At 43.0% G+C, this 121,896-nt stretch overlaps 1 protein-coding gene across 1 annotated transcript; it reads left to right on the forward strand.

Annotated features, from left to right (window-relative positions):
• Positions 1 to 13,062: 13,062 nt before the first annotated feature.
• Positions 13,063 to 117,430, forward strand: LOC145352943 (single-minded homolog 2-like). The gene is made up of 11 exons (XM_080203251.1): positions 13,063 to 13,267; positions 41,857 to 41,939; positions 42,473 to 42,562; positions 55,007 to 55,115; positions 69,041 to 69,126; positions 78,230 to 78,429; positions 80,461 to 80,567; positions 81,907 to 82,054; positions 101,890 to 102,055; positions 115,245 to 115,641; positions 116,706 to 117,430. The coding sequence occupies exons 1-11, from the start codon at positions 13,093 to 13,095 to the stop codon at positions 117,428 to 117,430; spliced, it is 2,286 nt and encodes a 761-aa protein (XP_080059377.1). The 5' UTR covers positions 13,063 to 13,092.
• The last annotated feature ends 4,466 nt before the right edge of the window (positions 117,431 to 121,896 follow it).

The raw sequence follows: 121,896 nt of genomic DNA on the forward strand, positions 1-121,896 counted from the left end.
AAAACGCATCCATACCCCAATTAAAATCCTTCTCGGCCAAGACGTGCATTCGGTACTCGCATTAACATTTTAAGTAATTCTCATATTAATAGATTTGTAACAGGTAGCTTGCGATGTTAAGCAAAAGTTCCACCGTGTGCAGAATGTCCACAAAGTACACACTTGACAAGTTCCCTTATAGGCACGGAGATAATGCCCACCAATCAGAGAAGAACAAGTTCGAACTAACAACAAATGTCTTCGAAAGGGATGGATTTGATTCTTGAGATTGTTATAAATGAGCATTTACAATTATATCACGAACCATTCAGACATTTCCTACCCGCACCGTGGACGGGTTTGTTTTATGGCTGATTTGGATTTATTTCGGGGGGCATCAAATTACCATTTAACATGATTTTAAAAGCAAACTTTTAATCATCGATAATTTCCTGAAAATGGATGAATGAAGGTAGAGAAAAGACAGAGGATAAGACACTCTTCAGGTGCGGCGCGGTGGAACACTGGTTAGCACTGCTGCTTCACTGCGGACAGCACTGCTACCTCACAGCGCCAGGAACCCGGGTTTGATTCCCGGCTTGGGTCGCTATCTGTGTGAGTTTGCACGTTCTCCCCGTGTCTGCTTGGGTTTCCTCCGGGTGCTTCGGTTTCTTCCCACAGTCCAAAGATGTGCAGATTAGGTGGATTGGCCATGCTAAACTGCCTCTTAGTGTCAGGGGACTAGCAGGATAAATATGTGGGGTTATGAAAATAGTACCTGTGTGGAATTGTAGCTGGCGCAGACTGGGTGGGCCGAATGACCTCCTCCTGCACTGTATGGATTCTATGGGTAAGAGAGAGGAAGGCCAGGGAAATGTACATTTTTACCATTAAGGTTAACGTAACACTTGAACCATTCAAACATGGTCAAAACAATTTCCAATGCACATGTTCCAAAGTGAAAGTTCTGGAAGGAGATATTGACGTGCGAATATGTCAATTACTGAAATGTGCAGAGATAAAAGTTTGGTTGCAAGCCCGTCACCATTTCTTGCCTGTTTTTCTGCTCTGAAAGTGAGTAAAATGTGATCAGTGGGCGGCTCTAGAAAAGCCAAACTCTGGGGAACATTAAATTCTAACCAAGTGTTTTAAAAAATAAAAACCTTGCACTGAAAGTCTCCAGGACTTTTTCTGTGGGCAAGTGTTCAGCATCTGGCGGAGGCGTTTTTTTTCCACATCGGCCACTTGCATTAATCCATCAGCGATGGCAGGCTGGGAGAAAGTGATAGCTTGTGTCGCAGCCTCTGAAACAAAATAAATAAATTTACTGATTAGTTCACAAGGGCTCTCTGCACAGCTGTTGGAAGGCGCAGATATTGGCGATCTGGCTGGAAATCTTTCCACAACACACATACTGGTGGTCAGCCCTGAAATATATCTATCTTATATTAAACTGATCTTTCTCTGCAATCTAACAGCGATTGTAACACTACATTCTGCACCCTCTCCTTTCCTTATCTCCTATGCACTCTATGAACAGTATGTTTTGTCTGTATAGCGCGCAGGAAACTTTAAAATTAAAGTGTATGTATTAGTGGCAAGTAAGGCTTACATTAATACTGCAATGAAGTTGCTGTGTAATTCCCCTATATACTTTTCACTGTATCTCAACACATGTGACAATAATAAATGTAATCAAATGAAAATCAGAGTTACTCTTGAAGCATTCTACTCCAATGCAACCCTGGACAGCAATGCTCATCAACTATTTTTGCCCCTTACCACTGGACAAATGTATTGACTAAAAAGCGCAACTTGTCGCTCAGTTCTCTCGTCTATTTTTCTTTCCGAAGTTTGTATGTTTATTTATCTATTAGTGGGCTTGCATTAACACTGCAATGAAGTTACTGAGAAAATCCTATTGTTCGTGAAATCATGAAAATAACCCCCATTCGGTTACTTTAATATCAAAAAGTTTTTTTTTCGATCGATGGGAATTCGATTATGTAAAATTAACTAGGAGCAGTTTAACAAGTTGCCTTTCAGTAAACAGCCCCATGAATCGTTTATTAATATTGTAACATTCGCAGAATGAATATTAAAATCCTCTTGTTCGATTCTTTGTGTTCTTCCTCTTCAATTTGTTGGGAGGGAAATTACATAATTCAAGCAGTAATGTCACTGGAATCAGTCCTGCCGTGTCAAAAAATGTATTTATTAGAAACAAATAGAAGTATTTAAAACTCGCTGTCAGAAAACATTATAGAATCTCTCAATCTTCCCCACTTCCTTTCTCACAAAATATGCTTTATAATTCAGCCCCTTCCAACTCCAAAGCGTCCCTGTTGCGCTTGCATTACCAGCCGAATACACTAGAAAACTATTTGTCCTTGTTGCACCTTGCAAATCATTTAGCAATAAATGAAATGAACTGGGTTGAATGATACGGAGAACTGGCTGTTTCCCTGCACTCGGTAGAATTCAATTTCCGCCCTCCAGGTGAATCTCACCAACCAAGGGAAGTGACAAATATTAATTCACCGGTGAATAATGGCTGAAGCTGTATTCGTGGCTTTTGCCGCAACGGGCGATGGAGATTGCGCGCATTGGTGAGAACGGTGTTAACTAAACTCAATTAATGTGTCAAATCGCACCGAGTGTGATCCGCCGCAATTTCACCGATTGATCATCAGTTGACGTCCCATTTTAACCATGGAACCATGCAAATTGAGTGCTTTAACTTTCTAATATGTGCAGCGATGCTTTGCACCGAGCGGTGCATTCGCAATTACCCTGGCGGCTACATTAAACCAATTGGAATCCTTCTTTTCCAGGAAGGCCCTACAAATGTATGTATCATTGATACAGTGAAGCAGCAAATATAGAAAATTGGAGAGATAGCCTTCGGGAATAACCAAAGAATAAGGCATAAGGCAATACAGAACGAGGTCGTTCGGTCCATCGTGCCTGCGCCAACTCTTCAAATGAGCTATCTATTTCCTTACTGTTATTCCCTATTAATTCAGAGACAGCCAAGTTGTAAAAATGTCTTCCTTAATGGAGGGGGCTGGGGGTGCGATTAAGGTGAGTATGAGGATTTATTTTAAATATAAAGTTTTATAATTTATTTATTAGTGTCACAAGTAGGCTTACATGGACACTGCACTGAAGTTATTGTGAAAATCCCCTAGTTGCCACACTATTGACAGTTAGATGCGGATAGAAATAAATAATTTCGTGTGTGATATCCCGTAGTGGACAAAAAACGGCTGTCGCTGTTTTATACGGCTATTGGCCACATACATCAAAAATGTAATGTATAAGTGAGGCCAAAAGAGAAAATGGTGGAAAATCTCAGCAGGTCTGGCAGCATCTGTAAGGAGAGAGAAGAACCAACGTTTCGAGTCCAGATGACTCTCTGTCAAAGCTAAAAGGCATAGAAAGTAGGGGATATTTATATTGCAGAGAGAGAGAATAGGGATGAGTCATAGCCACAGAAACCAGGGGAAAAGGCTGCTAATGGCATAAGTGAGATATAAGTAAGGAATTGTGGACTATATCATTCCAACGAGTCAGCAAACTGGTGGGCATGCCCAATCCATCATCCCTGCAATGTTTATAGAATATCACCATTACATACTTATGATTGACTATTCTATCATTATATAATTTAATTTTAAGAGTTGACAATGTTATCTCCAACTAAATAAAACTGCATTCCTTTTTATAACAGCGAGTACAAAGCTGGAAAACATTGGTAAAATATCTGCACAGGGTTATTTAACTTACTGCACCCTCTAGATGTTGTAACTGGAAACAATGGTAAGTCGAAAATAAATCTCACACATTAATGCATAACTGCACATTTAGATTGTATTGTGTTTGCCCGAATGTGCGGCTAAGATTGGTAGGATAAATTGGTGATTGTTAGAATTGCAATGCTAAAATGTGCATTTGGGGTGCAAATAATGCGGGTTATCTGGTTTCAATTTGATTCACATGTAATAAGTGGTCATTGCACCATCATCAAGATATTTTCCAGAGCCCACTGGGTTTTAACGCTGTCTTCAGATGATAGATGCGAAGGATAATTCATCCGTTATCTCCATGCAACAGTGCCAGTAATTGAAGGAGTTGGGTAACAAGTCGCGACGATATACATTTCACTCCGATAAACTCAGTATCCAGTACAGGTCACTGCGTAGAATCAAGAGATAGAGGCAGCATGTCTGTCACCATGTGATCCAGAGAGATGATCTAATGTTTCAACAGGGACTTGGCATTAGTCCCGTCCCTGCCACTTCAGATACCCGTTGCAAAACTTTTCTACTCGAATTTCTTGCAGCTTCCCACTTCTTTTCATATTATAGAGAAGCACTCGCATCATTTTAAAATTTAGTTCGAGAATTAGTCGGTTTAAAACATGACTGAATCAGAATTTTTATATGTAAGCTTACACAGATGTATTTCATTCGGTATATGTATGTTACAACATCTGATAAAGAAACTATTAATCTTTTGCTATTAGCGAAAGCCATTGTTGAAAAAAAACTAGCCATGATATCCTAAATCGAAGGTTACTTAATTGCTGGGACCAGGCAGATTTGCCGCTGAAATGAATTACTCTGAAATTAAATGTGTCACAAAGAGTGTGAACTGCTTGTGCAGAGCTGCCAAAACAAAGGGCTGGCTAGGTAATCACACGCCACAAGATAGTGACCAGTGACAGTGACTCCTTCATCTAAATGCCGAGTGATTCTGCAGATGCCCCGCGTAAATATTACAAGCTTTCAACATTCTTCCAGATCTTCTTTGCACCTTGGGTCATAAGCCAATTTCCGCCAACCCACAGAAATAAATGTCAGCAAAAATTGAATAGCAACGATCGCTGAGTATCGATTCAGTCTCCTGCGTCCACAAATCGCCCGAACTCAGAAAGTTCAAAATACAACAGGAACAGCCCGTCCTAGAAGTGCCACAAATAATTTCAACACAATAATCAGACATCACAATGATGGCAGAGTCCAGCACATTAGGGATGGCACTGTGGCACAGTGGTTAGCACTGCTGTCTCACAGCGCCAGGGATCCGGGTTCAATTCCGGCCTCAGGTCACTGTCCACGTGGAGTTTGCGCGTTCTCCCCACGTCTGCGTTGGTTTCCTCCCATCAGTTTAGGTAGACTGACAATGGTAAATTGATCCTAGTGTCAGGGGGATTGGCAGGGTAAAAATGTGAGGTTATGGGAATAGGGCCTGGGTGGGATTATGGTTGATGCAGCCCATCTTTCTGTACTGTAGGGATTATATGAACATAAGAAATAGGAGCAGGAGTAGGCCATCTAGCCCCCCAAGCCTGCCCCGCCATTCAATAAGATCATGGCTGATCTGTCGTGGCTCAGTTCCACATTCCCGCCCTCTCCCCATAACCCTTAATCCCCTTGCCTATCAAAAACCTATCAACCCGCGTCTTAAAAATATTGAGCGAGGCAGCCTCCACCACTTCAATGGGCAGAGAATTCCAGAGATTCACCACCCTTTGAGTGAAGAAGTTCCTCCTCAACTCTGTTCTAAACCGCACCCCCCTTTATCTTGAGGCTGTGCCCTCTAGTCCTACTGTCCTTTCTGAGCGGGAAGAGCCTCTCCACCTCTATCCTATCCATCTCATTCAACATCTTATACGTCTCAATGAGATCTCCCCTCATTCTTCTAAACTCTAACGAGTACAAGCCTAGTTTATTCAGCCTCTCCTCATAGCTCAACCCCCTCAACTCCGGAATCAGCCTAGTAAACCTCCTCTGCACTCCCTCCAAGGCCAAAATATCCTTGCGTAAGTGCGGCGACCAAAATATGATTCTATGATTAATGCAAAAGACACGTTTCAAGCATCTTTAGTCAGAAGTACCCAGTGGATGATCCACCTCAACCACCTCCTGAGGTCTCCAGTAACCCATATGTCAGTATTCAGCCAGTTCTATTCATTCCATGTGTTATTAAATGGCTGAATGCTGTGGGTACAGAAAAGGCCTGACAACATCTTGGTTGTATTACTGAAGATTTGTACCCCAGAACAAACACACTTTTTAGCCAATTTGATGTAATATAGTAACATTGGCATCTACCTGACAATGTAAAAAATTGTCCAGGTTTATCCCGTTCATCTAAAGCAGAATAATTTTATTCACCCAGTTACTACCCCATCAGTCTACTCTCAATCATTCGCAAAATGATGGAAGGTGTTGCTGGCATTGCCATCAAGCAGCCTCCACTTAGCAATAACCTGCTCACTGACACTCAGTTTATGTTCTGCCAAGCCTACTCAAATTCAGACCCAATTACAGCCTTGGCTCTGATGGATCATCCACTCAGTACTCTAAAAATGGTTGCAAATGCTTCAACTTAGTCTTGATCCAAACATGGACAAATGATCTTAATTCAAGAGCTGAATGACTGTCCATGATCTCAAGGCAATATTTAACCAAATCTGACATCAAGGAGCTCAAGCAAAATTGTAGTCAATGGGAATCGGAGAAAACTTTTCCATTGGTTTGGATTATATCCAGCACAAAGGAAAATGGCTATGGTTGTTGAAGTTCAGTCATCTCAGCCACAGGATATTGATACAGATGTTCCTCAAATCAGTATCTTAGGTCCACCCTCTTCAGCTGCATCATCAATGACCTTCCCTCCGACGTAGAGTCAGCAGTGGGTATATTTTATGATGATTATACAATGTTCAATACCTGTTTTCAACTTCTAAGGTAGTGAAGGAGTCCATACTGGCTGATATTTCAAAATTGCAGCATCCAGGAAAGATTGAATAGTCTGGAGTTGTTCCCCTTGGAATGGGGGACACTGAGGGGAGATTGATTGAGATGTACAAAACTGTGAGGAACCTGGACAGAGTGGATGGGAAGGACCTATTTACCTTGGCAGAGAGGTCAGTGACTAGAGGCATATATTTCATTGGTGGAAGGATTAGAGGGACAATTATTGCAAAAGAAAATTTTGCAGAGGGAAATGGGTGCCCTTGGCACCTAACAGAAAGTTAGCGTGCAGGTCCAAATGACCTGGAACACAAATGGAACATTGACTTTTATTGCAAGGAAATGGAATATAAAAGTAGATGTTTTCCACAGCTGTACTCGGCAGTGGTGAAACCAAATCTGGAATACTAGGTACAGCTTTGGTCTCCTTATTTGGAAAAGGATATAACTACATTAGAAACAATTCAGAGAAGGATTACTCAACTCATTCCTGTGTGAAGGATTTATGTAATGAGGAAAGATTGAACAGATTGGGTCTTTACACATTGGCCCAACCATCTTCAGCTGCCTCATCAATGACTTTACTTCTATCATAAGGTCAGAAGTGGGGATGTTTGCTGATGATTGCACAATGTTCAGCACCATTTGCAATTCCTCAGACACTGAAGCAGCAAGGCCTGGACATGATCCAAACTTGGGCTGACAAGTGGCAAGTAAACTTTGTGCCATATGAGTGCCAGATAATGACCATCTCCAACCAGAATCTAACCATTGCCCTTTGGCAGTCAATGGCATCTCTGGATCACATGCCATCAATGTCCTGGAGATTACCATCGACCAGTAACTAAACTGATCCAGCCATATAAAAACTTATGGCTACACTTAAAGATACGAATCCTAAAGTAAGCAACTCACCTCCAGACTTCCCAAAGTCTGTCCACCGCCTACAAGGCACAAGTCAGAAGTGTGGTAGAATAGTCTCCACTTGCCTGGATGAATGCAATTCCAAAAATACTTCAAAAGCTTGACATCATTCAGGACAAATCAGTCAGCTTGACTGGCACTCCATCCACTAACATTCAGTGTGTGCTATTTACAAGATGCACTGCAAGAACTCATCAACACTCCTTAACATCTTCCAAAGCTCTAACCACTACCATAAGGACAAGAGCAGCAGACATATTTGAACACTGCCATTTGGAAATTCCCCTCCAAACCAATTGCTGTCCTGGCATGGAAATAAGTTGCCCTTCCTTTACTATCGTTGTGTTAAAGTCCCTCCCTAACAGCACTGTGGGTGTACCTACACCGCACAGACTGCCACAGTTCAAGCAGTTAGTTCACTGCCATGTTCTTTATGGAACTTAGGGATGGACAATAAATGCTAGCTTAGCCAGCAATGCTCACATCCCATGAATAAATTTTTAAAAATAGTATAAATATACAAATGTAATGTCAGTCACGTAGTTGCATGACAAAGTCCTGAGTCACATTGCTACATATTATAATTGATAAATAGACAAATCCACCTTGTGTTTATATATCACTTCTTACAAGCTTAGGACTTTCCATAAGCACTTCACAGCCCAATGAAGTTCTTGTGAGATAAAGTTACTGTAATAGGTAGAAAAATATATACCAAAAGACCTTGCACAAAGCAAAATGATAAATCGCCAGGTGGTCTCTTAGTGGTGTGGGTTGAAGAACAAATTTTGCCCATGAACAAAACTAATGCCTTGCCTTCTCTTTCAAATGATGCTCTAGAATATGTCACACTCATCTGAATTGGCAAATGGGGTGTTTTCCTATCTGAACTGACTATCAATGAACTTGTTCAATGCTGTATCAATCATTTCAGTCAGAGAATAATTAAATAATAATGCCTGTCAACCTACAGCAATATATTAACGCTAGTCACATAACTAGAGTATAAACTATCAGCCATATCAACACAAGTAACATATTCCCAGCCACATAAATATATGTATTATCAGTCATATTAATATAACATTTTAATGTCAGTCACATAATTACATTTATCAGACATGACTGCAACATTTGAGTTACATATCTACAAGATATTTGTCAGACAAGTTGAATGTAGGCTGTGATTTAACACAATATAAGTAATGTCAAGCGCATCATCAAATACAATGCGAGTCACATAACTGCAGCAAGTAGGTTAGGCCCATAAGAGTATTGTCCGCCACAGACTTAAAATAAAGCAATTACATAATTGATATAATGGCATAACCCTGATATATCAGCTGTAAAGTGTACGTAGCTGCAAATTTGTAAGTATAATATTAATACGTCAGACGTAATTACAATACAAGTTGATAAAGTGATGAGAGGTACAGATAGAGTGAACAGTTAGAAGCTTTTTCCCAGGGCAGAAATGACAATTACAAGGGGGAACAACTTGAAGATAACAGGGGGAAGGTTCAGTGGAGACGTGCGTCGAAAGTTTTTTACACAGAAGGTGGTGGGGGCCGGGAATGCTCTGCCAAGTGAGGTGGTTGGCGACATATCTTAATAGGCAAATGAACAAACGGGGAATAGAGGGATATAAGCAGTCGGTTGGCTAAGTAAAAGTTTGGAGGGCCCAGGGCTTGTTCCTGTGCTGTACTGTTCTTTGTTCTAATAATGCCAGATACAAAATTCCGGCAGAGTAATATTCGCCACATAGTTGAAACAGAATAATGTCACATAACTATAGTATATCACTAACAGCATGCACATAATTATGTTCAGCGGGTAACTTCAGTACAATACGGACTTGCTTTATTGTAATGTGAATTTATTTAACAGTGTTATTTACTGTCGTAAAATAATGTCAGTCGCTTGATCAGGACGTTGGATTTGAAATTTTCATTGTTGAGGCTCAAGACCCCAGTGGGGTGTGTGTTCCCCCTGTTTATGAAAAGAAGGTTGCTAATGATAATTAGCAATAGTTCACGAAGGACGATAGGTATCTCTCGCCATTAGATGAAGACAATTGATTAAATAGTGCAGACCACTCCGCATCAAACGTGGAGCAAGGGAATCGGGTTAATGCACTCCCTCAGCTACCGTACGGAGTAATCTCAGTCAGACGACTCTACTTTTATCTCTGTCATTGTTTCACTCAGTTGGCCCAGAGGTTGCTCATATGCCGAACCTAGCGCAGACATGGAGCAGGCATCTTGCCACTGTTCATTGTATGGACAATGGATAGATTTTACACTTATCCCTTCTGTCAATTCATTTTAGTAAGTAAAATAGAATCCAACAAGAATCAACATTTCAAATTGAATAGTGCAGAAAATGTGACCGTTTGAATGTAATACAAGACAGCGATATTGGCCAAATTTGTGTTATTGAATCATCCGCTCGAAGTGGACGGGGCAGCCGTAATCACTGAACTTCAGGAGAAAGGCACATGGCGGACGCTGCGATGTGATCTGAATAGCTGTCCTGTGTTCACGTTCTTGATAAATCTGTAATTGTTTAAAGCGGCGAAGTGTGTAGGTATGAGCGAATCGCTCTGCGAATGTGAAAGTGAGGAGTGAAGCGGCGAGTGAGCGAGGCAGAGCGAGAAACAGTGAGTAAGTGAGACTTATATAATGAGAGACAGTTAACTCAGGAGAAAATGAGTGAGATAGCAACGCGTGAGGCAGTGAGCGAGTGAATAATTGGAGGAGGGAAACGGTGTACGAGAGAGGTAAGCGATTGATAAAATCAGCAAATGAAGTAGTGTGAAATAATAACTGAACCACATAACAACCGATTAAATTCATAATTCATAATGAATGAGGCTGTGAGTGTGAGTGAGTGACGCTGTTAGTGCATGAAGGAAGTTTGGGTGGGTGAGACTGTTAGAGAGTGAGGCGGTGACTGAGTGAGGCTGAGTAGTGAGGCTGAGTTAGTGGGTGAGGCTGAGTGTGTGAAGGAGGCTGAGTGAGTGTGTGAGGGAGGCTGAGTGAGTGTGTGAGGGAGGCTGAATGAATTTGTAAGGGAGCTGAGTGTGTGAGAGGGCTGGGTGAGTGTGTGAGGGAGGCTGAGTGAGTGTGTGAGGGAGGCTGAGTGTGAGGGAGGTTGAGTGTGTGTGTGATGGATGTTGAGTGTGAGTGAGGAAAACAGTGTGTGAGGGAGGCTGAGTGAATGTGTGAGGGAGGTGAGTGAATGTGTGAGGCAGGCTGAGTGAGTGTGTGAGGGAGGTAGAGGGTGTGTGTGAGGAAGGCTGAGTGAGTGTGTGAGGGAGGTAGAGGGTGTGTGTGAGGAAGGCTGAGTGAGTGTGTGAGGGAGCTGTGTGAGGGGGCTGAGTGAGTGTATGAGGGAGGCTGAGTGAGTGTGTGTGAGGGAGGCTGAGTGAGTTTGTGAGGGAGCTGAGTGTGTGAGGAGGCTGAGTGAGTGTGAGGGAGGCTGAGTGAGTGTGTGAGGGAGGCTGAATGAGTGTGTGTGAGGGAGGCTGAGTGAGTTTGTGTGAGGGAGCTGAGTGTGTGAGGGAGCTGAGTGAGTGTGAGGGAGGCTGAGTGAGTGTGTGAGGGAGGCTGAGTGAGTGTGTGGGGGAGGCTGAATGAGTGTGAAAAAGGTTGAGTGTATGTGTGAGATGGAGGTTGAGTGTGTGAGGGAGGCTGAGTGAGCGTGAGCGGCTGAGTATGTGAGGGAGGCTGATTGAGTATGTGAGGGAGTTGAGTAAGTGTGAGGAAGGTTGAGTGAGTGTGAGGAAGGCTGAGTTTGTGTGTGTGAGGAGGCTGAATGTGTGAGGGGGCTGAGTGTATGTGTGAGGGAGCCTGACTGAGTGTATGAGGGAGGCTGAGTGTGTGAGTAAGAGAGAGGCTGAGTGAGTTTACGAGGGAGCTGAGTGTGCGTGAGAGGGAGGCTGAGTGTGTGTGAGGGAGGCTGAGTGAGTGAGTGATTCAGTGAGTAGGTGAGTGAATGAGGCGATGGGTGAGTGCGTGAGTGAGTGAGTAGATGAGTGAATGAGACTGTGGAGTGAAGGTTTGAGATGAATTTCCTTTGATCAGAGACTAACTTCTGCTCCTCTTGCCACAGGTGTTGCCAGAACTGCGAGAGGGACATTGGGAACACCTACTGAGTCAGGGGATTGTTCTAATTCCCTTCTTTGAACACAAGTACACACTTGCAAAATACTGGAATGAAATGGTGACAGGGTTAGCAAAGACAGCGCATTCTCTTTCAGAGTAGTGTAAATGTCCAGAGAGTGCGAATAGGAGTGTGTCTGCCTAACATGGGACTGAGTGAGAGAGCAGGCCGGCTACTGGCACACGACAGAATGGGGAACAGCTTCTGTCTGAGCTGGATGGATCGCACGCTGTGAATCTCAGGTCAAAATAGGGGCATGCAAACTTAACCAGGAGCTCCCAGCCAGTGACAGAAACCTCGAACAAAGCCGCTGAGCTTGTGGCACAGGGTAATGAGGAAACGTAAGCAGTGTCATCACAGCCTGGGGCGCTGGTCTGGACCCTCTGGGGATCCCACACACTCAGCAATATGATCGGGAGATGATGATGGGGGGCGGGGGTCACAACTGAAAGGAGGTGGAATAACTGAGGCAGATAGAACGGAGGAAGAGCATCGCACAACCAGAATACCCACCCATTCACTCACCCAGATAGCCAGCATAATAACACTGAGGCAACATCATCCGCGTGTTACGCAGTAGGAAGTAGGAACCTGGCAATGGTGACGGGAGACAAGGGGAGTCCAGTCTGGGATCTGACCTGAATCGAAAGCTTACCTCTTGAAGGTTTCCGTCTTCCTCCCGAGTCCATGGTAGGAGGTATCGAAACGGCTTGGGGCGACTCGCCCTTGCGAACCGCCAGCCCCAAAGTGAGGAGAGAGTTGCCGGGGACTCGCCCTCAACTTCTGCCGCGGGGAACAGGGAGGACAGGTTGAATAAGAGACAAGAGGGGGAGGAAATCGCCGATTAAGGCAGCGGCAACTAGAAGAAAAGGAGGGGGTGGGGGAGAGGGGGAGGGAGTGGGGAAGGAGGCAAGTCATCATTGGCAGAACCTGAGTGTGAAGTTAACGCAGCAATTTCACAGGGATCCAGCCCGCAAAGCGAGCCTGGAGGGCGAACACTGAGGTGCTGCGGAGAAGCAGCTAGTGAAAGCTACAGTCCTCCCCCGTCTCATCGTATTTATATTACACAAGAAGTGTACAGAGCTGGAAGAGCCACCATTTATCTGGACCTTTTAAAAGGCTCAAGTGATATTTCTGGCTGTTGCATTGACAGAGGGAGAGAAAGAAAAGAAGTTCAAAAAATAATATATAAACGAATGTTTTCGGGGCTACGGAGAAAGTGTATTTATTATGTCAGTAACACTCCAGTACAATAGGCGAGATGAAGGAAAAGTCCAAAAATGCCGCGAAGACGAGGAGAGAAAAGGAAAATGGGGAATTTTACGAGCTGGCTAAGTTGCTGCCTTTACCCTCGGCCATCACCTCCCAGTTGGACAAAGCCTCAATCATCAGACTGACGACCAGCTATCTCAAGATGAGGGCTGTATTTCCTGAGGGTAAGCAGCAGCCGGAAGAACATCGAGAGAAGCCGTTTTCTCCCAAATCGGGGGAAATCTGCCTTGCTCGATGCCCTATCATTCAATCAATCTTTCAAACGCCTTTTCCCGTTTGAACCCAGAATCCTTGCAGCAATAGTAACTCTCTTTTAAGGCTCTCTCTTCCAAAAGTTCCCTTTTCATCGAAAGTTGAATGTTTCATTTTTAACCTTCGAAGAATAGCTAATCTGTAGGGTTTTAGGAAGAGAAATCTGCCTGAATTAATATCTTTAAAAGGATAACTTATAAAACATTGGGGCTCTTTTCTACTTAGATCTCCGACAGTGCAATTATATCACCCTAAATGTCATGCATTAGGAATCATTCTTCACTTAAAATTCACATTAAGTTTTCTGCACGTCCTGCTGAATTTGATTTTGCTTTTGTAACGTATCCACACACTTTCTCAATATATAACATGCATTGAGGGTGCGTGAGTAATGCCATGTAGAATTTTCAAAGTTCCCTACGCCGTTTCGCTAATTAATTTGATTGCCCAATGATGTGCTAGTAATTACTGTGTTGGACCCATCCTATCTAAAATTATTCCTCGCTCTCGCCCTGATTTTGTTTTGCTTCTGTGAGCGAGTGCGGCGTTAATTCAGTTAAAATGGGACTTGGAGCAATTTTCCGACTTGGTGGCTGACAGTCATGTACGAATGTGCAGGAGCAGATAAAGGTCGCAAGGCTTTCAGAACATCTCCCTACCGGTCAGTATCTCAGGTTATAGTGTCGAGTCGTTTGGGGTTTTCACTGGTGTGATGGGCCGCTAGTGACGGCAAAATTATTCCTGATAACTGGTTCACCGGTGCTTTGTGTGTGTGTGTGTGTGTGTCCTTAACCGGAAAAATCATATTTCGTAACTAAATATTTGTAACTAAAAACATTCTCCAAAACTGTATTTTCATTTGTTCTAGAAATAATCCACATATAATAACTTCACTCTCAATATTTGGTGTTTAGGGCTTACACTTTAAAAGCTGTGTGAACAAAAGGTTTACATGTATAATACAGAGACACTAGAGAAAGAAGCTAACTCGGCCGTTCGGCCCCTTTAGCCTGCTCTGCTGCATTTGCTTTGGTCGTTAAGTGTATTTACGAAATAATTATATCAGAATACACGTGAGTCATAAACAGGTGATTCCTGAAAGCATTTTTGAGGATGTGAGACAGAGCGAGCAACGCAATCCTTTGCAAAGCCCACAGCAGACCATTCAGCAGGCCTACAATGGTGGGCGCCGCATTGTATGAGCAGTAATGCCCCATATCAACTCCACGCAGGTGCAGTTACAATAAGGAAACCATCCTTAAAGGGGACATGTTTTCAAACTGATCCTGGGGACAGTATTCTGTCCGGAGGGGAGGTGCGGTAGAGCATTATTGCAGCCAGTTTGTTAAAGTGTTTTAACGGAAACTACTAGTGATCGAGAAATATTTTTTTTCCACCGGTATTTTGGTAAAGAAGAGGAAATCCGTCGATTATTCAATATTGTGCAACTTGTACATCGCAAAATTAATCAGGTCTCATCCATTCGTAAATATAACCATTATCCTCCACAGCACCAAATAGGGTGAAACTGCGGATTAAACTACAATTAAGATGGCCTTGTACAGCCATCAGGTCTGCCTTCATATACAACCGTATGTAATTAGAATTATACAATTAGAATTGCCAAGCTATAATGTAGTGGCCTGACGTGTTTCAATGCATAGGAACCACAGGTCGAATACGGCTAATCTCAGCTAGAATCAGGTGGTGATTTGTTACCGAGTCATTGTGTACACGGACAACGCAATAAAGTCCTGCGCCCTAAATTTTTCATTAAATCCTGGTTAATGTTCGATGAAAAACTAAATAAACTGACACGTCCCCGCTCCCTGATCTATGCTGCAGTGTGAAATAAAGGCTTGCATACGGCAGGATGCAGTGGACCAAGCAGTGGTAATAACCCAGTCGTCATTTCAGCTGTACAATAGAGATTGGGGGTCCTTCCACCTCACTGGAAAACTGATCCCATTTTGCAAGTTCTTTGTGTGTGGGGGGGTGGTGGGGGGGGGGGCACCACGCGTCTTTAAAGATCTCCACAATATTTCAGGCAATCCCAAATTTGGGGGGGGGGTGGAATAATTATTTTATTTAAATGATATATTACGCGTTGTTAAAAGCTGACATTGTTCTCAGGGAGCCTTAAATATATAAAATCGGCGTTTGTTGAGTAATTGGAACTAAAGTTGTATGGACGTACCTGTTCTTGTTCAACGTTAGAAAACGGCAGTTTTACATTTGAATGTGTTTTGTAACACGGTTTCACTTAAACCAAGCCGTGTTTCTCCCCTGCCAAATTAAATTATCACTCGCCTTTCAAGGGATGGGGGGCGGTGGGGGGCGGGGGGGATGAATTCAGACTCACTGCCCGGGTATCTGCATGTGCAGCATCTCAACTGGGTGCCTTCACACACACCGTTTCCCCATGTTTAAGGGCAATTAGAAATAGGCAACTAATCTTAGCCAGCGACGCTGACATCCTGCGAAAGAATTTTAGAGGGGTTATTCAGATCACATTGGCGTTGACAGTAATGCCGTATTTCGTGCGAAGGTAGAGGGGAGAGATTGAATCCGGTTTCCTAAAAGATTGTACAAAGTGTTTACAAGTACAGGTGTAACCCACCTATTAATCATCTCACGAAATGTAATAAATATTTAAATGTTATTAGGGTGCCATTGGTTTCCATTGTATAGAAGGATTGAATAAAAGATTTAAAAAGCTGTTCGTTTTTATTTGAATTGGAGGCTGTATACACAGCTACTAACAATATCCCTTTATGCAGCCTTAAATAATCTGCAATGTCCCTTGCGAAGTACCCCTTTAACTGGAGAGTCCGATAGCTTTTTTTCTCCTCATAATCTGGACCATACGTGTCATTTCTTTCTTGTGGAGCAGTAGACTGGAGAGTGTCATGATAGATGCGGCAAAAAAAAACTGTACTGGAACACGGCTCAGAGCAGATGCAATGCCTAAACACGGGATAAAAGCATGGCTTTACATCTTAGCTCGGCTGCTTATGTCGGAGATATTTCAGCATTGTGCGGCACTCATTTTATCCCTCACATTCCATGAAATGTGTACGGATATCTGTGGCTAAATTGGCAGAGGGACAATTACGAAATCAAAGGTGACCAGGGGCGATCAGGGTGATCAGTAAGACGCCGGAGGTCAGAGCAGCGGTCTGCTATTGATGCAGTCCTTTGTTAAGGCATTTCTTGCACGACACTGCCAGTAACGGGTCTGTTTAAATCGCTGGGATCGGAGTTCACCGTGTGAGGTGTGTGAACGGATCCACAGATCGGCATTCAAACTCACCTCTGTTACCCCTCCCCCCACAACAAACACACACAAATTTTACTATTACCCAAAGATGAGCAGCAGTTCCATCCATTTCAAATCGGCACATGAACTGATTTGCAATTTAAAGAGGACAAGAGAGATCTTACTGGAGGACACAACAGCGAGAAATCGAGTCTTTTTCTCAAGATGAATGTGCCACTGTCTGAAGTAGCTTCACTACGAAGTAGCACTGTGCAATGACTGGTGAACACATTTAGCAGCTATATTAAATATATATTCGCAGAGATAGGCCAGATTTAAAACAAAAACGTCTGTCATATATAAACTGCACACCACAAGACGGAACTAAATGGGAGCTCTGGGTGAATCAGTGTATTTTGCAAGTTGTACCGCCGCCCGGACAACCAGCTGGGATCAGAAAATGCAAACATCAGCTAAAACATTCTTCCAAAGCACTTCATGTTATTGGTGGCGAAACGAAACATCTGCTCCGATCAGATCCTTGCCTTTTTTCCCTTTCTGTTCAAATAGTAACTCGAGTTTATGACAGATCTAAGCAGATTTATTTTGAAAGGATGTTTGCATTGCAATGTAGCATGAGAGCAGATTTCTTTCAACATAGTTCGATGCCTTGAAGCGTTCTTTTCTCTCCTTACAACCTTAGAAGCCAAGTGAACACTTATTGTCAAAAACAATGGCTATTCCGGTGGTGTGCATGTGAAATCAGGTCCCAATTGAATTTCTCAGATGGTGGATTAGGGACAGTGGGGGTCCGACTCCAGTCCCGGCTTCCGCTACTTGCAGGCTGCTCGCTTAGAATGCCCGTGCCCTCTTGCCAAACACCGCGCGGGCACCATTGCAATAAACGTGCAAGCGAGGGCGGTGTGGATTAACCTGTCATTTGGGCGCTCCTTCCAGTAGCACCTAGAAATCCCCACTCTTTCTGGAGTCGGGTGCGCTGTTGTGAGACGGTTGTTGGCGCTGTAATGAAATTGCAGCTAACAACCCCACTCACCCTTAACCCAGCGATTACTGCATTTATCATCGGTCATAGCATAGATTCTTATATTATCGAATAAATATTCTACAGCACTTGGGGCGAATGGGATCCAAGGCTATGGGGAGAAAGCAAGGTTAGGCTATTGAGTTGGGCGATCAGCCATAATGAATGGCGGTGCGGACTCGCGTCCTTGATAACAGGAGGACCCTTTGGGCCTCCTCCTGCTCCTATCTTCCATGTTTCTATGTTTCTATGAGATACATTATTACTTCTACATGCGTTAGGCTTTGTAAAGTGGGAAGACCTCAAAATGGACTGTTATGTTAACACATTAAAGATATTTAACAAAAAGACTTGGGGCCCCAGTTATACTAAATATTTGCTAGTATTGCATAATCTCACTCTTCCGGATTGACAGGAAGACCAGTGATACTGTTATGTTCCAGTTCGCGCTAAAGCAATTTCAGCTATCCCCCATTCCGTATTATTGGGTGTCCAAAAGGCCCCATTTGATTTTCTACTGCGCTTAAACCAAGTCAGAGCCGGGAGGACCTTGTTTGCTGTTTAAATTTGGCACCAAGTACAGTATAACTGCAGTCCCCGTCTGAGGTGCTTATCTTTATAAAAATCGAATTTTCTTGGGTGCAGCTTCGAGTGAGGACAATGGATGAAGTTTAAATTAATTGATTAATGCTTGTATTGACTGCCTCGGCGTGGCTGGAATCATAATTGTCCTGCCTAGAACTCCTCCCAACTCTTAAAAACGTAAATATTAACTATTTAAGTGAAGGTTAGACAATTTTAATTGTGCCCTGGAGGCGGGCTAAATCGGATTTGACACTTCGAGTTACATTCAGGTTTAGCATTAGTGTACAGTGCAATGTAAATGCACCCTTATTGTTATCAATGAACCTCTAGAAATTGCAACAAGGGATTGGACCTTTGTATGTAAACAATATGACTGCAGCTACAGTGAGGATGTATTGAACGCAATATTATCCATTGGCACCCTAGCTTCCCGGTGTTACATAAACGTGAACCAAATTGCACAAACCATGCTAAACATAAACTTATCAAAACAGCCTCCGATATTTGCAAATCATTGATATTGTCGTGATTATACCAGGGTGTCAGCATTGACAAAGTGGTGCTATTCCCGCCTCCCAATTCGAGGGTTGGGTGTTCAAACCTGTCTTAGGATTTGTTCTATACTTAATCTTCAATGCAATACTGAAGGAGTGCTGCACAATGGAAGCTGCCGTCTTTCGGTTAGGGTGGAGAACGGAGGCCCGTGTGTCAGTTCAGGTGGTTGTGAGAGATCCTATGGAAGTATTCGAAGAGCAGGGAAGTTCCCCCGACTGTCATAGCCAATATCTATCCCTCAACTAACATTGCTAAAAAGTTGCCAAAGATGCGCAGGTTAGGTGGATTGGTTATGCTGAGTTGTCCCTTAGTGCCCAAAGACGTTAGATTAGGTGGATTAGCCATGATAAATGCACAGGGTTACGGGCATAGGGCGGGGATCTGGGTACAATGCTCTTTCGGAGAGTCAGTGCAGGCTCGATGGACCGAATGGCCTTTTTCTGCCCTGCATGGATTCTATGATAAAATAGATGGAGTAGTCATTGCCTTATTGCGGTCTGTGAGACCTTGTTATGCAGTTACATTAAGTTACAATAGTCCCTACAATTCAAATTTACTTAATCGACTGAGATTTGGATTTGGGACAACCAGGAAACGGTTAGAACCGTAGAATCAACGGCATGGAGACAGGCCCTTCGACCCAAACTCTTCAATGCCAACCATCTAAACTAATCCCACTCGTATTTGACCAATACCCCTCTAAATTTTCCCTATCTGTGTGTCTGTCTAAATGCCTTTTAAATATAGAATTGTTTCAATACAAATTAGTTCTTATACGCGGAGATGTATTTGCATACTGGTGTGCATGCCCCAATGCACCAATGTGTGAAGACATAAACACAAGCGCAAGTAGAGGTGTACATGTATTTAAATACAAATACGAGCAGTCATGTTCATAATACTGTATATAGTAAACAGGCATAGGACGGACTGCACACAAAACACGCATGTATATAGTATATGCAATAGATAGATAGGTATATAAATCACAATCCAAATGATAAATAAAGTGTAGTTCATTTTGATTTGATTTGATAAAGTGTAGTTCATTTTGATTTGATTTGATTTATTACATATATTAGTATCCAGTGAAAAGTATTGTTTCTTGCGCGCTACAGGAAGTATATCATTCATAGAGAAGTAGAGAGGGTGCAGCATGTAGTGTTAAAATCATTGAGGCTGAAATTTGTATTGCTTAAGAATAATGAACTGAAACGCATACAAATGCAGTTATAACACATTCAGAATTCAATGAGGATTTTTTTTGAAATTGCTACTACTTTTTTAGCTTTGTGATGAAGTTTGCCGACAATTAAATTCTTGCAGGAATACTGTTACTGAAGTTGATCAGTATTGCAACATTTATTGTGCATGGCATAAAAATGAATGTTAAATGGATACTGTATACACAAAGTAAATCGTTGTAAATATGTATTCTTTCTAAGGCACAGACGCTGGTTAATTAGGGAATACACATTTTACACCTAAAAGTTAAAGTTTATTTATTAGGCTTACATTGACACTGCAATAAAGTTACTGTGAAAATACCCTGGTCGCCACACTCCGACGCCTCCTCGGGTACACTGAGGGAGACTTTAGCACGGCCAATGCATCTAACCAGCACTCTTTCGGACTGCGGGATAATACCTGAGCACCTGGAGTAAACCCACACAGACACAGGGAGAACGTGTAGATGCCACGCAGACAGTCACCCAAGCCCGGAATTGAACCCAAGACCCTAGCACTGTGAGATAGCAGAGTTAACCACTGTGCCACCGCGCTGTAAACAATGCATACTGTATAAAACCAAGCTAAACTTAGTGATAAATCTGCCAACCGTTTTAGGTGCTTTTGCAATTAATTATGTGAAATGGCTGCAAGGCAAATTGGAGAGGATTGCTATGTTTACATTGATACGAATGAGTGTACAGGAATCGACGCACGACTTCACTCTGGCCCTATTCATGAAGACATCAATCAGTGCAGTCCTTGCATTCAGGAGGTAACTATGCTTTCAGAGAGGGGGGAAAAAATAATTATTTTGCATTTTGTTCGCTTTAGTAGTTTTTATGATTCTGGATTTCAGGGGACTGGCAGAAAGGACGCCTCCTGTTCGTGGTGAAAAGGGTGCTCCTCGAAAGCACATTTGGTATTAGGATCATATTGTACAGATTTTATAAAGAGGAATTATAAAGCGACTGTCCTCCAGGAAAAAAGATATTTATTATGAAGAAAGGTGTCATTTGCTTTCGCGAACTTTTAATAGTAACGGCTTCACATTGTCGCTGTTATGATTTGAAGTGATTACTACATTATGCAATCAATGTCAGATAATATAATCTCACTTGCTGAAGGATTATAATATCTTTAAAAAAAAGATCTCTCTTGAGGATCAATCACGCAATGGAAATACATTTCCTGGAATAGTTTGCCCTCCAAATATGTATTTAGTTGTATTCTGCCCATTCTCTCTTCAGAGACTGCAACATAAAACATGTTTACACATTTTAACACCAACCCTTGGATAATATTAAGATAAAGAGCGCTCAGAAAGTTGTTTAATCTTGTTTAGTATGATAAAGACGCCAAGTCTCTGCGGGATTTTTACAGTAACTTCATTGCAGTGTTAATGTAAACCTACTTGTGAAACTAATCAATAAACTTAAACTTAAGAGTGTACAGAGGGCAATGGTATGGTACCGATAGGGTTAAATGCACAGAACTGTACAAATCATAGACAAAACAGTGTAAGCTGAAACAAACTGCTTGAAGTGCCCCCGGTCGGCTGATCTATTCTGGATTCGCTATTCTCATTGTTAACTTTTCACGATGGCTTCGTGATCCGAATTAGCTGTCGGCGTGTTTCTAATGGAAGTCTCCATGGGTGTGAAGGGGGTGCACAGAGTTGTGTTGTGTTTGTCACGTTGTGAGACTTTACTGGAATGTTCCGGATGTGCCCCGTGATGAATCCCATGTGTTTGGTTTCAATTCGGCAGGAATAAATGGCAAGGTGCCATTGAACAGTAAAAAAAAACCCGATACTGTAAAGTGGCCTCGCAATAAGATACCAGAATCCGTTTTTAAATATGTCTCGCTCCAACTAAATGACGAATCTGGGTAGGAGAGTTAGCGATTAAACCAAGGACAGCCACAGTCGCAACTAGGGAGAATGTTTGCACATGAAAATAGTGAGATTAAGATTCTGAGTGTCTGGGAGCGAGTTACATCAGAAACATCACCCCGATTCATTATTTGAATGCAAAGTCCACATGAGAGGAAAACTGTTTTATTCGGCGCTGGTTAATGTTTAATAGTGAAGAAGCAACAGGGAGTTCCGAGTAGTGTAACACGAGAAATACAAAGGGAAATACAAATATTGGAAGTACAGACGCTGGAGGAAACACTCAGCGGGTCAGACAGCACCCGTGGAGAGAGAAACTGAATCGATAGTTTTATTTATCCACCGAAGGCTGTATGTGTGTGTGTGCCTTTCAGATAACGCATTTCGCGCTGCACTAGAATCAGTGCCTAGATACCGTCTGGAAAGTGAGTGATTCAAGTTCGGGCAGCACGCTGGCACAGTGGTTAGCATTGCTGCCTCACAGAGTCAGGCACTCGGGTTCGATTCCCGGCTCGGGTCACTGACTGCATGGAGTTTACACATTCTCCCCGTGTCTGTGCGGGTTTCCTCCGGGTGCCCCAGTTTCCACCCACAGTCCAAAGATACGTGGGTTAGGTGGATTGGCCATGCTAAATTGAACCTTAGTGCCAGGGGGACTAGCTAGGGTTATGGGGACAGGGCCTAGATGGGATTGTGATCGGTGCAGACTCACTTGATGGGCTGAATTACCTCCTTCTGCACTGTAGGATTCTATCATCTAATTAACAATAGAACGCTGTGTGTATGTGTGTGTGTGCTAACAAACGTGTGATTTTAAAACTTAATAAAATCTGGATTGGTACTTTAATTACACCAGTCTCGAAAAACCCTGTCCACAGACTCACAACTCCTGTGGTAAAGGTTAAGGATCAAGTGCCCCTGAAATATTGTGGACGGGAGCACCTTTCTGTGTATATCAGGGAAGGCGAAGGTGTGAAGGACGAGGGGGGCAGACAGATGGTAGTCAGCCACATGACACCCACAGTATATAAATAAATCTCTATCCGCTCCTTTTAGACAGCATGAATGTTTAACAAACTCGAGCAGGCAAGCGGAGAGCCTGCACACAACGCCACTGAGAAAGACTTTAGCTCACTTATCGGAGCTTGGAACTAAGGAGACTTCAATGAGGGCTCCCTTACTTAGTGTTGCTTTTATCCACCCGCACTAACATAGCAGCTAAAACACAGGCCATCCCTCTCCGACAGCAAACTCCGGGAAAACACTGTAACAGCATTAAAGCCTGAGTGGCGCACTTCCTAATCCATATTTTTAACATTTTCAATGGGCACTTCCTACAGCGCGTGTCACATATGACCGTTCGGATGTTTTCAGAGAAAATATAAGGAAATGTCGAATCTTACTTTTCCTGGAATTATATTGTCATAGCCGATGAGCGTGAGGTAAAGGGCAGGTTTAATAATGCAACACTTTCCCTCACGCTTTGTATCGACTTTTTTAGCTGTTACTGGGGCAGTGAACAGTCAGAACCCACCGACCTCGTACCTTCGGACAGAAACTCAGAGGGAAGCAAAGCTTGGAAAGCAGAGAGGGGAAAAAAACCCTCACCCTGGCCTTTTGACCCTTGGAAAGTGAAGAAAGAGGAAGTAAGCGTAGAGACAGAAAATATAACACATTCATGAATGACCGCGTTTGGAACACATTTTCGAGGTTATATCACAAGTTGGTGCAAGATGTGTGTGTTTGCATAAGATTAGTGATGGGCCTGAGAGAAACAATTGCACCCCCTCGCTGTACACACACATAGATTGAGTATTCTACACGGCCATTTATTCTTTTACAGCCCATCAATATATCAGCGATAACCTTTTACATATTCACACATGTTGTCTGAAAGGTCCCTTTGAAATATTGGTTCACTTTATTTGTACTGCGCTTAGCTCTGCCCCATCCAATAATTTGTAATAATGCCGAAAGGTGCAATGAATGCTGAAAATGGCCAGATTAGATATTGGACTTCATTACTGTGTGAAGGACAAAGGGATTTGGTACCAATTCGAACATGTCAAGATAATGACAGAAGGCTGCTTATCACAAGGCGGGCACTTCTCAGCATCTGGGGGTCGATGGGAGGGAGTATTCTTAATAGCCGCCCGGTCTAACAGGAGCCGAGACTTTATTTTTCTCTGGATTTCTTCCCCAACCAATCCTTTCATCACAATCCCCATGTTTAATTCAGTAAGAGTATCTCGATAGGTTTCCATTAATCCATCAATCTTGGTCATAATACCTAACCACGAGAGATTTACTATCCTAGCACAGGTGACATTCAGCATACCGCCTTCGCTATTGCACTGCAACGGGGTTTAGGCCTTCTCCAGCCGATCTTTATGAAGTCTATGTGCCTCCCTCAGATTTTCCCCTTCATTTGTGTTGACGGATTGAACGAATTTTCCCCCTCTCCCTTGTCTGCAACGCATCTAACATCAATAGAGAAACTCTAACCTCGACAGAGGCACTAATATAACACAGGTTACCCTACACAACCCACTATTTGTGTTAGGAGAGAATAAATCGTATCAAGGACATTTTCAAGTTCCAGGGGGGCGGGCGGGGGGTGGGGAGGGGGGTGGCGGAGGAGGGAGGAGAATCCGAATCTGACAATTGATTGAATGGCCGCAAACCTAACGCGTTTTAAAATTTATCTTACAAAATCAACACAAATATTAAGGAATGTGCATACTTTTTGGAGAGAAATTTGTATTGGAATTTAAGATTAAGAAACAAAACGGTCAATGCGAAGGTGACGCAGACTAATGTGTAAAATCGAGGAATTATTTAGAAATTTTTAACCGGTGGGGCCGCTTTAAAATGAGACCTGACCCTCTAGTAAGGAAGTATGGTTCCAACAGAAACAGCAGAGGTTTAGCTGCAGGGTGGTATTCAAAGTTAAAAAAGATGCTTGCACCTGACAAAGTTCCTTTTACATATCGACTTGCCTCTTAAACTTCCAAGTTTTCCGATGGCTTAAGTAATCAGGCGCAACATTTTGGAACGGGGTTTTCATTGGGAGGCGCCCTGTAAGAATACCACTCCAGCCTTACAAAAGCACCCATCCGTGAACCTCCAGCTCCCAGAGTCGAATTTCATTTTTAATGAACTTGAGTTCAAATAATATTTGCTCTACGATGAGGATACTCAAAATATGTCGCTGCAAAGCTTTGGTTCTGCTAGATCCAAGCTTGGAATTTTTGAAAAAAGAAAGAAGCCATTCAGCACATGACGCCCACGCGGGTTCACCGAAAAAGTGGATCCACTTAGTTCTATTCCTCTGTCCTTTGCCCATACCTTTTAGAATTCATTTAAATCATTTGTTCATTTCCTTTTTCAAAGCTATTAGAGATTCTGCCTCAACCATTGGTTGCTTAGGCAGCATTTCACTTCTGATATCTTTGCCCCATTAATAACTGTTTACTTAGCTTTTTCAATGATGATTTAGAATTCCTACAGTGCATAAGGAGGCCATTCTGGCCGTCAACTCTGCCCCGAACCTCCTATAGGGCATTCCATCCAGACTCATCCTATCCCCATAACTCTACTTATTTACCCCGCTAATCCCTCGAACCTGAACATCGTTTAGACAGACACCGAGGAGCACTCCAGAATGGCCAATTCCTCTAGCCTACTTATTTGGACTGTGGGAGGAAATTGGTGCACCAGAAGCAGACGCTTAAAAACGTTAAAGATTTAAAGTTATCAACCAATAGAGTGGGATTCTCTCATTCTAAACAACCACTTAAAATGTTTGAATACCTATTTTTACCTCCTTTCGCAATGAAAAGTGTTCCTCCTCCAGTACAGTTTCAGTGAATGACTTTTCGACATGGCCTTTGCTTTAAATATATTTCCAAGCGTTAAGTAGCCAAAGTGGACACGATGGTCTATGAATGAGCATTGATTTATATAAAGGTTGGCATCAAATATGCCTCAATATCCAATGTTTTAAACTTAAAACTTCACCAGTTTGTCCTTCCATAAAATATCGCCTTAATTTCTCTACACTGAATCCCATTTGACATTTATTGACTCAATCTATTAGCCCTGCTTCATGAAGTCCTGAATGGGTGGCGGTGGTACAGTGGTTAGCACTTTGCCTCATAGCGCCATGGAATCGGGTACGATTCCCTGCTTGGATCGCTATCTGTGTGGAGTTTGCACGTTCTCCCCATGTCTCTGTGGGTTTCCTCCGGGTGCTCCTGTTTTCTCCCACAATCTGAAAGGCGTGCTGGTTAGGTACATATGATCCGAACAGGCGCCTGACTGTGGCGGCTAGGGCAATTTCACAGTAACTTCACTGCAGTGTTAATGTAAGCCTTATTTATGACAAATAAATAAACTTTAAGTCACTTACAGCCGCTTTTTGCAGTTAACTGCATTTCTTATTTCTGTCATCAGCACATATTGACGTATCCAAGCATAAGCGAGAAAACATTCGCCCTAACTTTGATCCTGTGGATATCGCTAAACACAACCTCAAAAACAATCATTTCCTTCCACTGCACATTCATCAACTCTATCCACGCTGTCACACTTATTTCGATATAATGCACTTCAACGCTTTCAATAAACTGTCTGTCCAGCAGCTTATCCAAATGCCCCCTGAAAACGAAATGCATGTCATGCAACACTATTTCTTTATTATTACATTCGGTTATTTCCCCAGAAAATCTAACAAAGTTGTCAGGGGGAGCTTGTCTTTTTATAAGACTGTATTAGCTATAGGGATAAAGGGATACTGGGGGCGGGGGGGGGGGTGCGGTGGAATGTTGAATTTGATGGCAGAGCGGGCTCGAATTGCCGAATAAGCCTATTTCTATATTTCCATGAATCAATCTATGTCTTGTCGACGAGGATTGAGTTTCGTTTTATATTATGGCTTTTACAGACTTGCCTCTTTTCAGCGAATCAATTTAATGTTGCAAAGTCTATCCCTTTATAAAACGTATATTGATAACTCCTGATAGCGGCCAGAGCTTCTGCCATTTCCCCCCTGACTTCCTTTCTTCAGCATTGGGAGATGCATGCTTGACACCGACCTCCAATCCACCCAAGCCCCAGCACACGCTCCAGGCCTTTCCCACTTTGAGTTCCGTCACTTCTAGCACTACTCCACTTGACCTGTAGCCGCGCCGCCACCTCCCCCCCCCCCCCCCCCGCCCCATCTCACGGCTCCATCCTTCCTCACACAGTTTCATTCTCATTACTTTCTGTAAAACGTATGACTGCCGGAACTCTACCACCTCGCCCGCCACGAAATCGGCGCGGGCGAGGATCCGACGACGGGAAATCTCCGTTGATTTCGGGGAGGAATTTTCCGCCTGGCCCTAGCGAGGCCGTAGAATCCTGGGTCCTTCTTTATTCTTTTGTCTTTTCTGATGAACTATTATTTATTTCTACTTTGTTATAGTCTACATTATTTCACTTTATGCAACCCAGATCTTCTTCTCAATCTTATTTTGCTTCTTCTCCATTCTGTCATTTGTTTTCGCGTTATTAGCTGTCGATTAGGCACTTGCCTTTTTAATACTTTTGTTCTCTGAAGGACTCCCTTCTTCTGAACACATTCTTTCCCAATTGTAGGAATTCGTTTATCTCGCATTCCAAACACTAGAATGCTTCACCTCCTTGGTCCACTGTCTTGGTCGCTTTCTTTTCCAATTTATCAGCGCTTACTCCTCCTCCCGCGATCGCTCCATGTACACATCTGTACATTTTTTGTTTGTGAAATTTGGTTCTGCCTCCATTGATGCAAGATGTTCTTCAGACGCTTTTCAAAAGAAAATCTGCTTTCTTAACAAAATATTTGTGATGATCAGAACACATACGATATAAAAGATAGCATTAAATTGCATGGACCCTTTTTAAAATCTAGAATATCCAGCTCCGGGGCAGGATCTTTGCTGTTCTAAATGTTGGAGTCGAAACGTTAACTGTTTCTCTCTCCACAGTTGCTTCCAGGTCTGCTGAGCTTTTCCCAGCATTTTCTGTTTTTAATCTTAAAATGTGCTATTTATTGCGAATCTACCTGAAATCCTTCAGTTAAAATCAAGCAGCCTGCACAATGCAGCATATTGAGATTTATATATATTACATGTACATAGATAGGTAAATAGTTGTCAGGCGACCTCACGGCTGGATGTGGTCTGAGAAGTAACCCACACCTGTTCAACGCAATGTGGAGAGTAATAGGTTACTTCATATGGATGGCTGTGTACAAATCATTCGAAAAAAACAACTCAAACAATTCATTTCGTTGGCAAGTGTCCAGCTCCTGGAGCAGAGATGCATTGTTTGGTGGTTTTCAATTTACAGCTAGAATGTGAAACTGATGGCTGGCTGTATTAGTTAAGGGACTCCTGTTCTAGAGAGCGAGGGAGGGGGCCTTGCTGTTTGATCTTGAGTTTGTGAACCCTGTAGCCTGTCGATGACGGTGGCTGTTACCCACACCGCTGGAGCAATGTCCCCGTGAAATTTCACAACATGTGAACTACATTTGCGCGCTCCCCGCCCCCTCGGTAATACAGACCTTCAACCCGTAGAGGGCTTTTATTTTTTTCTGGAAGATTATTTCAATTGCCATTGAGACGTCTTGTCCAGACGCTTGCCCTCAACTTCCCATTGGAATCTTAATTAACTTCAAGCAACAACAAAAAAAATCCACCCTAAATACTTAAATTTCCTTGTTTCGTTCTTTCTCGGCGTTCTTTTGTTGTCGCTTGCTCACTAACTGTTGCGGCAGTTAATCTGTACGAAAGCACTTAAGGGGATGATGCATAATTATTCAGTCGGGCGAATACTCAAACCGTTGTGTTACGGAGGCGGTTGAAAGGGAAAATTAAGCCTGGCATGTTCGGCGCGGCTGGATTCAAAACATTAACCGAGTTCCGAAGCAGCAATTGAAACAACTAAAACGCCAAGTTTCTCAAATACTTACAGCTTTCTTGCATCATATGTTCTAAGACCTTTCCCTTCCCACACCTCACTATCGCCCACTCCCCTTCCCCCAGCCCCCCACCGCCCCCCCTCCCCCTCCAGCCGTCTCCCCACAAACATTCCCAAAAGAAAACTCCTTTAACATTCTTGGAGAGGTCCACTCCTTTACATATGGAGAAAGCGTCATTTTGCATTGAAATCTTCGGAATGTTTGGCAAAAGGTAATAACGGCTATTTACCTCAAAGAGCACCGTAAAAAGAAAGGCAAACATATTGTAGGGCAACTGAGAGAAGAACCCTAGGATTAAACTGTAGTTGATTCCTGCTATCTCTCTGTCCAGTTCCAGTTGTATTCACTTTACACGGTGGCACAATGGTTAGCACTGCTGCCTCACAGAGCCAGGGACCCGGGTTCGATGGGTTTGGGTGACTGTCTGTGCTGACTCTGCACGTTCTTCCCATGTCCGTGTGGGTTTCCTCCGGGTGCTCCGGTTTCCTCCCACAATCCAAAAGATGTGCTGGTCCAATGCATTGGTCACGCTACATTCTCCCTCAGAGTACCCGAACAAGCTCCTGAGTGTGGCGACTAGGGGATTTTCACAGTAACCTCACTACAGTGTTAATGTAAGTCTACTTGTGACACTAATAAGTAAACTGAAAATTAAACTTTTAAAAAGTTATACTGACATTTATAACCATGCAAAGACATATGTCATTTCAGAAGTGGCAGACCTAGGATTGCATTGAGATCATCGTGCAGCGTGCAGTATAACTCCAGTCTTGGAGCAATCAGATTGAAATAATTTTACTTATAATTTTAGTAGAATTCAATTAACATTGACGAATGACTTGTTGCAGTAATATCTACAGTGTAACAATGTAGTTAGATGATTCACAGGAACGTGTTATGGTGATTCTGAAGCAGAAGGGAATTTAGTTCAGAGGATACGGGATGTGTGGGCAGAATTACAATGGTGTCGCATGGTTAATAGATTTACATTAAACCTCAGAGTTAAACTAAAATATGGTAGCGTCTCAACCCTAGGCTGCATACCTCTAATACCAATGGAGTATTTTCATGTTTCTGATCATATGTTTTGTTGTTTCTAATGAGAATGCATTTCATGAATAGAATCCCAAAGAAGTCGATGGATATACCCATGCCAACTGGTCTGAGACAATGTGTGTTTTGAATGGATGCATCTATGCTAGCTGGGCTGAGATGAGTGCATGTTTTGGTAGCTGCATTCACTGGATAGGAGTTATACTGATCTCCATTCAGGTATGTTTCTAGGCTCCTGGTCATGTGGCTTTGATGTTGTTACGATAACATCCGCCCTCATGAATCGCCATGCCCGCATCACGCTTGCCTAATTGTAGTGGCAAATGCTGTGGACATTGGCAAGGTTTCTAGACTTGAAGTAAAGATGCTGGACATTGTGGGGCTCACGGTAATGGGGCTTGCTTACCAGGCTCCTGCTTCCTGATGTACTGCTCTGCTTTAGAATTCAGTGCTTAGCGCCAGAGGAAGGTATTTGCACTATTGGCAGATTGGACTCGGGTGTCAGATTGTTGGTGGCGTCTCCTCAGTTGTACTGCAACCTCTGCTTCCCATTGACCCTGATATATGTTTCCAGTATTATATATCGAATATGGCATTCTGATGGATAAAACAGAAGGAACAACAGGAGTTAGGCTGCAAATCAAAAAGCTAGAAGTCAATAATTTCTGAGCCTCGTAAAAATCGACATAGGAACAAACCCATGAGGAAAATTTAAGTGGTGGGTGTGGGAAAGAGGGGATTCTTTTTGTGGGACCCTGGGACCAGCTCTGCAACAGGAAGGGGCTGTACCGATGGGACAGCGTCTAGCTGAAGCGAAAGGGGACTCATGTCTTAGCGGAATGAAGGGTGGTGAAGACTTAAATGTAGTAAGATTGTGTAAGTATGTGTGTATGAGAGAGAGAGAATGTATGTGTGAGTATGTCTGTAGAGTATGTGTGTATGAGTGCGTATGTACGTGTGTGAGTGTATATGTCTGTGAGGGAGTGGTGTGTGAGAGTATGTGTGCGAATGCGTGTGTGAGAGTATGTGTGTGAATGCGTGTGTGAGAGTATGTGTGTACGTGGGTGTGCGTTTGAATGTGTGTGAATGAGTGTGTGTGAATATGTGCATGTGTGTTCGGGAGTGGAGGGGGAGGAGTGCTTTTACAGTGGACATCAGCAAGAACCTTAAACAAAATAAAAGAGAGCAGAGGAAATAATAAAGAAATGGGGCTGCATTGGTGGCAAGGGAATAAATTGAGTTATGGAGCATGAGTTTGTAAAGATGGTGAAACATAAAGTTAGAGGAAGTGCCATGTAAAAATTAGTTCACGTGTCTGTACAGTAATGCACCATGGTATGGGTAATAAAACAGAAGAGCTGGAGGCAATCATGCGTTCGAGAAACCAGACATGCTGGGGATACTGAGACATAGCTGCAGGAAAATCAGGCTTGGGAATTAAACATTGCAGCCGAGAAAAAATAGAGGGGGAAATGTGGGGTGAGGGGGATGGGAGGTGGGGGCGGTGAATTAGCTGAATTTATAACAATGGGCAGTAGTAAAAAATGACACAACAGTCAGTGAGGCAGAAATAGAATCCATATGGATAAAAATAAAAGATCATACAGGATCAATCACACCAATAGGTGAAGTCTAAAGACGATGAACAACAAAAGGAAGCTGGAGACAGAAATTTATAGTCAGTTTAGGGAATTGAGTAAAATCATAGAACCATAATCATTGGGGATTTCAGCTTCCTGGATATTAATTGAGTAGAACAAGTAAGTAAAGCGGATAACAGAACCAAGTTCCTTCAATGTAAGGCCATAAGATAAGGGAACAGAACTCGGCCATTCAGCCTAACGAGTCTGCTCCTCCATTCAATCATGGATGATAAGTTTCTCAGCCCCATTCTCCCACCTTTTCCCCATTACCTTTGATCCCCTTACCAATCAAGAACCTATCTATCTCTGTCTTAAATATACTCAATGACGTGGCCTCTGCAGCCTTCTGTGGCAGTAAATTCCATGGATTCACCACACTCTGGCTGAAGAAATTTCTCTCCATCTCTGCTTTAAAGGACCATCCCTTTTCTCTGAGGCTGTGCCTTTGGTGCTAGTCTTATCTACTAGAGGAAACTTCTTCCCCACATCCATGTTAACTAGGCCTTTCAGTATTCTGTAAGTTTCAATGTGTAATACAATATGTTAAAAAGTCAAACAGGGAAGATTTGCTTTTGGATATAGTCACGGGGAATGAGCAAGTGCTAATAAAAGTAAGTATTGGAAATATCTAGGTAATAGTGACCATAATATATGTTTTAAGATAATATTAGAGAAGCACATAAGAATGACAAAAAGCAAGTTAATAGGTTGGAGAAAAGCTGATCTCGAGGGACAAAGAACAGAACTTGGAGAAACAAAATGGTTGAGAAATTGGCAAGCAGCAGTATAGAATAACAATGGGAAATACTTAAAATGGAGTTTAAAGAAATATGTATTCCATGAAAAAAAAGCAAACTAACATTGGTGACTCTATTGAACATAAGAACATAAGAAATAGGAGCAGGAGTAGGCCATCCAGCCCTTCGAGCCTGCCCCGCCATTCAATAAGATCATGGCTGATCTGTCGCTGCTCAGTTCCACTTTCCCGCCCTCTCCCCATAACCCTTAATCCCCTCGCTTATCAAAAACCCATCAACCCGCGTCTTAAAAATATTTAGCGAGGCAGCCTCCACCACTTCAACGGGCAGAGAATTCCAGAGATTCACCACCCTTTCAGTGAAGAAGTTCCTCCTCAACTCCGTTCTAAACCGCCTCCCTTTTATCTTGAGGTTGTGCCCCCTAGTCCTACTGTCTTTTTTGAGCGGGAAGAGTCTCTCCACCTCTATCCTATCCATCCCATTCATCATCTTATACGTCTCAATGAGATCTCCCCTCATTCTTCTAAACTCTAACGAGTACAAGCCTAGTTTATTCAGCCTCTCCTCATAGCTCAACCCCCTCAACTCTGGTATCAGCATAGTAAACCTCCTCTGCACTCCCTCCAAGGCCAAAATATCTTTGCGCAGGTGCGGCGCCCAAAACTGCACACAGTACTCCAGCTGCGGCCTCACCAATGCCCTATACAGCTGCAGCAAGACCTCCCTGCTTTTATATTCAATCCCCCTCGCTGTGAAGGCCAGCATCCCATTCGCCTTCCTGACCACCTGCTGCACCTGCAAGCTGGGTTTTTGCGACTCATGCACAAGGACCCCGAGGTCCCTCTGCACCGTCGCCTGCTGCAGTTTTTCGCCCCGTAAGTAATAGTCCTTCCTACCATTCTTCCTACCAAAGTGGACCACCTCACACTTGCCAACATTAAATTCCATTTGCCATTTCCTGGCCCATTCGCCCAGCCTATCTAGATCCTTCTGCAGACTCTCCACACCCTCCGCACAAATTGCTGTTCCCCCAATCTTGGTGTCATCAGCAAATTTCGACACTCTACACTCGGTTTCCTCCTCCAGATCATCTATATAAATGGTAAAAAGCTGAGGCCCCAGCACCGACCCCTGGGGCACTCCACTAGTAACCATCCGCCAATCCGAATAGCACCCGTTGACCCCCACTCTCTGCCTCCTATTTGACAACCAATCCTCTATCCACGCTACCACCCTACCCCCAACTCCATGTCCCTCGACCTTCTGCAATAACCTCTTGTGAGGCACTTTGTCAAATGCCTTCTGAAAATCTAGAAAGACCACATCCACCGGCTCTCCTCTATCCACCGCCCTAGACACATCCTCATAGAACTCCAGTAAATTTGTCAGACACGACTTCCCTTTAATGAAACCGTGCTGCGTCTGCTCTATCAAGCAATTCCCTTCAAGATGCCTCGCAATTTCCTCCTTAATGACAGATTCTAACATTTTACCTACCACAGACGTTAAACTAACGGGCCTATAATTCCCCGCCTTTTGCCTGGCACCCTTCTTAAACAACGGCGTAACATTAGCCGTTTTCCAATCTTCCGGCACTTCCCCGGAATCCAGCGACATTTGGAAAATAACCACCAAGGCATCCACTATCACCTCCGCCATTTCTTTCAGAACCCTCGGATGCATTCCATCCGGTCCTGGGGACTTGTCCACAATCAGCCCCTCCAGTCTGTCGAGCACCGCCTCTCTAGTAACAGTAATGTCATTGAGACCCTCCAGTCCTACCACCTTTCCATCACTAACACCCGGCAAATTATTCACGTCCTCCTCCGTGAAGACAGAAACAAAAAAGTTATTCAATACCTTAGCCATATCCCCATCCCCTACCACATAGATGAATAAAAACACAACAGAACAACTGGGGGCAAAGAAAGTGGCATGAATTGAGTGCGTAGCCAGCAGAGGAGTATAGGGTCAAAGAAAATACAAAGAGATAAGAAAAAATATACCTAAAAAGGAAAGCAAAAAGGAACTTTGAAACTAAATTATGAAGGAACATAAAATAAGAAAATAGTTTACAAGTAGGTCAGTCAAAAGAAAGGCTGGGGCAAAGGCAAAATGCCACAAATGCTGGAATCTGAAACAAAAACAGAAAGTGCTGGAGAATGTCAGCAGATCCTGCAGCATCTGTGGAAAGAGAATAGAGCCAACATTTTGAGTCTGGATGATCCTTCATTAGAGCTGAGAGCTGAGCTCTGATGAAGAGGTGACAGAGAGAGTGGATAAAGACAATGGTAATGCAGTAGATGTAATTTGTCTGAATTTTCAAAAGGCCTTTGATAGGGTGAGCCATAATGAACTGAAGGATAAGGTTGGAGAATGTAAAGTCCAGAGGTCTAATATCTCTTTATGTGGTTCAGTGTCGTCATTTGTTTCGTAGTGCTTATGTTTAGTTCTTGGAACGTTTCAGGTCATTAAAGGTGCAATCTAAATGTACATCATTACTGAAATGATGCAAGGAAAGGGTGAAAATGCTGAGTGTATTTGAAAAAATAAAGCTGAGCAGTCACCTAGGAAAATAAGAGCCACTTGGCCCTTCAAGCCTTCAACATGATCATGGCTGATCTTCAATCTCAATGCCATACACCAGCGCTCTCCCCATACTCATTGACAATTTCAGAGGCTAGAAATCTATTTATTTCCTCATATCCTGAGACTGTGATCTTCTGTTCTAGAATCTCCAGCCAGAGAAAACAATATCTCTGCATCCAGTCTGCCAGGCCTGTCAGAATTATGTATTTTTCAATTTGATCCCCACTCTGATCTATATCAGACTCTAGTTGAATGCCTTGATAACGGCTCCTCAGTTGCACTACAAGCCTTGATGGTCTGTTTCAGAGTGCAGATAAAATAATTAGATTTAGATGAGGAAAGATGGGAGGAAGCTCAAATGGAGCATTTAGTCCTCATGGCCTCTTCCTGTGCCACATATCTGTTGACACATCCAGATTACTGCCTACAGTTCTGGGCACTGCATTACAGGAAAGATGTGAAGACACACAAGAGAGGGTACAAACTGTAAGGCCATTTACTTTGAATCCAAGAATGGACCAACATATTTCTAAATGTTGAGAAGTTGGGAACTCCTGAGCTGAAAAATTCCATGGCCCAAGTACAAAAGTCATTGAAGATTAGCAGACAGGTGCAAAAAATAACTTAAAAGTTTGATGGAACATTTATCTTTGGAAAGAACTGGAATGCAAAAATCGACAGGGGCATGTCAAAGTTGCACAGAGCTCTGGTGAAATTCCATCAATATAGTTAATATACTACAACTCAGTGATGGTGAGTGTACACCTAGATTCACCAGCATGATACTTATTCATTTATGAGGACAGCGTGCATGGATTAGGCTTATTTACCCATAGAAAGAGTTGATGAGGGCAATTTAAAATTGAGATGTGTCATTTGCATGAAGTATAGATAGGTAGAGAGAGATGAATTCCTATAGTGAGAAATTCCAGAACAATGGAATATAACCTTAAAATTAAAACTGGACTGTCAGATGATGTCTGGAAACATTTCTTCATGCAAAGGATAATGGGAATTTGGAAATGTATCCTGCTAAACACTGTTGACATTCGGTGAATTGAAAATTTCAAAACTGACATTGATAGGTTTGTACTGGAAGAGGGTGTAAATGGATAAAATAACTAAGATGGACAAATGGCATCAAAATAGAGATCAGTCATGATCCATTTGAATGGCAGAACAGGGTTGAGAATCTGAGTGGCTTACTCATGTTCTCATGAATTGATTCCGAAAGGGATGACACAAAATACAGGAGTAATTTATAACCATCGGCTGAAACGCGAAATTGGGCTGCTGTTTGAAATTGGTCAAAAGTATATACATATTTATTTTTTTGTTGTGCATTCTGCTAGTTACATGTTGCATGTTTGGCGGTGCAAAATGAGCTACAAACGATCAAGTAGCGTCTCAGTGTTTGCGTAGCGGCTGATTGCAGAGAAATCATGTGTTATAATGCAGCGGATTCAATCCTCAGCATGGAACACACCATCTCTGACTCAGTAATAGTGTGAAATTCCACCTTGCTCGGAGAGTCATACAAAGTGCATTGTCAATTGTTAAGAGTCCATTCACATCCAAGTCGATTCTGAAATCTTATTAGCCGGAGAAGTATTTCAGATTATTGGACCAGCAAATACACCTAATCTAGGCGCCAGGAATGGAAAGACCCAAAGGTTATCTCCGAGCAATAATCTATACGGCGTTATGTCTAAAGTGTTCGCAAAATTAATTACCCACCTTCTCGTTTGTAATAAGTGCCGGGCGCCACACAGCCCATTCCGAAGAGACAGCAGTAATTCCAATATTGCTGACATTTTTATCCAGCACCAGTCATATATATCGACAGACACTCGTTGTTCCCGGACCTGTAACCACCTTTCATCAAATCCCCTTCTTGTTTGTTTTTAATGAGCCATTGATGTGTCCACTTTAGATTCGACTCTAGATTTGATAGTTTTGGAAGGATTGTTTTGTTAAAAAAAAGTCTCGCTGTGTTTAGTTTATGTTGTCAAAAAAATTCTGTACCACGCAAAATCCACTTTAGATTCAGCTCAGGGGCAGAGGGAGAGAATGGAGTCTGACACTGTGTTATCTTATATTATAAAGTAATTACTATATGGTAGTGAATCCGATCAATCCTGTAAACTGAGTCAGAGAGATAAACATAATGATGCTCACGCGCGCACACACACGCACACACACATACATCCATAGGACACACCAAAGATAGTCCAAATGTATGCAGTTTAGATGTATTGGCCATGCTAAATTTTCTCTAAAATTTGTAGGTTAGAGAAATTCGCGGGATAAGGCCTGGGTAAGATACTCTGTCACAGAGTTGGAATAGACTGGATGGGCTGAAGGGTTTCTTCAGCACTGTCGGGATTCTATAACACCAATTTGCTTCAATTTTCTGTCTAAAGGCAGGTTCATGCCACATTGCCACAACCTCCACAGGGGTTAGTTAGGACCGGCAGGCGGGTTCTGAATCTACCCCAGCTGGAAGAGGGATCGAACCCAGTGCTGTTGGCACCAGTCTGATTCGCAACAACCACCCCAACCAGCTCCCCAATGATTTGATTTGGTCTGATTTATTATTATCGCATGTATTAGTATGCAATGAAATGTATTGTTTCTTCCACGTTATACAGACAATGCATACCGTTCATAGGGAAGGAAACAAGAGAATGCAGAATGTCATAGAAAGTAAAAGATAGAAGTTATGCTGAGCACAGCTTGCAAGAAGTCGCCACACTTGATGCCATCTTCCTATTTTGTCCAAGCTGTGGCAACTTACACTTTTTGCATGCATATTGTACAGCCTGGAGCCGTCATGGATACTGACAGTAGAGGCTAGGACAAACCAACAAATGCACACAACTAGCTGTGAGGAAAAATAAATACTGGGAATCTGAAATGAAATCAGAAAATGCTGGAAAGTATCAGCAGATCCAAGAAAGAAATAGATTTAATGTTTCAGAATGGTGATAGCTCAACTGTACAATGAAAAATCATTGACCTAAACTTTACAACTAACTATAACACTGGTTCTATTTATTGGCGTGAGGTGGTCTGCCGTACCCCTGCCAACTAGTAACATGATCGAACAATCATTTCAGTCATGAAGCTAGATAGCAAGGGAGTCATTTTCTCTCTGTTATTCTGATGTCTCATTCCCTGATTCAGAATTATGTAAGAAGTCTCACAACACCAGGTTAAATCCAATAGGTTTATTTGGTAGCACAAGCCACTAGCTTTCGGAGCATTGTCCCTTCATTAGGTAAGTGGAAGTTCTGTTCACAAACAGGGCATATATAGGCATAAACTCAATTTACAAAATAATGATTGGAATGCGAGTCTTTACAGGTAATCAAGTCTTAAAGGCACAGACAATGTGAGTGTGAGACAATGTCTGCTCACATTGTCTGTACCGTTAAGACTTCATATGCCCTTATATGCCCTGTTTGCGAACAGAACTCCCACTTGCCTGATGAAGGGGCAGCGGTCTGAAAGCTAGCGGCTTGTGCTACCAAATAAACTTGTTGGACTTCAACCTGATGGTGTGAGACTTCTTACTGTGTTTACTCCAGTCCAGTGCCCACATCTCCACATCAGAATTATATTGCAGCCCTGGGGCTCTGGGCTTCAACTTGCTCCAGGAGCTATTCCATGGGCCAACATTATATCTAATGAAAGGCACAAAGCATGTGTAAAGTATACTTATATGTAAACATACTTTTGTATAAGTATGTATAAATGTATTCAGTGCACTGTGCACACTATTGACTATTTGTGTAAAATGCAGGTGCACAAACAGACACAGGAGCTCATTAAGTAGCACATATGTAATTGCACAGAACTCCACCCCCACACGCACATTTGTAGCCAATTGATACAGTGCAAGCAAATGTGTAAATGTGCAATATAAATATAACACCTTCTTTACAGTACACATGGTCTTTCAGTGGCACAGTAGTCAGCACTGCTGCCTCACTGCACCAGGAACCCAGGTTCCATTCCTGGCTTGGGTCACTGTCTGTATGGAGTTTGCACATTCTCCCTGTGTCTGCGTGGGTTTTCTCTGGGTGATCCAGTTTTCCCCCCATCATCCAAAAGACATGTTAGGTGCATTGGCCATGTTAAATTCTCCCTCAGTGTACCTGAACAGGCGCCGGGGTGTGGCGACTAGGGGATTTTCACAACAACTTAATTGCAGTGTTAACATCAGCGTACTTGTGACTCTAATAAATAAACTTAAACTATGTAAACATACATTATATGAGCAGACATGCAGCACACACCCGTCCACACGACGAACACTAATCTATGTACAAAATGACCACTATCTTCCAAACACTCCCCATATCGGATACCTTTCATACAAAGTTCAAACTGTGGACTTCACTGGCCTCCAGTTATGCGACCTGCGGTCGCAAAGTGCAATTTGAAGGTGGCGGTTTTGTTGTGAACAATGAGTGCGGTCTCTGGTCGAGAGCCTCTCCGCATTTTATGTTTTGATTAGCGCGGTGTCACCCTCCAGTCCAAAATATTAAATAAAATTCCGGCTTACATTTATTAAAGGACTCCTCCAATAAAAGGTGGGGCGGGGGTGTGGGGGAGGACGGAGGAGGCGATGCCCACTGCTGTGTTTGATAAGGGAGTGAACTAAAAGTTAAACTTGGCTTTTTTTTGCATTGCTCTGTAGCAGCCGATATAGGGGCAACCTGATCCACCCTGGTTAGAATATAAAGTATAAAGTGATGGTCTTCTTTTCTCCGGCACCTCACAGCCCAATATTGAGCTGGAGGTCAGGGTAATGTTTGAATGAGTTTGATCGGATTGTGTAACTGAGCAGATGAGGGGGTATGAGGAAATGAAAGAAGTGCTATTCTGCTATGATGAGAGAAAACTGCTGCATTTTATGTCAAAACTGCAGGTGTGACTAAAAACAATGCATGTCCCACATTTAAAACTTGCATCCCACGAGCAATCCATGTTCAACACAAATAATTTGCAACAATCACATAAATATGCATTAGCACATTTTATACTCAAGGCTCCACATCTACAGGTTCTGGAATACATCTCCATTATATTAACATTGCCTCTATCCATACCTGCACAAACACACTAAAAACAGCCTAGAAATATACAAAATAGGAGTAGGAATAGGCGAATGTTTTCTTTGGCGCCTCCTCATTAAGATCATGGCTGATCTGATTGTAATCTCAAGTCCACTGTTTTGGCTGCTCCCCCCGCACCCCCCGCCCCCATCCACCGGCCACCCAGAATTTACCCCATAACCCTTGTCCCCCTTATCTATCAGGACACCCAGATCCCGCTACACCACCCCATAAGCAATCGCTCTCCATTTTAATTACTGCTTTTCATTTCCTCCTGTCAGTGGACAAGATCACATTTTCCCACATTATAATCCACCTGCCATTTTTTGCCTGTTCACTTGAAATATGTGTAAATAAATTAATTAATTGATAAACAAAATGCATCTATTAAATAAAAATACTACATGCATATGTATCCACACGTAACACCCTACATCAAGAGGCTCAAATACTTTATTCACAGACACAATAAGGGAGACTTACATTTATGTGGCACCTTTCACCACCTCAGGATGTCACAAAGCATTGTATAGCCAATGGATTTTATAGTCATTGTGGTAATGTAGGAAACCGACCAGCTAAATTGCGCGCAGCAAGTTTCCACAAACAATACTGTGAGGAAGGCCATGGATATTGATTGAGGGATTAAACATGGCCACGGGCACTGGGGACAGCTGCCTCACTCTGTTCTGAATAAAGTAAAAAGTCTGACAACACCAGGTTGAATAAAGGCCATGGAATCTTTTACATCCACCTTAGAGGGGCCTACAGCTTTTTTATGTGCTATTCAAAAGACTGTGCCTCTGGCAATGCAACAACCCTTTGGTATCGTAGTGGAATATCAGCCTAGCTTTATTCTGGGGCTCAAGGATCATAGGATCCCTACAGTACAGAGGGAGGCCAATCAGCATATCAAGCCTGTACCAACTACATCCCACCCAGACCCCCACAGATTTACCCTGCTAATTCCCCTGACACTAGGGTCAAGTTAGCACGGCCAATCAACCTAAGCTGCACATCTTCGGACTGTGGGAGGAAACCGAAGGAAACACACACACCGAGAACGTGCAAACTCCACACAGACAGTGACCCAAGGCCGGGATTGAACCCGTATCCTTAGCACTGCGAGGCAGCAATGCTAACCACCGTGCTACGTGCCGCCGGTCAAGGAGCATGAGAAGGAGGGGAATCAGTATACTGAGTTTGATAATCAGCCATGATCAAAACGAATGGTGAAGCAGCACCGAAGGGCCGAATGGTCTACTCCTATTTCTATGCTTCTATAGGGTCAGGGGTAAAACTTGAGATCTCAAGCTTCTGACAGGAGAGTGCTAATTACTGAGGCTTGGCTAAAATAAGATATTAAACATCCGCTGGAACACACATTAACTCACAAAGCAGCCACACCAACAGACATATAACTCAACCTTAGCTCATGTCGACATTGTGGGTTGTCTGAAGCGAAGTGACAACTGCTTAGAAAATAAAGTGAAAATCTGTTCTTAAAATATGGAGAACGGAATGTTTCTTTTTTCTGTACGTCAGCAAACAATATAAACTTACAAAGAAGCCATTTGAAAGAAACATACTCTGTAATGATTGTTTTGTTCTGAAGGAGATGGATTTCTGGTTAGCAATTGTATCAAAAATCAGTTATCATCTTCTAGAAACATCAAATTCCGGCCAAATCAATATGCCAATTCGTTCTCCACAGTTAACAACCGGCTGGTTTGAAAGCTGCTAATGCTTTTGCTGTTGTTTCTCACTCAGGTTTGGGAGACGCCTGGGGACAGTCTAGTCGTGTAAGTCCCTTGGACAATATGGCAAGAGAATTAGGATCCCATTTACTTCAGGTAATGGAAATTCTAAACGAAGCCGGTTGTATCGACAAACTTGTAGAGGGACCACAGTGGGATTAAAAGTGGGGCAAAGAAAGGGGACACAGGATCACTGTACCCAACCCGTATCGGCGTAAAACTCAATACCAAACGCCCACTTCTTAAAATTGTAAATACGTAAATACTTTGCATTCTGACAGCATCACTAAATCTTGCTGCAAAACAGAGAAGTCTAGAAAATCTCAACAGGTCTGACAGGATCTGTGGAGAGAGTAGAGCCAGTCTTTCGACCCTTGGTCAGAGCTAAAGACATACAAAATAGGACGAGATTTAGACTGTAGGACTGGTGGGGAGGCGGGGGGAGGGGGACGCCATAGACAAAATATATCATAAGATTTTGACAGAAGATTTTGCTTTGACCTTACTGAAACTGGTTAAACTGAAGGCGCAGAGACTTATGTCAGTAGATGGGAGAGTGTGATTAAAGTATTGATCTTTGCTGTAAAATGTACAAACTTACTCATGGTTTTCTCTTCTGCGTTTTTCAGACTCTGGATGGCTTTGTTTTTGTAGTCGCATCTGATGGTAAAATCATGTACATCTCGGAAACCGCATCAGTCCATTTGGGACTATCCCAGGTAAAAAGTCACACCCTCGGGACGCTTTTCAAACACGGTACATACATCTGACAAGGGCTTGATGGACAGAATGGCCTTCTTCCGTGCCATAAATGACCCAGTGTCTTCCCGGTTGCTTCTATTTGATGGGCAGGCCCCTCGGCAAAAAAGTAGAAAGAAATGCAATGCACGTGTAAAAAACGAAAGCTGAAAAGGTTTGAATCCAAATATAGACCAATCGCCTGAGAGCAGTCCAGAACACATGTAGCAATCGGTATCTGAGGGGGCAAATAGGAAATTAACTGGGTGACTGTAACAGACACAAAGGAATAGGGTTATTGTAGAGCAGATGGCTCAATAATCATGGGATGATTACAAGTCAGGTTCTGGAGCTGCCCTTTAACTGGTTTACTTTTTAAGAAAAAGAAGAAATTGCAAAAATGTGTGAAACTCTGGAATCCCTGCGCTAAACTTGGCCAGTTGACTCCCCATAAAGACACGTGGCACAGTCGTTAGCAAGGCTGTCTCATAGTGTCAGGGACCCAGGGTTCTATTCCCAGCTTGGGTCACTGTCTGTGTGGAGCTTGCACGTTCTCCTCTTGTCTGTGTGGGTACCCTCTGGGTGCTCCAGTTTCCTCTGACAGTCCAAAGATGTGCAGGTTAAGGGTGTTGACCATGCTAGACTGTCCCTTAGTGTCCCAGGGTTCATAGGTTAGAGGGGTTACTGGGGTAAATATATGGGATGATGGGGATAGGGCCTAGGTTGGATTGTTAGTGGTGCAGACTCGATGGGCCAAATGGCCTCCTTCTGCACTGTAGAGTTTCTACGACTATGACCCTCTTTGGCCAGTTCACTAGGTTCAGGGGGAGGTGATGGCTTAGAGGTATTATTGCTAGACTATTAATTCAGAAACTCAGCTAATGTTCTGGGGACCTGGTTCGAATTCCACCATGGCAGATGGTGGAATTTGAATTCAATAAAAACATCTGAAATTAAGAATCTACTGATGATCATTAATCCATTGCCAATTGTCGGAAAAACACATTTGGTTCACCAATGTCCTTTAGGGAAGGAAATCTGCCGTCCTAACCTGGTTTGGCCTACATGTGATTCCAGATGTGTTAATGTGGTTAACTCTTAACTGCCCTCTGAACAAGGGTAGCTAGGGATGGGCAATAAATGCTGGCCAACAAGTGACGCCCATGTTCCACGAATGGATAACAAAAAAGGTTGAAGGCACTATGTAAATACACCTTGTCTTTCTTGTTGAAGGGAGGAACGTGTGTGTGAAAGAGGGAGATAATTAGAATCACACTCTTCTGAAAGTAGCTACATCGAGAAGAGAAATGAGAGTTTGTCCTTTGAGCAAGTTCCCACCACAAACGTCAATCCCTCCTTCAAGTGTTCACTGTACCTGAGTTTTATTCATTTCACGATCTGCCTTTGGGGAACAGGAAGGAAAGCTGATATTGAACAGTGAAAGAATATGCTTGCAACATATTAACTAAGATTCTCAGAAGGCTGTTTGTACACAACACGAACCAATTGAGTTGTAAATCTTGCATTTTGAAATAAATGCCGAGGAGGGCGATGACTTGCAAACACGCAACTTTCAGGTCTTTTTTTCTGAGAAAGTTAACAGTTGAAGACTCTGCGAGCCTTTGGGTTCCCCAAATTTTTGAGTTTCATTTGAAGCAGCACTAGTGCAGATTTAACTCAAGTATGCGCAGCTTTTCACCAGATGTCCTGCTCACTCACCCACTAATCTCCACTGGCTTCTTCCAGACTAAAAACCGCGCGGTGATATTTTACAATGCGGGATTAATCGAATGAGCGTACACTGTAGTTTGTGAAGTATTTTTCGGGGTTTTTTTTCTCTCTCTCTCATCGGTTCTCATCGCCTTTTTCTCCTCCTCATTTTAAAAAAATGGTTCCTAATCTGATCAGTTGACCCACTGAACAAAACAATTTGTACACGAGGTGCTAAGCCGCGACCTGTCCAATCTTTATTTTGACCCCTCAGATTTTGAAATGAAGGATCAAAGTGTTCTTCTACTTTTCACATGTTAATGTGATCTGCGGCTTTCAGTTCAAGCCCAACCCTTTCTCAGCCCCTCTGTCTGGGAGAAATCTTTACCGTCTCCAGCCAGATTTCCCTCATTCAAATAACCTGGCCCTCTGGTAAAATGCAATCTGTCTCTTTATCCTGTACATTTTGATGTAAATTTAAATGATGGCACAGGACATTGCTTTTAACAATGCAATTGTTGTTTTCCATTAAAGCCAATTACTAGTTATTAATATCATAACTAATATCATTTTAGTCAATGGTCATTCGACCAAAAGACTTGCATGCAGCCTTGGTGAGACCCCATCTGGAGAATCACCATGTGGAGATGGACTGGAGTGGCACAGTAAGAAGTCTCACAACACCAGATTAAAGTCCAACAGTTTTATTTGGAATTGCCAGCTTTCGGAGCGCCATTCCTTCAGCAGGTGAGTCACTCACCTGTTGAAGGAGCAGCGCTCCAAAAGCTTGTGATTCCAAATAAACCTGTTGGACTTTAACATGATGTTATGAGACTTCTAATGAGAATCACATTCAGTTTTGGGTAGCTCACCTCAGAAGGATATACTGACTTTGAAGGAGGTTTAGGGCAGATTGGCCACAGTGCTTTTTAAAAATTTATTTATGGGATGTGGGTGTGACTAGAGCAGCATTTGTTGTCTATTCTGAACTTCCCATGAGGAGGTATTGGTCAGCTACTTCCAAAACCTGCTGCAGTGCCTGAAGCATAGGCACAGCAACAGTGCTATTAAAGAGGGAGTTCCAGGACTTAGACCCAGTGACAATGAAGGAACAGCAATATATTTCCAAGTCAAGATGGTGGGGAACTTCAGGTGGTGCTGTTCTCATGTATCTACCCTCTTTGCCTTTCTAGATGTGATTTGATTTGATTTATTATTATCACATGTGTTAGTATACAGTGGAAAGTATTGTTTCTAGTGCACAATACAGACAAAGCATACCGTCATAGAGAAGGAAAAGAGAGGGTGCAGAACGTAGTGATACAGTCATAGTTAGCATGTAGAGAAAGATCAACTTAATATGAGGTAGGTCTATTCAAAAGTCTGATGGCAGCAGAGCAAAAGCTGTTCTTGAGTAGGTTGGTATGTGAGTTCAGGATTTTGTATCTTTTTCTTGACAGAAGAAAATGGAAGAGAGCATGTCGAGGTGGCTGGGGTCCTTAATTATGCTGGCTGCTTTTCCAAAGCAGCGGGAAGTGTAGAGAGAGTCAATGGATAGGAAGCTTGTTTGCATAATTGACTGGGCTTCATTCATGACATTCTGTAGTTCCTTGCAGTCTTGGACAGAGCAGGAGCCGTACCAAGCTGTGATACAACCAGAAAGGATGCTTTCTATGGTACATCTGTAAAAGTTGGTGAGAGTCATAGTGGACATGGCAAATTTCCTAAGCCTCCTGAGAAAGTAGAGACGTTGGTAGACTTTCTTAACAATAGCGTTGGTGACCTGGACATCTAGAAATCTGAAGTTCTAGACCATTTCCACTTCATCCTCATTGATGTAGACAAAAGCATAGCATGTCCTCCTTTGCCCTTCTAGATGATAGCGGCTGCAGGTCTAAGGAGCCTTAGTGAGCTCCTACAGTGTGTCTTGTAGATGGTGCACACTGCTGCCACTATTGGTAAGTGGTGGAGGAAGTGAATGTTTATGGAATGGGTGCCAATCAAATGGGCAGTTTACAGGGTTGAATTATTAGGATCATGTGGCATGGGCTTGTCTTGTAGTTCCTTGAATAGAGAGGATCAAGGGTGATCTGACCTTGGCCTTGATGGCCGTATGAGTGCAATCTATTACATCCTGGCTGCAGGGGAACCCACAAAACCTCATGCTTTCTCTGCCTGCATGCCCTGGTCTGCCCTATTATTGATGAACATCAAGACATGTCTAAAGATGGCATCAGCCATTTGCTTGACATAATTGTGTGCGACTGATTGAGGGAGGACAGTCAGATCTCTCACTGAGCCCTGAAAAGAACTAGAGGCATATAAGTTGAGGGTTACTGTGACCTTCAAACCATCATCATGTGGTGCCTGCTCATGCAGCTGGAGGTCATTTCAGGACCTATCAAAGCATATTGCTGACTGGCCAGAACTCTACCACCTCACCTTCCACAGAATCGGAGGATCCAACAACAGAAATCTCCATTTATCTCGGGTGGGAATTTCCAGTCTCGCCAAGCAGGGCCATAAAATTCCACCCACTATGTCGTTACAGAGACACAGCCTCCTGCATCACTGAACGTTAAATATTTAGAGGTAGTTGCAGCACGCCTACACAGTCTAGCCACTAGATAGTGATGTCTTTAGCATTCCCGCCTGCCTTGGCCTCCCTACTGGTCCTGCACCAAGTAATCCCATGCCTCTCCTTTTAGAAGTGTCTACCAGGATGCTGCCTACACTCAGCTGGCCTCCTGTCCCTTTTGCCCCTCTCTTTCTCTTCAGAGAGGCCCCACCAGCAGAATACACTAATCCCATTGGATCAGATGCAGAGGACCAAAGCTGTGGAAATGAGAAATTGCTGAGCTGGAATCCTTAAGGATACCTTCCAAGGAAGATGAGGTTCTGAAATGCTGAAAGGTACGCTTAAAGACTTAAGACTGCTAAGAAACTCAGCAACAACTCCATGTTCACATAGTGACAAAGGCACAATGACAGAGAAAGTGCTGCTGCTTTGGATGAGGAAATGCAAAAAGCCTGATTCATATGCCCACATTTTGATCAGACAAAGAGGTGAAAATCACAAGGGCAGCATTAAATCACTTTCTATTGGATTGTTAATGGTTTTAATTGATCCTTTATTTGTCGGGAGCGCACACCTGATTTGTGCTTCTGTACACCAACCTTAAAATGTGTGAAGACATCAGGAAGCACTCCTGCCATCATTGGATGATATTTTATGTTCAGCTGGGTCAATCTTGTGCCCTACCCCTGCAGGGCAGCACAATGGCACAGTGGTTAGCCTTATTCCTCACAGCATCAGGGACCTGGGTTCAGTTCCTGACTTGGGCCACTGTCTGTGCAGAGTCTGCATGTTTTCCTCTTGTCTGAGTGGGTTTCCTCTGAGTGCTCTGGCTTCCTCCCGCAGTCTGGAAGCTGTGCTGGTTAGATGCATTGGCCATGCTGAATTCTCCCTCAGTGTACCTGAACAGGCACCGGAATGTGACAACTAAATTCTCCCTCAATGTACCCGAACAGGTGCCAGAATGTGGCAACGAGGGGATTTTCATAGTAATTTAACTGCAGTATTTATGTAAGCCTACTTGTGACACTAATAACTAAACTTTAAAACTTTGTATAAAATTCCACCCTATGACTTTAAATTTATGGCAAAATGAACAGCGTCATGTGACCTGTTCTGCAACCTGCATTCAAGTATGCCTGGGTGGTTTGATTATTAGAGATCAAAGGAAAGCTTAGATTGTTTTGCTGTGAAAGCGATGTAAGACATTTATGCTTAGAGCCAATAGCAGCAGCTTGTCTGTTAACAGAGTTGTAAAGTCCCGGAAAAGTATTAGGTTGTCAACAGGTCATCACCAGTTGTGCTGTAAACTGTTGAGGTACTTCTAGGATTAAATAAACTTTAATCAGCATATCTACTTGGATCCAATTCTAATGTAGTTCACAATGCCACAGGGAAGACTGTAGAGGAAGCCATTTTTGAAATCAGGTTACAGTCTTCCCTAGAAATCAATGAATATCACAGATAATAGTTTTGACTTGTCTGCAAAATTGCTTGCCTTTGTGAATGACCAGATTTTCATAATAAGAAATTTAGGTGATTAGATTGACCCCATTGTATAGAGCTTGAAATAAAAGTAGAACAGGTGAAAATAAAGCATCAAAGTGTGATGATCTGGAGACAGCAAGTGTATATTTTAAAGTAGATATATTGTAGGAAAGGAAGACTGAAGTAGGTAATGGAGGCCAGAGTTATGAGTACTAGGAATAAATGAATCAGGCTAGAAATCATGAGATCGGTGTTGACTCAAATATGGTGAGTATATAACAATAGAAAAGGACGTAAAGAATATTTGGAGTCGGGGAAATGATTGGAAGTGTCAAGGTCATTTATAAAATACATAAAACCAATTGCATAAAGGGCAGTGCTAAATGTTGTGGCCGATTTTTGAACATGACTGTGTAGAATGGAATGTTTCCTATCATCTATTTCCCATGCAATGCATGGTGTGATGACTGGTAAAATGAGCTCACTGCTGTGTCCATTATTCCCAATCAGCCTTGTTGGAGGAAGAAGGCAGGATTGGCTAGAGTTGTGCATCAATTCATTAATTACCTGGAAAGAAAACTGATATATAATTCAGATGACTATAATGGCAGTGATGCTATTGTCATGTTTGCTGGGCATGTGCCCTTCCCATGACAGCAAGGTTGGTGTCATGTCCAAGTGGCATTCACAAATAGTTTACAAATAGTAACCATCAATATATAGAGTCAGTCCCAAGCCTAAGGTGGCATGTTATTATTCAACTCTCAGAGTAAACTCAAATTCAGCAGAATGGGATGCATAGTGCACACCCCCGTACAAATAGTGTGCGCCATGTAATAAATGGCGCACTCCAATCATGTAATTGCTTTCTAAAACTTAATATCAGGGAATGCAACTCATAAGGCTAATTTTTGGGAACAAAAACAACCTTTGAAAAATGCTGCCGCCTCAGCATTTTTAATACTTTACGCATTTTACTCATCCAGAAGAGGATTTTGAGTTATAACTTAGGTTTCTGGAATAAATTTGAATTTTGTAAGTCACAAATAGGTTGTGATTGTAATTATTCTTATGAAAGTTTCAAAACAGTCCAGATTCATCTGTTTTGAATTAAGATCTCCCATTAAAATTGGGCAAGATTCCCTATTGCAGTGCAGTTGAGCAATGATTATCAAATAATCCCAGAGGTGCACCATTCTGCTGTAAGTAATTTGGTTAGCAAGCTGTTTGTCAATCACCAGTTGGAGTATTTTAATTTGCCAGAGACCTTAACATATTGTTATTTCAAAGCTTTTGCAATTATGAGGTTTATAAGATTGTTACACTTTGGATGGTGTCTTTAACTTCAAGGTAAAAGTTATGGTGGCCGTGTAAGCTGTCCAGAAGTGGTTTTCTTGTTTGATTGCCAGAAATAAAGAATCACAAAGAATGACTAAATGGTTAACCAGGAGAAAGAAATTAGAGTGTGAGAGGAAGCCAGCTAGAAATGTAAAAGAGTTTTTACAGGCAGTTATAAAATAAAAGTGTAAGTTAGGCGAGTGTTAGTCCTCCAACGAGTGATAATGGGGAGTTAATAGTCAATAACAAGGAAAAGATGAATAAAATGTCCAAATATTTTGCTTCTTTCTTCACTATAGAGTTTACAAAAACATTCTTGTAATAGCTGTAAATCAGGAGGTGGAAGTGAAAGCGAAACCTGGTGAATTTACAAATATTAACAAAGCAGGAACGAGTAAACTGACAGAGCTGCAAGTTGACAAGTCCCTGGATCCTGAACGATTTCGTCCCAGGGTCTGAAGTGAGGCCGTAGATGTGTTTGTGTTAATTTTCCAAAATACACTCGATTCTGGAAAGGTTCCTTCAGACTGGAAAGGACCGAATATAACCCCTCCCTTCAAGGAGGAAGGAAAGCAGAAAACAGGGAACTATGGGCCATTAGCTTGACATCTGCTGTGGAGAAGATACTAGAAAAATCATTAGAGAGGTTGTAACTGGGAACTTAGAAAAACAAAATATATAGGTTGAGTGAGTGGGGAAAAATTCTGTCAGATGGAGTATAATGTAGAAAAATGTGCAGTTGTTCATTTTGGCAGGAAGAATGAAAAAGCAGAGTGTTACTTGGATGGAGAATGGCTGCAGAATTCCAAGATGCAGAGTGATCTAGGTGTTCAAGTGCATGAATCACAAAAGGTATAGCACATAACCAAGAAGGCTAATGAAATGCTTTCCTTCATTACTAAAGGAATTGAACATTAAAGACTAAAAACAGATGCTGAAATCTGAAAATAAAAAAAAGCTGGAAAATCTCAGTAGATCTGGCAGCATCTGTAAGGAGAGAAAAGAGCCAGATGACCCTTTGTCGAAATTCATCTCCAAATTCCATGGCCTGGGCCTCGGCTCCTCCCTCTGTGACTGGATCCTGAACTTCCCAACCCACAGACCACAATCAGTAAGGATAGGCAACAGCACCTCTTTCATGATCTTTCTCAATACTAATGCCCCACAGGGCTGTGTCCTCAGTCCCCTACTAAACCCCTTATAAACCTATGTGTGGCCAAATTCCCCTCCAACTCAATTTTCAAGTTTGCTGATGACACCACCATAGTGGGTCAGATCGCCACCAATGACAAGACAAATTACAGGAATGACATAGAGAATCTTGTGAACTGATGCAACAACAATGACCTCCCCCTCAATGTCAACAAAACAAAGGGGATTGTCATCGATTACAGGAGGTGTAGTGGACAATGTGCCCCTGTCCACATCAATGGGGACAAAGTAGAAATAGTCAAGAATTTCACATCAACAACCTGAACTGGTCCCCCCCATGCTGACAGTATAGTTAAGAAAGCCCACTAACACCTCTACTTTCTCAGAAGACTAAGGAAATTCTGTACTGTCGGGTTTCTATTCTTCTATTTCTAAAATTCGGCATGTCAGCTATGACTCTCACCAACTTTTACAGACGCACCATAATAAACATTCTTTCTGTTGTGTCACAGCTTGGTATGGCTCCTGCTCTGCCCAACACCGCAAGAAATTACAGAAGGTTGTGAATGTAGCCCAATCCATCAAGCAAACCAGCCTCCCACCCATTGACTCTGTATAAACTTCCCACTGCCACAGAAAAGTGGCCAGCATAATTAAGGACCCCACACGCCTGGACATACTCTCTTCCACCTTCTTCCATCAGGAAAAAGATACAAAACTCTGAGGTCACATACCAACTAACTCAAGAGCAGCTTCTTCCCTGCTGGTGTCAGATTTTTGAATGAACCTACTTCGCATTAAGTTGATTGCTCTCTACACCCTAGCTATGACTGTAATATTACATTCTCTCCTCCTACATTCTACACTGCACTCTCTCCTTTCCTTCTCTATGAACAGTATGCTTTGTCTGTATGGCATGCAAGAAACAATCTTTTTCACTGCATATTAATACATGTGACAATAATGACCGGAATTTTACTGACACATCCACCCCAATTCCTGGGGCAAGCAAGGCTTGGAGAATAGCACTCCCCATTGGCTTCGGGCTGGATCGTAAGATCCTCAGGTGGGCAAGGTAGTAAAATTCTGGTGAATAAATCGAATCAAAAAAACAAACCACTGTACCGCCACCTCAGCCAAGGTATGTCTTGCTGCTGGGCAGGACATACCTAGGCATAGTGATGGTGATATCTAGGACATTGTCTGAAAGCTATGCTTCCGTAAGTATGACTATGTCAGGCTGTTGCTTGATTGGTCTGTGGGACTGCTCCCCCAATTTGAGCTCAAACCCCCCAGTACTTTGCAAGGTTGACAGGTCTTAATGGGGCATTATCGTTTCTTGTGCCTAGGTCAATGCCAGATGATTGTCTGGTTTCATTCCTTTCCTCATCTTCACAATGATTTGAGTGCAATTAATAGTCAACCAAATGACTGTGGGTCTGGAGTCACATATAGGCCAGACCAGGTAAGGATGGCAGGTTTCCTACCCTGAAGAACATCAATGAACCAGGTAGGTTTTTAATGACAATCAACATGATAATGATAATTGAGATTGGGTTTTAATTCTAGGTTCACTAATTGAATTCAAATTTCTACGGCTGCTGTGGTAGGATTTAAGTTGTGTCCCCAGATTAGGCCAACCTCTGGATTACCAGCCCGGTTATGCCACCATCTCCACAATGTAAAATATCGCACAATTGGAAGAAGTCATGATGTGGAGATGCCAAGCATTGGACTGGGGTAAACACAATAAGAAGTTTCACAACACCAGGTTGAAGTCCAACAGGTTTATTTGGTAGCAAACACCACTAGCTTTCGGAATGCTGTTCCTTCATGGTGAGTCACTCAAATATCCAAAATATTTACCCCTCAACTGTAAGGCAAAAACCAACTAGCTGGTCATTATTCCTTTGTTGCTTGTGGGATCTTGCTGTGTATAAATTGATTGCTGCATTAGTTACGTTACAAAATGACTACACTTCACCATTATTGAACTGGCTGATAAGCTTTCTTGGACATCCTGAGATCATTAGTGTTGCTCTACAAGTGAGTTATTTTGTTTCTTACCGAGAGATGTCAGCTGAGACCTGTCTGACCAGCTTCGCTTCACAAGGTAGAGTGTCGCCAAGTTGTGCTACTTTCTGCAAGTTGACCTGCAGACACCTGACCCAGATTTAGGCTCTTCCCATAGAAATAAATGTTATCAATGAAGCTATCATGTGACCAGATCCTTCCAAAACCAGCAAGGCACATTGACTATTTTTGCAGTCCATAGCGCACATTAATTATTAAGCAAGATATATGTTTGCAAGGACCAACACCACCGTCACTTTCCTTGTCATAAGGACGCCACATCCAAATCAGAAGCAGATTCTTCACCAGGTGATGAGACCTGCACAAGTGTAATGTCTTAAAGACGACACCAATGTGGGTATCCAGACTAATCATATAACCCCCAAGATTGACTTGGTCAGAAAATGTTAGTGCTCAAATACTATTGAGGTGCTTCCTGACCACAGCAACATTTTTATAATGGTAAGAATCCAGAAGCCTTCATTACAACTCAACCCACAGAAGGACATGAACATTCGGGGAGACTGTGAAGGGAATATCTGCATGTATGCATTGCCACAATAGTTTGCAATTTAAGTCTATGCCATGTATTGTGAATCATCATGGGAAATGTGTGTGCAAAAGTGAAGAATATCTTTTCTCTTTGCATTCTTCCCGATAGCAGCAAAGCTCTTCATTTATTACAGCCAGCTGTGAGAAACCCAAGTGCATTGACTCAAATGGTAACCTTACTGCTGGAAACGGTTTGTTATTTCAGAACACAAGATACACCCAATCTTCATCAAAATTGCACTTGTGCTGTAGTGGTTTGCTATTTTAATTTCCCGTTAATGAATATGCTTTGTGAAAAGGATTTCATTTCCTGTTGAGTACTGAATTAGTTGATCTCTGCTGCTAAAGCAATTGATGTACCACCATCAGCTTCAGGCCAACTTTTTTATTCATTCATAGGATGTGGGCATTGCTGGCTGGGCCAGCATTTATTGCCCATCCTTGAGGACATTTAACAGTCAACCATACTGCCGTGGGTCTGGAATCACATGTAGGCCAGACCAGGTAAGGGCGACAGATTTCCTTCTCTAAAGGACATCAGTGACCCAGATGGGTCTTTACGACAATCGATAATGGTCATCGTTAGACATTTGATTTCACATTTTTACTGAATTTAACTTTGTTGGGGTTTGAACCCAGGTCCCTAGAGCATTATCCCAGGTCTCTGGATTACTAATCCAGCGATAATACCACTACATCACAACCTCCCTAGGCAAGAGACATGATAAAATAAAACCATGAAATGGAAGACCAGCTTTCCTACTGAGCCTGTAGCAGCAATCCTTGTCCAACAAGCTTTTTAAAAAATTGACCCTTTTTAGCCTTCTTCTGCCTCTGACCCAACTGTACCAGGGCAGCCTGGCAGGAAACACTCTGTCATTTCCCACTAAGGCTGAAATCAGAGTTGGTCTCAAATAGACATATGTTAAACTGAACCCTGTCAACTTTGGATGGGTTTCCTTGCCACTGAGCAGGTTTTGTTTTCTTCATTCATGGGGCATAGGCACCTCTGGCTGGCCAACATCTATTGCCCATCTCTAGTTGTCCTTGAACTGAGTGACTTGCTGCGCCACTTCAGAGGACAGTTGAGAATCAACCACATTGGCTTGGATCTGGACTCACATGTTGGCCAGATCAGGTAAAGAAGGCAGATTTCCTTCCCTAAAGGATATTAATGAACCATATGAGTTTTTCCAACAATCGACAATGGTCATCAGTAGATTCTTAATTCCAAATATTCGTTATTGAATTCAAAACCACCATCTGCCGTGGCAGGATTCAAACCTGGGTCCCCAGAACATTTCCTGAGTTTCTGGATTACTCTTGCAATAATTTTGGATCTTGCAATAATACCACGAGGCCATCACCTCCCCAAAAATCAGGCTGGCTCCAAGGTGAGGAAGTGACCTATGAAATCTTACCTGCTTATTCATCCAGTTTCAAATTTCATTTTATAAACAACTCAGGCAGAGTGGTCAACATATCAACATGTTGACGTCCACAGATTTAACAAGGTCTGCCGTGTTTTCATTACCAGGTGGAGCTGACTGGGAACAGCATTTATGAATATATACATCCCTCTGATCATGATGAGATGACAGCTGTCCTCACAGCTCACCAGCCTCTCCACCCTCATCTACTGCAAGGTACCATCTGATTGACATTCTCCATAAACTGCATTTAATCTAAATTCATGCCTAAACAGGGTGGCGTTCCACACACAGCTTTCAGCTGCTCGTATAATTCTCAACAAGTTATCAAGACTTTTTATAAATGCTACAAGAAATCAAAGAAGTTAGGAAGAGTGTGTGACCAGAAATGAATAAAAATGTGGTCCATGTGGCACAGTGGTTAGCACTGCTGCCTCACAGTGCCAAGGACCCGGGTTCAATTCCCAGGTTGGGTCTCTGTCTATGTGGAGTCTGCATGTTCTCCCCATGTCTGTATGGATTTCCTCCAGGTACTCTGGTTTCCTCCCACAGTCCAAAGATGCGCAGGTTGGGTGAATTGGCCATGATAAATTCTCAGCGTACCCAAACCAACGCCAAAGTGTGGCAACAATGGGCTTTTCACAGTAACTTCATTGCGGTGCAAATGTAAGTTTGCTTGTGACTAATAAATAAACTTTAACTTCATATTCAAGCTTTATCAGGACATGGTACTTGCTGAAATTTGATTCACCATTTTGAAACTTTTTACAGTGCATCATCTAAAATGCTAATCGCCTTCCTTCAGGAGGTCATGCTTGTCAAAGTACATTACCTCAATCACTAGCATTCTTACTCTGGAGTTCTGACATTGAGCATACTTCAAGACTTGAGCAAAATGCTGCTCCAGCATAATTCCAAGTGACTGCTGTTTTATTAGATGTGCTGTCCTGTGAGTGTGATAGTAAAGAAAGATTGATTCAGACAGCAGTGAAAAGTCTGGCGGTGTTACTCAAAGCAAAGCAGAGGCCTCTCTTTTGGCCTAGTCAGGAATTTCCCTTAAGCACACAGTACCTGCTCCATTTTATGTGCAAGAGTTTGCAGTGTTGCAAATAATCAGTGCACTTCCACAGATAATATCCATTGCTTTTCAAAGTAATTAATCAATGAAATGCTTGGGGATATTTCTGAAAGACACATTACATCATAGAATGCTACAGTGCAGAAGGAGGCCATTCGGCCCAATGAGTCTGCACCGATCATAATCCCACCCAGGCCCAACCCCATCACCTCATGCATTTACCCCAGCTAGTTTCCCTGATGCTTAGGGGCAATTTAGCATGACCAATCCACCTAACCTGCACATCTTTGGACTGTGGGAGGAAACCAGAGCACCTGGAGGAAATCCATGCAGAGACAGGGAGAATGTGCAGACTCCGCACAGACAGTGACCCAAGCCCGGAATCGAACCAAGATCCCCGGCACTGTAAGGCAGCAGTGCTCACCACTGTGCCACCAATAAATGTGAATCTATCCTCTCAAAGATATACATGTGCCTTTGTATTTCAGGTATTTATGAGCTGAGAAAAATTATTTCAATTTTTTTTGAAGGAAGAGTTCCACAGTTAAATAAAAACTATGTTACAAAGCAAAGTTTGGCTGACATATCCATACACCACGTGTTAAAATTTGACCTAAATTCAAATCTGGCACAGGTTGACATGTCTCCATTCTCCCGACAGTTGTATGGTATTAAGAGCTGGAGTAGCCTTGTTTCAGTATCATGAGGTCCCAAGGCTTAGCACCACATTGGTCATTTTGCTTTCTGCGAATGATGTGCAAACTTTCTTCTTTTCCCTCATACTTCGGTGATTTGTTTCTTTTTGTGTGCGCTTATCAATCAAAAGGAGCAAAGTCAGCGAAAGCAGCAAACATTGCAGGAGCTAGGCAATGAACAAGGTTTTCTGCATCAACTTGCACTTCACCTGACTGGGCAGTGTTTGAAACAAATGGTTTCATTTTAAGTTTATTTATTAGTGTCACAAATAGTCTCACTTAACACTGCAATTAAGCTAGTGTGAAAATTCTTTGGTCACCGCACCCCGGCCCCTGTTTGGGTACACTGAGGGAGAATTTAGCATGGCCAATGCATCTAACCAGCATGTCTTTCAGTCAGTGGGATGAAACCAGAGCACCCGGAGGAAACCCATGCATACATGGGGAGAACATGCAGACTCAACACAGACAGTGACCCAAGCTAGGAATTGAACTCGGATCTCTGGCACTATGAGGCAGCAGTGTGTTAACAACTATCTCACCGTACCGCCCTGTGATGTTCGAGAATGGGAAAACATGTCTTCTGCTGGAACTGACACATTGGGCAGAGTTTTACCGGCACGTCCGCCCGAGTTTCGTATGATTCCAAGGCCAATGGAGATTATCATTCTCCGAGTCTCGCCCACCCCTGGAATCACGACAGACATGCCAGTAATATTCTGGCCATTGAAGAGCATTCTGCTCTGCTAAATCACTCAAGCTATTCCATTTAAAAGAGAAATCAGGAAACATTTTATTCCAGACAAAGACTAATGGAAACCTAGAATTCTTTGCCTCATAAAAAGGTAGAAGTTGGGATATTTGGAGCTTTTAAGACTGAGTAGGGTAGACTTTTGTTGGGTAGCTGTCAAGGAATATAGAGTTCATATGGGTAAACGGAGTTAAGATGTGGATGAACTATGGGCCAATTACAGCAGTTTCAAGGAGCTGAAAGGCTTACTGATTCCTGTATTCCCAAGAAGTGAGGGTTAATTGGACAGAAAGAAGATCAAAAGGAATGAAATCTGATCATCAAGCATTTTGTTTGGACAATATCCAAAGGAACAAAATAAGTATCTCACCCACCAGTAAGTAATGCTACTTATGTTAAGAAGTGGCAATCTCATCTTAATCCTTTTCCAAAGAAGAGTCAATAAAGGAATCTAAATATGCTTTTTTTCTCTACAAATGCTGCCAGACCTGCATTTTCTGTTTTTATTTCAGATTTTCAACAGCTGCAGCATTTTGCTTTTATTTTAATTCTTTCCTTGCCTGTTTTTGAATACTTTTCTTTAGATCCTGATGGCATTATTTAAAGGCACAAACTTTGACCTGTTACTGATTCAAACAATGAGAGCTTTATACAGCTTGAAATGGAACCCACTGAATCTGCTTGCCATTTTATTTATGCACACAATCCCCTTACATTGCCAAACTCTGCCCCTCCATTATATCAACAGCATTCAGTTTAAACAAGGATGTAATCAAGAAAGAAAGCAACTGCTGATAGAACCCTAAAGTAGCGTTCCATCTAATATATTAACCTACCTTTTCTCTATTAGACACTTATTCATTTGCCATACATTTGCAATATTTTCTGTTTGCATAGCTCAATAGAACATATATCTTCCCTTTTGCAAATTTCCCAGTTCTCTGTCCAAGTCATGTGTCAGTCTCTGGTTAAGTGGGATGGCAACCACAACTAAACCTGGAATTTGTAAAATAATTACTACTTCTATTCATCCACCCTCTAATAACAGCAACACAGTGGCACAGTGGGACAGCACAGTGGCACAGTGGTTAGCACTGCTGCCTCACAGTACCAGGGATCTGGGTTGGATTCCCAGCTTGAGTCACTGTCTGTGCAGAGTCTGCGTGGTCTCCCCATGTTGCATGGGTTTCCTTCGGATGCTCTGATTTCCTCCAAAAGGTGAGCCGGTTGGTGCATTGACCATGCTAAATTCTCCCTCTGTGCACCCAAACAGGCGCTGGAGTGTGGTGACAAGGAGAATTTTGCAATAACTTCAATGCAGTGTTATTGTGAGCCTACTTATGACGCAAATAAATAAACTTTATTTTTACCTTTACTTTTAAGAATTATCCCCACATTTGAATTAGATTTTTAAATATCAGATTTTGAAAACTATACCACATGCAAACTACAAGAAGGAGAAAACTTCGACCTGAAATGTCAGTTCTGTTTTTATTCTCCACAGATGCTGCCTGACCTGCTGAGTATTTCCAGTGCTTTCTGTTTTTACTTTCAGCACATGTTCTTCCTAAAGTACAAACAACTTTGCAGATACTTTTAATAGTAATTGACATGGGTCAATAGGATTTTAGTTTTGTAGATTGAGAAATCTTTCACAAGACTTGTCACAATTTGTAATGCGCTCCAGTGTAATGTCATCGGTATATTCCAAGTCCATCTCATTCTTATATAAAGTGATTCAGAGCATTCCCTTCGCAGACATCTTAGGAATAGGATTTACCATTCAATCCCAATTCAATGAATTGCTTGACCAGAATTCTCCAGTCGTTCATGCCAGGATTCTCTGGTCCTGCTGACGATGTACCACCACCACCACCACCACCACCACCACCCCTGCCTGCCCCCCCCAGCTATGGGTTTCCCAGCAGTGTTGGGGGGGCGGGGGGGAGGTGCGTAGCTTCAGTGGGAATTCCCATTGACAGCGGTGGGACCAGAAAATGTGCCACTTCCCACCACTGAGGAAAACTCCGGGGGCAGACCAGAGAACCTTACCCTTTACAAAATTATTTACCCAGCCTCTCTATTGTTTCCACAAAGAATTGTATAGGTTGGCAAAATGCAACAGGCCTTTTAGAAATCTACAGTAACTAACCTCGATGTTGTTTTCCTGCTAGTTAAACAACTAAAGCTAGGTGTACTACCCTACCATTTCCTGGCTGATTTCTCCCAGAGTGATTTTCCTTTCTGAGACATCACAGAGTTCTAAGATATTAGGATTTATGATTGGTCATCATTAAGTGCAAGTGATTTCTTTAATACCATTTGCCTTTGAATAATCTTTGCTACCAGCTCTGCAATTCCAATATCCACCTCCCAGTGAAAGCTGAGGGAAATACTCAAGTCCTTACTTCATTCTCCGAAACAAGTGTTTATCCTTCTCTACCCTATTTTGACTGGTTTTACTGCTGATATTGCTATAATTGACCATAGCAGTATATGGTTCTACAATCTTCCCCTTGTGTTCCTCTCCTCTTTCCTCACCTTCCTTTCTTGTAGCTTTCCTATTTTCTCTCTTTGCACCCTAGTTCTGAATTTTTTTGAGATCTCCCTAGCATTGGTTATTGTGTTTTTTCTCACTTCTAAAAGTAAAGTTTATTCATTCATCACAAGTAGGCTTACATTAACACTGCAATGAAGTTACTGTGAAAATCCTCGAGTCACCACACTCTGGCGCCTGTTCGGGTACACGGAGGAGGATTTTGCATGGCCAATCCACCTAAACAGCACATCTTTGGACTGTGGGAGGAAACAGAGCACCTGGAAGAAACCCACACAGACACAGGGAGAACATGCAAACTCTGCACAGACAGTGACCCAAACCGGGAATCGCCCTGGAGCTGCGAGACAGTGTGCTAACCATTGTGCCACCATGTCATCAAGTCCATTACTATACATCTAGTCCAGTATTATACTACTGCTTTGGTTGAAACCAACCTTTGCTTAACTCCAATGAGATGACTAAGCCAGCATTTATTACCCACCTCTACTTGCTCTTGAAAAGGTGATGGTAAGCTGCCTTCTTGAACTGCTGCAATGCTGAAATCTAAGTACACCCACTCCGTTGTTTAGACCAGGAGAGTAATTAAACCTAGATTCTTTTAGTCAGTACAGTTTAGCAGTAAATTACATTACACCTCAAAGAAGCCTTAAGCATTACAGCCAGGAGGTGGGGTGAAGGAAATAGCAAAATAAGACAAACATTGCAAAAGGAGTAGAACAAGTTCTGTGAATTCAAAACACCCAGAGAACATGTTAGAAGTTAACTGATGAGTTCAAATCTTCTGGATTGGAACAACAAGATAGTTTAAGCCACAGTTATTTAGCCATTTCATGTTTACAATTCAGATCATGGTGTTTGTTACGTTGGTAGTCGTGGTTATGGGAGATATTGGACAGATTCCTCATTCTACTCAGTAACCAGCACAGGCCTAGGCATTCCTAATTCTCATCCATCAGCAACTTTAACTTTAATGTTTTTCTTACCCGCACTTAGTTCCTTTAAGTTAAAGGAAATATATTTGTGTAAAGAGGTGAGAGAGAAGGAGAATTGGGTCAAGTTGTCCTGAATATTTGAGTAACAAATTGGAGCCAAAAGTGGAAAATGACGGAAACAGCCCACAAATTTGGTCAGCGAATGTAGCCAATCTCCAGCATCTGTTCCTTCTCTTTTTGTTGCCAATTAGAATCAATCAAATGTCCCCAAAACACCTGGTCCTGCTTAGGCCAATATTTGAATGTTGCAGTACTGTGGACCTAATTCCTTCTTCAGACTGTTGCCTCCATCGTTCACCACAAAATGTCCCTCCGCTAAATAAACAAGCACCAGTGAAATTTACTGTTTGATGTAGCTATGTTTCCAGAATTGCGCAGCATTTAAACAGAGGAAAGCAAGTAACTGAAAAGCTTAAACATAAAGGTCAGAATTTTCCAGCTGTTCAAATTGATGGGATTCTCTGATCCCGCTGCAGTGGGTGGGGATTTGGCTGAGTGCCAAATTCTCCATTCTTGCTTGCAGCAGCAGCAATGCCGGAACATTCTGGCCAAAAATGTTTTATCATAACAGTAAAATAGTAACTTTGTGAAGGCTTTGGCAAAACATTAATCAACAAACCAATATAAGATCTAACCAATGGTAAATTACATAACCTTTTTCAAACACAGAGTTTTGAGACTGATGTGCAAGAGACCACAGAGAACCATAGAATCCTTACAGCCCATTGAGTCTTCACTGATTCTCCATAAGAGCATCTTATCCAGACCTAACCAGCCACATCCCTTTAACTCTGTGCCTTTACCATGGCTAATCCACCTACTCTATTATACACACCTTGGGACATTAAGGGGCGATTTAGCATGGTCAATCCAACAATCAAAGGTTAGATTGGAAACGGAGCTACTGAGACATAGGGATTCTCAGATACGGAGTAACCAGCACAGCTCACACAAAAACAAATGTCCTCTGTTTGCAAGAAAATAAAAGAACTCCATCCAAGTTAGTTAGTGCCCAAGTAAGAAAGGAGTGTCATACAGTCATTGAGATTTACAGCATAGAAACAAGTCCTTCAAGCCAACTTGCCCATGCCACCCTTTTTTTAACCACTAAGCTAGTCCTAATTGCCCGCATTCGGCCCTTTTTACCCATCTTACCCATCTAACTGTCTGAATGCTTTTTAAAAGACAAAATTGTATCCGTTTCTACAACTACCTCTGGCAGCTTGTTCCAGACACTCACCACCCTCTGCGTGGAAAACAATGCCTTTCTGGACCGTTTTGCTGCTGCCTCGGCAAAGCATTGAGCATAATTAAGGACCACATGCACCCCAGACATTCTCTCTTCTACCTTCTTCCTTCGGGAGAAAGATACAAAAGTCTGAGGTCACGTACCAAACAACTCTAGAACAGTTCTTCCCTGCTGCCATCAGACTTTTGAATGGACCTACCTTGCATTAAATTGATCTTTCTCTACAGCTTAGCTATGACTGTAACACTACATTCTGCACTCTCTCATTTCCTTCTCTATGAACGGTATGTTTTTCCTGTATAGCAAGCAAGAAACAATACTTTTCACTGTATGTTAATACATGTGACAATAATAAATCAAGTCAAATAAGAACATAAGAACTTAAGAAATAGGAGCAGGAGTAGGCCATCTAGCCCTTCTAGCCTGCCCCGCCATTTAATAAGATCATGGCTGACCTGAAGTGGATCAGTTCCACTTTCCCGCCTTCTCCCCGTAACCCCAAATTCCCTTGTCTATCAGAAATCTATCTACCTGTGACTTAAATATATTCAACAAGGTACCCTCCACCACTTCAATGGGCAGAGAATTCCAGAGATTCACCATCCCTTGAGTGAAGAAGTTCCTCCTCAACTCTGTTGTAAAGTGCCCTCCCCCCCTTATCTTGAGGCTGTGCCCTCTAGTTCTGGTTTCCTTTCTAAGCAGAAAGAATCTCTCTACCTCTACCCTATCTAGCCCCTTCGTTAGCTTGTAAGTCTCTATAAGATCCCCCCTCAGCCTTCTAAACTCCAACGAGTACAGGCCCAGCCCAAATCAAAATCAAACTGTATCTCTCCCCTCTCACCTTAAACCTATGCCCTCCAGTCTTAGACTACCCTACATTTGAGAAAAGATATTGACTATCTAGCTGATCAATGCCCCTCATTATTTTACAGACCTCTATAAGATTACCCCCGAGTCTCCAATGCTCCAGGGAAAAAAGTCCCAGTCTATCCAGCCTCTCCGTATAACTCAAATCGTCAAGTCCTGATAGCATCCTGGTAAATCTAAGAGTGGAAAAATAATTCATTGTATATTTACAAGCTGGCACCATGTGTGCAATGCAGAATATAGATGGACAACATTTTTATATGAGCCAAGTGACAAGACCACAAGTTATTTGGGTAAGGAGCTGTTGTATGAAATCATACAGAGTCACATGGAGTTTATCTGATAGAAACAGGCCTTCCAGTTCTATTGAACTTTATGTTCCAAGCTTTCACCCACCCAATTTCATCTGTCTTTAATACCATATCTGGTTAGCACTGTCGCCTCACAGGGCAACAGGTTCGATTCCCACATGGGGTCATTGTCTGCGTGGAGGTTGCATGTTCTTCCCATGCCTGCATGGTTTTTTTTCCAGTTTCCTCCCACATCCAAAGATGTGCGGGTTAGATGAACCGACCATGCTAAATTCTCCCTCAGTGCACCCAAACAGGCTCCGGAGTGTGGCGACTAGGGGATTTTCACAGCAACTTCATTGCAGTGTTAATGTAAGCCTACTTGTGACTAATAAATAAACTTTACCCTTCGATTCCTTTCCTCCTTGTGCACTTATTTAGTTTCCCCTTGAAATCATTGATCCTATTTGCCTCAAATTATGTAGAAGCTAGCTTGGTCTTGTCTATTTCCTCTTTATGTCATGTCAACATTCACCCTACTTCAAAATTTTAAAAATCCCATTATAGAAGCAACCTTTGACAAAAAATGTAAGCGAGAATCTGTGCGACAGAATTTAAAAAAATCCACTTATCATTTCACTGACCTTGCAAAGTTTATTTCTCGAAGTTATACTTTATTCATAAAATTTGTAAATACATTACATGACCATTCAAAGTTGACATTACACAAATGTAAAACAAATTAATGTATGTTTCTCACTATATTTACAATCACAGTCAAAGTTGATAATGTTCATTACATGTAGCTGAGGGGTTCTTCATTGTTTCCATCCCTTCAGTTCAGTATGAATGAAGAGCCTTAGACAGTGCCCTTTCCCCATTGCACTTCTGTAGCTGATACCCCAAGCTTTAGTTCATCATTCAGCGCATAGTCCTGGTCCTGAAGTGTGCCAGCCTGCAACACTCTGTGGAGGTCAACTTAGCACACTGGAAGACCAAAGTCCTGGGCTAGCCAAAATGCACTTTTCATTGAGTTGATGGCCCTCACCCTCAGATGACGTTTGTGCATTCCTGGCAACAGCCCATGGAGCACAGAGACCTGCATTACAGATCTGCTTGTGAGAATAGAATTGAACAGAAGAGAATAGAATCCCTATAGTGCAGAAGGAGACCACTTGGCCCTTCCAGCCTGCACCGACAACAATCCCACCCAGGCCCTATACTTGTAACCCTCTGTATTTATCCTGCTCATCCCCCTGATACTAAGAGGCAATTTAGCGTGGCCAATCAACACAACCTGCAAATCTTTGGACTGTGGGAGGAAAATGGAGCACCCAGAGGAAACACACGCAGACACAGGGAGAACGTGCAAACACCACTCAGACAGTGACCCGAGGCCAGAATTGAAGCTGGTGCTGTGAGGCTGCAGTGCTAACCACTGTGCCACCATGCTGCCCCAGAGAAACCGTAGGAAAAATCATTCATCAGAAAACTCCAACCTCGCCTGCAACTGGGATTCTCTGATGCTGCTGCAGTGAATGGAGTTCTGGCTGATGGCTGTACTCTTCCTTCTCACTGGCAGTAGGGCAGGCAAGCAAGATCAGAGAACCCACACAATGCATCCTTTTTTCCACAGCTTCTTTGCAAAGGCACGTTTCGGAAGGAGATGGACATCTGTGTCATCTCCATCACAGCTGTTCAATGGTAATATGAAGACTTTGGGAGACTCCAAGTCTGCGGGAAGGATCTAATGGGTAGGGAGGGAGCGCACCACCTGCAGGACCATAAAAGTAGCAGCAAAATTTTGGTGTATACCTTCCACATTTATATGTCATTGGCTTAGCGAGCGACAGCACTGTCCACTCTTACAGTCAAAGGCTTCATTCCTGATTGCCAACGTGCTTGGAGTGGGAAGCAATTGGAGAGTGACATTTGGAAGCAGGTCTTCTGAACCGGTCAGAGGAAAAGAAATATCAGCTAGGGAACCCTTTCCACTAACTTCGGTGAAGAATGCAATTCCTCAGATTTCAGGAATGGCAGGATTTTTGTCTTCCTGTTTCAATAGCCACTGATCTTCTGACATAACGAATAATCTCTCAGTTGAGCTAATTGGATTGCTGTCAGTGTTGATAAACTGCAACTCCAATACAAACTGGGAGAGAAGGGGGAGCCAACTACAACTAGCTCTTATCTCTGTGCAATTCAAAACTCTTCAAATGTTACCTCTTTCAGAAGTCTCTCTGCTTAGGCTGTCATTGTTCAATGGAACTTGATAGTGTAAGCCAGGTTGACCTGGGTGTACTAATGACAACAGTAAATAAAAACCCCTTCTAAGTTCACTACACTTGCAGACACATTTGTGCTACACATGTAACATAGGAACATAGAGAAAGGCACAGGGTAGCCATTTGGCCCTTCAAGTCTGCTTCACCATCCAACATGATCATGACTGATCCTCTCTCTCAACACCATACTCCTGTGTTCTTCCCATACCCTGATAGCTTTAGCGTCTAGAAATCTATCTATTTCCTTCTTAAATACATTCAGTGACTTGACCTCCACAGCCTTCAATGGTAGAGAATTTAGTAGGGTCACCACTCTCTGAATGAAACGATTTCACCTCATGTCAATCCATGGTGGCACAATGGTTCATACTGCTACCTCACTGCGCCAGGGACCCAGTTTCGAATCCTGGCTTGGGTCACTGTCTGTACGGATTCTGCACATTCTGCCAATGTCTGCGTGAATTTCCTCGGATGCTCCAGTTTCCTCCCACAGTCCAAAAGACTGTGCCGGTTAGGTGCATTGACCATGCTGCATTCTCCCTCAGTGTACCTGAACAGATGTTGGATTGTGGCAACTCAGGAATTTTCACAGTAACTTCATTGCAGCGTTAATGTAAGCCTACTTGTGACACTAATAAATAAACTTTAAGCTAAATGGCCTAATCCATTTCCTGAGACTGTGACCCCCATGTTCTAGAAACACCCACCCCACTTCCCCCCACTAGAGGAAACCACATTCCTGCATCCAATTTGTCCAGTCCTATCAGAATTTTAAACGTTTCAGCAAGATTCCCTCTCATTCCAGTAAATCCAGACCCCGTCAACCCAATCTCTCCTAATACAACAATCCTGCCATCCCAGGATCAGTCTGGTGAACCTTCGCTGCGCTCCCTCTGTGACAAGTACATCCTTTCTCAGAAAAAGAGACCAGATGTATTGGCTTGTCAAGCATTTCATCAGCCTATGATATACTGGAGCCACTGCTATTGCCATAATATTATCTTGATTTTATTTCAGTGAAAGCAACACAAACAGGACACAATTCGGATTCCATGCCTATTGGGACTTTTGATTTTCTTGCCATATTTATGATTGCTGAGGCATGAAATGTATGCAACAAGGGCACTATAAACTATCATCAGTGTCAAAGTTGTTTCCAAACAGAAGACTGTATATATGCTGACAATCACCTGATGCCATTTTGTAGCAGTGATCTTGTTCCCAATCAACTGTTTGGCTGGAATTTTACTGCCCTGTCCACTATGGGAATCAGAGCGGGCGAGGGGCAGACAATGGGCAGGGCCGTTGACCTTGGGTGGGATTTGACGGTTTCAGGACAAGTGAGGCCATAAAATCCCACCCATAGTGTTAATAGCTCAGTCACACTAAATCCAGTTTTATGTTTATTTACTAGTGTCCCATGTAGGTTCACATTCACACTACAGTGAAAGTTTATGTGAAAATCCCCTAGTTGTCACACACCAGTGCCTGTTCGGGTACACTGAGGGAGAATTTATCATGGCCAATGCACCTAACCTGCACATCTGGAAGGAAACCAGAGAACCCAGAGGAAACCCACACAGACATATAGAGAATGTGCAAACTCCACACAGAGTGACCCAAGCCAAGAATCGAACCTGGGTCTCTGGCGCTGTGAAGCAGCAGTGCTAACCACTGTGCCATCATGCTGTCCACACAGCTGAAATCCAGCACTTTGGGAATAGACCCAACCCCAAAGCAGATAAATAAAATGGACAATATCAGGATTGATAATTGCCTGCATAAATGTTCTTTATTTGGCAGGATATTCAAAATCCCCAATCTCAGTAACATTTTTCTGGAACGTGAAAGGATTAATTTGGTCTGAATTGCAGGGGAGTTGGGATAGAGATGGAATTCTTTAGCCTCTCCACAGCGTTTTTCATGGTGGTGGGAGTCAGTGAATCAGTTAATTTGAAACTCTTGAAAGGGAGTTTAAAAATGTATTCTGATTTTATAGTAAATAGGATTAGAAATAAATTAGAAATTAAAACAGAAACTCTTGGAAATACTTAGCAAGACAGAAAGCACCAGATCACTGGATCATTATCAGATTGACCAAGGGATATAGAGCACCCATCAATTTCATCATTGCCAAATTGATACATTTTGCATTTTTGTTTTGTGTTTTGTTACAGCAAAATAGCATTTATGATGACAATATTTATTTTTTAATCTGCTTCACAGTCTTTGTAAGTAGCGCTCATGGAATTCTTCCAAATTGTGTCAGCGATTATTTTCATCTTACCCATCCTTTTTTTCAATTCTTACAAATAAAATCATTGCATTAAAATATTTAAAATATATAAACATTATTCACAAAAATCATTCTTATCCATAAACTTACCTCCAAAAACTTCCACCAAGATGCACTTCATCAGACATTTGAAAATTATTAAGCCAGGGTCTGATCTTTACCACTTAATTTGCCCTTTGTCTCCCCTTTCATGACTTCAAAATAAAATTATAATTGCCCATGTGCATTAGTTTTATTTCCTAGCTTTTACTAGGGGAGAAAAAGGCCTAGTGGTATTACTCAGCTGATGTTCTGGGGACCCAGGTTCGAGTCCCACCATGGCAGATGATGGAATTTGAACTCAACAAAAAAAATTAAGAGTCTACTGATGACCATGAAACCATCATCGATTGTTCCAAAAACCCATCTGGTTCACTAATGTCCTTTAGGGAAGAAAATCTGCTGTCCTTACCTGGTCTGGCCTACATGTGACTCCAGAGCCACAGCAATGTGGTTGACTCTCAACTACCCTCGGGCAACTAGGGATGGGCAATAAACGCTGACCAGCCAGCGATGCCCATGTCCAGGAATGAATAAAAAAACCCATCTCCAGCGTACAATAAGTGCCTGCCCTTCACTACAATAGATGCCCACTCTCTTGCCCCCTAACATGAATTCCTAAATTTTCCAGCTACATTCTGTTTGATTTGATCCTAAAGTTTTAATTTGAACATATATAATCTATTCATAGATATGCTGGATACCAAATCTTAGTGACCTTTACAATATTGAACAATATATCCAAGTGTTAGTCCTGGAATATAATCCCGCTGCAACAGGATCCTGTATATCTCATATGGTAAGCTACATATTTGAAGAAAAGAAAAGCCCATCAGCCCTTCTCAAGACAACAAAGGATGGGTAATAAATCTGGCCATCTGTCACATCCCAAAAACAAATAATAAATATTTTATTGAAAAACACTTTGTTTTTTTTACTGGGTTACAATAATCCTGAACGTCTTGATATAATAACATAGTGTGATTTATGAGGATATCAAAGTTCCAGCGTAATAGTGTGGTTTGTGGTTCCTTTTCAGAATATGAAATTGAGCGCTCCTTCTTTCTACGCATGAAATGTGTTCTGGCCAAAAGAAACGCAGGTTTGACTTGTGGTGGTTACAAGGTAAGAAAATCGAAATAATCATTGAAATAAGTGCACACAAATGCTGGCATCAAGCATGTATGGGATAATTGAGATGACTTTATAACTCTCTTGTGCTGAAACATTAGTGGCGGGGGAGTGGCGGCAAACATTATTTCAGGAATAGACAAGACATCTTTATTTAATGTCTCAAGATTCTACAACAACAGTCAACTTGGTATCTCTGGAATCATAGAAATCATTGCATCTCTACATCATTACAGCCCAATGACTCTGAACTGATTCAGCAACTTTAATTGACCACACGTGTTTAATTTTCCCACCTTTCCTCAGTCAGTAACATCAATCACATAGGATCCTACAGTGCAGAAAGAGGCCATTTGGCCCATCAAGTCTGCACCAACCACAATCCTATCCCCATAATCCCATGCATTTACCCTAGCTAGTCCCCTTGACACTAAAGGGCAATTTAGCATGGCCAATCCACCTAACCCACACATCTTTGGACTATGGAGGAAACCGGAGCCCCTGTTGGAAACCCATGCATCTCGATATTGAAGTCAGGAAGCCTGGCTTTTCCACATCATCCTTCTTAATATTGGTTCCTCATATTATGTTGATCTTTCTCTACACACTAGCTATGACTACATTCTGCACCCTCTCCCTTTTTCTCTATGTACGGTATGCTTAGTCTATAGCACAAGAAACAATATTTCCCACTCAATACGAATGCACATGACAATAATAAATCAAATCAAATCAAAATCATCCTATGTCAATGCAAGTTAATGGCAAACAGCAACACAGTGGGCGATATTTTCCTGGAAATCGGTAAAGGTTGATGGCAGTTGAGGAAAAGCTGTGTTGAAATCATTCACCGCAATGGTGATTTTCTCCACCATATGGTGCAATGCTTTGATAAAAACTTCGAGGAGCAGGTCCCTGGCCTCTGATTCACCCGCAATGCCAGTAACTTAGAAACATGAGGAGTGGGGTGCCATTTTTAAAAATCACCCCAGCCCACAGCAACAAACTAGTCAATCCTTGAACCCTCCTAATACCCCAATGGGTATCCCCTAGGCTCTGCCCAGGCAGTTCCAGAACAGTACCTGGGCATGAAACTCTCCCCCTGAGCACTGCACTCACCTGAGTTTTTCTGGGAAGTCTGTTGGGAGGTAGATGCCTTTGGAAATTAGTTGTGCTTCATGCCATTCTACAGTCATGCCAGCATGGATGGATGTTTTGACTGGTGTGCAAGGCACGGTGGCACAGCGGTTAGGACTGCTGCCTCATAGCGCCAGGGACCTGGGTTCGATCCCCGGCTAGGGTCACTGTGTGGAGCTTGCAGGTTCTCCCCGTGTCTATGTGTGTTTCCTCCGGGTGCTCCGGTTTCCAGTTAATATGCTAATTTATTAGAATGAGATTCCCAAAGTTTAACCTCACTGACCTGTGAAGGGGACAATTGCATCACTCGTTCACACTGACGTAAAATGCACTTCTCATGATATTTTCTGCTCCCATCTCCAAACATGCCTGATGTGATCTGAATGGAAAATCCCACTCATATCAATTCTCTCATATCAAAACATTCCCTTAGTGGTTTGCTTTCCTAAATCCAGTCCAAGAATTTCAAATTAAAACTTTTAAGTAGAGCGTCCACTCCACTTTTGACTGGAAATCCAGTCCAGATTTTCAGGATTCCTTTGTCCTGACTGTCGTACAAATTGTTCATAATTGCTTTACTTCTCAATTCCCAGACTGTATGAAAATGGCTTCAGATGTTTGATTTACCTCTGTAGTCTGCTGTCCCACTTTAAATCTGATTGTTGCAATTGTCTATTTAATTTGAGTACTTGGCACACCATAACATACAGGTCTATGGGCCAAGTGCTGGCAAGTGGGATTAGGTGGACAGGTCAGGGCATTTCGTGCAATGATGCAAACTTGATGGGCCGAAGGGCCACTTCTGCACTGTAGTATTCTGTGATTCTGTGATTCTGTGAACTGAATACTTTGGAAACTTTTCCTTGATTTCTGTGGAACAATATTTTTGTCTCTGTTAGAATCATGAAAGAGGCCCTTTGGCCCATCATGTCCATGCTGGCCATCAGGCACCTATTATAATTCCATTTTCCAGCACTTAGCCCATTGTCTTAAATGCTTTCTGTCTACCCCAATTCCCTGGTTATCTGGATTATAACTTGTCCCTTAGGAAGCCTATGTCTTTGTAACTCCCTTGTCCTGTCCAGCTTCTCCTGGAAGGGTTGAAAGATATTCACTCCCCAGTGTCCTGCCTCCAAATGCAATATATCCAGCTAAAACTTAGATGTGTTTCCACCCTTTAGTAAGCTTCCAGCTGCTAAGCAGCACTTGCATGCTTCTACTAGCCCATAAATTCTTCACGCTGTAACTCTCTCTAAGCAGAATAGAAGTACAATTGGAATTAAAACCAGCCCCCACACATGCAAACACCTTTATCCTGCATGAACCTAACTATAGGTTTTATCCTTCCAAACACAGAAACATTTAATTGAATCCACTTAAAACTATATTTTCTTTCTAATGTTTAGCAATACAAATATAAAACTCTTAAAACTATCTTTGTTTTCTTAATACCTGGGACTTGTGCACTGTGAATGTAACCTGCCACTCATCAGTACAGGCCTTAATATTGTCCAGGTCTTGCAGCATGCCAATGTGGACAGTGTCAGTGTCTGAGGAGTTGCAAATGGTGTTGAACATTGTGCAAACATCAGTGAACATCTCCACTTGAGGATGGCATGGAATCACAGTGGTTAGTACTGCTGCCTTACAAAGCCGGGGACCCAGGTTCATTTCCTGGCTTGGGTCACTGCCTGTGCAGAGTCTGCACGTTCTCCCTGTGTCTGTGTGGGTTTCCTCCAGTGCTCTGGTTTTCTCTCACAGCCTGAAAGACATGCTGGTTAGATGGATTAGCCATGCTAAATTCTCCCTCAGTGTACCTAAACAGGGGCCAGAGTGTGGCGACTAGGGGATTTTCACAACAACTTCATTGCAGAGTTAATGTAAGTCTACTTGTGACACTAATAAATAAATAAACTTTATGATGGAGGAAAGGTCATTGATGGAGCAGCTGAAGATGGTTGGGCCTAGGACACTACCATGAGGAACTCCTGCAATAATGTCTTGGAGTTGAGATGATTTACTTCCAACCGCCAAAACCATCTTCCTTTGTGCCAAGTAGGACTCTGACCAGCGCAGGGTTCTCCCCCCCAATTCTCATTGACTCCCTAAGGCTCCTTGATGCCACATTCAGTCAAATTCTGCCTTGATATCCAGGGCAGTCACTCTCACCTCACATCTAGAATTCAACTCTTTTGTCCACGTTTGAACCAAGGCTACAATAAAGTCAGAATCCAAGTGACCCCAGCAGAATCTAAACCGAGCAGGTCACTGCTAACCTAGATCTGTTAGATCTGTTCTAAGTCTATCCCATTTAGCAAGGTGACAGTGTCACACAGCACTGCAGAGAGTATCCTCAATGTGAAGGCAGGACATTGTCTCCATAAGGACTGTGCGGTGGTCATTCTTACCTTTACTGATTTGAATTGAATTGAATTAATTTATTATTGTCATGTGTTTTGGGATACAGTGAAAGGTATTGGCCAGGATTCTCCCAAAAAAATTCTAAGTGCCAAAATCACATAAAAACCGGAGTAACTTCCACAGCTTTTCTCAGCAGGATTTTCAAAATGAATCTCCCACACTCAATGCATCACAAAGTGCACTAGTGAGATTCCTAATGAGAGTCAGGCTGGCTATTCCTGCTGGAAAGGCCCTGCAGCATTGTGCTGAGCAGGCCACTGCGTATGTGCCAATCTGTCAGAGCAGGGGTCAGTGCATATGCAGTAGTCCCACATTGCCGGCTTCCCGATCACTGGCCAGCTCGATTGCTGGCCGGCACAGCAATTCCCCATTGCTGGCCATGGGAACTCTCACTAAATGGCCCCCCAATAGGCCTCGCACCCTCCCTCTGGCCCCACCCCCTTGGCACTTCCAATTTCTGGTGGGCATTGCCATTTTGCCTCTTGGGCAGTGCCAGGGGCCAGGCTGGCAATGCCCAGGGGGCAATCCCTTACCCTTGACCTCCTGGGGAGCTTCCCTGACCCCTTTTCCCTCGAGGGGTGTCGGCCACCTGTTCTCTGTTAGTAGGGAGCTGCTGTAAACCCCACTGGCTTGAACCATTCCTGAAGGGGAGAGGCTAGTGGGTCCAGAGACTTCAGTCCCAGGCCCGCTAATGAGATTAAAATAAAGATTTCAATATCCAAATCAGCTTTGCACTGATTACTAGTCGTGCTCCCACTCGGAAGCCCGCTAAATTGCCTTCGCTGATGTCTCCCAAACCATTGCACTACTAGAGTAGTGCAGTGGGCTGGGAGAATTGTCCCCATTTCTTCTTGTGACCTATACAGGCAAAGCATACTGTTTGTAGAGTACAAAGGAGAGTAGGAAAGAAGAGGATGCAGAATATAATGTTACAGTTACCGATAGGATAAAGGGAAAGATTAGCTTAATATGTGATAGGACAATTCAAAAGTCTGATGGCAGCTGTTCTTGAGTCACTTGGTATGTGTTTTCAGACTTCTGTATCTTTTCCCCAATAGAAGAGAGAATGTCCAGGGTATGTCGGGTCCTTGATTATGCTGAATGTTTTCCTGGTATGGGGGCAGAGGGGCAGACAGGAAAGTTGATGGGGTATTTTTAATTGAACGCTGAAATTTGTAAACTGGAGTGAGATGACCACAGTGCAGAAAGGATACTTCCTCTATCGTTTTACTGACATTGAGAGAGAGATTATTGTCATCGCACCAGTTCACCAGATTCTTTATCTCTTTCCTGTAGTCCGTCTCATCATTGTTTGAGATCCGACACACTATGGTGGTGTTATCAACAAAATGTAGTTGGAGGGGAATTTGGTATCTGCCAATTGTCACTGCTGTGACATATCTGTTTGTAAAAAATGAATCATAATACTTCTACATGATACAATGAATAACAAACAGTGGATTTTCAATAACAAATGATATATGTGATATAATTGTGTTTTGTTGTTTATAATTTATATCCACCTTTCGGGATGGAATTCAACTAGGCGACATACAAACATATTAATTAAAAACAGAAGTAGGCCAATCAGCCTCACGAGCCTGTTCTACCTTCAATAAGATTGTGGCTGATCCGGTTGTAACCTCTCATCTAATTCCCACCTAAACCTCCCCTTGTCCCAAATAAAACTTTTCGCCCCCTGGATTATCAAGAATCTATCAACCTCTGTCTTTAAAATGGGATGTAAACAGGCAAAGGGGTATTATCACCAAAGGTTAAGATTATCTGTTTTGCCTCTTACTGGACTGGTTTTCACTGTGGGCTGCATGTTAACTATTTCTACATTTATCATACAAATTTCTGCTGCAGTCTGTGATGAGTAACTGCACCACGCAAAGCACAGCTGTGAGATCAGGTTATGCTGTTACCTGTACCTAGCTTTATTGCACTGTGCCCAGTATTGCAAAGCTGTGCGTCTGTGTTTCTATCTCTGTGGCAACTTCATGTTTATGACCATACGCGCACACACACACATACATGTGTACACACACCCCACACACAATATGCACACATGCACCACACACAACACACACCACACTTAGACATATACACGCACAGACCACACATGTACACCCACACACCACACACAAACAAACTCACACATGCACACATCACACACGCAGATGCGCACACACAAACAAACGCACTCGCACTCACACACACACACACACACACGCGTGTGCGTGCGCGCGCGCGCAATTTCCCAATTTCCAAAGAAGGTCACTGAATGCCAATCAATAACTGGTGTTCTGATTAATTCATTAGTTCCCTAGACCAGTTGTTTCCAACTAGCATGCCATGGCACACTGATGTGCCGTGAAGACCTTCCAAGTGTGCCACAAAGGAAGATTCAAAATGATCCAAAATTTATGCAATTAAACTAAAATGGAACTACATCTTCAGCTGTGTGGTCAGTCTCTCCAAGACCCATCGAACCTCCTGTGACTGCGCCGGCTGGAAAAGAGACACACATGCTTAGTATAAATTTTTTATGTTGGCCAGACCCATGCTCATTGATCAATGGGACTTTGAGCTGAAGACAAAAGTCCCAGGCGCTGGCACAAAAATTAAAAAAGAGCACAAAATCCCTTGGAGAAGCAAGAGAGACAGAGTGAGACAAAAAAACACACAGGAGAGAGGACAGGGAGAAGTTACGAATAAGGGAAGGCAAAGACGATAGGAGATGTGCCTCAAAAACCATTTATAGTATTATAATGACTTCAATCAGGCCATTGAGGGGGGCCTATTGGAGTATGAACTCCCTGATTAAAGGTCCAATTGATGGGCCAATCAAGGAGTCTTTGCCTTGTACTTAACAGGAGTGTCAGTTCCTCTGACACCCCCAGAGATAGACATCCAACTACCAGCACTCCATGTACTGCTGTTAGAGTTTGTAAATAAAGGGATTTTGGTGAAGGGGCTTCTGCTTCCGAAGACCTATTATCAGCATAGAGGTGTGCCATGACATATAAAAGTTTGGAAATCACTGCCATCCTAGACAAGAGCTATTACTACCAATTGTAGTATGACTACCAACGCCTGAGCTGAATTGTTTAATTCAGCAAATGCCAGAGCTTGTCCTTTTGTGTGACCTGGTTCCACTATCCTCAGAGCAACAACTAACAGAAGCAATAGGGAGCTTGGATAGTTTCCCTTCTAAGTAGAATTAAATGAAAGTTCAAACAAATACATTAGAGTATTGTTGGCTGAAGGGAGCCTATCGGACATCTTCAACAGTTTTTATGCCACATCATCCACTATTTGCTTCGACTTCCTGCCACAATGGATATTTTATATCGGAGAGGATTATTCTCTTTTCCTGAATTTATTTTTGAGTCACTGGATTTTCCAATGTCTGCATTCCAGACTGGAAAGTGGAATCCTGAGAAATTAAGTGAGCCCAGATATCTGACTTACAGGGAAGTGATTCCAGCATTATTCCAGAAGCTTTTCCTCGACAACATGCTAACCTCGAGATCCCATCAGAACACAATAAACAAACCAACAGGAGAAAACTGAGAGATAACCAAGAGGAGCTAGAAAAGTTATTCTGCAGCAAAATGGATAAAAACAGAAAGGAGAAAATATACAAACTGGAGAAGCAATTCTTATGGCGATGTTGCTGAAAAAGTGTGAACCCAGAAGCCACAGAGGAGCAAGACAGGGGTGGAGTCAGGATTGTGCAAGTCATAAAATTGGTTGAATTGTCTTAGAAGTAAGAAAAAGTCTAAGCGATTGGCTAAAATTTGGGTTTGCTAAAAAATCCCTGCACAAAAGAGGTTGCAACGTAGCATTCAGTGGCATACAGATGAGTATAATACAGAGGTGCAAGGGAGAAAGTCATTGAGCCATGAAGCCTATTCTGACTATAAATCGTTTTGTGCATAACCACTGTGACTGCACAATGTAATTAATGCTGCATGGAGCTCCTGATTTTGAAAGATGAGTTAAGACTCTTTATAAATGCAAGTGTGTTATCTCAGTCAAAGCAACCCATCTTCTGCAAAGAATTTCTGCAAGCTTCCTTCTGTTCTCCAGAATGTCTACTTAACATTTTGCTCGACATTATTGATTCTTCTTGGACTGGTGTCCTTGGCATGACATTCATCTGATCACAATAGCTCACGAATCATCATTCCATAGGCAACATTCAGTCATCTGCCAAACAACATTCAATTGCATTCCAAATCAAGCATTTTTCAAGGCCAAAGTCAATAATTAGACAGAAAATGATGTTAATCCATTTTCCTCAATTTGTAATAATTTTATTATCATTTGTTCCTAATTTCGACGTGGATCAAAATGAGGGATTTCATTGTTAGCGGTGAGGTATGTTGGGGAGGTGGGGGTGCGGGGGCAACATTTTTCATTAATATCAGTATGAATACCATGGGTTACATATCTGTATTTTTAGTATCTCTGTATCTCTCTGCTACAGATCATTGTAAATTCAAATGGTGAACCAAAATTTCCTGCCAAAGACAAGGCTGGCAATCACAGTTGTGAATGTACATTGTGTTCTTTCCATACTGAACCATATTGGCACAAAAAATGCAGTTCAGCACCTGGACTGCTCTTATTTTGGCAGTTTTCTGTTACTAAATGGCATCACAGGGAGACAGGGTGGTGAAAAAAGGAGTTTAACACACTGGCCTTCGTCAGTCAGGGCATTGAGTATAGGAGTTAGGACATTATGTTACAGTTCAATAAGTAATTGGTGAGGCCGCACTTGAGGCTCATATACTTGGAGTATTGTGTACAGTTTTGGTCGCCCTGTTATAGGAAAGACATTGATAAACTTGAAGGGGTACAAAGAAGATTTACGAGGATGTTGCCAGGATGAATGAGCCTGAGTTATAGGGAGAGGCTAGCGAGGTGAGGACTTCATTCCTTGGAATGTAGGGGAATGAGGGGTGACCTTATTAAGGTGTATAAAATCATGAGGGGCATAGATAGAGTGAACACAAATAGTGTTTTTCTCTGGGAAGAAGAATTGAAAACTAGAGGGCATAGGTTTAAGGTGAGAGGGGAAAGATTTTAAAAGGACCTGAAGGGCAACATCTTCATGTAGAGGGTGGTATATACATGGAATGAGTTGCCAGAGGAGTTGGTTGAGGCAGATACAGTAACAACGTTTAAAAAGTATTTGGATAAGTACATGGTTGGGAAAGGATTAGAAAGATATTGGCCAAACACAGGCAATTGGGATTAGCTAGGAGGGCTTCATGCTCAGCATGGATCAGTTGGGCCAAAGGACTTGTTTTCACGATGTATTGCTTTATGAGTCTATGATTCTAAATATCTTGTGAGACAAATGAGTTTGAAAGTAACTGCACAACTGAGCATATTTTAATAAAGCTCCCCCCTTATCAACTTTGTGCGAAACAGTTCAATTTAACTTACCAATTTACTCTTCTGTACATCTATCTTGATAATGTTTCCCCCCCAATAAATCAACTCAAATCTCCCTTCTCTGCAGGTAATCCATTGCAGTGGGTATTTGAAAATCCGACAGTATGTGTTTGACGTTGCTGTCTATGATGGCTGTTACCAGATTGTGGGACTAGTGGCAGTGGGACATTCATTGCCACCCAGCGCTATCACTGAGATCAAACTTCACAGCAACATGTTCATGTTCAGAGCCAGCCTAGATCTCAAACTCATATTCTTGGACTCAAGGTAAGAACTATAACTGGCCGAATGTTTTAAAAGCAACAGGTTGTTACAAAAATTGAGATTTTTATAGGTTAAAATTGCCAGGGCTCAGGTGTCAAGGTAGTCTCGACTTCACTAAATCCCCAATTTCAAATGTATTCTTGAGTTTTTTTTACTGTGAAAATCCCCTAGCTGCTACACTCCGGCACCTTTCGGGTACACTGTGGGAGAATTTAGCATGGCCAATGCAGCTAACCAGCGCATCATTTGGGCTGTGGGAGGAAACCAGAGCACCCAGATCACACACCAGAGGGGAAATCACCTGTCCACCTTCATGGCTCCAGGGACGTGGGGTCAATTCCTGGCTTGGTCAGTGTCTGTGTGGAGTTTGCACATTCTCCTTGTGTCTGCGTGGGTTTCCTCCGGGTGCTCTGGTTTCCTCCCACAGTTCATAGATGTGCGGGTTAGGTTGATTGGCTATGCTAAATTGCCCCCTAGTGTCCTGAGATGCTTAGGCCAGAGGGATTAGCGGGTAAAATATGTGGGGATGTGGGGGTAGGTCCTGGGTGGGATTGTGGTTGGTGCAGACTCAATGAGCCGAAGGGCCTCTTTCTGCACTGTAGGATTCTATGATTCTATGATTGTTATCTGGCTCCTAGTTGAAGAATGGCATTGTCAGAGACCAGGGGAGCCTCAGCTGAAGGAGACTAAAATGAGGAGGAAAATTAGTAGATTGGAAGGGCTTTATAGCCTCCAAAAGAAACATAACAACATAATCCATTGCTTAAATCTGTCTAGTACTATTAGCCTGAGTTTTGCCAGACCACAGCTAGGCCTTTCAATGATCACCTGTTTGCAGCGGTTCTCAACAAGCTCATTCTTCAAAGACCATTGTTAATTGTACAAAACTCTACTTTTGGATGTTCAGACATCAACATAACGAATGGAGGTGCAGCAGGCAGCCTATTTTCAATGTTTCTATATTTTGTAGTAATATAATATTGTCTGTAGCCAGATCAATTGGATGCAGTTGGATAGAGGATAAAGGACTGAGGATATATTATGATGCTGGATGTCTTAAAAATTACACTCTTGTTTGGTCACATTGGACTGCTTCTGTGCAAAATGTTTCTGTATGTCTATGTCTACAATAATCACCTCCTGTCATGTTGAAGTGCTTGCTTATTAATGATGGTATTTATAGGAGTCTGTGAATTCCCTTACAATGCACCTACTCTGCGTCACCAGAGATAAGTTCTGAGGTTGTTCCTTATTACCTCAATTTTTATCCATTTGTACTTTGTGATATTTTACACATACTGCATCTAGCACAGCTCCTGGTCCCAAAATCTCAGGCCCCAACAACCCTCCTTAGTTCCTGACCTTTCCCTTCATTCTTTCAAATGCTCTGATTTTGTGATCTTTGCCTTCTCTGTTCTGCCCTAATGAAAAGATCACAAGTTTACAGTGTCCCTCACCATAAACAAAATCTCTCACCCTTGGTTTTCTATTTTAATCTCTTTTGCATCATGATTTTGACATCCTTCAGAAAGTTATACACCAACAGTATTCCTGAGAAACCAAATGATTTCAATTTGTTTGACAATGCATTTCTTCCGTCAACCCACTTTCTCTGTGCGTAAAGCCTTGGATTCCATTTGCTTCGTTTGATCTGAATAGTTTATGTTTTATTTTGTTGAAGGGGGAGGCAATAGCATAGTGGTATTGTCACTGGGCTAATAGTCCAGAAACCTAGCGTAATGCTCTGGAGACCTGGGTTCAAATCCCACCATAGCAAATGGTGAAATTTGAATTCAAAGATATGGAATTAAGAGTTTTATTGATGACCATGAAACCATGATTGTTGTTAAAAACCCAACTGGTTCACTGAAGGAAATCTGTTGTCCTTACATGGTTTGGCCTTCATGTGACCCATAGCAATGTTGTTGAATCTTAAATAGCCTTAAGGATGGGCAATAAATGCTGACCCAGACAGCAACACCCACATTTCATGAACAAATTAGCTCACAATGTTTTAACAAATCTCTGTTATAGGGTTGCAGAGTTAACAGGATACGAACCTCAGGACCTGATAGAGAGGACTCTGTACCATCATGTACATGGGTGTGATGTTTTCCATTTAAGATACGCACATCACCTCTGTGAGTAATGAGCTGCTTACCTGAAATCCAGAACACTTTGTACAGATCAAATTATTGTACACTGCATATGAGCTAAACTGCCTCACTGATTTTAATCTAATTTATGCTTCTAGATTTATAACTTAATGGGATGACATTTTCAGGTTAACAACTGTAGATTACCATACAATAGTCCTGCGGTAATTATAAGATAGCTGTTCATTTTCCACATTATCACTCATTGATACCAAAGGTATGTGGCTAAAGTTGGACATAACACTGTTTGTTGCCATAAAGGAATGATGTCTAAACAAGATAATTATCACTTCCACAATCGTAGGAGAATAGAAAGAATTATAGCTATAGAATTCCTACAGTGCAGAAGAAGGCATTCAGCTCATCAAGCCTGTACCAACTCTTTGACAGAGCATCCCACCCAGGCTCTATTCCCATAAACCCAGGTATTTACCCTGCTAATCATCTGGAGGATTACACGTGGAGGAAATGAGTTTAATAACATCTTTCCTACAATAAGGTGATCCAAACTGAACACAACACTCCAGGTGCAGCTTCTCCAACATCATGTACAATTGCATCATAACTTTTCAACTTCTGTACTCAATGCCCTGATTGAAGAAGGCCAGCATGCCAGCTTCTTCACTGCTCTATCTACCTGTGACTCCACCTTCAGAGAACCATGCACATGAATACCAAACTCTCTCTGTTCCATGATACTCCCTAAGGTCCTACCATTCACGTGAAAGTCCTACCTTGATATGACTTCAAAATGCAACATCTCACACATAACTATATTGAACTCCATTTACCATTTCTCGGCCCACGTCCCCAGCTGATCAAGATCCTGCTGCAATTTTTGATAACCTTCCTCACCATCTACAATACCACCTATTGATGAGATAAGAGTCAGGAAATAGTTCTCAGGTATCAGGTATTTTAAAAGCCTGAGGTTAATAGGAGAGATAATATAATTAATTTAAAGATTCTTACAATTTTGAGTTCTTGTAAATAACTGCATATGGACAAAAGATAAAGAATTTAAAAGCAAGATATAAAGATTCCTAGGAGAAAGCAGAACAGTATCAAATAGGGGTAATTCCTTTAGTTCAGAAGATTAGCATGACTGTTAAAGTAATGGCAGAAGAATGTTTTATGATCAGATGAAGCACATATTAGCTAATACTGCTAAGAGTAATTTCTAGTTTACAATGTTCCAAGTTCCCCGTCATATTTACCAAAATTTTATACAACTTGAGGAAATGTTGCAAAATGTTTCAATATTCATCTGAAATGATGCTGGAAAAAATACTAAATAATTTTTTTTGTTTCATTATTATGGAAGTGCTGGTCAAAGGACAAGTCACAACGAAGTACTACAGGCTGTTGTCAAAGCACGGAGGCTGGGTGTGGGTTCAGAGCTATGCCACCATTGTGCACAATAGTCGTTCATCCAGACCTCACTGCATTGTGAGCGTCAATTATGTCCTCACGTAAGTATGTGCATGCAGTGTGTTGTCTGTACAAAATCTGTAATAGTGTTTAAAAGAAATAATACGTGTATGAAAATCCAGAACTTGAAAAGAACAAAAACAGAGAAGAACAAAGAAAATTACAGCACAGGAACAGGCCCTTCGGCCCCTCCAAGCCTGCACTGACCATGCTGCCCGACTGAACTAAAACCCTCTACTCTTCCAGGGACTATACCCCTCTATTCCCATCCTATTCATGTATTTGACAAGATGTCCCTTAAAAGTCACTATCGTATCCAAGGCAAATCAGACTCACTCAATCCATGAATCCCTGTATGATTATTCAGTTACAAAGTCCCTTGTTACCTGTCTGTTGATCATTCAGTTTAAAAAAAATGACTTGCCACAAATACCAACTGCTGTTGTTGCTGAACATTTTTAGAACTCTTAATCCCACTTCTCAAAAGATGCTGACAGTGTATCATAATTAGTGGCCAGACTGCATTATTTTTGGAAAATTCGCTCAGCCTATCTTAAAACATCAGTTAATAAATAAATAGAATGGGGATAGGTAGAGTGACTTGCACTGAAAACCATCTGTGTTTAAAAAAAAGTTTACTTATTAGTCACAAGTAAGACTTACATTAACACTGCAATAAAGTTACTGTGAAATTCCCCTAGTTGCCTGTTTGAGTCAATGCACCTAACCAGCATGTCTTTCAGAATGTGGGAGAAACCAGAGAAAACCCACACAGATACGGGGAGAATGTGCAAACTCCACAGAGACAGTGACCTAAGCCAAGAATTGGACCCTGGTCCCTAGGGCTGTGAAACAGTGGTGCTAACCACTGTGTCACTGTACCACCTTAAAAGAATGAAAATTCTGAAGTACTGGGATGGTGGCATTTTGGTCAGCACTGCTGCCTCACAGCCCCAGGAACCTAGGTTTGACTCCAGACTTGGATGACTGAGTGGAGTCATGGAGTGATGTGCAGCATTGAGCGATTCAATAAGACAGCCTGTGATATCAGGATCATACAGCTGATTCATACCTGCATACTGATGTGGTAACATCAGGGCTCCAAACCACTGCACTGGAAATGTAAAAACACTCCAAATATTCCTGATGTTATGGTAAAGCCATGGAATTATAATCCTTAAAAACAGCAATAAAAATTCTAGAACTATATGGAATTAAAATTAAATGGAGATGGTTTTCCAGGAAAGTGAAAAAGTGAACACGTGTGGCAGTTTCAGGGTACACATTTTTTGGAGGAAGCTGCGGAAGTCTTGTTGGAATTGTTTTATACTTTTCCCTTCATTCCCACTAACCAATAGTCATTAGATCAACTTCAAGGTGATTAAAATATCTTCCAAAAAATGGTTACTCACATGAAAGCAAAGATTACATCAGACACTACATTTCATTGGCTGTAAAGTGCTTTACAATGTCCTGAGGTTGTTAAAGATGCTACATGGATGTTAGTTATTTCTTTCTGTCAGTGAGAGTAGCATTGTACACACGGGTTGGCTGCAATCCCAGACAAAGTTTAGTGACCTCATCAGAAATGGCAAGACAAGAGCTGAAATATAACTCCATAATTATTCAGTGCAATAACTATTATTGCCATGAACTGATTACTTCTACCAACATACATTACAACTTATAACTAGTTTTCACAGTTGCCTATCCAGCAGCACTTTTCATCCCATGTGCCACTTCCTTTTGCCAGCATATCTATGTACTCCCCACACCACTCCATGCAGATATCACTACCCCCTCCCCCATTCAGACACCCTTCCTCCCCATACAGACATTGATGGGCCCTCCTCCTCATTCAGATATTGCTGCCCCCTCCCCATACAGATATCACTGCCCCCTCCCCATACAGATAGCACTGCCCCCTCCCCATACAGATAGCACTGCCCCCTCCCCATACAGATAGCACTGCCCCCTCCCCATACAGATAGCACTGCCCCCTCCCCATACAGATAGCACTGCCCCCTCCCCACACTGACATTGCTGCTCCCTCACCATACAAATATCGCTTCCCCCCATACAGACATCGCTGCCCCTTTCCCCATATAGACATTGCTGCCCCTCTCCCATACAGATATCACTCCCCCACCATACAGACATTGTTGCCCCCCTCCCCATACAGACATTGCACCCCCTATACAGACATCACTGTCCCCCCTCCCTATACAGACATTGCTGTCTCTCCCCCGTACAGACATTGCATCCCTGTATACAGACATCGCTGCCCCCTCCCCATACAGACATTGCTGTTCCTCCACCCAACAGACATCACACCCCTCCATACAGACATCACCATCCCCCCTCCCCATACAGACATTGCTGCCCCTCTCCCATACAAACAAACATCGCTCCCCTTCATACAGACATCACCCCCCACCATAAAGCCATCAGACCCCCTCCATACAGACATCGCTATCACCACTCCCCATACAGATATTTCTACCCTCCTCCCCATACAGACATTGTTGGCCCCCTCCCAATACTGACATCACTCCCCCCTCCCCATACAGACATCGCCACCCCCCCATACAGACATCGCTCCCCCCATTACAGACATCGCTGCCCCTCCCTCATACAGACATCGTGGCCCTCCCCCCCCAAACCCACATAGACATGGCTGCCCACCCACCCCATGCCCGCACAGATCCAGATAATGTGGACACCCCATCCTCCGTCCCTTGAATATACTGACCTCATTGCTGCCCTGCAGAGAACTAGTTCTGCTGACATGGACAACTCCAACTTGCAAGCACTCCCTCTCTTGAATGGGAGCCCTGAGTATAGCACCCCACACCCCAGACACAGCAGCTTATCGATTATAAGCCCTGAATATTGCATTCTCCATGGACACAGCATCTTACTGAGGCTCACTGAACCCTGACGGATGAATGACACTCAACTGAAAGCAGCCTTCAAAATTTCTCACGAGGATTTGTTGCCAATGGGCCCTGGACTGGCCACACTCACTGCACCTGCACTCCCCTAATAAGCTAGAGCTGTATAGAAGCTGCAGGAATGGACACGCAGCCAGTCACACCATGAAAATGTCTTTGAGGAAAGCAGCACCAAGATTTGGTGAGGCTGACCAGGAACGCTTGCAAGATGCCATGGAGGAGAGCGTGATCATCTCTTCCCCAGCCAGGGCCCCAACCCAGAGATGCAGCTGCCACGGCATTGTGGGAGGAGGTGGCAGATGCGGTGAATGCCAGGAGCCTGACACTGCGCTCTGGCCGGCAGCATCACAAAAAATCTGTATGACCTTCTTCGATTTGCAAGGGTGAGTGAGTATCCCACTTGGAACCAGCACATGTTTGGCACGGATCTCCAACCCAGCGCAGACACCTGAAGGGCATGCAATGAGTGACCCTTCCCCCAGGAACAGAATCTAACCCCTTCTCCTCATCCCTCAATGAGCACCCTTCAGTGGTGACCGCTTTCCCCGAAACTGCCAGTGCAACGCTCGAGACACAGGCACGCATTGCACACCTTGCACTTCAATATATTAATGCTTCCAATCAGCTTATGTTCCCACAGGGGAAAAGCATACATAACAAGCGGGAAACTGCACAGGTTGGTGGTGGTGTGTCTGACCTGCAGCAGCTGACCAGCGTTGAAGAGCGTGCCATGGAGCTGGCAGGGGGTGATGGGGCATCCAGAATGGTGATGGACAGCCAGGTCTGCGTACAGCATGCAAGAGAGCATAAGCATAGTCCTCAACCTAGGTCCTCCTCGAAGAAAGTGTGATGCTGTATAGAAGGTTTTGCTTCCCCTCCCTAATGTGTATACTTTATTGCAGCTCTGGACCCAGAGAAATCCAGCCCTTTGGGTGTTGGCCCCGGCCCCTGCTGCACTGGAGCAAACAGGCAAAACCCCCTGGATGACCCCTTGGAGGGAGACTCCAAGGACAGCACCACTGAAGTGGCACCAGCATCTACCACACAACTCACCAACACAGAGACGGTCACCATGGTGGGTACTGTTAGTGTTGAGGCTCCTGGTGAGCACATCACAGCTGCTGATGCACAAAGGGTGGAGGCAGGGACATCCCGAGGGTTCGGGCACACGGAGGTCTGCTGGAGGCCAGGATTCATCTTTTCCCAGGCCATCTGCTGGGCCTTGGGGTATGTTCATCCCAAGGCTGGTAAAGATCCATCAGGAAACCCGGGGAGTTGTGGAAGGTCTGTCAGCAACCAGGCTGCGACTGCAAGGGGAGTCCAATAGAGTGCTGTTGCAGGAGGTGTTGCCGACACGGTGTGCAAACCAGGCCAACACTGCAAGGGTGGCAATCGCAGTGGAAAGTCTGGCTCAGGGGTCTGTCCTCATGGCTGACAGGCTCCAGGCTATCCTGGAGACACTACGGGCCATGAGCGAGTGTGCTTCTGGCATTAAGGAGGCACGGTGTTCCATAGATGTCGGGAGTATGTGATGGACACTGCTGGCCGTGGCTGGGACCCCCGCTGGTATTCTGGAGACACAGCAGACTGTGACTGTGAGCCTTGACAATTTAACCCAGGATCACAGGGCTACTGCTGAGGGGCTCCACAGCCTGGCTCACTCACAGAATACTGTAGTGGAGGGGCTCCAGAGTTTGGCCCAATCTCAAAGGGCCGGGGCTGCGAGATCACAGATCAAGGGGCAGACACATCTAGGCCTCCAGGACTGGCGGAGCCAAGAGACACTGGAACTTCTGGAGTTCAGTCCAGCTACCCTGGCGTCCCATGGAATGTCCCCGGGGCCTCTAGGCTTGAGCCACGCCGGAGCCTGGGAGATCCTTCTTTCATCACACCGGGACATCTCATGACCAGCGAGATAAACAGGATGGCACCAAAACAGTGCCATCTGCATGCCAGCCAGGGCCCTCCAAGTCCCAGCCACTCAGGGGATATCTGCCAAGGGCATCACAGGCCACAGGATGTGCATCACAGCTGGACACTCCCACCTCCGATGTGCATCCTGGGGTAGAACCTAGAAAAAGCAGTAGACAGCACAAAGTTAGAAAGTTGTAGTTCACTAAGAGGGCAGCGGTAAACTTTTATTTGCAACTCACAGCTGTGACGAATGTGCCTCTGATTCTGCTCCTCCACAGAGCTGAGTGGTCCTCATTCCCGTGCATTGAAGTGCTGTCTGTTGAGCCTCGCAGACTCAGCCATGTTTCAGAGCGCCTCCCTTACCTACCCCAACATCCAGCAGACCCTTGGTGCACATATGCCCACCCACCCCACTGGCCAAAAAACATGTGTCCCCAACCCTTACAGCTACATGGGCCAGGGTGGCAGCGTGCATTCGGAGTACAGGTAGGAGTCAGACATGAGTGGCACCAGAGGTAGGATCCCAGTGTGCACAACAACAAGTCGTCATCATCCTCCAGCCTTCAACCAAGACTCACAACCATTGCCAGCCCAGCCACATTAACAGGTTTGGATGTTTCTGGGGGATAGGATGGTGGGATGAGAGAGGCTGGGGAAGGGTGATGTGGTGGTCTCAGGGCCCAGGTCGGTTTGGAGGGGGAATCGCAGCTGCACTTGCTCCTGGGGTGTGGTGGTTGCAGTCCCCTCCCTGCACAGCACCAGCTCAGTGAAGCCGGCTGCAATCAAGGTGTCCCTCACTGTCCTTCCCCGCTAGACACCTGCCATTGCTGCACGCCTATTTCCTCCAGCTTGTCATATGGTGGGACCTCGCCCCCTCACTGCTCCTCCTCCTCCTTCTCTTTCTCCTCTTCCTCCTACTCTAGCTGGTCTCCCCGTTGCTGGCCAATGTTGTGCACAGCACAGCAAACGATGATGATGTGAGAAGCATGCACAGGGTCATACTGGTCAGCCCCCCCAGAGGGGGTTCCAAGCAGTGGAACTGCATCTTAAGCACGCTCTACAAAGGACCGGGTGATTGCATGGGCCTAGTTGTAGCGGGCCTCCACCTCGGTCTCGGGCTTCCACATAGGCGTCATCAGCCATGGCTTTAGCGGGTATTCTTTGTCACCCAGTAGCCACCCCGGGAGTCTGGGCTGGTCTTCGAAGAGCCCAGGGATATCCGACTACCTGAGGACAAAGCTGTCATGAACACTCCCTGGATGGCGTGCATCAACCTGTATGAGCCGCTTGAGATGGTCACATACAATCTGCACATTGACGGAGTGGAACCCCTTCCTGTTGACAAATTGCTGTGTTCCTGCATATGGGAACCGCAAGGCAACGTGTCCCATTCACTGCTCCCTGCACATTGGGAATCCCAGCAATGCCAGCAAAGCCAAGAGCCTGGGCGTCTTCCTAATCAAAATTAATGTGGTGCCCTGCCCGGGCAGACAGGGCATCTGTGACTTGCTGCACACATTGCGTACGGTGGCCTGGAAGGTCCCAACCAGGTCACCACTGGGTGGGAAATGAGCCGGAAGTGAAAAAATTCCAGGCAGCCATCATGTCCACAGGGAGAGGGTAGTCACCCCTCACCTGAGGTACCAGGTGAGCAAGCACCGAACAAAGGTGCTGCACCATCCTCTTCGAGAGTCGGAGCTGGCGACGGCACATCTCCTCCTCAAATGAATTGCGGGGCGTATACCTCCTTGCCTTCAGCACCCTCCGCCTTCTCTGCACCCTCTCGGGAGACTGCTCACCCATCTCCTGGCCCTCAGTGGCAGCCCCCTGCCCTCCTTCCTGAGGGTCTGGTACTGGCTGCTCCTGTGGTGGTCTCTCCATGCCCACCACCCCCTGAGCCACCGCCTCCTCCTCCTCCTCTGCTGTCACTAACATGGCCAGCTCCAGATAGAACAAACCGAGATCCATCTGCACAATGGGGTTTGGAAAGAGTATAGAATGATGGATTATTCTCATTGGCTGCAAAGACCCAGCACCTCCCCAATCCCTCACTTGGGCCAGTACCCCCACTATTGGGTGTTGACAACACCACACAATCCATGGTGCCATGCATTATCCGATTTGGATTGTGTGAGGTTCCCATCATGACAAATGCTGGCACAGATTATGCAGGTCAATTTCTAGCCATGGGCAATTTTCATCCTTGAGCCATTGCTATGTGTGCAACTGCAGCACCTGTTGCGGGTATGTGTTACTGGTCCACGTCACAGGGCAGAGACAGACTGCAAAGCAGCACCAGATGTGTGCCCTGTAACAGCAGATTCCATGCAGTCCATATCTGAACCTCTGCACCCCGGCCTGGAGTAGCTGCTTCATCTGGTTAGGCCTCAGTCAGCACAAATTACACTCCTCCCTTATCCCAGAACACCAGCACTCAGTGAAGTCCCTGCCCACACCCCTTGCCAAGACAATGACACTGCACAGTGCCCTGGAGGGGGAGGCTGAGCAGGACTCCTTGAGGGTGCCTCCCGCACTGCCCTGGAGGGGAAAGCTGAACAGGATTCCTTCAGGGATCCTCACCCAGAGTTCTCTGAGAATATAGAAGCTTCCCCCCACTACAGATATCACTGGGCCGGAACCTGAAGACAACAGGGGGAAGCCCACCAAGCATCTCCAGGACCTGCTTGTAATATACCCAGCACTCCACTGGCAGCAATTACCTCCTCACGCCAGTTCAAGGTTGCAACGCCAGTTTGAGACTTCTATATACCGACTATGATACGCGCCAAAGGGACATCTCGCCCAAGAGGTGGGAGGCGCAAACGTGGGTGGAGATCAACATGTGATCCTGATAATGGCATGCTAAGGTATGGAGAGTAATGCAAATCAGTGGCAAGCTGGTTTTCAGTGTGTTCCCAGCAGCACCATTTTCTTCCGGTTGGGAGATGTGCGCGGGTAATAAACGCTCGCAGGCAACCCACGAAATGGCTGACACATGCATCTCCCAACTCACCTAAAAATGTGCTCATCATGATGGGAGAATCGCCCCTCCCCCCCAGATCTCTATTGGGTGACCCTGCTCCCCAGGAATCTGCCTCGCACCTTCGACTACAAAAACAAGATTGCATTTATATAGCATCCAGTCAATCTCAGGATGTTCTCAAGATACCCTAAATCCCTTGGCAACCAGTGGATTACTTTTAAGAGGCAGTTTTGTTGCATTGGTGAATCTGGCAGTCACTTTGGGCACAGCAAGGACCCAAAAACAACAATGAGGTGAATGATCAGTTCATCTGTTTCTGGTTACCATGGTGCCTGAGAGAGGAAGGTCACCCAAGAGGATTCCCTGCCACTCTAAAGAAGCCAATGGGATCTTTTATGCCTCCACGAGCAAGCAATTGGTTTAATATCTCATCCAAAAGATGGCTGAACTCGCTCGGTACAACACTGAAGTGTCAGCTTCAATTCCTGGAGAGGGACTTGAAGCCATAAGTTCGACAACGCAAATGCTAAATGCTGCAAATGCTGGAAATCGAAATAAAACGCGCGGTGATAAAAACACTCAGCCTATCAAGCAGCATCTGTGGAGAGAGAAACAGATAATAAGCAGAATTTTCACCTGTTGAAGCCAGCTGAAATGATGGAATCTGTCACAAGCTGGGAACTTGTTGAGAGTAGCACTGTGTTTTGCTATTGCCTTAACTGACCCACAATGTTAACAGCCTCCTTCAGTGTCCTTTGGACAATCAGAAAGGGAAGGCAGGTGGGATGATGCATTAAAGGATGGATTTCTAATTAAAGGAATTCTGATAGAAAAACTGAGTTGGAGATGGATTCCTGAGGCTGAAGGAACCACAGGAATGGAGAGAACCAACTCTGCTTTCTCTCACACACAATCTTGGGAACATGCAGGAAGCCAGGAAAGTGTGAGAGTGAAGGAGAGTAGTCTTCCAGCGAAAGCTCCAGAACAGCCAATGGCAAAATGTGACAGCCAGTTAACTGGGAAGGGGATTTTGTTCAAGGAAGCTATAGATGTCAGCAATAAAAAAACTGCCATGAAAACCTAAGCCTTTTGAGGCACTGGTGCTTACACATTGATACAACACATCCTCAGTCTATAAAACTTCTTGCTGAGAATCTCACCTCCATCCAGCTACATCAATTCCCTCTGCCCTGGAGGGTATGGCAAGTGGCTGAGAAGAAGGCAGCTTGTTCTGGTGTTGTTCCTTCTGCTGCTGATGCAAAATGTGGATGCTGTTGCTCAAAATGTTCCTCATCAGCGGTTCCAGGTGGAACTGTAGAAGCTGCTCCCCCACCATGATAGAGGCTGGTACATGCAAATGAAGATGAGCAAAATGCATCACAGGTGAACTAACTGATTTCCAAGCAGTCAGCGATGACCTATCAAGCATTGATAGCACTTACTGAGAATGAGTGTGAGAACCATTACCTGGCCATGGTTGGAGGTCTTCTCTTCAATGCTGTATAGGGCATTGGTGAGGCCGCAGCTGGAGTACTGTGTGCAGTTTTGGGCGCCGCACCTGCGCAAAGATATTTTGGCCTTGGAGGGAGTGCAGAGGAGGTTTACTAGGCTGATACCGGAGTTGAGGGGGTTGAGCTATGAGGAGAGGCTGAATAAACTGGGCTTGTACTCGTTAGAGTTTAGAAGAATGAGGGGAGATCTCATTGAGACGTATAAGATGATGAATGGGATGGATAGGATAGAGGTGGAAAGACTCTTCCCGCTCAAAAAAGACAGTAGGACTAGGGGGCACAGCCTCAAGATAAAAGGGGGGCGGTTTAGAACGGAGTTGAGGAGGAACTTCTTCACTCAAAGGGTGGTGAATCTCTGGAATTCTCTGCCCGTTGGAGTGGTGGAGGCTGCCTCGCTAAATATTTTTAAGACGCGGGTTGATGGGTTTTTGATAAGAGAGGGGATTAAGGGTTATGGGGAGAGGGCGGGAAAGTGGAACTGAGCAGCAACAGATCAGCCATGATCTTATTGAATGGCGGGGCAGGCTCGAGGGGCTAGATGGCCTACTCCTGCTCCTATTTCTTATGTTCTTATGTTCAAAGCCTTCCCAGCCTGTCCATTTCACTGATTAAAGCCCTCCCAGCCTGCCCATTTCACTGGAGCAAAATTTGCCACTGTGCACTTGCCTTGGTAATCCTTGTGGGCTGACAACTCAGAAAACCCATGTTAAAGCTAGAATGGTCAGGTATCTCAGCAATTAAAGGTATTTGAAGATTTTGATAATGTTTCCAACAGCTCCAAAGGATTTCCTTGCTCACCTGCAAATCCACTCAGGTGAAATCCAGGAATTGGCAGAACGATGTCAAGATCTTGGCCTGACTTCACTTTTAGATTAAACCCCCTCATCCCACATGCACAAGACGCTGCCTTCCCTTGGCAGTAAAAACTCTCCCCACCCTCCCTAACCTTTCACCAGAATCCATATCTTTTTGACTTAAGCAGAAATGGCACTAATCAAGTCCATTACCACACTGTAAATATTAGCCACCTGATGGATTGCCTTAAAATGAATATATCAGGAGTGCTGTCAGAAAAGCATTCACCTGCATTGCCTTGTGCAAGCTGTACACTGTGATTTCTGGGTCTTGTACAATTCACTACTGTGTGCTGGTTAGGTACATTGGCCATGCTAAATTCTCCCTCAATGTACCCGAAAAGGACCAGATGACTAGGGGGTTTTCAGATTTCCATCACTGCAGTGTAAACATAAGCCTACTTGTAACTAATAAATAAGCTTTTACTTTACATATGTGAACAATCAATGATAGTCTGCACTTTGGGAAATTGGAAGAAAAATAAAGTTTATTTATTAGTCACAAGTAGGTTTACATTCACACTGCAATGAAGCAACTGTTGAAATCCCCTGGTCGCTTCTTGAAACAGTATGTAAATAGTCCAACTAGGACAGGGGCCATTTTGGATCTGTACTGGGGAATGAGCCTGGCCAGGTGGTCAATGTTTCAGTGGGGAGCAGTTCAGGAACAGTGACCACAATTCAGTAAGCTTTAAGATACTGATGGATAAAGAAAGGAGTAGTCCTCAAGTGAAGATGCTAAACTGGAGGAAGGCTAATTAAAACAATATTTGGCAGGAACTGAAGAATGTTGATTGGGGGCGGATGTTTGAGGCAAATCAACATCTGGCATATGGGAGGCTTTCAAGTGTAAGTTGATAGGGATTCAGGACTGGCACATTCCTGTAGGGTAAAGGATAAATATGGCAAGTCTTGGGAACCTTGGATAATGAGAGATATTGTGAGCCTAGTCAAAAAGAAAAAGGAAGCATTTGTCAAGAGTAGGAGGCTGGGACACACGAAGCAAGTGTGGAATACAAGGAAAGTAGAAAGAAACTTTAGCAAGGAGTAAGGAGGGCTGAAAGAATCATGAAAAATCATTGGCCAGCAGGATTAAGAAAAATCGTGAAGTTTTTTATACATAGATAAAGAGCAAGAGGGTAGTCAGGGAGAAGGTTGGTCCACTCAAGGACAGGGGAGGGAATCTATGCATGGAGCCAAAGGAAATGGGTGAGGTACTAAATGAATACTTTGCGTCAGTATTCACCAAAGAGAAGGACTTGATGGATGATGTATCTGGGAAAGGAGTTGTAGATAGTTTGAGTCATGTTGAGATCAAAAAGGACAAGGTATTGAGCTTTTTGAGAAACATTAAGGTAGACAAGTCCCCAGGGCCTGATGGGATAAACTACAAAATACTGAAAGAGGCAAGGGAGGAAATTGCTGGGGCATTGAGAGAAATCTTCGTATCCTCACTGGCTACTAGGGAGATACAGTAAGAAGTCTCACAATACCAGGTTAAAGTCTAACAAGTTTATTTGATAGTAAACCCACAAGCTTTCAGAACGCTGTTCCTTCATCAGGTGAGTGGAAAGTTCTGATCAGAAACAGGGCATATAAAGGGACACACAGTTTGCAGAATACTGATTAGAATGCGAGTCTTTACAGCTAAGCTGTGTGTGTCTTTATAAGCCCTGTTTCTGATCAGAACTTTCCACTCACCTGATGAAGGAACAGCGTTCCAAAAGCTTGTGGGTTTACTATCAAATAAACTTGTTGGACTTTAACCTGGTGTTGTGAGACTTCTTACAGTGTTTACCCCAGTCCAACGCTGGCATCTCCACATCATGACTACAGGGGAGATCCCAGAGGATTGGACAATAGCCAATGTTCCTTTGTTTAAGAAGGGGAGCAAGAATGATCCAGGTAATTATAGGCTGGTGAGCCTTACGTCATTGGTAGGGAAATTATTGGAGAGGATTCTTCAAGACAGGATTTACTCCCACTTGGAAATAAGTGGACATATTGGTGAGAGGCAACATGGTTTTGTGAAGGAGAGGCCATGTTACACTAACTTGATCGAGTTTTTCAAGGAAGTGACAAAGATGATTGATAAGGGTAGGGCAGTGAATGTTGTCTACATGGACTTCAGTAAGGCCTTTGATAAGGTCCCTCATGGCAGACTGGTGCAGAAGTTGCATGGGATCAGAGGTGAGCTGGCAAGGTGGATACTGAACTGGTTCGGTCAAAAAAGAGGGTAGCAGTGGAAGGGTGCATTTTTGAGTGAAGGGATGTGACAAGTGACATTCCTCAGGGATCAGTGCTGGGACCTTTGCTGTTTGTAATATATATAAATGATTTGGAGGAAAATGTAACTGGTTTGATTAGCAAGTTTGCAGATGACACAAAGGTTGGTGGATTTGCAGATAGTGATGAGAACCATCAGGGGATACAACAGGATATATTTCGGTTGGAGGCTTGGGCGGAGAGATGGCAGATGGAGTTTAATCTGGACAAATGTGAGGTAATGCATTTTAGAAGGTCTAATACAAATAGGAAATGTACAGTAAATGGCAGAACCATGAAGGATATTGATAGGCAGAGAGATCTAGGTGTACAGGTACACAGATCACTGAAAGTGGCAACGCAGGTGGAGAAGGTAATCAAAAAGGCATATGGCACGTTTGCCTTCATCAGCTGGGGCACTGAGTTTAAAAGTTGGCAAATCATGTTGCAGTTTTATGGAACCTTAGTTAGGCTGTACTTGAAATATAGTGTTCAATTCTGGTCGCCACACGACCAGAAGGATGTGGGGGCTTTGGAGAGGGTACAGAAAAGATTTACCAGGATGCTGCCTGGTATGGAGGGCATTAGCTATGAGAAGAGGTTGGAGAAATTTGGTTTGTTTTCACTGGAGCGAGGGAGGTTGAGGGGCAACCTGATAGAAGTCTACAAGATTATGAGGAGCATGAACAGAATGGATAGTCAGAAGCTTTTTCCCAGGGTAGAAGAGTCAATTATTAGGAGGCATAGGTTTAAGATGCGAGGACAAGGTTTAAAGGAGATGTACAAGGCAAGTTTTTTTACACAGAGTGTGATGGGTGCCTGGAACTCGCTACCAGGGAAGGTAATGGAAGTAGATGCAATAGTGAGTTTTAAGGGGCATCTGGACAAATACATGAATAGGATGGGAATAGAGGGATATGGTCGCCAGAAGGGTTGGGAGTTTTAATTCAGCCAGTGCAGGTTTGAAGGGCCAAAGGGCCTGTTCCTCTGCTGTAATTTTCTTTGTTCTTTGTTCTTTTGCCACATTCCGGCACCTGCTCAGGTACACAGAGAGAATTTTAGCATGATTCATTCACCTAACCTGCACATCTTTGGACTATGGGAGGAAACTGGAGCACCCGGAGGAAACCCACACAGACATAGGGAGAACGTGCAAAACTCCACACAGACAGTGATCCAAGCCAGGAATCAAACCTGAGACAGCAGTGCTAACCACTGTGCCACGAGAACATTAGTGTTCTCGCCATGTAAAATATAATGTAATTATTTGCTCTTGAAAAAGAATGCATCAGTTCCTTGCTGAATGCAGTTATGGACTGCAGACTGGCTTAGTATCCCCACCACTAAAGAGCCCAAGGAACAAGAATTTGGCTGCCATTGGCAATGTCGTTCTTGCCCTGTGAGTGTTGCAATAGGCCATTGTGAAGCAGGTGAAAAAACTCTGTCATCCCTTTTCTGGTAATCACATCACCCCTCCTGCATTTCCAGGTGATTGCTCTAGCAACGTACACCATTCAGAATTTTTAAAACCTGTCTGGGATTCCTGCTGCTATCACTGTGGATGTGGATACATTTGTAGCATTCGATTCTCGTGAATGCACAGAAAAATTTAATCATGAATGGCAGTGTTGTTATATTTTAGCTGACTAGCAGAAATATAAACAAGTTTCTTGCAGCAGATCAAAGCACACAGGAGGACAGGAATTAGTGTTCACAGATGTAAAACATCAGTGAATCTCTAGTGTTCAAAGAATATGCAGTTTTATAACATCAAGAACCTCAAGCACAGTGTATTACCTTGCTGCAGAGTGAAGCTATGTTAACATATTCTGTCCCTTTTAATAAGGTTGATTTGAAAATTGCCAGGACCATGTCATTTCTGGCTGCAAGCCAATCAGTCAGTCTTTTTTTTAAATGCTTCAGTCACTGTGAAAAAGGATGTCTGAAGACTGATTGATGTCATAAAATCCTTCATAAGAAAAAAAATAACAAACGCGTATATAGTGTATTTCACCGCCTCAGGATGATCCAAAGCACTTTACAACCAATGAAGTATTCTTGACGTCCAACTGTTGTCATAAAATAGAAGACAGGACAGTCAATTTGCACATAGCAAGATGCACAAATAGCAATGTGATCATAACCAGAACATCGCTTTCTGTGTCGTGTCTGAGAGCCAAAGCCAGGACAGCATATAGCATTCCCCTCTTTGAATACTTGGGATCTTTTACCTTCATCTGAGAGGGCAGTTAGCATCACTGTCTATGCACCACCCCCTCAGAAATGAAGTGTCAACCTAGATTATATGTTCAAGTCTCATGAGTAGGACTTGAGCTCCCAGTTTTTTGGTTTTGTGTTTCGTAACGTATGATGTAATTGCTTCTGAAGGAAACAAAATGCCTGTCACTTGCAGCAATAGCCTCAGTTTTTTCTACTCTGTAATTTTTATTGTAATGCCCCCTGTACCTTCCTGATCACGTCACACTCTTTTATCTGTCTCTGTGTGGTTCTAAAGTATTTATTACTAATCCAGCTTTGAACTTTTTTTGTGTTTGTCTAATTTTTTTTTGTTGCATACTCTCACTTCTCTCTCTCCCAGCATGAATTTAAGGCTTTCATGCATGTTCCTTTACCAATAACAAACAAAACTTTTGAGCATTGATTTCAATTGTAATTTTGTAACATTCTCGTAAAATATCTTCTACTATTGTGTGCTAATTTGGGAACCCATAAAAAAGATACGTAAGCAGTGTTGAGCCTCGTTAGGATATTACCTGTGATTAGAAATAAAAGAGATACATGGGCTGACGAGTTCATCAAGAACAGGAAGGACTATTCTGAGGTAAATAGTGATAGATGGTTTCCCTTTACTGGGAACAAGGCACAAATTTAAGATAATCACGAAAAGAATTAAAGGAGGAAGCGGTCTTTAAGTTCGGGAGTTAAAATGTGGAAGTCTCTGCTACAATAAGCATACTCCATAGATTTTGCCTTTCAAGAACTTCTTCACCAATTTCATTATGTTACCTAAAACCTAAGAGGCAACACATCATTTGGGATTCACATGTATGTTTAAAGGAGCATCTTTACCTTTGATATCCAGCAATGTATACCTACTGGATAGTTTACTGACTTGACCCAAGTCATTCTTCACTCTTTTCCGCTTTTCTTCCTCTGCTGCACTATCCCTCACTTTCTAAAAGGTGATCATCTTGTGCTGTGCAATTCCTTCCTCCACTGAAAAACCCACCTGATTTACTAATGTCCTTTAGGGAAGGAAATCTGCTGTCCTTACCTGGTCTGGCCGACATGTGACTCCAGATGCACTGGAGATGCGCAGAAGCAGGATGGGGGTGCCGTTGGAGAGGCCAGGGGAAGGAAAGACTCGAGGTCAGAACCTGTTGAGGAGGGGCTGCCCAATGTTGAAAGGGGATGCCCTGCCCTCCCTTGCTTCCTGCCAAAGGTCTGAGCAGAATCATGTCTCAGGCTTTCCTCTTGCCTCTGAACTCCTCCCACCAGGAGGCTGGATAGGAAATGGCCCTTAAGTGGTCATTAACTGGCTGGTTAAGGGCCTCAATTGGGACAATGTCTGGAAGGGGGTGCAGGAAAGGTGGTCTACGTCTTGCCTGGCCCCATTAAAAAAACTGCAGAAAGATTGGGGCTGGCAGGCGTCTGGTGGGAAGGTGATTCAAGAAATTATACATACCCCTCCCACTCCCCCTCACCTGCACACCCACTTGCTGGAAGGTAGGAGGAGGTGTTGAAGAGATTCCATTCAGCACCGGAACAGGCCATTCAACAGAACTGGTCTAAACCAATCTTTGAAATTCACATAAGCCTCCTCCTACTATGAGGAATTCTTTCCATCCTGCCCAAAATCCCCTGCAATGAAAAGACAAAACACTGAGAATGCTGGAAATCTGAAATATAAACAGGAAACGTGAGGCATTCTCAGCAAACCTGTTAGCCTCTCAGAAGAAAGAAACAGAGCTCACACTGCACATTGGTTTCATCAGAGTTGGAAATGTTACAAATGGAATAAACTTTAAGCAAGGACAGAGGCAGTGGAAAAGAACGGGAAGATGGCAGGAGCGATTAAATAAAAGGCAGGAATGATTAAATAACAAGTGTGATATTGGGGCAAAGCAAAAGGAGTTTATAATGGGACAAGTAACAAAACAAAAGATGGATCCAGAGAACGGAAACAGCAGTGTTATTAGCTGTCTCGCAATAAAAAGCTATGTATCGGAATGGTTAATCTCTATGATAAAAGCAAAATACCGCGGATGCTGGAATCTGAAACAAAAACAGGAAGTGCTGGAAAATCTCAGCAGGTCTGACAGCATCTATGGAGAGAGAACAGAACCAGTATTTCAAATCTAGATGATCCTAGCTCTAATCTCTCTCCACAGAAGCTGTCAGACCTGCTGAGATTTTCCAGCATTTTCTGTTTTGATTAAACTGGAAGGTATAAAGTGCCTATTTGGATGAGGTTCTGCTCCATTGAGCTTCATTGGAACAGTGTAGAAGGCTGGTTAGAGTGATCAGAAAAGTCTGAAAATAATAGGTGACCAGCAGCTTAGGGTTAGGCTTGTGGACTGAATAGATGTGTTCTGCAAATCAGAAAGCCGATCTGGTCCCCTGAGTGTGGAGAAGATCAAATCATCATCATCATCATCATCATCATCAGGGAGAAGCAATATTACTGAAAAATGACTTTTTTGTCAAAGCTTTTCATCTTACAGTCATCAGGACAATTCACAAGAATACCAAATGTAAAGGGAACAGAAATTTATACTATATAAGAAGAGAGTGCTGATTGGTTGGCAAGTGGACTGTGATTGGTAGAAATGTTGTCATGGAAAATGCACTGGTTGATGGTGACTGAGGGTTAACTGTCAAGGATTATTTGAAATTTTATCCAAGCAGCTTGAACCTGATTGGTCAAGGCATTGCCCTGAGGAATGAACCAGTGATTGGTAGAGGCATTGCCATGGAGATGCTTGACAGACCTGTTAACCACACTGGGGGAGAGGTGAGGAAAAGGGAATAAATGTGACAGAGACAAAGTAGAGACTGGACTAGACTTATAGGAAATAGAATGGGAGGAAGTATGAGAGTCAGAAATGGGAGTCAGTGGACAGGAAGTAGATATTGGTTGATAGGCTATCCCCAGGATGAGAGTTATCAACGTACCAGAAAAATCGGTGAAGGAGAGGACCTGAGAACGACTGGAACAAAGAATTCTCCACGTGTCCCAGGAAAAGGAAGCTATTTGATCCATCTGAGTTCACACCAGGTCACCTTTGTAATCCTGCAGAAGTGAAAGAAGTCAGAAGAAAATTGTCAATGTAAGAATCAGTTCAGCCAGATGAAGGAAGTGTGGCGATGGCTGAAGACAGGTTGGGTTTCCTTTCTTTGAAGAAGCAAAGATCCTCAGGTTGTTGTGGTGGGGATGGAGATCTAGAAAGATTGAAATACATTGTGAAAGAAAATGGTTAGAGCCAGAAAATTGGTAAAGTTGTGAAGACTGTCAGAAAAAGCCCACATTGAGGGGGAACAAATAGAGTCAAAGAGGAAGAATAAGTTCCGAGGGTCAAGCATAACCTAAAGTGATGGGTCTACCAGAGCAGTCCCTTTCTGTGGGAGAAGGAGGTAAATGTGGGCAGGGCAGGAGTTAAGGGCAAAGAGCTTGGAGGTTATGGAGGAAGAAGAGGTGAGGTCAGTGATAATGTAGGAAATTAAGGCTTAATGTTCAGAGGTAATGGTCCGATGGTGGGGTGGGGGGGGTGGTTTGGAAAGTTTTTGTTTTGCCTCCCATGTTCCTTTATTTCCTCTTGTTCACATCTGTAACAAATGTCCCTTAAATGCATCCATGATATCTGATTTAACCACCCCATGTGGCAGTGAGTTCCATATTTTTCATCACTGTTGGAAGAAAATCCAGCCACTGCCTATATTTGATTTCATTGTCTTACAGATATATTCTTTTGGTAGTACTCCAAGTGTGATTTAACTACATATAAATTTAACTTGCCTCTCTGCTTTTGTATTCTGTGCTATCATAACCTTCCCTCAACCCTGCCCTACCTCCAAACCACCCCCCCATACACACAAAAAGAATTCTTATCCTTCCTTTGTGATTTATACATTTATATTCTCAGAGCTCTTTGCTCTACAGCACCATTTAATTTCTTACCTTTCAAGGAGTAAGGTTCTGTCTTTTTATCATGGTATAGTTTACAAGCAAAGTGTCAATGATTCAGTCATTTCATGAGTTTAACGGAACACCTAGGTGGATTACTAAACTTTTTACTAATTATACAAGTTAAGTGAGGGGGGAGGCAGTGGTACAGTGGTATTATCACTGGTTTGATAATTCAGAGATCCAGGGTAATGTTCTGGGATGCAGGCTCGAATCCCATCATGGCAGATGGTGAAATTTGAATTCAATAAAAACCTGGAATTAAAAATCTAATGATGACCATGAAACCTTTATCGATTGTTGTAAAAACCCATCTAGTTCTCTAATGTCCTTTAGTGAAGGAAATCTACTCTCCTTACATGCGATTCCAGAGCCACAACAACGTGGTTGACTCTTAAGTGCCTTCGGATGGGCAATAAATGCTGGCCCAACCAGCAATGCCTACATTCTATGAATGAACATTAAAAAAAACTTACCTGGTTGCTAGTGTTAAAACATTAGTACAGAGGCATTATGATTAGCTGTTATTTCCCACTCCTTCTGACCAAAATACACTTAACAGATTGCATGCTTCAATTCACCCCCATCATGCTAGCAAGTCCCAAATAATGGGCATAAAAATGACCATTAAACTACCTTTTTGATTAAATCAGAAAATGCAACCCCAAGCTTTATTTGTTGTATGAATTCGCAGTCCGGCGAGGATAAACGGCAGAAAATAAAATAAGACATCTCCCCAGCAGTGAGTTCCTGCTGCACATCAAAGAGCAATAAATGTTCAATTTAATTGTTGTTAACATGCAAAACCGGGCTTTGTGAACTCTGGTGATCTGATGAAATTGGCAGCACACTCCAGGCACATTCCAAATGCCTGACAGGCAGCCCTGGGGAATAGGAAATGACCAGGGACCAGGCTACCAACTGGTGCCTGACAAAGAGACAGAACAGAATATTAAACGGGTATGTGGCCTGCATCAGTTCATTATCGTAAATACACTATTTGAACATTTGTGGATTTAATTTTCTCCAAGTTCTATTTTCAAAGGACTGATTCATGATTTTGTGTGAAACTCCAATCGGTATACCATGTATGCAGTTTTTTAAAAAAATTTATTTAGAATAATCCAGCATTTAATACTTTTTAAAAATGATTACCAAACGTTATAGTGCTGTTGAATCTTATGTTGCAGGGACATTGAATACAAGGAACTACAATTATCACTGGACCAGACAACAGCCACCAAGTCCTCATTTCCATACAAGATGCTGCTCTCTACCTCACACGAAAGCCAAAAACAACTGAAACCCAAAATTTCCAAGTTGAAGTCTAAGCTAAAGACATTTCCGTATCCACAGGTACATATTATGGAATGCTGCCCTTTCAAAATCCCTAAGCCACTTGTCCAGAAATGATAAGGTGTCGAAAAATTGAGCTAACTGTGCATGAGGTACCAAAATTGAGTTCTGTGTACACTCAAAGCCCCGTTGTCAAGGAGAAGTCTGGAACAGAGGGCAGATGTTTTCTTACAGAAAGGGTCACCACGAGTTACTCTGGCCCATTTCCTAGTAGCATATCCCACTGGAACATGGTGTGGCTCCAAATGATGGAAGGGATGAAACAAAAAAGCAGATGAATTGCTTGTAGGCCTCTCTGGCAGAGCCACTCTTATTTAAGGCAATAGGAAGTGTACAAGGATCATCCAGGATGACTCATCTGACTTTTACTTACTCCCTTTGGGAACGCACTTGACTTGCATCTTCTATTTCCCCCCGACAGCCTCACTGAGAGATAAAAAACTCTGGCAAATAATAAGCCCAAAGTTCCCTCCAACCACGTTAGAACACAAAACACACTGGGCTACTGCAGTACCATGCACGAAGTTGTTTAACGGTAGCATAACACATCCAGACCAGAAAATACTGAACTCTTTATTACATATTCAAATATTTATATGAAGTTGGCAATGGAAATAACATCTGCAAGCTTCTTGGCTGTGTTTATTTTTAAGTTCTCATTGCTTTTCAACACAGTAATAATTTCAGACCCTGACATAAGAGAAGCAGGGTATATTCATCTCCTGATGCAAAACTGTTTCCAATTTATAGTCATAAATTGAACTTCCACTTAATGCAGCATTAAACACTTAATGATTTGAGAATGGAGCTGAAATATAAGCTTACTTTTTCTTCAATAGCACTTCCAAAACTAATTACTTCAAAATTTCCAATGTTTATTGCTTCCTTTTAGAAAAAAAATAATCTTCTCTTCATACGCTCCTCATCTCAAGATAGTAACTCATTGACGGAAAGTGTTCTCACTCTACCGCATCGAAGTGCCCATTATCCACTTGTGTGCACTGGCAGGCTTTATAACCAGGTAGAGATTACACTCTGAGTCTACATTCATATTCATCTTCAAGCAACCAGAAGCCTGGATATTGTTTGTCCTCTCCAGACCAGGATAGCATTTGTAGCATCTCATTCCTCACTGTAGCTGAGATTATTCAACTCAAACCAAGAATAGTGACAATTCAGGCTTATATTTTTATGCAATGAATTATTGTGGTCTGGAATGCACCACCTGAAAGGGTGGTGAAAGCAGATTCTTCAGTAAGTTTCGAAAGGGAATTGAATGAACGAGTTGAAGAGAAAACTGTCATGACCTCGTAAAGGGCAGCTCTTCAAAGTGATCCATGAGCTAAGAATGTGTGTGTGTGTGTGTGTGTGTGTCTGTGTGTCTGTGTGTGTGACTGTCTGTGTACATGTTTGTGTGGGTGTGTACATCTGTGTGTGTACCTGTTTCTGTGTGTGTCTGTTTCTGCATGTGTGTCTATGTGTATATATGTGTCTGCTTGTGCATGTCTGTGTGTGCCTTTATGTGTGCCTGTGTGTCAATGTGTGTGCATGTGTGTCTGTGTGTGTCTGTCGGTACGTGTGTCTGTGTGTGTGCAGGTGCACCTATCAGTGTGTGTGAATGCATGTCTGTGTCTGCGTGTCTGTGTGCGTCTGTGTATTTGTGTACATCTGTCTGTCTGTCTATGTGCACGTGTGTGTCTGTGTCTGTCAGTGTATGAGTGCATGTGTGTGTTTGTGTGTTTCAGTTTGCATGTGCATGTGTGTGTGTGTCTGTGTGTATGTGCCTGTGTATCAGTGTGCGTGTGTGTGTGTGTGTATCCTCAATTTAATTTGAGTGATTCAGTTTAAAATAACCCAGCAGTCAAGCTTTATTCTTAAACAAGAAAAAGATTAATTTATTACAAAACTACTGAAAGTTATGTAAATAAAGATAAAGTTCTTAACAAAGACACAGATACAAAGGTGTACATAAGGATAAATATAACGATCAGTCTCTGTGGACTACCATTGTAGGCCCACAGCTGGCAGCTGAAGTATTGTTTGGCTGCAGTGAAGAGCTGTGTTCAGCATCTGCAGAGGTTTCTGTATCGATTAGTCAGCGTTTGCCTTTTCAGGTGTATTGAACACGTAAAGCACCTTTGGGAAATGAGTGAAGGTTCCTTTTCCTTACTGGCTCTGCTGTCATGAAACTTGAAGACTAAACAGAAACAGTAATGATTTCCAGACAACTTTGGGAGTCACAGAGAAATTCAGCTCTTACATGTTGTTATCTGGGAGTGGGAGAAGTGCCAGACTTGTGAGGGAGTAGCCTGGAGCAGGAGAATATAAATTGGGGCCAAGGCTTGAGGCTATACACTTACCTAGAGTTTGGAGAGGCAATGGAACTGCAATGGAGCAGCCTGGAGTGGCGGAATATATATCAATCCGAGGCTCGAGGCAGGTATACTTACCTGGGAGTCAGAGAGCTGGCAGACCTGTGCAGGGTGCATCCCAGAGTGGGAGAATATAGATTGGATCCAAGGCTGGAAGTCCAAACACTTACCTGGGAGTCAGAGAAACACTGGTCAACATAAAATCATAGAATCCCTACAGTGCAGGAGGAGGCCGTTCAGCCCATCAAGCCTGCACCGACAACAATTCCACCCGGGCCCTACCCTTGTAACCCCAAGTATTTTACCCACTAATCCCCCTGACACTGAGGGACAATTTAGCATGGCCAATCAACCTAACCCACACATCTTTGGACTGGAGGGGACGAAACTGGAGCACCCAGAGGAAACCCACATAGACATGGGGAGAACATAAGAACATAAGAACATAAGAAATAGGAGCAGGAGTAGGCCATCTAGCCCTTCGAGCCTGCCCCGCCATTCAATAAGATCATGGCTGATCTGTCGTGGCTCAGTTCCACATTCCCGCCCTCTCCCCATAACCCTTAATCCCCTCTCTTATCAAAAACCCATCAACCCGCATCTTAAAAATATTTAGCGAGGTAGCCTCCACCACTTCAACGGGCAGAGAATTCCAGAGATTCACCACCCTTTGAGTGAAGAAGTTCCTCCTCAACTCCGTTCTAAACCGCCCCCCCTTTATCTTGAGGCTGTGCCCCCTAGTCCTATTATCCTTTCTGAGCGGGAAGACTCTCTCCACCTCTATCCTATCCATCCCATTCATCATCTTATACGTCTCAATGAGATCTCCCCTCATTCTTCTAAACTCTAACGAGTACAAGCCTAGTTTATTCAGCCTCTCCTCATAGCTCAACCCCCTCAACTCCGGTATCAGCCTAGTAAACCTCCTCTACACTCCCTCCAAGGCCAAAATATCCTTGCGTAAGTACGGCGCCCAAAACTGCACACAGTACTCCAGCTGCGGCCTCACCAATGCCCTATACAGCCGCAGCAAGACCTCCCTACTTTTATATTCAATCCCCCTCGCTATGAAGGGCAGCATCCCATTCGCCTTCCTGACCACCTGCTGCACCTGCAGGCTGGGTTTTTGCGACTCATGCACAAGGACCCCAAGGTCCCTCTGCACCGTCGCCTGCTGCAGTTTTTCGCCACGTAAGTGATAATCCTTCCTACCATTATTGTGCGAACTCCACACATACAGTCACCCTGGGTCCTTGGCACTGTGAGACAGCAGTGCTTACTACCGCATTGCCCAGCTCAGAACCATTCTGCACTGAGTTCAAATAGAGAATGAAAAACAAATGGCAACACCTCAAAGGAGCAATTTGACTGGTTGCCATAGGCTGCCGACTCTGAGCCCGCGGACTCCAAGCACAAGCAGTAATGTTGCCATCTTTTCCTCTTTGGGTGGTTTCACAGATCCCAGCACTCACTGCATTGACCCAAGTGGTGAAATCCCAGGTTTCAACCTTCTGCAGAAATTTCGATAACCTTTAGCTGCTTGAGGACGGGTCAGGAAAGATGTGACCATTTGCTCCACAGCTGGATAATAAGGAACAGCTCAAATTGTGACTGTGGCCATTCACGTCAGACCTTGGCCCACATAGTGAACTCTGACTCTGAGAGATCCATTCCAGAGACATCACAACCAATCACTGCATCAGCTGAAGCAATTGGATGGATTTGTTAACCTTGACATCAAACTATGATTGCTTCTCCAGCTAAACAAAAATAAATTCTCCTGATAATGCATCATTCCAAGGAGTAAACCAAGCCTGGGAATAATTGGTTTGTACCAACGCTTTGAGGCTAGCAAAAACCCATCCAGCACCTGTCAGAGCACTCCTGATAGACTTTAGCAACTTTAGCAACTACCAAAAGCACCAAATACTACTATCACAGTAGCAACAGGCAGAAGAAATCAAGTAGCAACTAACATGTAAATAGTTGATGATCGCTTTAAATCATGCTTGAGGTGATCCTTAAGGGTGACACAGTGGCACAGTGGTTAGTGCTGCTTCTTCACAGCTCCAACGACCTGGGTTCGATTCCCAGCTTGGGTCACTGTCTGTGTGGGGTTTGCACATTCTCCCCATGTCTGTGTGGGTTTTTCCAGTTGCTCCAGTTTCCTCCCACAGTTCAAAATTGTGCGGGTTAGGTTGATTGGTCAAGCTAAATTGCCCCTTAGTGTCCCAGGATGCGTATGTCAAAGGGGTTAGCGGGTAAATATATGGGTTACAGGATCGAACCTGGGTGGGAATGTTGTTGGTGCAGACTTGATGAGCCGAATAGCCTCCTTCTGCACTTAGGGTTTCTATGATTCCTACAGAACTGTGTGTTTAGCTGCGTGATATTAAGGGAGACATTTTGTTTGTGTTTCGAGCTTTAAACTGGTGTCAAAACAGCATTGCACATTGATTGATTTCATGATCTGTGTGCTTTGCAACTTCCAGTAGGCATTCACTGAGCATGTGCTAAAACCCTGATCATTATGGTGCCTGAATCAATTCCATATGACAGGTCTTCCTTGGCCAGCCCTGTCTTTGTCTTTGCGGCTCGAAGGGCACCCAGAGAATGCATGCCAACATCCCATTTTCTCAACCTGGGCTCCAAGAAGTAAATAGTCAGAGAAATTACAAAATGTTTTTCCTCCTCCTGTTTTCCCTGGAAGTTCGGTATTCACGAAGGAGAGGGGTTCGGAATCGTGCGGTCTGTTAGAGGGAGCTGAGGATCAGCTGCAGGAAATATCTATTACGAGGGAGGAAGTGCTAGGGCTTTTAGGTAGCGTAAGGACGGATAAAGCTCCGGGGCCTGATGGTATTTATCCCAGGCTGCTTAGGGAGGTGAAAGATGAAATTGCTGGGCCTCTGGCGCACATCTTTGTCTCTTCTTTGGACACAGGTGAGGTCCCAGAAGACTGGAGGGTAGCAAATGTGGTACCGCTGTTCAAAAAAGGTAGTAGGGACAACCCTGGAAATTATAGACCGGTGAGTTTGACATCGGTGGTAGGGAAATTAATGGAAAAATTACTTAGGGGTAGGATGTATGAGCATTTGGAGCGTTGCGGTCTGATTGGGGATACGCAACATGGCTTTGTTAGAGGGAGGTCTTGCCTTACGAATCTGGTGGAATTCTTTGAGGAGGTGACAAAAACGGTTGACGATGGGAGAGCCGTTGATGTCATCTATATGGATTTCAGTAAGGCGTTTGACAAAGTCCCTCATGGTAGGCTGGTAGAAAAGGTTAAGGCGCATGGGATACGAGGTCAGGTAGCTAGGTGGATTGAGAACTGGCTGGGTAATAGGAGACAGAGGGTAGTTGTGGAGGGGACCTTGTCCGGCTGGAGGCCAGTGACCAGTGGTGTGCCGCAGGGCTCAGTACTGGGACCTCTCCTCTTTGTAGTCTACATAAATGACTTGGAAGAGAGCATAGGTGGTGTGATCAGCAAGTTTGCTGATGACACCAAGACGGCAGGGTTGGCGGGTACCGAAGTGGATTGTGAGGTGATACAACAGGATATAGATAGGTTGGTGCATTGGGCAGATAGGTGGCAGATGGAATTTAATCCTGACAAATGCGAGGTGATGCATTTTGGAAGGAATAATGTAGAGAGGAGTTATGTGATTAAAGGTAGACAAATTAGGAGTATAGAAACACAGAGGGACCTGGGAGTGCAGGTTCACAAATCCATGAAGGTTGCGACACAAGTGGAGAATGTTGTCAGGAAGGCTTATGGAATGCTAGCCTTTATAGGAAGGGGTATAGAGTTTAAAAGCTGCCGTCTAATGCTTCAGTTGTATAGAACGTTGGTTAGACCGCATTTGGAGTACTGCGTCCAGTTCTGGTCACCTTACTACCGGAAGGATGTGGAGGCTCTGGAAAGGGTGCAGAGGAGGTTTACCAGGATGTTGCCTGGCATGGAGGGGCTGGGTTACGAGGAAAGGTTGGAGAAACTGGGACTGTTCTCCTTGGAAAGACGGAGATTGAGGGGGGACATGATAGAGGTATATAAGATACTGAAGGGAATAGACAGAGTCAATAGTGAGAGGCTGCTCCCTAGATTGCTTACAAATACAAGAGGACATGATTTAAGGGTGAGGGGGGAGAGATATAATTTGGATATGAGAGGAAGGTTCTTTACGCAGAGAGTTGTGGGGGTATGGAACGCGCTACTGAGTAGGGTGGTGGAGGCAGGAACGTTGGACTCGTTTAAGGTTCAGTTAGATAGGCATATGAGTGAAACGAGGATGGAGGGTTATGGTAGGGGTTATTAAATAAGGGTTAGAACCTCGGGAGACACCGGAAAGGCAGGCTTGTGATTAACGTTTTTGTCTTTTATTCCGCAGGTGGAGGTCCACCTCGTTGTCAAACGAGGGGCATGCACACAGTGGGTCGTGCGTGGGCTACTCTTGGAGGTTCCAGGAGTGGCCTAGTACTTCGTGTCGGTGTGTGTGCTTGATCCTGGACCGGTAGACGGGCGCCGCAACAGCTCGGTGACTAGCACTGTTAGCTGTGCAGATACATGGATTTGGGCCTGTGTCTGTGGGAGTTTGTGCATTCTCCCTGTGGATGCGTGGGTTTCCTCCGGGCGCTCCGGTTTCCTCCCACACCCCAAAGATGTGCTCTTAGGCTGATTGGTTTTACCAAATTGACACTATTCTCCCCTGAATCTGGCTAAGTCAGGGGTTCTATTCGTAGACACGCAGGGTAGAATAGGTGTAGGGTGATGCGGCGGCGCGGGCTTGTTGGGCCGAAGGGCCTGTTTCCCGTGCTGGGTTGTTCTTTGTTCTTCTTTGTTCTTTGATTAAGGGGTGTTTTGATCAAACTATTCATGATATTAAGGGGAACTGTTTGGGTAGATATGTGTAGACACATTTTGGATCTTAAAGGGCGATTTCAGCATCCAAACAGACAGGTACAAACTGCTGCAAAGATAAGCCAATGACACAGCAGCAAAAGGACATTTGGGGCCTTGGTAAACAGTGTGACAAATGTTAATTAATTCAATTTAAGGGTCGAGATTAAAAAAATAAAAAGAACACTGGAGAAGGAAAAATTATGAATGAATTAAAATCAGATACAGAAGGGGAAATAAAAGGAAAGGAAAATATTGGATTGTGAGAGAGCAAAATGAGGCTGGAAGGAAAAGTTTAAAAAGTTTAATTTTAGTATTTGAACCTTTAGATTTTAGTATTCGTAAAACTTCAGGAATAGTTTATTACCTGTTGAAGTAAGACTCCAAAATTTAAACTTATCCCATTCTGGGCCTCCTAAGATTGAGTGGCATATCTGGAGCACAAACTTGTCCCATTTTCCAGGCCTACAACCCATCAAATTGTCCTTCTAACTGTATAGCTGCATCTTCGCAGACTTCATTAGAAACCACAGTAGGATTTATAAATAAGAAGAACTGTACAACAGTACAGCAGTAAGCACAGCTGCCCTAGTCCCTGTATGTCTCCTGCCTAAGAAAGGACTCCACTCCCAGGGTGATTACCCACACTGCATCCCCACTGGCCCCCCGAGCCTGCGTTGACCTTAAAGGGGCAATCACCACAATCCTCCCCCTTTAACTCTTCTATACCGTTTTCAATAACTAAGTTACTCAGTCCTAAATTCTAACTAAACATTTTGGTCGGAATTCTCCGAACATGCCCTCGGCTGGAATTCTCCAATCCTGCCACAGTGAATGGAGATTTGGCTGAGCGCCAAATTCATTGTTCTTGCTGATGGTAGTGGTGGGACGTATGATACTAGAGAATTTTGGCTCATATACATGAGTTGGATAATTGGAAATCAACACTGGAATTTCACTGTCACCCTCCCACTATGGGAATTGAAGCGGGCGAGGGAGGGACCATGGAAAGGTTCATTGACCTCGGGGGGGATTTTACAGTTTCAGGATGAATGAGGCCATAAAATCCTGCCCCCCTGTCTTTGAGTAGCTTTTCTGTTTCTCATAGAACAGTTTAATTCTGCAGTCTGAGGTGCCTCCATGGGGTAGACATTAACAGGAACTGCAATAATGGCACAGGCAGTTCATTACTACTTGCTCCCATGGAGAATCAGTTATGTCTATAACAGGTCGATCAGGTACTTCAGTGCTTCTGGGCTCAAAAACATTTCTTGACTGCTGGAGTGTCACTCTGCTCCCTAAGTGATTCACATGTTTACAAGTGATCCATCCCCCCCACCCCCCGTCTATTTAGTATCTCAGGGATCCATTCTCAGAGACAATAATTCAGGCGATATAACTTGATCCACTACTGAAGTTTCCTATCATGACACCATATGTTCTGAATATGGGTTTTCTTTTATTCTTGCTCTGTTTCTGATACTTGGTCATGTGTTAAAGTTTCTTCTCTTTCCAACATTTCAATTGAGCATCTTTTTCACTGACCATTTTATCATATTATTCTCATGCTTTTCCACTCGTGTGACCAAATCAACAATCTTGTTCTGGTATGTAATCTCAGTTTCTTTCTCTGTCTGAATTGCTGATTCTGCTGTCAATTTCCATGTTTTTACATCTGCAGTTAATTTCTCATTGTCAAGTTTCCTTTCTTCAAGCTCTTATTCTCCTGATTCAATTCTTCACTGGCCTTGTTCTTATTTTACACTTGATTTTCATGGAGTTCTGATTGTTCTGCATTATCTCACTAATTTCTTTCTCTTCTTGATTTTGTAAACTTTTGCAATTTTTCTCAATTTTGCTGTCAGTCATTTCATCTTGCTGTTTTAATATCTTCTCGAGAGCTTCATTTCTTTCAGCTGATTCCTCTTTATGTTCAATAGTACCTAGGTTCTTTTGAAGTTTTTTAATTTCCGTGTTTCTTCTGAAAGGAATCCATCATGTTCTTACAGGACATAGATATTTCACAAACAGAACCTTCATTTCTATTTATCATAACTTCAGCAAACCCTTTTGGCTTCAATGTTGGTTGGATCTGTCTCCAACTTCTTTCTGGGGTCTTCTGTTACCCACGTTTTAGTCTTTTCTGTTGCCTCCTCTTCGTGATCTTTGTTGCCTCCCCTTTGGGGTATTTCATTGCCTCTTCCTTGAGATCTTCATTGCCATCTTCTGTGTTCTTCTGTTGTCTCTTTGTCTCTTCCTTAAGATCTTCATTGCCTCTGTGAGATCTTCCATTGCATCTTTATTGAGGTCTTTGTTGCTCATGGATCTTTTTTGGGAGTTGCCCTTGATCTGAGGTCTTTCCCAGTTTTCCGGTCCATAGCCACTTGTTCTTTCTTGTGCTTGAAGATTCAAGTGCATTGTCACTTTAAATGCATTGCCGTTTCAAGTCTGCCATTTTTATTTCCCTGTGTTGGCAGCAGTTGCCTCATTGTGTTTTTCCTGTGCTTTTGAAGTTTTGGCACAGACTTGGCTGCTCTTTTTTGAACATTTAAAACTTAACTTTTACATATGGAAAGGCCTTTTAATGGTCTCTGTAGTTTATTTCCTTTGGAGACTCCTTTTTTCTTCTTTTTTGACATATCGGTTTTTAAAATCAATTTCACTGGCACTCAAGGTTGGATGAGGCAGTTGTTAAAAAACTGGTTAACTTCTTTTCTAAAAGGGTTGAGGGCTTCTCTTCTTTTTAAGACTTTAGAACTTCTCTGTGACAATTGCTACCATTGAACCCCTGCAGGCTCTGTTCTGATTGGAAGCTTGTCAGTTTCCTACATTTCAGAACATCTGCTGCAGCTACTTAGGGCATTTTGTTTTACTCAAAGCATTACTTTCTGAGCTCTGTTCTTATCCAAAAAACCTTTGCAGCAACTATGTTCCTTTTAAACCTAAGTTCCATTTTTTTAAAACTTAAAGCCACAGCTCTTGCTTCTCAGGGTTATTTTCTCTTTTTTTATTTCTTTGCATTCCTAAACTTTTGACTTTGCCAGCCAACTCATGTTTGCTCTATGCCTATCCCTCGGGGTCTGGCAAAATCTCAATTTCTCAAAGGGGTCCATTCGCCCAAAGAAAGGCGTTCGGGTGAGCATTTTTTTAGACTGCGATTGAAACCGGAATCCCACAGCTGTCAGGCAGAGGCAGTGTCATGATAATTTTATCCTCGTCGCCAGATGTAATGATGCATGGTTACAAACTTCATTAGAAAAACAGTAAGATTTATTAATAAGAAAAAATGTATAGCAGTACAGCAACAGATGCCGTGGTTCCTTACATCTCAGAATGGACTCCACTCCCTGAACTGTTTACTCACTCTGTGTCCTAGTTGGTCTCCCAAGACATGTGACCTTTACTCTGCTGTGTTGCCCTTAAAGGAACAATTACCACAAATAACCACAATAGTTTCTGCAATTAGTTTAGTTCTTATTTATGGTGTAAATTAATTTCTTGAATCCCACAGAGAGGTTGATGGGGAGATTGCAGTTATATCAGGCAGCATAAATCATTCAGCAATTTTGTGAATCTTAACTCATGGCATATCTCTTTGAAAATGCAAACCCAATAAACTTACAAGTTGGCCATTGACTCTTAATGGGTCAAAGCCCACAGGCCTCAATAACTCCTCCATACCTCATACAAGTGGTCAGTCACCATAACCAAGCTCAAATATGAATGCTGCCCATTTAATCCTGCAGCAGGCAACTTCCGATCCCAAATATGCTCCCACTTGACATCCTCACATGCATGATATTTGAATTTTGAAATACAACTGATTGACACAGCTGGCTTTCTATAGGCATGTGACTATGGCATGAGGCTGCTCCTGGAATCAGGCATCTTAAGATCAATTCAATAAACCTGTTCACTGAGACAAGGCACAAATGAAGATCTGCTATCCTTACATTTGAAACACATGCCATCCCAATTAGACAATACTGGATAGCATCTAGAAACAGGAACACTTTCCTTCTCTTATCTTAAGAACAAACTTTCATTTATATTGGCCTTTCATATCCTCAGGATACCCCAAAGTGCATCACAGCCAATTAAATGCATTCGCAGTACAGTAATCGCTGTAAGGTAAACAAACACGCCTACCAATTTGTGCCGAATCAGAAATAGATAACATATCAACATGTTTGACTGATATTGTCAGGACACTGGCAGATGAGGCCTTGATTTTGTATTAAATTGAGGCCTCATCTGTCACTGCTCCTTTAAGGGCAACACAGCAGAGAAATGGTCACAAGTCTTGGGAGACCAATTGGGACACAGAGTGAGTAAACACTTCAGGGAGTGGAGTCCATTCTGAGGCAGTAGATTTAGAGGGGAGTAGGGCAGCTATGCTGGCTTTTAAACTGCTCTACATTGTTTTTATCAATAAATCCTACTGTATTTCTAATGAAGTTTGTGAATGTGCATCTGGCAATAAGGATAAAATTATCATGACACTGCTTCTGCCTGACAGCTGTGACTGTCCTGTTTCAATCAAAGTCTAAACAAAATACTCACTCTACTGCTTTACCACATTAAACCCTGCCACCTCCACTAGTTCTTAGCATTCAAGAGGTTCTTCTCCCTCCACCATGGCCTCTTTTACCATGTCTCCTTCACCGGTGAGCCTAGCCCTCAGTTATGTACTAAAAATGTCAGCCTCAATGACCTATGCAAGGCTGTGCAACGTGGCTTGAACCTTCTTCCTCACGGCAACATGACTGAATCAAAGCGGACATCAACCTAAACCCACAAAATAAACAAATCAAATGAACATTAGGAATTCTCTACAAAGATCACTTCATATGAAGACACAAACTATCAATCCAACTGAATACTGTCGGGATGTTCTGAAGATTGAACTGTCATAAATACTATACATCCTTCAAGTGGAATGTGCCAATGGAAACGTGTTTAACATTAAATAAGGTTACTGTCCACTTTTAATGTAATAAAGATCAGCTAAACTGATGTGACGAAGAGAATTGATTCATTGTCACTTTGCAGATTGGGTAAGAAAGTCTATTAGAAATTTATGAAGACTACATTCGAGTCATTCAAAAAATCTGTAAAAGAAATGAGAATTAGTTCCTGCGGTTCTGTACAAGACTCCTCCACTGGCCACATTCCATTGCGATGTTTTTTGCTTTGTTCCAGGTGATGTCCCATTCTTGAAGGTCCTTCATAAATGTATATTGTCAGGTCTTATTTGGCCAGCCATGCCTTTGTCTTTTACCTGCCACATCTGGGAGGCGAAATGCAGGTCCTGCCAGCCTCAATCATCTCTCTGTCGTGATGTCCCGGTCACCTCTGGCCTGTTTTCTGTAGAACCTCTTTATTGGTGATGCAGTCTCTCCATCTGATGCCCAGAATCTTATATAGGCAGCACCTGTGAAAGGCACACAACTTAACATGACACTTCTGTTGTTCTCTTCCGTGTCTCACTGCTATAAAAGCTGGCTCTAAACTTTTCTCAAGATTGAGTCTGCAGCTGATTTTTGTCACCGGTTGGTTAGATTCTTGTACACTCAAGTGAAAGCTTATTTATGTTTGGTGTTTGCTGCAGAGGAATAAATGTATTGAATATCGAGTCTATGATTTCACCAGGAATACTGAAAGAAGGAAATCAATTTGTGGAGGTATTGAAATATTCAAAAATTGATGAATGGCCTGATAGTCATTTAAAAATAATTATTAGGAAATCAAATCTAACCAACTCAATTCCATACAAACAGGCAAATGGATAATATAAATATTTGCAAAAATGTATTCATTTTCATTTGTTAATGTAGTTTGAGAAGAGATTGTACAATGAGATTAATGGCCTTTTTTGACACTATTATAAGTAATCTTCTTTTCCTCTTGCCCTCCTTTCCAGCAATACAATTCATTCCACACTGAGAAAGCTGATTGTGACCACACCAGTAGCTGGGGAGGAAGCCCCTTGCTGAACATTGTATCACCCCAGGAGAGCACTTCTCACCAGGAGAACAATGAACTTCTTTATGCCTCGTCACACGGGCATCCATTCACCTACACCTATGGACACTTCCCACTGGACGCTCAAGTGCTCACCAGCAAAAAACAGATGACGCCTGGTAGACTAGCTCAGAGTCAAAGGTCGCCTTGTGAAACAGCAAGGTTCTACGTGGGTGCATTTCAGGCAACCAGTGACAGCTGCTGGCATCTGACAAGTTCATCATCATCTCCCTCCAAGAGTCTGCAGGATCACTCCATTACTGAATCTCACTATTGCTCTGCACAGAATTATCAGTGTAAGTTCTGCTATTACACTGAGAGCTACTTAAAATTGTATATGTTAGGTGGAATTTCATTCAAGTCTCAAAGTGATTCATTTCTTTAAAGGTGCAGTCTCTGTTACAGAGGCAAGTGCCCCAGTACTTATATACATATCAAGATCCCATAAACAGCAAATGAAATCCATGACCAGTTTTGCCAATTTTGGTGGTGTTGTTTGAGAGAGGGATATTGGCCAGGACATCAGAAAGAATTTGTTGCTTTCTTTGAGCTATATCCTGGGAATTTCCATAGGCAAACAGGGCTTCCGCATAACATCTCATCCAATAACACATGGCTTAATCACTCTCGGTCATTTGCTTCCTTTATATTTTTCAGTGCTGCTTCTAACAATTATTATCAGTGCAGTTTAAAGATAAATTATACATTATGACATCAATTAAAATAGATTGTTGTAAAGGAAAATATCAGGAAATAGCTTTGAGATATATCAACTTTTCTGATATTTAACTTCGGAATCTTACTTGTGGAGCCATGAGCTCACTTTTCATTCATGCCATTGCAGGCTTATATTGTAACAGAGGCCCACATGCCAGCTCTGTAAACAGCATAGTGGCACAGTGGTTAGTATTGCTGCCTCACAGTGCCAAGGACCCGGGTTCAATTCCAGCTTTGGATGACTGTGTATATGTGGAGTTTGCACATTCTCCCCGTGTCTGTGAAGGTTTCTGGGTGCTGCAGTTTCCTCCCACAGTCCAAAGATGTGTGAATTAAGGTGAAATGGATACGGTGGCTTCTATTACCCTTCCTAATGTTCCAAAATGCCGGAGACGACAGTTTCTGTTTTAATAGCAAATCAGCCACTGGTGGTACATTTCCAAAGCTAACTGGAATACTTAATAGGATTTGTCAATTGAATGATATGTTATCACCTTAATGGGAGGCTGAAAATAATTAGACGTTGACTCAACAAACCAGGTTCATTAGAAACAGCAGTCACCAATTTAGTGTTCACTCAATGGCCATTGCACTCCCATCACATTGTGCTTAATGCTTTCTTAATACTTTCCTTTTCATTTAGGTGTATTGCCTCACAACCGGCAGTGTGAAGGAGCAACATCTGGCACCTTCTCCAGTTGTGCATCTTCAAGACCAAACAATAAATATAAGGAGGAAACTTACATTAATCCTGTTAAGCAAAACAAAGTTGAAATATTGCATCCCGTGCAACATGTTATCAAGGAAGAGTGTAAGGTACTGTTCAAACATAACTCTCAGGAGAAATTATGCAATGATGGAAAGCGTTTTTCACCCTCTTTGAATGATTCTTTGTTAGCTAAGTCAGACTGTGATGCAGTCAAATCAATGGCACGGATAAGCCAACAACTTTTACCAACCCAAACACCCTATGAACAAACTAGAAGGATTTGTATGAAAGAGCTCCAGTATGAACACGAGAATCACCACAAACCCAATCTGGACAACATGAATAATGTTAGGGCCACCACCAAACGGAATGAAGAGAGGTTACATGAACAGCAGGAACCAGTGGTTATGGGGACATCAGGACAAACCCATCTTGGATCCTTAAGTTATGGCCAGTTCTTTTCAAAGCACACCTTCCAAAGATCACCCTGTGCGGTGACAGGTTACATCATGGAAAATCGGGGTTATGCTGCTGATGAGAAGAATTCTTTTGGCTACAGAAACCCAAGTCCAGCTTTGAACTCTTCACCAGAAATGCACCAGGAGCCTGTCCTTCCACATTATATAGGAACATCTGTCATAATAACAAATGGGAGGTGACAAGGAATTTATTCATGTAGATAGAGGGCGTATTTGTACAAAGTAACTCAACAAGAACTCTTGTTACCTCTCCAGGTACAACGGTAGTCCAGGTTTGCAGCTATACTGGCAAACTGTGTATAACACACTCCAAAGCTAGAGAAGGCTTATTCTGTGGTTTTGAATTGCTGATGCGTTTCTTTGTCTCTGAAGTTTCAAGTCTAAGTCAATGTGATCTTAAGAAGTCAAAAACACAAAATGTTATCACTTGTGCAATATCCAAAATGTGGGCACATGGAACCATTCCCAGAATGTTGCATTATTGCTTGCATTATTGACAATATGCTTTCCCCCACTAATACCTATTATCTTATTGACTTATATATAATGGACATATAAATGCCAGACAGAAAATTAATTCTTGTCTGCATTGTGAAGTCTTATTTCAGATTCATGAAGGAATAATACTATGTATTAAATGATTGCAATTATCCAAAGCAAAGTCCTTTATTGCTCTGCAGTTTGCACATGTTACAAATATGGCCTATATGTCACTCGGTGTTGTCTTTGAGAACTTGGAAACAACAAGGTGCTGCTTCTGTGAGACTCAGTGAGAACCAAGGTAAGCTAAATTATTTCTAAACTATAAATCAGACACAGCGGTTTTATATTGGCACAAGTATGAGAAACACTTGTAGAAATCATTGTGCTAAATGACCAATGCATAACTGCAGACTGCTCCCTTGCTAACCCCTCAGGAGAACCGTTTTACATTGATGTCCAGTAGACCAAACCTAAAAAAACATGAAGCACATGTGCTGTCTCTCTAAATTACAGATGTCCTTACCACAATTGTCAACTCAATGATGGGGGATTATTCACATTTTAACCAGGGAAAGAAAAAAATCTTAAAATGTCATGTAAATTCCACTAATTAAATGCAAAAGGCATCAAAAACGACTAAGTTTTAGTCCCATCCAAAAACATCTGTTTAAATGACACTGCTGCTGCTGCTGCTGATCAAGTTAGATTTATTACTTACTACAGGGGTTAAGCTTAATTACAGCTGTCAGCCTTACTGATGTGAATTCACACATGCTGTTTAATTCATGAATTTAGCTAATCATCTCACAAAAGCTTATAATACAGAAATATTCATTGCACATTCTTGTGGAAAAAAGAAACCAAACGCCTAAAGTGTCATATATCCAGCAGAACTACCACCTATACTACATTAAACATCTTTAGAAATCTTTACAACACATTAGGCTGGATTTTACTCTAGCAAACAAATACACTTGCCTCCCCTAAGACTTGCACAATGACCTTCACTTTTGAGCATTTGCACTAGAAATTCTTGTCATCCAAAACAGCAGGACAAACATTTTCTTAACTGATCAAATCGAGGAATTGTTTTGTTTTATTTGTCCATGGGTTGTGGGCATGCCCACTTCTGAGGGCATTTCACAGGGGCACAATGGTTAGCACTGCTGCTTCACTGCTCCAGGAATCCAAATTCAATTCCTGGCTTGGGTCACTGTCTGTGTGGAGCTTGCACGTTCTCCCCACATCTGCGTGGGTTTCCGCCGGGTGCCCCAGTTTCCTCCCACAGTCCGAAAGATGTACTGGTTAGCCATGCTAACTTCTCCCTCAGTGTCAACAGGCGCTGGAGTGTGGCGACGAGAGGATTTTCACAGTAGTGTCACTGCAGCATTAATGTAAGCCTACTTATGATATAAATGAACTTTTTTAAAAATTGAGAGTCAACTGTGGGCCTGGAGTCACATGTAGGCCAGGCCTGGTAAGGATGATGGATTTCCTTCCCAAAAAGACATTAGTGAACCAGTTTTTTTAAGGCAGTCAACAATAGTTTAATGGTCATTATTAGACCTTTTTTTATTGAATACAAATTTCACCACCTGCCGTGATGAGATTCAAACCCAGGTGCCAGAGCCCAAAGCCCACCAACAATACCACTATGCCACTGCTTTCCCTACGTTAATAAGTAGTGCTATCTAAACAAGACACGGCCGTTAGAATATTTATTTCAGTGTCAAACCAGATACAGATAGTGAAATAATGAGGTAAAGAAAAAATGGATCAACATTCACCTAGACATGAATCTGTCATGGGGATTCCCTGGATCATAAAGCTGAATATAGCCCCAAGGGGAGAGGGACATGACCAGGCAGGTTGATAGAGTCAGGCTGCCTCACATCCTGTAGAAGGTAACTTGATGAGCATTTGGCATGCCATAACATTCAAAACTATGGGCCAAGTGCTGATAAATGGGGTTAGATAGTTAGGTTAGGTGTTTCTCATGTCAGCGCAGACTGATGAGCTGAAAGGTCTCTTCTGCACTGTATGATTCTATGAAAAGAGGCAGAGGTAAAGAGTAGGGAAAAAATATTTTTAAAAAATGACATGGTAGCTATACCCATATTTCTTTAGAAGTTTATTTTATTATCTAGCAATGGTTTCCATGGCAAATTCCTATTTCATCTTTATAATGGGGACGTGTGAATTATAACTTCTTGTCAGGGAAAGACAGAATATAATGCAAATGGAGACTGAAGCATGCCTGTATGTTGTAGTCCAATAATTCCCTGGCCTCTAGCTCTGCTTCACCCCAATTCATCCTTCAATCTTGACATCCATTGTGTAACACTGGGCAAAATCAATTAGTATTTTTTTTAAAAGATGCTTTGTGCTGTCACCAAGCTCCTTTGTTCAGTTTGTAAGAGTTGATTGGTTTAAGGGACCATAGCTTCTAAATCTGAACATATGTATCCTCTTCTGCTGATTATCTTTCAATGGTGTGCTTAGAAAGACATACCTGATTCAACATACAGTATATATTATTGCTCCATACTTTACCATTCCACAATCCATACCAGATGTAGTCTAATGTAGTGGCAAGATGACACAGTGGTTAGCACTGCTGCCTCACAACTCCAGGGACTTGGGTTCAATTCTAGCCTTTGGTCACTGTCTGTGTGAAGTTTGCAGATTCTCCTTGTGTCTGCATGGGTTTCCTCCGGGTACTCCGGTTTCCTCCCACAGTCCAAAGATGTGCAGGTTAGGTTGATTGGTCATGCTAAAAAATTGCCCCTTAGTGTCCTGAGATGCATAGGCTAGAGGGATTAGTGGGTGAAATACGTAGGGATATAGGGGTAGGGCCTGGGTGGGATTGTGTTTGGTGCAGACTTGATAGGCCGAAGGGCCTCTTTCTGCACTGTAGGGTTCTATGATTCTATGAAAAAGCCGTTATGGGGAAGTGGGAAGAGGTCACAAAAGGACAAGAACAAATTCAGAGGGAAGAGCATAAAAAGAGGAGTTGGTCATTTAGCTCATCGAATCTGTTCTGGTATTTAGTGGGTGTAGCTGATCTGTGACCCAACTCCATGTACCTCACTTTTCTTTTAAACCCCTTTTCAGCCTTTGCTTAAACAAAAATCTCTCAATCACAGATGTTAACTAAATAACTGAGCCAGCACCATCAGTTTGCAAAAGAGTTCCAAAATTCTACCACGTTACTTGTAGAAACTTCACTCCCATAAACACTGCGCTAATTTTTGACTAATCTTAGCCCTGGTTTCACCACCCAGCAATAACAAAACCTTTTATCTATCTTGTCAGTTCCCTTAATACCTTGAAAACTTTGGGCAAATTATCACTTAGTTTCCTAAGTTGCAGTGAATATCATAAAACCCATACAGTGCAGAAGGAGGCCATTCAGCCTATCAAGTCTGCACCAACTCTCCAACAGAGCATTTTACACAGGTCCACTCCCCCATCTCATTCCCCATAATCCCATGTATTACCCCACTAATCCCCCAACGCATCTTGGGGCACTAAGGTACAATTTAATGTGGCCCATCCACCTACCTGCACATATTTAGAGTGTAGGAGGAAACCGGAGCTGCAGAAGGAAGCCCACATGGAGATAATATGCAAACTCTACACAGACAGTCACCCGAGGCCAGAATTGAACTCGGGTCCCTGGTGCTGTGAGGCAGCACTGTGCCACCGTGCCACCCAATATAATTGTTTCAAGTTACTAATGTTTATCAGGAGAGGCATGGCAAGTGCTGAAGGGGTTTTTGTGGACTTCAAGGCTTCTGCACAAACCAATTGCTCCCAGACATGGGTAAAGTTAGCATTCCTCTGGAAATACAGGGTGGCTGCGAGAATGTACGAAGGCCATGGAGAGCAGAAGAAGCTGCTGGAAGATCAAGGAGGAAGAGAGGGCAGAAGGTTGTCAGCAAGAGGTCCAAACCACCCATACTGTCAGCAAGCAATTCTCCCATCAGAACTTCAGCGAGGAACAATGTGAATTCTAGCTTCAGTAAGGATATCTCCATGGAAATCTGTAACTGCAGAGCAACTATGCAGATGATTATTGTGATGAACTTTTATGTGTTTTGACCCTTTCCTGGCTGGAGCTGGAACTATTTAGCCTATCTCAGTTTGCTGCGTGCTGTTAT

The sequence above is a fragment of the Carcharhinus amblyrhynchos genome, chromosome 15 (genome assembly GCF_965287045.1).
Source record: "Carcharhinus amblyrhynchos chromosome 15, sCarAmb.v2.hapA, whole genome shotgun sequence".
NCBI lineage: Eukaryota > Metazoa > Chordata > Chondrichthyes > Carcharhiniformes > Carcharhinidae > Carcharhinus > Carcharhinus amblyrhynchos.

Coding starts and splice junctions, on each gene's coding strand:
- LOC145352943 (XM_080203251.1), top strand. CDS start 13,093: ATGAAGGAAAAGTCCAAAAATGCCGCGAAGACGAGGAGAGAAAAGGAA. Junction 78,430..80,460: donor CTCATATTCTTGGACTCAAG/GTAAGAACTATA, acceptor TCTCTGTTATAG/GGTTGCAGAGTTAACAGGAT. Junction 115,642..116,705: donor CTCTGCACAGAATTATCAGT/GTAAGTTCTGCT, acceptor CTTTTCATTTAG/GTGTATTGCCTCACAACCGG.